At 49.2% G+C, this 140293-nt stretch overlaps 4 protein-coding genes and 2 long non-coding RNA genes across 14 annotated transcripts; 4 read left to right on the top strand and 2 right to left on the bottom strand.

Annotated features, from left to right (window-relative positions):
- The first annotated feature begins 21756 nt into the window (after positions 1 to 21756).
- On the top strand, positions 21757 to 36779 carry NCBP3 (nuclear cap binding subunit 3). 2 transcript variants are annotated; one of them, XM_083479295.1, is made up of 13 exons: positions 21757 to 22117; positions 22720 to 22785; positions 24431 to 24536; positions 25792 to 25917; positions 26170 to 26301; positions 27569 to 27642; positions 28793 to 28901; positions 29242 to 29341; positions 29472 to 29578; positions 31038 to 31332; positions 31816 to 31973; positions 32659 to 32826; positions 34299 to 36779. In XM_083479295.1, the coding sequence occupies exons 1-13, from the start codon at positions 21866 to 21868 to the stop codon at positions 34532 to 34534; spliced, it is 1929 nt and encodes a 642-aa protein (XP_083335421.1). In that variant the 5' UTR covers positions 21757 to 21865; the 3' UTR covers positions 34535 to 36779. The 2 variants fall into 2 exon arrangements, with proteins under 2 accessions (XP_083335421.1, XP_083335420.1); XM_083479294.1 differs by having other exon boundaries at positions 21806 to 22117; positions 27569 to 27660.
- Positions 36780 to 38936: 2157 nt separating this feature from the next.
- Positions 38937 to 49412, top strand: TMEM248 (transmembrane protein 248). Of its 7 annotated transcripts, none has more exons than XM_083479410.1 (8): positions 38998 to 39186; positions 42252 to 42361; positions 43118 to 43294; positions 44295 to 44580; positions 45055 to 45205; positions 45728 to 45911; positions 46120 to 46263; positions 47237 to 49412. In XM_083479410.1, exons 3-8 carry the CDS (start codon positions 43136 to 43138, stop codon positions 47255 to 47257), a joined length of 945 nt encoding a protein of 314 aa, XP_083335536.1. In that variant the 5' UTR covers positions 38998 to 39186; positions 42252 to 42361; positions 43118 to 43135; the 3' UTR covers positions 47258 to 49412. The 7 variants fall into 7 exon arrangements, with proteins under 7 accessions (XP_083335535.1, XP_083335536.1, XP_083335540.1 ...); XM_083479413.1 differs by having other exon boundaries at positions 39018 to 39186; positions 43122 to 43294; XM_083479412.1 differs by lacking the exon at positions 38998 to 39186 and adding an exon at positions 39555 to 39696.
- Positions 47887 to 51140, bottom strand: LOC310695338. Its single transcript, XR_014520015.1, has 2 exons — positions 51000 to 51140; positions 47887 to 50278 (listed from the first exon to the last, which is right to left on the bottom strand). It is a non-coding gene; the product is annotated as an uncharacterized lncRNA (long non-coding RNA).
- Positions 51141 to 52230: 1090 nt separating this feature from the next.
- Positions 52231 to 80035, top strand: LRRC75A (leucine rich repeat containing 75A). Its single transcript, XM_083479363.1, has 4 exons — positions 52231 to 53014; positions 63977 to 64105; positions 71324 to 71436; positions 77823 to 80035. Exons 1-4 carry the CDS (start codon positions 52727 to 52729, stop codon positions 78433 to 78435), a joined length of 1143 nt encoding a protein of 380 aa, XP_083335489.1. The 5' UTR covers positions 52231 to 52726; the 3' UTR covers positions 78436 to 80035.
- A 2544-nt stretch (positions 80036 to 82579) lies between these two features.
- LOC310695325 lies at positions 82580 to 85183 on the bottom strand. Of its 2 annotated transcripts, none has more exons than XR_014519998.1 (5): positions 85035 to 85183; positions 84260 to 84351; positions 83982 to 84044; positions 83240 to 83357; positions 82580 to 82688 (listed from the first exon to the last, which is right to left on the bottom strand). It is a non-coding gene; the product is annotated as an uncharacterized lncRNA (long non-coding RNA). The 2 variants fall into 2 exon arrangements; XR_014519999.1 differs by having other exon boundaries at positions 82580 to 82693; positions 83246 to 83357.
- A 12153-nt stretch (positions 85184 to 97336) lies between these two features.
- Positions 97337 to 122558, top strand: LOC310695194 (relaxin receptor 1-like). The gene is made up of 18 exons (XM_083479271.1): positions 97337 to 98308; positions 103324 to 103470; positions 104240 to 104338; positions 104575 to 104680; positions 105667 to 105738; positions 106216 to 106287; positions 107534 to 107605; positions 107800 to 107871; positions 109076 to 109150; positions 109858 to 109929; positions 113858 to 113929; positions 115061 to 115132; positions 115623 to 115694; positions 115810 to 115881; positions 116834 to 117063; positions 117218 to 117628; positions 120152 to 120367; positions 121014 to 122558. The coding sequence occupies exons 1-18, from the start codon at positions 98254 to 98256 to the stop codon at positions 121199 to 121201; spliced, it is 2175 nt and encodes a 724-aa protein (XP_083335397.1). The 5' UTR covers positions 97337 to 98253; the 3' UTR covers positions 121202 to 122558.
- The last annotated feature ends 17735 nt before the right edge of the window (positions 122559 to 140293 follow it).

The raw sequence follows: 140293 nt of genomic DNA, 5'->3' as shown, positions 1-140293 counted from the left end.
AGAGTTGGGACCCCCAAGGGTCATCTAGCCCAACCCCTTGTAATGCGGAAATCACAGTGCAAGAATTCTTAACAGATGACCATCCAACCTCTCCATTCAAACCTCCAATGAAGGAGAGTCCGCCACCTTCTGAGCAAACAGCTCTTCCCATCAGAAATTTGAATGGGAAGCATACAAAGCATATATTTGTGGTCGAATAATTGCATACTCGTCACATAAAAATAAACGAAAGAATAAAAGGGGGAAATGGTTGAAAGAATAACCTATGGGCTCAAATGGTCAGGAATCCAACCACTATGATATATAAGGAAGTACAAAAAAGGAAATTTGAATTAAATAATGTACTGTCTCAGCAAACAGAATTTATGCTCACTTGTGTATGACACAGATATTGGGGGAATGGTGAAAGACCAGGAATTTTTTTGCCAAATCGCTTAAAACAAAAGAAGGAAAAGGCATTTATCCCATGTATTAAAGGGGATAAAGGTGAAGTCTACAAAAAGCCAAGGGATATTAATAACCACTTTAAAAAAATCATTAAATTTTATCCATATTCACATGTTAAACTTACTCTGGGGGAGAAACCCGACACTGAAAATTGCAAAAAAGATGGTGATATGGAACAATTGGATGGAAGCAGGGGGGCCAACTGATAGACGGGGAAGATGAATTTTATACTTTTGCTATTTTAAGACAAAAATATCATCTATCAGACACAGCCCAATGACAATACCTTCCAATTGCAACATCTCCCAACAAGTGTGTTTGGGCTGTCAGTCCTTTCAGCTTCCGAGATACCTGAGATATTGGAGCAACTGGACAACTCATTCAAAAATAAAAAGCCAGCAATTACTTTTTATAGATCTCTATTAACAATACACATGTTCAATATGCAGATGATAAGAGATGATTGGAATAAAGAATTGGAATGTTCATTATTACCCAGAAGTGGGGAAATGTATTAGCTTCAATATGTAAGTGGTCATTAGATTTAAAATTAAGACTAATACAACAGAAAAAAATATTTACAGTTTATTGGATTCCTTTATGGTTGTATAAAAAGGGGTTAGCTAAGATAGCTCAGTGTTGGAGATGAGGCAAGGACAATATCTCTGAAATACATGTTTGTACAGTGTTCTTTACTTAAGTTTTGGGAGAATGTGCTCTGTAACTATGACTGTGCGGGAAAAGTTAAATCTTTCAGCGGAGAATAGTTTACTGAACTATATACCTGCAGTATGGAAATTATCAATGGGATGAGGGAAATGGATTTTCTATGCCCTGATGGTGGCCAAGAGGAATTGGTAAAATAAATATATGATACCCTTCAATCAATGGACTGACGATATGACATCACTGGCAATTTATGAACGGACAGCTTACAGACACAGACTCTGTGTAGATAAATGCGATAACATTTGGAATGAGTTTATACAAAACGTACTAGGCTATTGGGGACGTGGGTGGTGCTGTGGGTTAAACCACAGAGCCTAGGACTTGCTGATCAGAAGGTTGGCGGTTTGAATCCCTGCAACGGGGTGAGGTCCCGTTGCTCGGTCCCTGCTCCTGCCAACCTAGCAGTTCGAAAGGACATCAAAGTGCAAGGAGATAAATAGGTCTGATGGGAAGGTAAACGGCGTTTCCATGCGCTGCTCTGGTTCACCAGAAGTGGCTTAGTCATGCTGGCCACATGACCTGGAAGCTGTACACTGGCTCCCTCGGACAGTAAAGTGAGATGAGCGCTGCAACCCCAGAGTCGGCCACGACTGGATCTAATGGCCAGCGGTCCCATTACCTTTACCTTTACTAGGCTGTTGTTGTTGTTTAGTCGTTTAGTTGTGCCCGACTCTTCGTGACCCCATGGACCAGAGCACGCCAGCCACTCCTGTCTTCCACTGCCTCCCGCAGTTTGGTCAAACTCATGCTGGTAGCTTCGAGAACACTGTCCAACCATGTCGTCCTCTGTCGTCCCCTTCTCCTTGTGCCCTCCATCTTTCCCAGCATCAGGGTCTTTTCTAGGGAGTCTTCTCTTCTCATGAGGTGGCCAAAGTATTGGAGCCTCAGCTTCACGATCTGTCCTTCCAGTGAGCACTCAGGGCTGATTTCCTTAAGAATGGAGAGGTTTGCACTAGGACAATAACATTATACCAATTTATACAAGAATGCATGGGAGTATTGTATATTGTTGGGTTGTGGGTTTGTTTGTTTGTTTTTGCATATTTTCGCTTTTATATGTATCTTTGTTGTTTTTCCCCCTCTCACTTTTCCTTCTTTTTCCCCTGTATCACTTTATTTATTTTAACTGAAATCACCTTAATAAAATATAAATATCAAAAGAAAGTTCTTCCCTAATCCAAGTTGAGCCCACGTCCCCGGATTATCAGATGTTTGGAAGGCAATTGCAGAGAGCAGCCCCCAGGGACCAGCTCCTTGGCCAAGAGTTTTTTAAAAACAAACCCAGGAGGAGGAGGAAGCTCCATGTGGCATGGGCTGCCTGTTTTCCTTGGCATTATGGCAGGTGGGCTTCTTTGTCCAATGGTTGGGCTGGGAAACATGGAAACTGGGGGTTGCCACCAGCCGGCCTGCATTGTTCCATTGTTGCTAAAGGGAAGCCCAGCTTCCCTGGTGGAGGCAGAGGGGGAAACTCTTCAGCTGGCAGAGGAAACCGAGCCAGCAACCCCCTGCCTGGACCAGCTGGAGGCTGCCTGGCCCATGGCCTGGATGATGGGCCAGGGCTCATCCAGATATACCTTGTGCTTAACCTAGACAGCAGCCAGAAGGAGGAGGAGGCATGTTCCTGGCTCAAAGAGCTCCTATTTTTAGCCTCCTGGCTGGCAGGACAAGCAAAGACAGTCACGGAAGAAGCGCAAGCAGAAGGAACCATGTTTCCAGTGCTCCCGGCGGACCCTCCAAGTGTCCCTGTTTTCCAGGGACAGTCCCGGATTTACAGAAGCTGTAAATCCTGTAAATCCCTGTCAGGGATCCTCCCTGTGTTGCAGGGAGTTGGACTAATCTGTGGTTCTGATTGTGCCTCCTTCATTTAGGTTCTGTTGCCAGAGAGCAACGCCAAACAAGCCCAAGTGGTCAAGTGTTGCAAATTGTGCAGTTCACGGCTTCTTGTTCTTCCATGGAATTCATAATTCCCCCGCTTTCTGTCACTCCCACATCCTCCGCTTTCCTCCAGCTTTGGAAAGTGGAAGTCACTAAAGGAGAAGGAAAGGCAAGACCTGCCAGCTGGGAAGCCAAATCCCCATCCTAGGGTCCTGAACCAGGCTCCACAAAGAGGGCCCCAAATTAAAGAAAAAATTACATACACAGAAATATATACACACAGGGATGTGAGTGGCGCTGTGGTCTACCACTGAGCCTCTTGGGCTTGCCAATCATAAGGTCGGCGGTTGCACCGTCCCAGCTCCTGCCAACCAACAGTTTGAAAGCACACCAGTGCAAGTAGATAAATAGGTACCGCTGTGGCAGAAAGGCAAATGGCGTTTCTGTGCACACTCTGGCTTCCGTCACGGTGTTCTATTGCGCCAGAAGTGGTTTAGTCATGCTGGCCACATAACCTAGAAAGCTGTCTGTGGACAAACGCCAGCTCCCTTGGCCTTTGACTAGACTTAACCGTCCGGGGTCCTTTACCTTTAATATACTGTATACACACACACACACACACACACACACACACACACAAAAAAAAAAAAACAATAATAAAATAGTAATATTAGAGATTAACAATGTATGGTTTATTCTTGTTTTCATTTTGAATTCAATATATATGGGGGCACCAAAATCTTTTTAAGTGCTTGGGACCTCTGAAGGTCTTAATCTGCCCCTGTCCGTATCTGAGGTGGGAATCCGGATGATGTCAGGCTGACCTGAGCCAACAGTCCTTCTGTCTTTCCTTCTGGTGCTGTCGTGTGAGAGGAGACCCCTGGCTGCTCTTCCTTTGCCCCCCCCCCCCAAATCATGTGCTCATATCTTCCACCTCTCCCATCGGCTTTCCGGCCTTCCCATGAGTCTTTCCTTGGCAAGATTGCTTCACTGGGAGGACAGGGTCTTATCTTCCATGGGAAGGAGAGATTGGGGAAGCTGCCTCCCAGATCTAGGCTCCGCTTTGCACGCCTGTCATGGAAACAAACACTTTGCTTTCCCCGAGGGAGGGGTTTCCTCCGGAAGGTTGCCAACTGTTTTTGGTTTTTTTAAAGGCCCTGCTCCTGTGCCATTAAAAAGAGTTGAGACAGCAGCAGATCTCCTTGCCAGGAGATCAAGTAATGGGGGAAAAGCTCCAAATGGGAGGTGGGATTTGGGGGGGGGGGCGCTGGGCGGGGAATATGAAATCTTACAGTGAATGAATCAAAAATTGGGTAAAGCTTCATCCGCTGAATTTCTGCACAGGAGCAAGGACAGGCAAGGAACTGGCAATAACAGAATCACAGAATGGTTGGAGTTGGGAGGGACCCCCAAAGGTCATCTAGCCCAACCCCCTGCCCTGCAGGAATCACAGCTAGTTTATCCTCTGTGTCAGGGTTTTATTTTGAGCCTGGACTGAGTCTCCCTGTCCCCAATCCATTCTGCTGTCATGACTCATCTCTGAAACGTGTGATGCAGCTATCAAGAAAAAGAGGGCTTCTAAGCACATGCAGAATGCATGGCTGCTGCCGCCAGCCGCTATGCAGCTGGGGAAGGGGAAAGAAGACTCTGTTTTCACAGATCCGGCCTTGGGGGGTTGGGGGCTGATGGCTCAGTGCTGAGAAAACAGAGCAGGGGCCAGAGCACAGCCCAGGCGTCAGTATCACAAAGGGCTGCCCGTCTCTCCACCCGAGTCTGTTCGCTCTGTGCTCCAGTTTCCTGCAGGATGGTCTTGCTCACAGAGCCTTCCTTGCAGGGGCAGTTTGGAGAAAGGAGAATGGCAGAGGCACCGCCAGTGCCTTTGAAGACAGGCAGGAAGGGAGTATCACCTCAAGGCCTTGCTGGGGAAGGGACCCTCTTCAGGGTGGTGTTTTGGTTTTAACCATTACAGCATACCCTCCAACATTTATCCGATGAAAACAGGGACGTCCCATTCCATAATGATAATTTTACTATTTGTATCCCTCACATCTTACTGGGTTGCCCCAGACATATATAAAAACATAATAAAACTTTAAACATTAAAAAACTTCCTTGTACAGGATTGCCTTCAGATGACTGGGGGGGTCAGAGAACTCCATACCCTCCAACATTTTCCAGTGAAAATAGGGACGTCCTAAGGAAACGTGGGTGGCGCTGTGGGTTAAACAACAGAGCCTAGGGCTTGCTGATCAGAAGGTCAGTGGTTCGAATCCCCGCAACAGGATGAGCTCCCGTTGTTCGGTCCCTGCTCCTGCCAACCTAGCAGTTCGAAAGCACGTCAAAGTGCAAGTAGATAAATAGGTACCACTCCAGCGGGAAGGTAAACGGAGTTTCCGTGCGCTGCTCTGGTTCGTCAGAAGCAGCTTAGTCATGCTGGCCACATGACCTGGAAGCTGTACGCCAGCTCCCTGGGCTAATAAAGCGAGATGAGCGCTGCAACCCCAGAGTCATCTGCGACTGGACCTAATGGTCAGGGGTCCCTTTACCTTTAAGGAAAAGTGGGACATTCAAGGATCAAATCAGAAATCAGGACAGCTTCTCTAAATCAGAGACGTCCCTGGAAAATAGGGACACTTGGAGGGTCTGTTTCAGGCTATGTGAAATGGGGGCCCTCACCCCTAAGTAGCTAAAATAAATTAGACAAATTCATGGCAGAGAGAGGCTGCTGGAGGCAGCAATGCTTTTGAACACCAGTTGCTGGGAGAAGCAGGAAGGGCTTGTGGTGCGAATCCTTCTTGGGCGTTTTCCTGGGGCATCTGGTTAGCTAATGTGAAAACAGGATGCTGGATCAGATAGGCCCCTTTGACCTGATCCTGCAGCCAGGCTCTTCTGATGCTCTTGTGGAACCTCTAAGTACAGCGGCAGTCTATCTGTATTCTTACAAGTATTTGGCCACGGCGATAACAGGACTCTGGGCTGGCTGGGCCACTGGCTTTATCCATCAGGCTTTAAGGGAACTTGAGTTGAGAGAAAGATGTCACACACACACCCTGTGACTGTGGGATGGGAGAGACGTTCTCCCTGCAGGAGTGGCGTGCAGGCTGCACCTTCCTTGCACAATGAGGGGCAGAGGTTGCAATCTGGAGGAGGAAGTAAGCAGATCCAAGCCTCTCATGCCTGCAGCTGAAGACCTGGCAGGATGCACCCTCTGTTTCCCTCTTGCTCGCTGAGTAGTCCTCACTCCAGAGCTAAAAATATCCCCCAGGCCCTCAGCTCCAAAATGTCTTCAGGCTGCAGCTGTGAAGGTCCCCCAGGAAGGGGGGTTGTGAATCATCTTTTCCTTCCAGAAGCGGATCACTTGTGGGAAGAGGCTGACTGGGGGCCCTTGCTAAACCCCCTGGCCTGATCCCTGGGAGGAAGAAAGAGGAGCGCGCACGGGGGGGGGGGGGAACCTTAGGAGCCAAGACTGAGCAGCAGGAAACTGCCAATGGGTCTGGGGGCTCAAGGATTCCTCTGCCTGCCTGCCTGCCTGCTGCCCCGCCTCTCCTTCCACTGTGTGCTTTGACACAGCAAGTGCTGGTGATAATCATAAAATTGTACATTTGGAAGGGTCCCGAGGGTCATAGGCAAACGCAGCCCTCCAGATGTTTGGGGACTATAACTCCCACCATCCCTAGCTAACAGGACCAGTGGTCAGGGATGATGGGAATTGTAGTCCCAAAATATCTGGAGGGCCGTGTTTGCCTATGCCTAATCTAGTCCAGGGACACGGGTGACGCTGTGGTCTAAACCACAGAATCCCCGCGACGGGGTGAGCTCCCGTTGCTCGGTCCCTGCTCCTGCCCACCTAGCAGTTCAAAAGCACGTCAAAGTGCAAGTAGATAAATAGGTACCGCTCCGGTGGGAAGGTAAAGGGCATTTCCGTGCACTGCTCTTGTTTCACCAGAAGCCGCTTAGTCATGCTGGCCACATGACCCAGAAGCTGCCTGCGGACAAATGCCGGCTCCCTCAGTCAATAAAGCGAGATGAGTGCCGCAACCCTAGAGTCGTCCGCGACTGGACCTAACGGTCAGGGGTACCTTTACCTTTAATCTAGTCCGGCCCCCTGCATTTCGGGCCCAAGGCACACAGCAGGAGCCCCCCCAGCATGCCATTTCTCCCTCCCTGCTGTGCCCCTCCCTCCTTCTTCCTCTCCCCACAAAACTCCACCAGCCCTTGAAAGGATGCTGTGCCCGGCTGGCTGAGTGGCATCTAGCTCTCCCTCTCCTCTCACAGCAGAGGCCAGCGGTTTGCCTGCTACAGGGAACTGAAATGCCAGCCAGTGCCAGGGAACTGGGGCCAGCCCAGTCCCCGCTTGGCAGGGTGCCCCGTTGCCACCCTCTTCATAGGAATCTGATCCGTGGAGGGTGTTTGGCCTTTGGTGGTGGGGGGGGGGGGTCAGCACTGAATTGGGCCTCCGTTCAATAAGGTGACTAGGGCAGGGTGGCTGAGCCTGGCTCTCTGTCTGTTTGCCTGCCTTGCTGACCTCTCAGCCTTCCTGGGCAATTCCAGTTCTTCCATTCCAGAGTTGAACTGAAGTGGAAAAAGCTGTCATGCATGCTCCCTGACCAAGGACTTAGAATTCTCCTTGCAAACACCCAAGGCTCACCCGCTGGGTGTGGGAGAAGGGCTCCTCTGGGGGTGGGGGAGCTCAGCCCAAGACCCCACTGCAGACCACCCCTCCTCCCCTTCCTCCTCCAGCACCTCCTCCTCTTCAGCAGAGAGGGCTGGATGTTGAAGTCATTAGGGCTAATCTGGGGAGCTTACTGGAAATCAGCTGAGCGAGATATAACACACAGTCCAGGCTGGCTCGCTTCCAGGGGTCTTCAGTTGGTGAAAACAGCCGAGAGGCAACTTGTTTTTGAGTCATCTCTGCTTGGTGTTGGCTGAGACCCCAAAGGCAAGGGAAGAAGAGGCAAAAACAAGTGTGTGTGTGGCAGGGGTTATTGGGTTGTTGCTTTTATTTTGATTATGTATTTTGTGGGTTTATATTTTGATTTTATTCTGTGAACCGCCCTGAGACCTCTGGGAATAGGGCTGTATATAAATTCAAATAATAATAATAATAATAATAATAATAATAATAATAATAATAATAATAATTAGTGCAGGAGAGCAGCAGCAGAAGACACAGAGGCCCAAGAGCTAGAAAGGATGGCTGTAAAGGTAAAGGGACCCCTGACCATTAGGTCCAGTCGTGACCGACTCTGGGGTTGCGGCGCTCGTCTCGCTTTATTGGCTGAGGGAGCCAGCATACAGCTTCCGGATCATGTGGCCAGCATGACTAAGCCGCTTCTGGCACAGAAACGCTGTTTACCTTCCCACCGGAACAGTACCTATTTATCTACTTGCATTTTGATGTGATTTCGAACTGCTAGGTTGGCAGGAACTGGGACAGAGCAACGGGAGCTCACCCCATCACGGAGATTCGAACCGCCGACCTTCTGATCGGCAAGTCCTAGGCTCTGTGGTGACTGGCCTTAAAAAAGAAAGAGATATAATAATAACTTGTTCTTTCTAGAACAGCACCACCATTCAGCACTGTGCATTGCAGGGGGTTGGGCTGGATGACCCCTGAGGTCCCTTCCAACTCTACAATTCCATACCATCCAACATTTATTCGATGAAAAATAACAAGGTAAAGGTAAAGGTACCCCTGCCCGTACGAGCCAAACATGTCTGACTCTAGGGTTGTGCGCCCATCTCACTTAAGAGGCCGGGGGCCAGCGCTGTCCGGAGACACTTCCGGGTCACGTGGCCAGCGTGACGAAGCTGCTCTGGCGAGCCAGCACCAGCGCAGCACACAGAAACGCCGTTTACCTTCCCGCTATAAAGCGGTACCTATTTATCTACTTGCACTTAGGGGTGCTTTCGAACTGCTAGGTGGGCAGGAGCTGGGACCGAAAGACGGGAGCTCACCCCGCCGCGGGAATTCGAACCACCAACCATGCGATCGGCAAGCCCTAGGCACTGAGGTTTTACCCACAGCACCACCCGCGTCGATGAAAAATAGGGATGCCCTATTCCATCATCATTATCATCATAATTTTACTGTTTATGCTCTGCCCATCTGGGTTGCCCCCAGCCACTCTAAGCAGCTGCCAACATATATAAAAATAGAATAAAACATTAAACATTTTTTTAAAAAAAACTTTCCTAGACAGGGCTGCCTTCAGATGGCTCAGGGATTGGATAACTCCATACCCTCCAACATTTCTCCGATGAAAATAGGGACGTCCTAAGGAAAAGCAGGGCATTCCGGGATCAAATCAGAAACTGGGATAGCTTCTGTAAATCCGAGGCTGTTCCTGGAAAACAGGGAAACTTGGAGGGTTTGCAACTCAATAATTCTATGGTTTTGTGCACTGAGGCGTTAATAATGATTGTTGTGAGATTTAGGGGGTAAGTCTGCATGATGCCTTCTAATTTCTGAGGTCCAGCAAGTGTTAAATGGTGGATTCCCTTGTTGAACTAGTCAGGCAAGTTTCTTGGTGAGTTAATGGCCCTAAGAACCTTCCTCAGTACCACAGAGGAAGTTGCTCTGTGCCAGAGAACAAAAGGTATACCAGCCTCACCTGGCTAGCAGTATTGGAAAACAAAAGCCAGGGCCAGAATTGTGGGGTGCAGGGACTGAGAAGTAGAAGCAGGAGAAACAGAGCTGTGTTTTATTTCTGACAGAAACCAAGGCCGTGGCTATGGGAGAAGCAATACCTTTTGGGGTGTTTAGGCTTTGAGCCCCTCCATCTTAGGCTCAAGTTGTGTTGATATGTGTAAATAAACCATATATCATAAAGACACCACAGTCTCTGTCCTTCATTCCATGGAAACCGAACCCCAGGTAAGTACCTGGAACCCCTGGAATCTCTCACTGCTCAGAGATTGGGGTGGTGTGCAACATTATTATCTCATTTGCCCACCCAATCAACCCACCCTACCCCATTTTTGGATTTCCTCCCTAGGGCAATTTCACAGGTGATGTACATGGCACATGGACCCATCGCAGGGCACTTTCAGAATGTTGCTCAGTTTCCCTGGGCCTCAATAACATATCAGAAATTCAGGTTGTGCAATTATTTATTACTTAATAATTTCACAAAACGTATACACCGCTTGATTGTAAAACAAAACAACCTCAAAGTGGAGTCAGCAGTGTGATGCAGCAGCAGAAAAAGGCAATGCAATTCTAGGCTGCACCAACAGAATTCTAGATCAAGGGAAGTAATACTACGACTCTATTCTGCCTTGGTCAGACTACACTTGGAGTCCTGTGTCCAGCTCTGGGCACCACAACTTAAGAAGGGTATTGACAAGCTGGAATGTGTGCAGAGGACAGCAACCAAGATGATCAAGGATCTGGAAACCAAGCCTGATGAGGAACGGTTGAAGGAATTGGGTATGTTTTCTCCTGCTCCGGAGGGCCCAACCTGAATCAATGGCTTCAAGCTACAAGAAAGAGGATTACTAGTAAACATCAGGAATAACTTTCTGACAGTAAGGGCTGTTTGATGGCAGAACAGACTCCCATGAGAGGTGGTGGACTCTCCTTCCTTGGAGCTTTCTAAGCAGAGGTTGGATAGCATTTGTCATGTATGATCTACAGTGGTACCTCGGGTTAAGTACTTAATTTGTTCCAGAGGTCTATTCTTAACCTGAAACTGTTCTTAACCTGAAGCACCACTTTGGCTAAAGGGGCCTCCCACTGCCGCTGCACCGCTGCTGCACAATTTCTGTTCTCATCCTGAAGCAAAGTTCTTAACCCGAGGTAATATTTCTGGGTTAGCGGAGTCTGTAACCTGAAGTGTATGTAACCTGGAGCGTATGTAACCCGAGGTACCACTGTAGTTGAGATTTCTGCATTGCAGGAGGTTGCTGTACCTTCCAACTCTGCAATTCTTTATTCTATGATTCTATTCACCCTTCCTCATCGGTGGGCTGTTTCTGAACAGGCCATAGCCACCATTTCTGACCCCTCAAGGAAAGCCCTGTTTCCTTTGGAAGGGAGAGGGGAGCTGGGGGCATAAGGAAAGAGGCTTGCCTGCTACCCTAAGAGCCCTGCCGGATCAGGCCAATGGCCCGTCCAGTCCAGCATCCTGTTGCCACAGTGGCCAACCAGATGCCCATTATGGGAAACCCTCCATCAGGATTTGAGTGCAACAGCAACACTCTCCCTTCCTGCAAGTTTCCAGCAGCTGGTATTCAGAAGCATTGCTGCCTTCAGCCCTGGGGGCAGAGTGCAGCCACTGTGGCCAGCAGCCATCCATAGCCCTCCTCCATGAATTGGTCTAACCCTCTCTCAAAGCCATTCAAGATGTTCTCAGTGGGGGGAAACCCACAGTTGCCTCAGAAGACCCGGAGAGCTCCCCTTGGGCTCCAAGTCTTCTGGTGAAGGAAAGGGGTTGAGCTGACCCTTCCATTCTTCATGCCAACACTCCACCATGAATCCAGCTCTTCAGCCAACTAGGTAGCTGGCTCTGCTCTGTGCCTGGACCCTGCCGACAGCCACTGGCTCCCTTCCTTGCCTCCCGCCCCGCTGAGGATCCCAAAGGAGGCCTCTTCCCTCGGTCTGCAGAAACCGGAGCCCTGGAGAGCCGGGAGGCAGAATCCCATCGCTGCACCCATTTGCTGCTGCTATGGCTGCAAACTTTGTTTTCTCCCTGTGTGTGTTGACTCCTGGCCAGGGCTGGGCCCGGCTGGACAGCTCCCCACCTCCCTCAGGGGGAGCAGCGGCAGCCGCCCAGTGTTATCTGAGCAGCCCATCTCTTTCATTCCTGGGCTGGCTCCCATTCTTTCCAGAGCAAAGCTCTAGCTGTGTGCAGGGCAAGGCAACATGATATACCCTGGCAGAGAGAGGCAAGATGGGAAGATGGGGGGGCGGGGGGAGGCACGCAGCTGGCTCTGGGACTGGTCTTAGGTTCTGCCCCCCAAAAAACAATCCTAACTACGCCCATGCCCTAATCAAGGCTGTGATGACCACCAACCTGGATGGCTTAAAACAACCATTAGACAAATTTGCATACCCTCCAACATTTCTCTGATGAAAATAGGGACGTCCTATTCCACAACAACAACAACAACAATTTTATTATTTATACCCTGCTCATCTGACTGGGTTGCCCCAGCTCCTTGGGCAGCTTCCAGCATTTATAAACGCATAATAAAACATTAAAAAAAAAAAAAACCCTTCCCTGTACAGGCCTGCTTGCCTTCAGATGTCTTCTAAAGCTTGTACTGTATAGTTACTTATCTCCTTGGCTCAAGGGTTGCATAACTTTCCAGGCCGCATAGCCTCCAACATTTCTCTGATGAAAATAGGGACGTCCTAAAGAAAAGCGGGATATTCTCGGATTAAATCAGAAACTGAGGTGGCTGCTGTAAATCCAAGACTATCACTGGAAAAGAGGGACACTTGGAGGGTCTGTCATGGAGAGGGCTAATGATGGCTACTAGATCACATCTTGCTTCCTAAACGTATCTCTCTACCTTTCCTCACATAAGGGCTTCCTTCCACAAAATCCCAAAGTAGTAAACACCCCAGTCGCCCAGAACACACAAGTGGGGCTGCCCCATGTTCAGCAGGAGCATGGAGATGAAAAGCTGAGAGCAGCGTCTATGTCCCACTTTCCTTTCCCTTGGGACAGCTCAGTTGCCCCCAAAATAACCCAGCTGTGATGGGTGGACCCAGGAAGGGTTATTCTAAGGCAGGGAGCCCAGGAGGAAGAGCAGCAGGAGCAAAGGTCCAGATGGATGCCATGCCTGGCCTGATGTGTCATGGAGGTGGCACCAGAGACCTGCCCCTGGGCATTTGAGATAAGCACTGCCCCCGTCCCCCAGAGGCACCCGAGCCTTCCTTTTGCCCCACCAGCGACTGCAGGATACATGCATGCAAACAAACACACACACAAATGCCACCTTCCACTTTCCCTGACAGCAAATATGTGGGAGTGTGAACATGCGGGGCAGGGGAAAGGAGGGGATTCAGAGCTGTTCTTTTAAAAAAGCAAGTTACTAGTCCTGCTGGCCAAATGGGTCAAGCAGGGCAGGGGAAGGAGGACCTCAAAATTAGTGGGGGCTGAGCGGAGGGTTGGTTCTGTGCATAGGGAAGCTCCTTGCCCTGCCCCCTCTGGGCCCAGAATCAGATGGGCAAAGCTCTGGGGCTCCTTAAGTCCGCAGTGCAAGACCCCCTTTTCTCCCTCTCTGCTCCTTATACCTGCTAGACTCCCACCCCAGATGTCTCTGGGATGAGTTGCATCCCTCACTTCCTGGACATTTCCCATCCAGAACCTTGTTTTCTGCTTCCCGGTCCTTCTGCCGTCCTGAGCATCACTATGTGGGACTGAAACACTAAGCGCTTTTTTCTGTGCCCCCCAATATCTCCCCTGTGTGAAATTTTAGACTGTTCGCTCCTTGGCAGGAAGGGAGCATGAATAGTGCTGGACACCCATGAATGAACAAACACCACTTCTAAATACTCATATAAGAGCCAGGTTTGCATGTAGTGTTAAACCATAGTTAAAAATAAACAATGGTGTATGGGGCTTAATAGTGCTTGCCCCCTCTCTAATAGGCTGTAGCTCAGTGGTTAGAGCATATGCCCTGCATGTGCCAGTTCAGTCCCCACTGGCAGCATCTCAGGGCAGGGCTGGGAATGCCCCCTGCCTAAGCCCTGGACAGCCACTGCTGTCAGTCAGTGTAGGCAATACTGAGTTAGATAGAGCAAAAACCTGACTCATGTTCCTATGTCTTCCCAAAGAAACCAGAGCCTGGCTTGTGGTGGGAATGTAAGAAAGTAAAGAACTTCTGGGAAATGATATATAATGAGATGAAAAAGATGTTGAAATATACATTCTTAAAAAACCCAGAAGCACTTTTACTTGGTATTATAGGCCAAGACATTAATAGACAAGATGTCAAACTGTTCTTATATACAACAACAGCAGCAAGAGTATTGTTAGCCCAGAAATGGAAGCAAGAAGAAATTCCGACGAAAGAAGAATGGCAGATGAAATGAATGGACTGTGCAGAATTGGACAAAATGACAGGAAGGATTTGAAACCTGCAGGACCAGAGATTCACAGAAGATTGGAAGAAGTATATGAATTATTGAAGAGCAACTGTAATCAACAAATTACGATAGTAGGACTACAAGAAGTTTAGTAAGGAGAAATATACGAAGAGTTACAAAGTAGAAAAAGATAGAGGTATTGGTTATGAGTCTGAAATGTAATAGGGAAAATAAGAAATGCATACTAAGAGATTAGATTGGAAAATTTTCAGACAGGACTGATGGAAGTAAAAAAAAATTTGAATAAGATGTAAAAGTACATTTAATTACTGTTGAAAATGATATGTTAAAAAACCATATATATATATATATATATATGAATGAATGAAACCAGAGTCTGGCTTGGAGTTTTACGCATGACCCCAGGCTGGAGGTTTGTTTTCTCCAGAAAACCACGAGTGCTAAACTGCGAATAAGCCTCAATTTCCACCCTTGGTTTAATTGTGGAAGAGAGACAGACCACAAGGACTCTTTTACACACAGGGCTAAGCCAGCCCCCGGACTGTCTCCCCTCCTGGGAGGAGGAGGAGGAGGGCAGGCGTGACGGAGCTGGGGACATTTGCACACCTCCCATGTGCCAGAAACCGCCACACACTTTTAATGCGCTTTAACCAAATTAAGCAGACAACCAAATGAGCCTTTCGGAGTCACACTCTGGGTGTTTGCAGAGGTGGAGTTCAAGTGTGGTTGTTTCCCCTCCTGAGCAGCCCAGATGAGGGGGTTTCTCTTCTTTTGCTTTCCGCTTTTCCCAGAGGCTTCCCTCCCTAACAATGTAAGAAGAAGAGCCTGCCGGATCAAGCCAATGGCCCATCTGCTCTCACAGTGGCTGGCTGGGGGAAACCTGCAAGCAGGATTTGAGCGCAAGAGCAACTCTCCCCTCCTGTGTTTCCCTGCAACTTGTGCTCACAGGCATCGCTCCCTCCAACTGTGGAGGCAGGATGTTTCCACCCTGTCTAGCAGCCACTGATAGCCCTCTCCGACTCCCTGAATTTGTCTAATCTTCCTTTAAAGCAGGCATAGGCAAACTCCAGCCCGCCAGATGTTTGGGACTACAATTCCCATCATCCCTGACCACTGGTCCTGTTAGCAAGGCATGATGGGAATTGTAGTCCCAAACATCTGGAGGGCTGGAGTTTGCCTATGCCTGCTTTAAAGCCATCCAAGTTGGTGGCCATCACTGCCTCCTGTGGGAGGGAGTTCCATAGTTTAACTCATTTCTGCATGAAGAAGTCCTTCCGTTTATCCACCCCGAATCTTCCAACATTCAGCTTCATTTTATGTCCACCAGTTCTAGTGTTAGGAGAGAAGGAGAAGAACTTTTCTCTATCTACTTTCTCCATGCCATGTATTATTTCATAAACTTTTGCCTGAGATTCCTGCATTGCTGGGGGTTGGGCTGGATGACCCTTGGGTCCCTTCCAACTCTAAGAGTCTATTATTCTATCTCCTCCTCCATTCTCCTCCAGGCACAGGAATCCGGCAGCTGCAGCCGTAAGGACAGGATCAAATGTTTGCACAGCGGCCAAACTCGCTCACAGTATTGGAAGGTGGAAGGAATCTCCTGGATGCATGGAAAACCCCAGGCAGGCAGGCCACACATGGGATCCTCTGGAGCAGTGGTTCTCAACCTGTGGGTCCCCAGATGTTGTTGGACTACAACTCCCATCACCCCTAGCTAGCAAGACCAGAGCTCAGGGATGATGGGAGTTGTAGTTCAAGAACATCTGGGGACCCATGGGTTGAGAACGGCTATAGAGCATTTTACTTGCAAGACCCATGGTGGAGCCACATTGGCATGGCAGTGTCACTCCACAGAGCAAGGGGACGCAGGCGGCTGTCTGGTGGGAAAGACCCAAGAGACTGCCCCCCCTTCATTGCTACCCTATCCACTTGCACACTGTCCTCCCTGCAGTGTGGGATTGCACCAGGATGCTGAGGCAATTCCCCTACTGTTGGAAGATTCACGCAGCAGTGAGTTAACCTGTGGAACTCCCCCCCACAAGAGAAGGCAATGGCCACCAGCTTGGGTGACTTCAGAAGCCCAGACAAATTCGTGGAGAAGCCTATCGATGGCTACAATGGCTAGGCTCTGCCTCCACAGCCAGAGGTGATAATGCTTCTGAATACCAGTTGCTGAGCACCACAGGAAAGGAGAGGGCTCTTCTGCCTAAATCCTGCTTGTGTGCTCTCCTTCGTCTTCTTTGTTCGCCTCCTCCCTGGATTCTATATGGCAACCCCCTGGGCATTCCAGAGCCCCAACAGCTCAGTTGGTAGAGCATGAGACTCTTAATCTCAAGGTCATAGGTTTGAGCCCCATGTTGGACAACAATAAGTAATAATAATAATAATAATAATAATAATAATAATAGCATTGCAAGGGGGTTGGACTAGATGACCCTTAAGTGCATTCTAACTCTACAATTGTATGATTCTTATCCCCTGCAGCTCCCCTTACAGGACACCCTTGGGGGCTTTTGAGTTGCCAGGCCGACGCTGGAGAACCGGTTTCACGCTGACAGCCACACTTCTCCAGGAGTTCTGGCCAATCCTCCCCACACATTCCTGGGGGATGATAACAAATGCTTGGCTGCACCACCCTGGAGGGTCCCTTTACTCCCCCGCCCCCCTGCCTGCTAAGTTTGCTTTGCTCCTTCCCCCAAGCGCTCCTTGCCTTCACTAGCTCTACTACATGGGTAGGAAAACTAAGGCCCGGGGGCTGGATCCAGCCTGCAGATGGTCCGGGAATCAGCGTGTTTTCACATGAGCATAATGTGTCCTTTTATTTAAAATGCATTTCTGGGTTATTTGTGGGGCCCGCCTGGTGTTTATCCATTAGTAGAATGTGTGCTTTTATTCGTTCATTATTTTTTTCAAAATATACTCCGGTCCCCCACAAGGTCTGAGGGAGAGTGGACCGGCCCCTTGCTGAAAAAGTTTGCTGTCCCCTGCCTACTCCCAGAGCCCTTGGCCTGTCGATGTGTAGAATGGCAGGCTGCTGCTCTCAAGTGCCCCTGCCTCCTGCAGTCAAACAAGAGGCATCCAACCAATAGCTCAGTTGGTTAGAGCTTGGTACTGATTATGCCAAGGTTGCAGGTTCAATCCCCTTATGGGACAACAGAATATTGCAGCTGGTTGGACTAGATGATCCTCAGGGTCTCTTTCAACTCTACGATTCTATGTTGTTGGCTCACATTTTCTAAGCCCAGGAGGTTTTCAAAACACAGAGAAATGGGTTTCCGAGGAGAAATGGGTTTGTTATTATTCCTTCATATTTTACGGGGATCTGTGTTGAGTGAAAGGCATTCTGCACATGCTCAGAGGCAGACGTCTCTGACATTGATTTCCCAAGTGCTAGGGCTGAGCCTTGCTTGGGGGGCTCTATAGACAAACCCTACTTCCAGAAGGGGTTCGTAACCAGCTCCTGCAAAGGAGGTGGCCTTAGTCTCCACTGCATTTGGCTTCCCTTGCCTTGCTCTGGAGGAGAGGCCTATCATGTCCCCCTAATCCAGGCCACCAGTGGGAAGGGGCAGATGTTCCTGGCATGGCCCCTTCTCTCTTTCTCAATGTGACTTGGAACCGCCAAGGCAAGCAGGTGTGGAAAGCCAGCCAACATTGCCAGGGGGAGATCTGGGTGCGAAAGAGGCTCCTTGCTTAGGGTTGCTCCTTTGGCAAGGCTACAATTTAGGCCTGGGGGTTGGGGAGGTCAAGAAAGGCAGCCAGGAGGAGGAGGAGGAGGGAAACTCTGAAATGCTCCTTTTCCTTCTCTTCTAAAGTTGCCCAGTTTAGAAATGAATTAAGCACAGGTCAAATTCACCTGGCCTAAAACATTTGGGTCATAGAATCATAGAATCATAGAGTTGGAAGAGACCACAAGGGCCATCGAGTCCAACCCCCTGCCAAGCAGGAAACACCATCAGAGCACTCCTGACATATGGTTGTCAAGCCTCTGCTTAAAGACCTCCAAAGTAGGAGACTCCACCACACTCCTTGGCAGCAAAGTCCACTGTCGAACAGCTCTTACTGTCAGGAAGTTCTTCCTAATGTTTAGGTGGAATCTTCTTTCTTGTAGTTTGGATCCATTGCTCCATGTCCGCTTCTCTGGAGCAGCAGAAAACAACCTTTCTCCCTCCTCTATGTGACATCCTTTTATATATTTGAACATGGCTATCATATCACCCCTTAACCTCCTCTTCTCCAGGCTAAACATGCCCAGCTCCCTTAGCCGTTCCTCATAAGGCATCGTTTCCAGGCCTTTGACCATTTTGGTTGCCCTCCTCTGGACTCATTCCAGTTTGTCAGTGTCCTTCTTGAACTGTGGTGCCCAGAACTGGACACAGTACTCCAGGTGAGGTCTGACCAGAGCAGAATACAGTGGCACTATTCCTCAAGACTGAGGAAAACCACAAGCCAGGAGCCCCTGCTCTCCCTGGCTCCCACATCCTATTTATTTATTTTTTACATTTATATACCACTTTTATATTCCCAGGATCTCAAGGTGATGTGCCTGGTTCTCCTCCTCCTCATTTCTTTCCCACAACAACCCTGTGAGGGAGCTTAGGCTAAGAGTGAGTGATTGGCCCAAGGCCATCCAGTGAGCTTCAGGGCTGAGTGGGGATTCGAACCTTGCTCTCCCAGGTCCTAGTCCAGCACTCTAACCATTACACCATACTGCCTCTATCCTAACCCCTGTCCCCTCTAACCCTGCCAACTTCTCACCACCACCGCCCAGCTCCGTTGGCTGAATGTCTCCCTCAGGAGCCAAACTGGGGGCCCCCCTAAAGCCTCCCTTGCCCTCCCTCTCCTGCTCCAATCCCAACTTCCGCTATCTGGCAGTTTCCTCACAGGATTTCCAGCCCCAACCCCACCCCAGGTGGCTCTTCTCCCAAGATGTGTCCGGACTTGGCTTGTTTTATTGCCAGGATGGCTGCAGCCCTTCTGGAATCTTGGCTGTCCAGGAGAGGACGGGTTTACAGCCATAGCCCAACTGTAAATCAGTCTGTAAAATATGGGAACAGAACAGTTCCTCCTCGGCAGGCCAGGCTGCCGGAGGGGGCTTCCATCTGCACTTGTCAGCTGAGACTGCCTTGCCAGGCTGGAGGTACAGTACAGTAGTACCTCGGGTTACATACGCTTCAGGTTACAGATTCCGCTAACCCAGAAATATTACCTCAGGTTAAGAACTTTGCTTCACGATGAGAACAGAAATCATGCTTCAGCGACGCGGCAGCAGCAGCGGGAGGCCCCATTAGCTAAAGTGGTGCTTCAAGTTAAAAACAGTTTCAGGTTAAGAAAGGACCTCGGGAACGAATTAAGTACTTAACCCGAGGTAGTAGGAAGAAAACCAGCCTAGCTGGCCCTGGTTTCACTTTTAAAAATCAGAAATGAAAAGGACTTGTGTCTCTGCGGCAAGGAGGCATTTCACATTCAAGGGTGACAGGCAAGCTGCAGGATCAGGCCTTGCACCAGGTTTGCTGGTGGGATTGCATCTGCTTTCTGCAGGGCTCAGCCTGGCTGCATCAGACAGACAGGCAGATGTCCATCTGTATATAAGAGAGGCTGTCTCGGTTTCCTTGGCCAGGGAGCTTTCTGTGAACCTTAAGCTGTTGCCCCTCAATTTTGGGGGGCCTGGGGCCAACAGCTCCCACTTTGGGCTCGCATTCCAGGGCCAGGATCAAGTAGAACCGAGTGTCTGTTGACTTGGCCGCTTTTTCTGCACCAGATGGGTTTGTTTGGATTCTTCGCTGCTCTTTCTTTCCCTCCTTGAGCTCACAGGAAAGGGCAGGATAGGCTAAAGCATGATAAAAATGTGGAGATGTTTGGCCTTTTAAGAAAAAAGAATGCATTGACTAATCAAGTCTGGACCGATCAAGGCATGCCAGAACTTTTTCTTTTTAAAGTACCTGGCAACCGTTTATTGGCTGACTACGTGAAACAAGAAAAAAATGAACGATCACCCACTAAACTCCCATAAAAATTGATGGAATGATTCATCTGGATCAAGCTGGGTTTGTATTGGTGTGTAAAATCACAGACTCAGTTAGGCAATTATTAAACATAATATACCATAGTAAACAGACTACCTCACCACTAGCCTGTGGTAAATTTAAAGCATTTGACTGCATGGAACCAAAGTATTTAATCAGAGTGATGAAAAGAATGCATTTGGCCCTAAATTTTTCAGAATATTAGAAAATATGCATGATAGTACATCTCCTACAATTAGCATAATATGGATTCACAAAAAATGTCAATTTAGCTGCAGGACAAAACAAGGTTGCCCATTATCATCTTTATTATTTGCTCTAATTCAGGGGTGCCAACTTGAATAAAATATTGGGAGGCCCAGTTAAGCCCTGCCCCGTGTAATCAATCACAAGATGTGGTGCATGCACACCATCTGAATGGCAATGCCCATCAACTTTGGGGGCCCAGCGCCCTCAAATATTTTACTGGGAGACCAAAGGGACCTTGGCCCCATGAATTGGGTCCCAATTGATAGAATAATAATAAGAGATGATGCAGAAAAAGTGGATTGGGAGAAAACCTCTCCTAGCCCCAGTTCAAATGGACTGCTCCCTTGAAGCTGAAGGGAAGGCGATTCGCAAGCAAAAGAGAGAAAGGACCTTCTTTACGCAGCAGCGCAGAATTAAACTGTGGAACTCTCTGCCACAAGAAGAGGCAGTGGTGGCTGCCAACCTGGATGGGTTTAGAGACGGATTGGACCGATTTATGGAGGGAGGGGACAAGCAGACCCGAGATGACGAAGCCAGCAGCAGCTGCAGTGAGAAGAACGTGCTCCCTGCCCACCCCGAAGAGGCTGCTGGTCAGAGTCCGCCAGCTTTTGTTGCTGTTGTTCAGTCGTTTAGTTGTGTCCGACTCTTCGTGACCCCATGGACCAGAGCATGCCAGGCACCTCTGTCCTCCACTACCTCCTGCAGTTTGGTCAAACTCATGCTGGTAACCTCGAAAAGACTATCCAACCATCTCGTCCTCTGTCGCCCCCTTCTCCTTGTGCCCTCCATCTTTCCCAGCATCAGTGTCTTCTCCAGGGAGTCTTCTCTTCTCATGAGGTGGCCAAAGTACTGGAGCCTCAGCTTCAGGATCTGTCCTTCCAGTGAGCACTCAGGGCTGATTTCCTTAAGAATGGATGCGTTTGATCTTCTTGCAGTCCATGGGACTCTCAAGAGTCTCCTCCAGCACCATAATTCAAAAGCATCAATTCTTTGGCAATCAGCCTTCTTGATGGTCCAGCTCTCACTTCCATACATCACTACTGGGAAAACCATGGCTTTAACTATACGGACCTTTGTTGGCAAGGTGACGTCTCTACTTCTCAAGATGCTGTCTAGGCCTGTCATTGCCCCTCTCCCAAGAAGCAGGCGTCTTTTAATTTCGTGGCTGCTGCCACCAGCAAGTCCGCCAGCTTGGCCCTGCAAAAAAAGTCCGCTACAAGTCCGCCAGCTTGGCCCTGCCTAAACCCTACTGGTGGCTGTTGGTACGTCTTGTTCCGAGACGCGCCTGAAGGGGGCGATGACGAGACGGTGTTCGTCCTGGGCCCGCTCTGTGCCTCTTCTCTCTTCTGCACCGGCGCCCCCTGCCGTTTTCCGGCGACGCTCTCTCCGGACATCCGGGCTGCCTTTCCCTCTGTGGGCCCTTCCTGCTTCCGGTCCCTCCCTCCCTCGGCGGCGGCGGCGGCGGCTTTTTCGTGAGGCGATGGCGGCGGTGCGGGGCCTCCGCATCTCCGTGAAGGCGGCCGAGCCGGAGCCCATGGAGGTGGAGGAGGGCGAGCTGCTGGTGGTGCAGGCCAGGCCGTCCCCGCCGGGCCCAGACGCCGCGCCTCCTCCGCCCGACGCCGCCCCCGCCGGAGGAGAAGAAGAAGACGACGAAGACGAGGAGGACGACGACGACGGGGAAGAGGAGGAGCTGGAGGTGCCGGTTCGGCGCTCGCTGAGGGAGCTGCTGCCGGTAACGGAGACAGGGGGCTGGGAAGGCCTTGGGCCTGCAAAGTCGGGAGAGAGGAGAGAGTTCCCTTGGGCATGGGCAGAGTGCATTTTCACCACAGGTAGAGGGGCCTCGTGCCCCCCATCCCCGCATGGCGATGGATGGGGCTTCCGACCCCTCCGCACCCGCCTCCTCACTCAGGGCCGGGCTCTGGCAGGTCGGCGAGAGCTCGGAAGACAAAGGGTCGCCCGTGGCACTCTCAAGCCCCATGTAACACGGGGGTAGCGGGGTCAGCTTTCAAGAAGGCCCGCTTTTGTTTTTTAAGTGGGCTACTGTCGCTTGGCAGAGGGAGCCGGCTGGCTGCACTTGCCCTTTGCCCTGGCCGAGGGAAAAGCTGCAGCGGGTGGAAGCGGCCTTGTGAATTGGCCCTACGAAGAAGGTCACCTGGTTTGGAGCTCTCGACGGAATGTGGGCAGCAGTGGTGGACTCCCCTCTTTTATCAGTAAACGGTTTCTCGTCTGGTGTCCTTTGGCATTCTGAGGCCTCAAAAGCAGCACCTGTGTATGGCCCGATGTAGAATTGTAGCTTGCTTATCTGCTTTACTTATTATTTTGTTTTCATTTCAGGACACCAGCAGAAGATATGAAAACAAAGCCGGGAGCTTCATCACTGGGATTGATGTCACTTCAAAGGTATTCCGTGCGTGCTTGGAGGTTTTACACTAAACCTGAAACTATAGCACAGGCATGTCCAACTCCCAAGAGACTGCAGTCTACTCCCACCATAAAAATACTGGTAGTGATTTTCTCATTGGATTGACCAAAGGTGTCAAGCTTTTTTGGGGGAGGCTGCACCAAAGTTGTTGAGCTATTTTTTTTTTGGGGGGGGGAGCTTTCAGTATCATGCAATCATCCAGAATCAACAAGGGATGTCCCACGGTCGAATGGTAAATCATGATTGACAGGTTGGACATGCCTGCTCTAGCAAATGGCGGGTTTCAGACTCAGTTGGTCTATTTTTCTACAGCTGATATATCATTTGTTATGTTGCTAGTTTTTTACACATTCAGTTAATAATGGGCACCTTTATGTTTGTGACACAAGCTATCTTTGGCTGTTGCACACGGTATTTCTGTGCTGTAATGCTTTATTGAAGAGGCTGGGTTTGTTACGGGGGTTGAGCCAAATGGCTCTTTCTGTGTTTTTGTAGCCTATGTAGGTATTATTTTGAAGGGCTGAGAATGCCACCTCTGGACGTGTAGGAGGCTCGTAAGGTGGCAGCTGCTGGGAATCCACCACCATCATTTTATTTGTATGCCGCCTTTTCACAGTTAAAACAATGCTCAAGGCGGCTTACGATATGAAAAGATTTACATAATTACAAACATAGCAAATAGTCATAAAAATAACACATTAAAATCTACATAACCAAGCTGAACAATTTCCACATAAAAATATGCAAAAAGTTAATATCAGTAACAACAGCAAAAACTCCCAACAAAACTTTCCCCAAAATACCCCAGTCCTTGTTGGACAGCAACCGCAGCAGCAGTCCTTATGAGGCCAGCCAGGCCCTGCCCTAGGCCAGGTGGAGAGAGGCAGGCACTCAGCAAGGGAGTCCTCCCTAGGCAGCTGGAAAGCAGTTCTTGGCAGCTGTGGATGGCTGTGTCACAGCTACACGAAGTATCCGAGTGTCATGGCATTGAGGCTGCAAAGCCCCTCTACTGCCCTGTTTTATAATCGGAGTTTTACTTCAGAAAAGAAACTGTTCCCTTTTTTGTTGGGGGGGTCTGCTGGTACTAGCAGTAGAGCTAGGACTTGCTTCCAAACAGCCTTTGATGCCAGTTGACGCCTGTCTTCTGAGAGGAAGGTTCCAGCCATCAAACCCAAAGAGAGTTTGTGTCACCAAACTGTTGTAACTACCTCAAAAGCCAGCCTCCAGCATTCTCAATCAGATGTTTGCATCCCTGTTTTAAGCCACTCCTTTGGGCACTTTTTGCTGCATTGCTAACTTGACTCTAGGTTTTACTTCACCCACCATATTTACTTTGGATTTCATCACCCAATTTGGAAGAGGCAGAAATGTCCAAACTGCATGGAGGCTTGTTGTAAGGGAATAGGCCTGTCATTCCTGAAGTACCAGACCATAAGTTTTGTTGCTGTTCTGTGTCAGGTAATCAGGCAATCCTTTGTCAGACGAGGGATTTAGCTGTAGGGTTTTGTGATGAACTTTCTCTGTTCCTCCTGTGTCAGGAGCCAGGTGCTCTATGACTCCTGGTTTGCCTATGATGCCTGACTAGCCGGCTCTTTCTCCTTTTGATGCCTTTGCTTTTTGTAGGAAGCCATCGAGAAGAAGGAGCAAAGAGCAAAGCGTTTTCATTTCCGTGCAGAGGTGAATCTCGCACAAAGAAATGTGGCATTGGACCGAGACATGGTGAAGAAAGGTATTTGGAGCTGTGTGTGGCTTAGAAAGTGGCTTAAGCAACAAGAGATCTTGTTCTTCTCGGGCTTCAGGCTCCTTTCTGTATCAGGGGATTCCAGAGCTGGCCTTTGTGAAGGAGGGGCTTTTCCTTCTCGTGAGTTTTCTTGTTTTATAAAGCAATAAAATCTATTTACTTGGGAGAAGAGGCTGATGACAGAAAACTTCTAGTTTTTCACAAGCTATCATATCTGTAAGAAATGACTTGTGGTATAAATATGTGGAGCCTTCTGGCTGAGCACTTTGGATTACAATGTTTAAAGTGTTCATGTGTAACAGGGGCTGTGGGGACATCATTATATAAAATTTCTGGACATTTTGAAGCATTGGGGAAAATCAGTATTTCCTGGGGTTTTTTGTTTTTTAAAAAAAAGGAAATGGAAATATATGCATTATTTCTTACCAGCTCTAAACTTAGTTTAATACTAAGAAGCATAATTTGCTATGTTCTTCGAAATGTAATGATCACAGAAATAATACCGATATTCATGTGTTAAGTTATACATAAGCATATAAAATATACTTTTTACCGTTAATAAATTTAGAAATATAAATGCCCCAGTTTATTAAACAAGAACTGCAAATGCTGTTAGACAGGCATGCTAAATATACTGTTTCAGTTGGTAACACAGGCATAATCTAGTTATGTATGCCTATTTTGGGGGTAATTTTATTATTGAGAATTAATGTATGTACGCTGCTTAGACTTGTTATTATTAAGTGGTTTATAATTTTTTTCTATGTAAATATGCCCCCATGTTGGAGATTGAGCCCAACAGAGCTTGGCTTTTACCTGTTGAGAATATATAGGGAGAGGGCGAGAGAAATGATACTGAATACAAAAAACATCAGCATTGTAGTAAATTAAAGGATTTTTAAAAATTGGAAGGAAGAGTCAGCTTTATCAATAAACTGGAGAAAGTGCTGCTATAATGCAAATAGTTTTAAACCCTCTCTTTAAAACATAACTGACTCATTCTAAAATAAAATAGTCTAGTAGTTTATCTCAAACCCTGCCCCTAAAAAATGTCTCATGAGGTGGGTTGTTATTCTCCCCACCATCTTCCTCTCTTGCGGTTCTTTGCCTCTCTGCAAATTGTAATGACTTTTTCATCATTGCCACTTAGTGAGGCCTCTCATGCCCTTCCTTTCCTTTTCCCCATCATGTGTTTCTGCCTCCTGTTGCTGGCAGCTAAAGGAGATAATGGGTTTCTTTGCAGCCATCCCGAAAGTCCGGCTGGACACCATCTACGTTTGTGGTGTTGATGAAATGAGCACCCAGGACATCTTTGCCTATTTCAAGGAGTATCCTCCTGCTCACATCGAGTGGCTGGATGACACTTCATGTAAGTTGCTTGAGGGTGTGTAACCCCCCGGCTCTTGGCTGATGTGGGGTGAATTGGACCCAGTTCTGTCTGTCTGTCTGTCATGTCCCCCCGCTCCCCATTCTGTGTTTAGATGCTAGCAGTGCAGGATTGTTCACCTCATGCACAAGACAAACCGTAACAAAGCTTCATGCTTGCCCTGTGCATTGGGACATTGCAGCACTGTCATTTTATCTGGCTGGGCCACCGACTGGCTCTCTGCTTTGCTTGAAGGCAACGTTGTCTGGCTTGACGAGGTAACAGCCACCCGAGCGCTCATCAACATGAGCTCTATGCCTGAGGAGGAGAAGATGAAACCCCAAGAAAACAGCAAGAAGGTGGCGGTGGTGGAGGCAAGCAAGAAAGGTAGTTGCTTCTGGAAGCTGACCTTTCCATGGTCCCTGGGGAGGGAGTCCCTGAGCTCTGGCCTTTGAGGCATGGCTCGCCTGGGCACCTGCACTCAGAGCTGCTCAGTGCATTTCTGGAGTGCCACCCTTGGGACCAACCAGGGTGGCACACTGGTTGGAGTATTGCCTTCGGTTGTGTGAAGTGCTGGTTCAAGGCCTCAGTGTTTCTCAGGCTTGGAAAGGAGAAATCCCATTGTAAAGTCACTGCTTCCTGGAGCTCCTTCAAGAAAAGGCAGGCTACAAGCGGGGTGGCAAAAGCCCAGGGGTCCAAAATTCAGTGTGTTTTGTCTCTGTCACCAGGGAGAAAAGACTTTTGGATGGCAGGGCTGGGAAAGACCTCTGAGAGCTGCCATAGCTGCCAGCAGAATCTGGCAGCGTCAGGCAGCTTTGTAGGGTCATATATTAAAAATTGGTGTTTGTGGTCTTATTTTCATCCTGGCACATGGGACCCTCAAGGTGGCTACCGATGGTCATGAATAACCTGCAGCCCAGGTTGGATGTGCGTATGAAACTGCTTGCTTGGCACTGAGTTACATCACTGAGACAACGTTGAATGTTTTACAGAAAGGGCCTGAGCTCACTGGCAGAGCAACCCCTTGGTATGCAGATCCTTGGGATCACTGAAAACCCCCCAGGTGGCAACCATTGTTAGTGCTTCTCAGAGCAAAGCCATTCAAACTAATGGATGTTACTTCACTTATGCCCTTAAATTTCAGCGAGACTGACATCGGTTGCACCCCTCCGCCCGAAGCCCTGGAGAGCATTACCAGTCAGTGTAGGCAGTACTGAGCTGGAGAGACCAGAGGCCTGTCTCGGTCTCATAGGGCAGCATCCTCTGTTCCTTCAGGGCTCCATGCCTTTCCCAGCCCCACTGCTGCTGCCTGGGGCCACATGCATGCAGAGCAGGTTCCCTGCCCTTCAGCTGTGTGCCCTTTCGAATATCACCATCCCTCGCTGTTCAGTGAGAAAGCAAAGCTGTACCTTGAGAACATTCTCAGTTGGGTTCCCTCTTGTAGATGGACTTCTGCTTCTCAACCCCATGTGGCTCAGGGTGCTGGTTTGTTGTTGCACAAGCTGCCTGCTCCTCTCCCCTCCTTCCTGTGGAGGGATCCCACTTCGTGGGGTGGTTTCTATGGAGTTGTGGCAGTTGGAGGTGGTAAAGCAGCACATCATCCAATGGCACACACCACCTTTTGACATTCATTTTTGTGTGCACTTCATTTCAGAGAAACAGGAAGAGAGCTCTGATGACGAGGCGGAGGAGGGCGAGGTGGAAGACGACCATACAAATGAGACCGAGGTCAGTGCAGGAGGCTGGGTCAGGAAATTTTCACTGCTTTATAGTTCTGCGGAAAATTCACTAGTAACAGTGAATGGGTGCTAGTGTCAGATAAACATTAGGTGAACTTGGCAGTTTCTAAAGAATAAAAGTAGAATAAACGTGCTGAATTAGGCATGTTTCACTTGGGCATCTGAACATTTTCTGATGCAGACGTACTCATTTCCCCATTTGCCTAGGAATATTTTCTACTGCTATCTGGGTTTGAGGACTGAAAAAAGGATGGTTTATGGAAAGTAGAAGAGCAAGTATTTTGCATAAGTTTATATAGCTGATAGACAAAGAATCAGAAGTATTTTGCTTTCCCCCCTTCTTTTCTCTCTCTTAGTTTTTATGTTTAAAAAGTGCTTCGTACTTGATGTTGTTATTTATTGCACTTGTATACCACCCTATACCCACAGGGTATTCTGTATCATGTTTTCCTTGTTTTTCAAGCTGTAATAAAAAACTGATAATGTTAAGGCTGCCAGGAAGAGCATCTTTCAGCAATCAAATACAGTGGTGCCCCGCAAGACGAATGCCTTGCAAGACGAAAAACTCGCTAGACGAAAGGGTTTTGCGTTTTTTGAGTCGCTTCGCAAGACGAATTTCCCTATGGGCTTGCTTCGCAAGATGAAACGTCTTGCGAGTTTGTTTCCTTTTTCTTAAAGCCGCTAAGCAGTTAATAGCCGCTAAGCCGCTAATAGCCGTGCTTCGCAAGACGAAAAAACCGCAAGACGAAGAGACTCGCGGAACGGATTAATTTCGTCTTGCGAGGCACCACTGTACTTGGCTATTTATCCATATAAGAACACTTCTCTCTTTCTCCTCCCTGCTCCCATGGAATGTCACGAGAAGGCAAGCAGAGTCTTGCTGGAGCACACCAAAGTGGCCTATCTGGTTAAGCCTTCTTCCTCCCCTCAGAGGGCAGCCATATGCTTCCAAGAAGCCCTCCCCCACCCCTTACTGGGATCGGTCTCTGAACCCTGGGGTACAGGACCTCTGGGCTTCTCCGCGCCTATATTGTGTCTTCAGGCGAAGCTGAAATTGCTGCCGCTTTTTAACAATCAGGCCTTTACAGTAGTTTCCGCCCCTGCAGAGAGATTGAGCCTGACAGGTGTTCTTTCCACAGCTGGACACTCTCTCCCAGGCGGAGGAAGACTCCTTGTTGCGGAATGACCTGCGTCCAGCCAGTAAACTGGCCAAAGGCAACAAGCTCTTCATGAGGTTTGCTACCAGAGGTAAAGCGCTTCTCCTGCAGGGATGGTTTGTTCTAGTGTAAAAATAAACAGGATGGGCGGTTCCTCCTCCAGCAGGACTCTCCCACTCCCTCCTGGCTTGGTCTTAGATGCTCTATGAAAACACAACATTTTCTGAGGGTAGATGGGTGGAATGGCAATCGAGTCTTCCATTGGCCTTTTTCGTTGTTGGGGTGTGTGTGTCTTGCCTGTGCAGCTGCCTTGCTGATTAAAATTGCATCCTGTTTTTTAAAATGTTTTCGATTGGGGGCTCTTGATAGGATGGGCACTTTTAAAGCAAGTATCCGACGGTAGTCCCTGAGCTTGTGCTTTGCTCCTGCAGATGACAAAAAGGAGCTTGGGGCTGCCAGGAGGAGCCAGTATTACATGAAATATGGGAATCCCAATTATGGAGGCATGAAAGGCATATTGAGCAACTCCTGGTGAGTGAGGAAGGGAGGCAGCCTATAGCTCTGTGACCCACCCTACCGGGGAAGGGAACAGACAGGTATTTCCTTCTGTTCTTGGTGGTGGTGTATGTGACAGCTGTGTCCTCTCTGTGTGGCTTTCCAGGAAGCGGAGATACCATTCACGCAGGCTCCACCGCGACGTGATTAAGAAAAGGACTCTCATTGGGGATGATGTTGGCCTCACGCCTCCTTACAAACATCGCCACTCAGGTACCTGAGAGCTACAGGTGCAATGTGTCCCCAAGTGGTTTGTGGGCCTTGCAAAAGCAGAACAGCAAAGGCTTTCTTTAGGGTTCCTCTTCCCAAACAAAGGCAGCGGCTGGATTCTGCATGCAGGCAAAACCCTTTGGCAGAAGAAGCTATTGGCTTGCAGAGGGGCCTTGTGGAATCGGCATGTTGGGGAAGAGGGTGACCTTGCTTGCCTTCAGGGGCTTGAGAGGTTCAGGCCAATACCTCTGGTTGTTTGAAGGTGTGTGGCTGCTTGAGGTGTCATGCAATTTGCTCTGGGAACCCCAAGGATGTGTTGGGCAAAGACCTTTTTGTTTTAATTTGCTTTGCTTATTCAAAACATGGTTAGTTGGTCCCAGAGTGGCTTACAAATCAGTAAAATACATGACTTTCCCTTCCTTCAAACTCTAAGAGATAAGGCCTGAAAGGAAAAAATGGAGGCAGGAAGAAAGATGCAAACTCAGACACCAGTTGTTAAGCTGCAAAGGCAGCCAGTCTCTGAGCACAGCCAAGGGGAAAAGACCCTCTTGCTGCCCAATGTCTGGCCATTAAAAGATGTTGGGCTGGATTTTTCATTATTGCTGTTCCCTGTTTTAGGTCATGTAGAAAGCCTGCATGTGTCATGCGGCTTTGGCTCTGAAATGTGGCATTAGAATACTGTATATCAACCCAACAGCCTTTAAGGAGAGGGAAGCCTTGTTATGAAACACCCTGAAAAGCAGGCAGGGTGAGGGATGAATATTTCAAGGAAGTACAGAAGAGTCTTGTGAGAACAAAAATGGTTCCAGTAAGCTGAGTCAGACTAATTCTGGCTGAGTGCCATTTGAAGGCACAAAAATTACTCCTTATGAAAACCAGAAATTATTTTTTAAAATAAAAAAAATAAAACACCCATGCAATATTGACAAGAATACAAGGAAAACCCATTTTATTCTTATACAGTTAATTAAAAAACCAACATAAGAACTTTCCACCAATATTCTGGAAGTTGTGATCTTGTACTTTAATTAGCAGCTAGCCCATTTATAGGGCTTCTTTTAAAAACTGTTAAAATCCATTTCATATTATTTCTGCTATTGAGTACAATTAATGATGGTGATTGCAGAGCAGAAAGACTTGCGTTGGGATGCGAATGGATCCATTTATTTATTTTGCCCTTGGCCTTTGCCTACTTTATTTCCCCATGCCCCCCTTGCTGCACCTTGGTAGGGCGGGTTCTGCCCCAGTATGGACTTTCCAGCCATTACTGGGATACTTGGGAAGGTGGCGAGTTATCCATTTTTAGAAGTTTTCCAGCAGAGACCAGGAGAGGTCATCTCCCTTCAAAGGTGTTTCTGTGGTGAAGGGTTTCCTTCCCAAGACGGTTGGGCTGGATGACTTTGCTCTCTCCCAACTCTGCAGTTCTGATGCTGTCTCTTAAAATGACTTTCTTGCTCTGCAGGTCTAGTAAATGTTCCTGAGGAACCTATTGAGGAGGAAGAGGAGGAGGAAGATGATGATGATCAGGACATGGATGAAGACGACCGGGTGGTTGTGGAGTACAGGGATGAGCTGCAGGCATTCAAGCAGTCACGGGAGCGGAGTGCCTCCCGGCGGTCCAGCGCAGCCAGCGAGTCTGACTCGGATGAAATGGACTATGACCTGGAGCTGAAGATGATCTCCACTCCCTCCCCCAAGAAGAGCATGAAGATGACCATGTATGCTGACGAGGTGGAGTCTCAGTTGAAGAGCATCAGGTATGACCACTAGGCCTCTGATTCTCAGAAAGGCATCCTAGTGAAGCAGCAGTGGCCTGAGCCATCCCATTAGGGCCAGGAGGGGGAGGTGGTGGCCAGACTGCCAGTGTGTGAGCTCTGCCCTTTCTCGGATGGCCAGGGCTGGCTGGGCCTTCTGCATTCAAGGCCTTTAGTTTCCCTGGGAGGCGCATTCCCATTGGCTCAGTGGGGCAGAATGTGAGAGGGTCTTCCAGCTAAGCAGGGGGAATTGGCATCTTTATTTTGGTATAAGGCCTGATCTGCTATCCTCTCCACCACTTTTTGGGAGCACACTGGGAGAGAGAGGAGAAACAAAAGCAACATGCCTCAGCCTTTTCTTTCCAGCGTGCAATATTGACCCCACCGCCAACAGGCACACCTGCACCCCTCCCCCATGCAGAAAGGCCTTTTGGAAAGCCTTGGGCCAATTAGGAATTGTTTTTCTTTTTTTCTTAAACATCACAGGAACTCGATGAGAGCAGATAGTGTTGCAGCCAGCAACATCAAGAACCGAATTGGAAGCAAAGGGACTTCAGAGAAAGTGGCTGATGTGCGGCTCCTCTTGGAGGAAAAGCGGCAGGGAAACCCCAGCCCGCGCCAGCCACTGAACTCCGTGAGATCAGGTATGGGGGTCCTCTCTGTCAGGGGGCTGCTCCAGTCTGCTTCTGCTTTAGGGAGATCTAGTTTTTGTAAGTGTTTTTGTATTATGGATATACAATGCCCTGGAAGCAGTTTGAATACACACAGTACAGCGCATTGTACATAAATAAGAAAATTATTTGCCCAAAGAGGAAGGAGTTTCATGTCTTTTGTATGTTCAACAAAGTCACCTCCGAGATCCCCCAACCCTCCAGTTTCCTTCTCGCATTTTCCCTTGCTGGGAAGCAAACATCTGGTGAAGCTGCAGATTGCCGTCTTGCCTTCTGATTGGCCCTTTTGATCTTTAAAAGTTGCCTGCTGGGAAGATCCCCAGCTTCAGCACCTACCATGCTCCTTCATGCCACCCCGGAGCTGGAAAGCCAACGAGTCTCATTGCTACCTCTCAGAATCCATTTCAGAAGGGGACGCTTCGTAATTTCATCTTGGGCCAGCTCTCCCCCGCCTTCCCAGGATTCTCTTCCTCCTCTGCTCCACCTTTATCCTCTCCCACCCTTCTGTCACTGCTACCCTTCCGTCTGACTTCTGGATCAAAGTCTTCTTGCCATACACACAGCTTGGTATGGGTGCTTTGCAGCAGGTGGAGGAATGTGGGGATAATAGCAAGCAGAATTAAGTCCAGTGGATGACTGTTCCTTCCATTGTTTCCAGATGTTCGGCAGAGGCTTGGCAAGAGGCCACACTCCCCAGAAGCCCACACCCCACCTGGAAGCCCCTCCACGTCCCACCGTGAGCCTCTCTCCGATGTGCACAGTCGACTGGGCATCCCCAAGCAGGACGGGAAAGGCCTCTACTCTGATACCAGAGAGAAGAAGTCAGGTCAGTCCCTGGGGGAGAAGGTGCTACATAATGTCAACCGACCTTGCCTATAGAAACAATGGTGGCCCAGAGAGGACCACAGAATCACCAAGTACGCTGAGGCTCAGCCATTGGGCAGAAATGATAGTGTGGCAAAAGCAGATTGAGCAGGGATTTCAGCATGGTGGTGCTGACTGGGTGAATCAATCTCTTGGCCTAACCTTCACTCCTTGTTGCAAGGCGAGAATTCCGCTTTGTACTTCTTGGAAGATGAGTATGATGTAGATGAAACTCTTTATTATTATTAAATTTGTGTACTGCCCTTTATCTGTAGATCTCAGGGCAGTTCACAATATAAAATTACAATATAAAAACAGATAATACATAATAAGAACAAAAACAAACGAATAATTCCCCCTCCCACAACACATTTAAAAGGCCACAGAATATCAATCAGCCAAAGACTTGGTGTATAATGAAGGTGCCAGCCGAACCTTCCTGGAGAGAACACAAATGGGGAGCCACTGCTGAAAAGGCCGGTTCTTGTGTTGCCACCCTCTGGATCTCTCCTGGAGGCAGCACGTGAAGAAGGGCCTCAGATTATGACTGCAGAGTCCGGGTAGGTTCATATGGAGAGAGGCGGTCCTTGAGGTATTGCGGTCATGAGGTGTTTCAGGCTTTATAAGTCAAACCCAGCACCTTGAATTGCGCCTGGAAACTAATTGGCAGCCAGTGCAGTTGGGCCAGGATTGGTGTAATATACTCAAACAATGCAATGTATTGAATTAGTCTGGCTTCAGAAAGAGCCATTTGTATCAAGAATTATTTGTATCTGCACCAGCCCCGAGAAGAGTGGCTTGGTGGAACTACAGTCAAGGAAACACAGGTCCCGGGTAGAGCTATTGGCGAGATTCAGTCAAAAATATTTCATATGCCAACATTTGGCTCTTTGTTGTCTCTCTCTCTCCCCCCCCCCCACGCCCAAACTAGCTGTTAATGTCCACCCACCCTCCCATATTCAGGAGAGGAAAGAGCAACAATGCTGTTGGGTTTTTCTTTTTATTTGGTTCCAGTTGCAGAGTGGAATGAGCCACTGTGAGAACAGGATGCTTGAGCAGATGGGCCATTGGCCTGATTCAGCAGGCTCTTCTTATGCCTTTGTCTAAATGCTGGGGAAGCAAGGCAGCTTGCAGGCTTCTCAGAAGCAGCATGTGGTTGGCTGGTGTGAGAACAGGATGCTGGACTCAGTGGGCCTCCTTTGGCCTGATCCAGCTGGGCTGTTCTGAAGTTCTTATGAATGAGGGGGATGCTTTGGTAAAGCGGGACCACACTTTGAGCCTCACCTTCATCCTCGGTGTGCAGAGAATGTCAGGGCTCATTAAAACCCCAGTTTGGGCAATGTGTCACTCAGGAGTTGGTGCTTATCTGGGAGTGCCCCTTTTCCTTGCTGCTACCAATTCTTCCAATCTCTCTCTCTTTCTGTATATTATTAGCAAACTTATGGACCCGTTTAGGATCCGCAGCAAAGGTGCAGGAGAAAGTCCCCGAGAAAGCAGAGAAGTCGTCGGCCTCTCCCGAAGAAGAGGACTCTGAGCTCCAGCGGGCTTGGGGGGCCCTCATCAAAGAGAAGGAGCAGTCTCGCCAGAAGAAGAGCCGCCTTGACAACTTGCCCTCGCTGCAGATCGAAATCAGCCGGGAGAGCAGCTCAGGCTCAGACACAGAATCGTGACGGCCTTTGGGGCGCTGCTGCTGCCGCTCCCAGGTGACTGTTGCCCTCGGCCCCAAAGTGGGAGCCGGGCCCGGCGTGACCCAGGAGCCTCTTGCCCTGCTGAATGTCCGATCCCTGCGGTGCAAGGTGGCCCTGCGGGGCAGAGAGAGGTGACCTTGGCTAAGAGTGCGTGAGTGAATGTCTGTGTGTTTGTTCCCCTAGAAAGCAGTTGGGGGTTTTGTAGGAGACTTGTATGTTCTTTAGGCTTTCCACGTACTGGTTTCTTTTAAGAGGGGGAAATGGTTCCAGCAGTTCCCTCAAAGGATTTGGGACTTTCCTTGATGACCTCCTTGGTCCTTCTGCGGGTTGCTAGCTGGGGCAGGCTCTGAGGGCTAGCTCCAGCGGCCGCTGCTGCCTGCTCTTCCTCCTCTGGAATGATATTGGCTGCAAATCCCAAGTGAAGGCAGCAACAGTCCACGCCAGCAATGCTGGATAGAACCCACCAGAACTGGCTTTCTGTTTCCAGGATCCTTTCCTACTTAAAATGAAGATTGAACAGTTGGAAGCCTCTGAAAAGGGTACACGAAATCCTGAAAGGTGCTTTTTCTTTGTCTTTGAAAGTAACTTTAAAATTATTTCCATCTGTAACGTTCAAAGGAATCCAGCATTGGAAATACTAACTTTTATATATATATATATTTGTGATTTTTATTTTTTGTTGTTGGCTACAGTGTGAAAGCTACCATGGTGGTTTCATATGTGCAGTTCAAATTATATATACATGAAGAACATGGTTGTGTGTGTGCATAGGATTGAATGGAAGCTCCGCCCCATCGTGTACCTGATGAGAGCCTCTCCTGTGCAGGCCCTTTTGAAATTATCATTGTTCTTAGTAATAGTAGTAGTAGCCTTAGAAGTATTTATTGCACTTATTGCCCTGCCCTTCCTCTCACAAGAGCCCAGGGCAGCTTGCAACAATCCACAAAACCAACATCTAAGAACAAAGCAAAATCACAATTGGCAATAAAGTACAGTTGACAGTTACATCAATTACGTTACCTAATAGAGGCCTGCAGGAACAAATAAGTTTTAAATTGCTGCTTGAATGCATGCAAAATAAGGGATAGCCAGGTCGCCACAGGTGGAGAGAGGGGCAGAGCTTCCGTTTGTAGGCTGCACCTGCACAGCCTCTCCTGATTCTGATGGAACAGAGAGGAGCAAGTAAGGTGTCATCTGCATATTGATGATGCTGCACCACAAAACCGTACTACACACCCCAGCAGGAGATGTTAAACAGCATGTGGGACAAAATCTAGAACCTTGCAGGCTACACAACGAGGCTGCCAGGTGGCTGAGCATTTGTCTGCCAGTGCTGGTCTCTGGTAGTGGAGTGGAACCACAGCAATAAATGCCAACTCCCAGAGCTGCTCAAAGAGGATACTACGATCAGTGGTATTGAAAGCCTCAGAGGGTTTAAGCAGAGGATAGCACTCTGCCCCCTGCATCTCTCTGCTAAAAGAAATCATCAGGGTGACCAAGGCTGGCTGGGTGTGGTACTCAGGCCTGAAGCCAGAGTGGAACTGGTGGGAACAGCTGCAAGGGCCAGTTTCTGGTGGATCACTGCCCCCAGCATAGGACGTGTGCCTACATTCTGTCACAATTTCTGTTCTCATGACATGAATGTCTTTGGTTGAATCATTCTCCCTTGCCACAAATGTCCCCCAATGCCAAAGGTAGTTATTTCTTTCTTCTTCCTTGGGAAGCTCTTCTCTGTGTGGCTCTCCTTCCAACACCCTTCCCCTTTGTTCTGCAGGAAGTTGTGAAGCACCCAGAATATTTTTTGCCTGTAGCAGAAAAAGTTATTGCCTTGCCCTGTTGAAGTTTTCCATGAGTCTTCCATCTTTGGGTTTTCTGCCTCTTCCCCTTGACAAAGTGGGAGGCCCCCCCTTCCCACTTTTATGCATAGACAAACGTTTTGGGCTTTGGGAAATTGAGGGATCATGAGCTGTGAGCTTTTATTTCAGAGAAGAGCAGCCTGGAGCCTAGGAAGCAGGGAGGATAAACTAACAGCATTTGGTCTCTAAAGCTTCCTTTTAAAAAAAATTAACTGAACCTTATGTGTTTAAATATGGCTTTTCAAGATCATACCTGACAAAAGTAAGTAAATGCAGTGTTTTATCATTGTAAAAGACTGTTCAAGTGTGTGTGCCCCCCCTCTAAAGCCTGATATGTAGCTACCTATCAATACAATTAATACTTTATCAAAGATTTATGTTGCAAGTAAAGTTCCTACCCTGGACTTGGCAGATCTCAGCATTTTCACTGTCTGTGGAGCCTGGAGCCTTAGTTCTGACTGCCATGTATTCTGCAGAAGAACTCTGTGACAGCTCAAGCAGAGTGAGCAAGTGGATGGCTTCATAGGCGCAAGAGTGACTGGGCAGCAGGAAGTTGTGGCAGGCCTTGGAACAAATAGCTCAGCCTTTTCAAGGGAGCAGAAATACTAGAATGCTGCTTCTTTGCACAGGTTGGATGTTGGTGGCAGGAGTGAAGCTTGTAGCTCAGATTTGCTGTTTCACTTGCATGTTTCAGGTGCACATTTCATTGGGTGCTCTTTCCCAGCCTTCAAGATGGAGCAAGCTGTGAGGCCAGATGAACAGACCGCAGGCAGTAGTTGCTTGGTGGTTTTCAGATAGAAGTGGGCTTTATTCCTTTGGAGGGAAGCATCTAATGTATACATTCCTTGTATTGCTACTTTGGAATGTTGCTGGCAGACCTGCTGCGTGGCACCTGGAGTTCTTGCTTGCTGGTGGTCTTCAACCTGGCAGGGCTGCAGTTGTTGGTGTCTTCACTCACCCTTCCAGCCAGCAGGGCTTCTTTCATACAAAGACAGGAATATCAAAAGAGCCTGCCGGATCAGGCCAGCGGTCCATCTAGTCTAGCCTCCTGTTCTCACAGTGGCCAACCAGATGCCCTTAATGGGAAACACACTAGTGCATGGGTAGGCAAACTAAGGCCCCAATCACCTTCTAAATCCAGCCCGCGCACAGTCCGGGAATCAGCGTGTTTTTACATGAGAAGAATGTGTCCTTTTATTTAAAATGCATCTCTGGGTTATTTGTGGGGCCTGCCTGGTGTTTTTACATGAGTAGAATGTGTGCTTTTATTTAAAATGAATCTCTAGGTTATTTGTGGGGCATAGGAATTCGTTCATTCCCCCCCCCCCCCAAAAAAAATATATAGTCCGGCCCCCCACAAGTTCTGAGGGACAGTGGACCTGCCCCCTGCTGGAAAAGGTTGCTGACTTGTGGGACCTGAGCACAAGAGGCCTCCCTCTTGTGGTTTCCAGCAATTGCTATTCAAGAAGAGCGGAGGCTGAGCATAGTCATCATGGCTAGTGGACATGCTCCATGAATTTATTCAATCCTCTTTTAAAGCCATTTAGATTGGAGGCCACCACTATCTCCTGTTGGAGCAAGTTCCATAGTTTTACTGTGTGCTGTGTGAAAAAGTCCTTTTATCTGTCCGGAGGCTTCCAACTTTCACCTGCTTTGGATGTCCATTAGCTCTGGTTTTATGGAGGGGAAAGAAACCTGCTGTGGATTGGGGCTGAGGAGGGAGGAGCCAGTGGGAGATATTTATGCAATGATTACATTTCTAGGCTGCCTTTCCTTCATATGGAGCCCATCAACTCATCCCCTGGGCCCTACTATGGCAGAGTTCCAGCATCAGGGACCTCTGGAGGCCACCTTGACTTTGGGGAGCTGTGCAAAAAAAAAAAAGGAGGGGTTCCAAAGGTTTGATTTAGCAGCAGGCTGTTGGGGGCTGCCTTGTTGTTCCATTGTGCCGTTGTCCGAGTTGCACATGAGTAGCCCAGTGGTGAGGAAGATGCGGCTTCTGGGGGAAGGATGGGTGTAGTGTGTGCAGGAGGGCTTGAGCCAGCACCTCTCAGTTATAAGGAGCGCATAGATATATTCCAGGCGTGAGGAACCTGCAGACCCTCGAGAGCAAGCCCCATCGTGGGTCATGGATGCTCACTAGTGATGGGAGTTGCAGTGAGATGACAGGGGAGGGGGGTCGCACTTGCCCCATCCCTCCCGGAGCCCCGTTAGAATAAGGAGCTGGGGGGCGGGGAGAGGCAGAGAAAGAAACCGAGGGAGCTCATCCGTCACCACCCTCCCCTCCCCCGCTTGAGTTCCAGGGCGCATCTTGTCCTTTAAGTGTAACGCACTTCTAAGCCAGTGACGGGTTACCTGACCTGAGGCTGACCAGGTGGAGCCACGAGGCAAGACCCGCCCTTGGTGTGGAAGGGGCCTTTTATGCGACTACCCCCCCCCCCGGCTCAACCTTTGCAGGGCGCAGCCGGGAACCCCCTCGCCCAGAGCCCCAGCCGGCTCCGCTTCCCTCCCGCCCTCCCCGCATTCTTAGCAGGCGCTTCGGAACTCCGTTTGCACTCGGGAGGGGCGGGGCTTGGCCGACGCTGCGCTGACGTCACCCGGATCTTCCCGTTCGCGGGCGGCCGAGGAAGTCTGTCCCCGCTGCGCCGCCGTCGCGCTGCTTCTCCTCCCGGGCGGGGCAGCCGAGGAGGGTTCTTCGCGCGGCGGCCGCGGCCGGGAAGCAGCCGGAGGGAGGAGGAAGAGAAAGATGCTGCAGCCCCGGCGCTGAGCCTGCCGCCGGTAAGCTCTGGGCGGGCCCCTGCGCATGTGCAGAGTGCCCCCCCACCGCGGCTAGTACGTCTCATTGGGCGGGGAGGGTGAAAAGCCCCCCCCCAGGTCCCGAGGCCTGTTTGGGGCACACCGAGGAAGGGGGAGGCTGCCGCTGCCCTCAGGCAGGCGAGGAACCGGGGGGGGGGATGAAAAGGAGGGAATGAGGGAGGGTTCCTCCCACCCCCAGCCAGCACACCTACGGGGGGGCGCCCATGATGTCCCCTCCATGCCCCTTCCCCCTCCTCGGATATGGGCCTCCCCCTCCCTCCCTGCTTGACGGTAGCGTCTGGTCAGGAGGAGGGAAACTTCCGGCAACAGGAGGGGAGGAGCAGTCCTTTGGGTCCGGCTGCCGCCGCCGCCCTGGAGCCTCTTTGCCTTTGCTAATTGTGGCTTCACGCGGATGGGGAGGGGCTAGGGCAGGGCAGGCTTTGGCTTCTACTCCTTCACTAAAGGCTACAAGCAGGAGCATCTCCATCCCAGGTGAGGGGAGCACCTGTGGTCGGCGGGCGGCGCCCCTCCGGATGCTGCTGGCCTCAAGCCCCCATCCTTCTTATCTTGGGGCTGGAAGGCAACCGCACCTGGGGGACCAGCAGTAGCAGAGAGGCTCCGTCCGTAGGTGGCTATTTCCTGTCCCAGGTGGACGGAACTTGGGGGGGGGGTTCTGTCGTCATGCTTGCTTTTTGCCCAAGGAAAGCAGGGTGGGTGAAGCAGTTGCAGGTATAGTGAGAGGATGCCCGCCGCCCCACAACCCTTTTTGCACTGCTTTCCTTGCTCCCCACAGTTGCTGTTGGGATTTGGGTCAGCAGCAGGAGCAGAGACTGCGCCTGTGCAATGCCTGTTGCCAATCTCAAAAGCAGGGAGTGGGAAGGAATTGGCAACTTGCAGCTGAGTCCAGTGCCCTGCAGGGACTCCATGCACTGTGCCTGTGACTGACAGAATGTCTGGGAGCTCTGGAACAGCGGCAGAACCTCTCTGGCATTCACAGCGGATTCCCTTGAGGAAGGCTGGTGGGCAAGGCAGGCGCCTTCCAGTCCTCAGGTGGACTTGTTGAAGTGCTTCTGACATAAGACACAGGTGGCAAGCAATTGGAGAGAGAGAGCAGGAAGCAAGGTAAGTGCTCCCCTTGCACAGTCTCTCTGCAACCCGCTTGCCCTGACCTCAGCCTTCCTGCTTGGTTCACAAGCAAGTGCTCGGTCAGCTGAGTCTGTTGCCAGAGTCAGGCCCAGGAGGACAGAGTTCTGAGGAGACTGACAGAGAACTCTCCCAAGTATTGAGATAATCAACACTGGCCTGCTTCTGTTTTGCCAGGAAAAGGGCCTGTGAGTAATCTCTGTGAGTAATATAGGTTCAAAGGGAGAAAACAGATTTATATATGTATGAAAATTATTATTTCATGAGTAATATATTGAGGTAATAGGTTTATTAGAGTGGAAAAATTGGGAAAGGACGGGAAGTCAAACTTATGTGCTAAATATAGACTTACATTTTTTCGTTGGATTTTCGTTTTGACAAAACTGACGTATGTAAAATAGGGAAGATATGTATTTGATGTACAGGTGCAAGTATGAACAATAAAGCATATTTTTTTAAAAAAGGAAAAGGGCCTGTGGCAGCCATGGTTGAGCTCTGGTGCTCCCACCTGCCCAGGGAGGTCCACCTTCCCCCGTCATAGTTTTCGGCCACTGTGCAAATACATCCCTTTCCCAGAAAGCCACCTGGCCTTTAGTAGCTCTTCAGCTGCTGCTCTTAATGTCTTTGTCAGCTGCTACTTTTAGGGATTTTAATTGCATTTATGTACAGTCATACCTTGGTTGTCGAACGCCCTGGAACTCGGACGTTTTGGCTCCCAAACACCGCAAACCCAGAACTGATTGTTCCGGTTTGCAAGCATTCTTTTGGAACCTGAACGTCCGACAGGGCTTCTGCAGCCAATGAGAAGCCACAATTTGGTTTTCGAACGTTTTGGAAGTTGAACGGACTTCCAGGACGGATTCCATTGGACTTCCAAGGTACGACTATTCCTCCTTTGTGAGCCACCTTCAACTTTTGCAGGAAAGTTGGATAATTTTTTTCTAAAACAAGTGTAAGTTAAGAATCCCCCACTGATGGAGGAAACGTCTGTCTGGGAATCACCTTAAACGCCTGGATGTATTCCAAGTGGCAGCTGACCCCGCCAAGTTTGCTTCCGTGCTTCAGAGACAGCCAGGCTCTTGAACTGATCTTTCCTGTTCTACAAGGCTTGGATCTTCATCCTGTGCTGTTTACCTTTGGGTAATGTTTGACAGTGTGGGGTGGTGGTGTTTTTCTCTCATTTTTCAACCAAAGGACACAAAGTGTTCCCTGCAAGTTAAATTGGTACACCCTGGCAAGTGGCTCTGCTTTTTAACCAGGGACTAATCAGTGTGTATGTGAAGAGGAAAAGCAGCAGAGGAAGAGAAGTGGACTTCTCACCACAAACTCACAAATGCATGTTGCTCATTTACATGCATATATCATTGGTGAGGTTACGTGTTGCTCTGACAGCACAAAGATTTTTCAAAGTGGTGTTTGCCTCCTGCCTTTGAATGGTCTACTGAACATAAAACACCATTTCTCTCTCTGGTTGGGTTGCTGGTTCACTTGGGGGGGCTTTCCCCGCTTTTTAATTTAAGCTTGAGCTGCAAGTAGCTTGCTGGGCTAGGGGGCTGTTACCTTGGACCATATTGCTATTCATTAGCTATGGAAAACTTCCCTGAAATTACCTTTCATTTTGATGGAGTATAGGTAACTACAGCTCCTGCACCAGTCCCAGCCCCGACGGCATGGAGGGACAACTTCTTTCTGCTGTCTGCTTTTTTTTTTTTAAACAAACTTCCTGAATGTCAGTCTTGATACAGGGGAAGGATTTGTTTATGAGGAAACAGAATTCAAATCCAAGTTTTAGGAGACCTGGCATTTGTGAAGCAAATAATGACAGTTAATAAGATGGCTTTCTTCTGGTTCTGCTTGTTTTGATTCCCACTTGCAAACAAGGGGCTCCTTGACGTCTCTCCTAGGCCTTCTCATCTGTCACCATGAGCTGCTGACCTGGTAACAAGACCCTGGGAGGCTGCTGAGTGTCTCTCTCTGGCCACACCCAAGCGCAAGAGAAGGGCATGAGGCAGAGGTGAGGGGGCTGAGCTCTCAGGGCCACCTGGAGAACAAAAGCACCTGACTCAGGCAATGCGGGAGCAGGGAGGCCCAATGCCTCACATGCTTAGGAAGTGCATGAGCCAGCCAGTGCTTGGATCCAGGGGGTGGTGGGTTCGAGGTGAAGACATGGTGGTATCTGGATGCCACAAAATAATACAATCCAGTGTTTCTCAGCTGAGGTGGAAAGAAAACAAAACAGGTTGCCCATCCTGTGTTCTTGAAATGGGACTTTTGCTCTTGAAACTAGAGCCCCTGAACTTGAATCTCGTGATGGCCTGGGGAACTAGCAAGCCATCCAGCGCCTTTCTTGAGGCTGTGTGTGTGTGTGTGTGTGTGTGTGTGTGTGTAGGGGATGTGATCAAAAAGAGCAGGCAGAAGCATTCTTCTCCCTAAGGACCTTCCAGAATAATTGCAGCCTCTTTCAGTTTTCTTCATGGTGGGGAAGAATAACCTATCCCTCTATCTGCATAAATGAAATGGGGTGAATGTGAGGGGGACACGGGGTGCTACTTTTCCTTCTGTTTGCGTCCCTTGCAGACAAGGTACTGACAGAAAGCCTTTGCTCTCACTGCTTCTCCGTTTATCCTGAAGCCTTTGCAATTGTGTGCTTTGATATCATTAGATTGATCCCTGGGACAAGTTCTGGGCCATTCAGAGTAATTAGGCCTTTGGGGTTCCTGGCAGTGAAAGTGATGCCCTCTTTCCAGTTTGCGGTTTCCTTGTTTTTCAGGTAGGCCTGACCAGAATAATGTTCAACATAAACCCTCTGGAGAACCTCAAGGTCTACATCAGCAGCCGCCCACCACTGGTGGTGTTCATGATCAGTGTCAGTGCCATGGCCATCGCCTTCCTGACTCTGGGCTATTTCTTCAAAATCAAGGAGATCAAGTCGCCTGAAATGACAGAGGTAGATCACAAAGCAGTGCTTGAAATTTCACACCTTAAGGGTGGATGTGCTCTGGAAGCTTGGCCTTTGGGGCCGGAGAGAAATACCACCACGTGGACAGGAATGAATTTACTGCCTTATGGGACAGGAGCTTGGTTTCTGGGGGGATGGAGCCAAAAGATGGCTTGTCTCTGCCCAAAGACTCTGGGCTGCCTGGGTCAGAGGAGTGAGTGGTCCAAAGGCTTAAGGCAGATTTCATTTTGATAAGACAATTCAGGTGCTTCCGTTCTGCAGCCACCCTCCTGGGACCACAAACGGGCATTGACCATTCAGGTTTGAAATGATAAGAATGGGGAAGACCCACAGACTTGACAATTGTTGTTTCATTGCATGTCTGCCTGCTGTAGAATTGTGGGAGGGAGGTTAAATCTCTTCTGTTTTCTTCTGGGACATTCTGCCTCATAAAAGATGATAGGATACTTGTAAAATTTGTGCTGTGGTCTAAACCACAGAGCCTAGGGCTTGCCGATCAGAAGGTCGACGGTTCGAATCCCCGCGACGGGGTGAGCTCCTGTTGCTCGGTCCCTGCTCCTGCCAACGTAGCAGTTCAGAAGCCTGTCAAAGTGCAAGTAAATAAATAGGTACCGCTCCGGCGGGAAGGTAAATGGCGTTTCTGTGTGCTGCTCTGGTTCGCCAGAAGCAGCTTAGTCATGCTGGCCACATGACCCTGAAGCTGTACATCGGCTCCCTTGGCCATTAAAGTGAGATGAGCGCTGCAACCCCGGAGTCGTCCACGACTGGACCTAATGGTCAGGGGTCCCTTTACCTTTAACCTTTGATTCCCTGACCAGCTGAATCAGAAATGCAGGATTTCTCTGTGATTTAACTGACTTGATCACATTCAGAGGTTAGTTTTGGGTTGGGTTTGGCTCCCTGGAGCTGGTCTTGACACAGAGTGTTTGGCACTGACGTGGTGAGGGCTGAGAGCCGGAGGGGCACTCAAGACCCATTTGTCTTTAAGGACTGGAATACTTTCCTTCTGCGGTTCAACGACCTCGACTTCTGCATTTCGGAGAATGAAACGCTAAAGCACCTCATAAATGACACCACGACCCCGGAAAGTGCCATGACCAGCAGTCAGGCCCGTCCTTCCACACCGTCGCCACAGACGCTTGAGGATTCTGGTCCAATCAACACCTCGGTTGCCATCACCCTGACGCTGGACCCCCTCAAGCCCTTTGGGGGCTTCTCGCGGAATGTCACGCACTTGAGCTCCACCATTTTCGGACATCAAATTGGACTCTCAGGTACAACAGGACTCGCAGCTGAATTTGTGCTGAGCCCTGTGGGAGATTGCCAAAGTAGCAGAAGCATAGTCCACGCGCCTCTCTGCTAATACAGCACCTTGTGTGTCTGTGGCGCTTTACAAGGGAGTGCCCAAGGTGGGGGGTGGGGCATGCATTCCAAAAACAGACACAGGGAAATGTCGGAGAATTAAGCTGGGAGGGAAGGGGGAAGTATTTGCAGTTATTTCAGTTATGTGTACTTCAGCTTAGACATGACTAATTTGGGCCCACTAATTTCACTGGGTCTACTCTTGAGTATTGCACTCTGCTTCAAATGAACCCTGAGCTGGCCGGAGCAAAGCTTCTTTGCAGTTCTTTGCAGCTGCAGCTTTCCCCTTGCTTATTGCTTATTGAGCATAACCTGCTTCTACTTTGAACATAATTCAATGTTTTTCTTTTCTCATCCCCCCTCCCCCCTGCCAATCCCCCCAAAAGGCAGAGAAGCACACGAGGAGATCAACATCACCTTCACGCTGCCGGCTGCCTGGAATTCGGATGACTGCGTCTTGCACGGCCACTGTGACCAGGCTGTCTTCACAACCTGCATGACCGTCACGGCTGCCGCTGGGGTCTTCCCTGTCACAGTGTAAGCATCTCCTGCTGAGGCGGCTTAACGCCTTCAGGTTTGCCTCTGAGACCCTGAGACAGTTCAAGAGGTGGCTTTCCTTGAGGGTTATTCATATGCTTCATATTTTTAAAAACTTTTAATTGGCTTTTTGATACATATATTTCGAGAAGCAGCAAGCAGAGGTTGTAGTTTATCCACATACAGATTGGGCCCCCTTCCCAAAAATGAATGAGTGGGACTTGAGCTGAGGGGAGCAATCTTGCTAAACCACCCATGCTGCCCCACACCCTTGCATGGTAAATTGGTTGCTGGTGCCGGAGGTGGGGTGTGAGGGGTGGGGTGGAGGCAGAGCCAATTTACAAAATGGGGCAGGAGCTCAAAGAGAGTGGCTTGAGAACGGGCAGCACGGGGAATCAATCCATCAAGGTGTTAGAGGGGTGTGGAATGCTTAGCTACCTTAGTGTGGCAGAGTTGCGTCTCAGGCTGGCTTTGTGCTGTGCTTTGACCAACCCAGCTCACCCTTGTCTCTTCGCTCCTCAGCCAGCCGCCGCACTGTGTGCCAGAGACATACATCAACGCGACCTTCTGGTACAAGATCTTCACCACTGCGAGGGATTCAAACACCAAATATGCCCAAGACTACAACCCTTTCTGGTGTTACAAAGGAGCTGTTGGAAAGGTCTACCATGCGTTGAATCCCAAACTGACGGTTATTGTCCCAGATGTAAGTCATGCAGTTACATTGCTCAAATTCAATGTGCTCAAATTCTGCAACTGTACATGGGGTGGGGTGGGTGGGGGGATCCACTCTGTACGAAACACAGCCTCGGGGATGCTTCCCTCCCTGCCCCCATCCTTGGTGGAAACTGCATGTAGAGTTCCTGCAGCCTCAGAAAAATCTCAGCCCTCCCCCTCTTCTTCCCTTTGTGCAGGACGACCGCTCCCTCATCAACCTGCATTTAATGCACACTAGCTACTTCCTCTTCGTGATGGTCATCACTATGTTCTGCTATGCAGTCATCAAAGGCAGGCCCAGCAAACTGCGGCAAAGCAACTCAGAGTTCTGTCCTGAAAAGGTAGGTGGGCAAGGAGCCCTTGAGTGCCCACGTAATGGGATCTCGTTGCCTCAATTGACTGGGCGCCCTGTGCGCAGCCACCCCAGAGTCAGGCAGGCATGTGGGGGTGTGGCTGCTCTTCTGGTCAGTGGCTCAGACAGGGGGAGGGAGTCTCCGAGACGGTCTCCTTTGTGACATGGGCTGCGAGACAGAGCCTTGCCTGAAACCCTGGAGAGCCCATCTGCTTAAGAAGCAGCACTGAGCTGGGTAGACTCCTGGCCTGCTAGGCTGCTCCCTGTGCCCCAGCCACTCGACGTTACTCATGCCAGCCTGGTAAATTAGCCCCAAGAATATTAGTGTACATAATGTTTTACCAGCCGCCTCCACCTCCTCCTTCATAGAAGGTTCTGGTGGAGGAGAGTGCTCCATCTCGCCTTTGCCTTCAGAGTACAAAGCAGGCTGTGGGCTGGCAGAGTGGAAGCCAAGAGTGCTCCCCTCTTTCTGCCCACTTGGTACTGATGTGTAGCCTTCAGGAAGAGGATTTTTAACTCCTGCAAATCCTGTGTGAAAGCCCAGCAGAGGAGGAGAGTGACTTGTCTCTCGACTATCCGCTTGCCGTCTTTGCTGGCCTTTGCACCCTGCACGTCCAACACCAAAATGCAGTGGGCTGGATTGCTATGACTTCGCCCAGCCCCCACACTCAGGGAATGAAGGAAAGAAAGGGGCTTCTTTTCCTCCGCAGCCAGTACAGAAACCAAGCAGGTTTGTAGAGGCAGGAGCAAAGTGTGACCAACCCCTGCTACACCATCCTGCTCACTTTCCTGGGTGGTGCTCAGTGAAGAGCTCAATGCAAGTTGGACTTTTGTGCAGTTTCTAATTCCCACCCAGGCCCCACTTCCTAGTTCTGCCCTGACAGTGACAGGCGGGGCACTGTACCAGCTTCCTTGATGGGTAGCTCAACCCCCCCTTTCTTTCTTGACTTCTCCTCTTCCAGGTTGCTTTCTCAGAAGCGTGACCCCCTGCCTCCTTTCTCCAAAAGCGACAGTGTCTGCTGCAACCATCGCCTGCCGAACCCAGAACTAGACCCTGGTTCGTTATGAATTAATTATCTTGTGACGTTGGGTTATTCCAACCAAAGACGTTTTAAGTGCCTGTAACGGTTATTTATAGGAGGCGGAGTCTACTTGGAATAAGTTAAGCCGATACAGCCCTGGGCTGTGGGGAGCCTCTTTGCCTGTTCGTGGCAGGCTGTTTTGTGAAGGAGCCAGAGACATTTCTGTGTGTGTCTGTCTTGCTGCAGTGGGACAGTCCGGATGCCTTTTGCAAGTGTCTCAGAAAAAGCACCTTATTTCCCCCCATGGTCTGTCCAGTGTGTTTGAGGCAGGGCACACCTCTCTGCTACTGTACTGCAGCTCTAAAGCCACTGAGTCAATGTGTTTGTTCCTCTTTCTTCCCAATTCCTCCCTGCTTGCAGAAAGATACCAACATTTCTAGATTTCTTTAAAAACAAGACAAAAAACCCCACCTGGCATATTCATATTTTAATACCGGCTGTAGTTAGGAAAGATGGCGTACTTGTAATTTTAGTTTAAGGAAAGCAAGAGAAGCTTCTTCCACTTTGCACTCTGGGTTTCTTTGTTTAAGTGTTGCTAATTTTTTAAGCCAACACAGGCAGAATCTCCATTGGTGCCATCCTGGACCTCAAATCAGGCTTCTGCTGCTTCTGCAGTGCACCCCCTTTAATGCAGATAAGTGACATGCTACAGAAATCCTGGGATTGCACCATTCCAGACAGTATGGTCAGGGTGTATGAGAGAAAGATTAGTTTGCTGCACCTGTGTCACCACCTTCCAGTCTGTAGGAAACTAGAATTTTGAGGACAAGATTCAAGGCTGGCTGCCTCTCTGACATGCTTGCTTTTTTAGGTGCAGGTATTTTTTTATCTTCTTAATGTGGGAAGGTATTTGAGCGCCTTGTCTGGAATGATGCAGTTTTATTATCTTCATGTGTAGGTCAGCTCTTGAGACTGGGAACTTCTGCTGGGCTTTGGTGGTGGTGGTGGGGGAGTCCCTGATGGTGAAAGGAAGTGGCAGCCAGCATTGGGGCAAGCTGCCCCCTGGGACCAGGCCTGGTGTTTGCCGTGCCTTTTGCCTGCAGAGAGAGATGCTGAGGGCCAGTTTGTGCTGTGAAGGGATGCTGGCCAGACGGGTACAACTCCGGACTTGCTCGTTGGAGTGGCTTCCTAGTTTGCACTTCCAGTTTCACTCTTTAAGAATGTAGAGAGTTCTAGGACATCGTCCCCCCCGAAGGCTGGTTGCCTTAACGGCCCCCCCCCTTCAGCTTTCCTCTCTGGTGGCAGCCGCGGCATCTTTCCATATCAAAGCAACCCTGTTTATTCCCCCACGATAGTTTTGAGAATGGCTTTTTAGCGTTTGCACAGAAGGACGCGATGTGTGGCTTTGCTTTCGTTGGGAAGAGTTCCTTCATCTGTTCATTTGCTTGCTTGGTGTCTTGTCACGTCTCCAAGATACGGGGATGATCTCCAGAGACCTTCGGGGTCTAGGATTGGGCAAGGAGTCTGGTAGCGGATTAAAATAAAAATAAAAATGCATCCTCTTCAAATTAAAATCCCAACCAAACATAAGTTTTAAATGGAAAATAGATGGTGGGCTTCAGAAGAAGAATGTTGTTTCTCTTAACTTTTGCTTTTATGGTCCGTTCTAGACCATTGTAGTTAGTGGTTCAGAGCTGATCTGCAAGGAGGAGGAGGAAGGGCTGGTGGTGGGCACGTAGAAGTCAGACACTTCCAGGCAGGAGGGTACAAGTGGAATGTGACAGTGGCTGTTCGGATCATATTGATCTTGCCTCTTTTCTTTTTCATTTCCACTATTACTTGAATCAGTTTTGATTCTGTTTGTTTCCTCGTTAGAAACCTGCCATTCCAATTTGCTTCTCTGGCATGATATGAAGGTTTGTAATTACCCTATTCTCCCCCCCACCCACCTACAGCTTCCTCTGCAGGAGATGTTGTAGAGTTAAGGTGGCATTTGACTTACCTTTGGGCTTGGTGGTCAGTAACTGATTTGTTAATGACATTTCTCTCCTAGGTTAATTTTTTGTGTTTGTAAGATGTGGATATTGCTTTGCAAAATAAAGGTTTATTACTATCATTCAGTTCCCTTGAGAGTGTTTTGTTTCTGGAAGCACCTTACACCCAGTGTGAGACTTCGTCCTATTTTAAAGCCACCACAAACTATCTACAGTTAGGGTTGAGCAGTGAAGGTGGCCAACAATACCAAATTGTTCAGGGTCGTTAAACAAAAAGGGCCTCTCTAAACCCAGGGAATGGGCAGTAAAATGGCAAATGCAATTCAATATAAACAAGTCAAAGTGATGCATGTTGGGGCACAAAATCTCATTTCACATATATTCTCATGGGGTCTGACCTGGCCAAGGAGGAGACTTTGGGTTTGTAGCAGCTAGCTCAATGAAGATGTCAACCCCATATGGAGCAACTGTTTTTTGTTTTTTTAAAAAGAGGCAGATTCCTTACTAGGCATCATTAGGAATGGAAAGGGAAGTAAAAGTGTCAATAACTCAATGCCATTAAAGTCGTACCTTGGAAGCCGAACGCCTTGGCTCCTGAACAAATGGGACTCCTGAACAATCGAAACCTGGAAATGAGTATCCCGGTTTTCGGACGATTTTTGGAAGCTGAATGTCCGATGTGGCTTCTGGTTGGCTGCAGGACACTACTGCAGCCAATCGGAAGCTACGCTTTGGTTTTTGAATGGTTCCGAGAGTCAAACGGACTCTCAGAACACATTCTGTTCGTAAACCAAGATACCACTGTATTCAAAACTATGGTGTCATAGCGTTTGGAGTGCTGAATACAGTTGTGGTCACCTTACCTCAAAAAGGATATTGTAGAGAGTTGGAAAAGGGCAGCTAGAATGATCACAGGGCAACTCTCCTATGTGGAACTTCTTCTGCCTTTTATGGGGCCAGGATCTGGAGCTGTGTACCAGCATCTGAGCTTCAAATGGACAATAAGAAAAAATCATCAATGAGATCCAAACCATATGGGCTTTTCAGTTCCCAGCAGCCAAGAGGCAGCAGTCCAGTGGGTGGTACCCAGAGAACCAGGCCGGTGATTCTGGAAGGGAGTTCCTGGTTGAGTCACAAAGCCACCTTGAGGGCTTCCACTGCCTAGCATTTTGGTCCTGAGGTAGCACCATCTCACCCTGTTTTTACCACCCCAAGTTGCCAATCCAGATGCTGGGGCAATGTGGACAGAGCCCAAACTGGCTTCTGTGAAACTGACCTTGGACCTCACAATTTATGTGTCAGGAAGCCGTCACTAGATGGCGACAGGATCCCCTTTGAGGTAACTGGAATGGGTGAGTTTGGTCCAAGAGCAAGCAGGAATATTCATGCCTATGTTTCCTGTGACAACACTTTGGCTTGTCAGTTGATGCAGTTGCAGTTCTTGCTGGGTACTCTACATAACAGGCGCCTGAAAATAAATGCCCCCCCCCCAAAAGACTTAATACCCAAGGGACAGAAAGCGGAGAGGGCTTCCTACAACCCATCTGGTATTTTTAAAGTTGATATTCAGAGGCCAAAATCTATAATAAATAGCTGCCCATCAGAACCTCAGGGAGTTGCCTGCTTTTATGCTCACTAAAAAAAGCACTAAGGCGGCTTTGCAAAACATCTTTCCTGGCAAATAAAAAATAAAAATAGAGGGAACCTACTTAAAATGCTCTTGAGCCAGACTTTCTGAAGCCCAAATGTATTCAAGGATGAAACTTTACTATTGTGGAGAGTTTCTGAAGAAGGGCTGCATCTTCCACACCCCACAGGCTGCTGCTGCTCCAGGCTCAACCCCTTGCTTCTTAATGTCACACTTGCCTCTTTCTTTCACAGTTACGTTGGAGGAGATGCAGAGCTGAGTTACAGCTGGGTATATTCTTGGCAGAAGAGCAGCGTTTGGGGCCGTACCTTAAACGCCAGCCTGTGGAGAACCCCTGCTGCCAGTCAGTGTAGACCCAATGGCCTGAGGCAGTAAAAGGCAGCATCCTATGTTCCTCAGATGTATGAATCCGTCCACTGCACCAACTTAGCAAATGAATTGCCACCGAATGAATTTCCACACAGAACGGTCCAGCTGGCTTGTGGTGTCTGGGTTGGGGGGGGGCGTGGCAAGCTGTTCAGAAGTGGATCCACTACCCGCTGGCAAAAGCCGCCGTTTAATTCTGCTTTCCAGGCTTGGATGGGTTGAGCATTTCGAAGGCGGCTCTGCAGTGCAGCTTTGCTGACGTCTCCAGATCCCATGAGCGCGGGCCAGCACAGCGGGATGGGAACTGTAGTTTTAACAGCGCCCCGAGGTCGCAGTCCGGGGCTGAGCCGCCCGCCCGGAGCTCCGCTCCTCAGTCCCAAACGCTTCGCGGGAAGCAAACCACCCCGGCGCGGGAAACCACAGAGGCGGGATGTGGGGAGAAGGCTCCTCCTCGTCTCTGAGGTGCTCCGGGCAGGAGAGGAGAGGCGCTCGGGACCCCGGGCCTCACAGCAGCCCCCTTCCCCGGGCCAGGCGTCGCGAAGGCGGGCTCCTTGGCCAGCTCCGGTCCCGCGGCTTTTCGGGGGCCAGTGTCAAGGGGGAGCCCCGGGAGGCGCCGCCTCCCCTGAGTTGGGGCGTGCCTGGGTCTTGCATGGGGAGGCGTCTTTCACGCCCGTGTGTGTGTGTGTGTGTGTGCGTGTGTTGCCACTGAAGCACCCGGCTCCAGTCGTGGCGAGGCCTCGCTTGAGCTCCATGCGGCGGCAGCTGCTCGTGAAGAGGACGGGCGGGGGAGCCCGAGGAGCTGCTTCTCCGTGGCGCGCGCGCTCTGCACGTCCTCAGATGCGCGCTCGTCACGTGCAGCCCGGTCGAGCAGGGCGAGGCGGCGGCTGTGCCTCTTCCCCCCCGCCGTCGGCAGGAGGAGCCAGGAGGAGGCCGGGCGGTCCCTCTCTCTCAGGCAGACACAAGGCCGCCGCCGGTCGGGGAGAGGCGGGCTCCGCCCCGCCTGAGCAGCTCCAGACGGAGGGAGGCGGCGGCGGCAACAGCAGCAGCAGCAGCAGCCAGAGCCTCGCTCGCTCGCCGGGGACACTCGGCGGGCACGTCTCGGTCTCCTCCTCCGTCGCTGGCGGCTCCTCCTTCCCTCCCTCCCTCTTCGGTCTGCCGTGCAACAGTTTTCCCGAAGTTGCCAGAGGGCGGGGAAGGGAGGCAGTTGCGGGAGCCGGAGGGGGCACTTGCTGGGCGCGCGGGAGATGCCCGGAGAAGGCGCTGCCGTCGTAGCTGCTGCTTCCCTCTCCTCCTCTTCGCCTCCGCGGTGTTTCCTGGGCCGGCGGCTGCCCCGCGCTTCGACAGCAGCGCCTGCTCCTCGTGGGCCGGAGCCTGCCATGTCCCGCTGAAGGCCGGCCGGCCGGCGGCTGGACACCATCCAGCATGGGCGCCAAGCAGACCAAGGGCTGCCCGCTGCCCGGCAGCCCCCAGGCCGCCGCTTCGGCCGCCCGCCGGAGGATGCTGCCGTCGCCCCGGGAGCGCGGCGACTTCCTGGCCTCCCTCGTCGTGCGATCCGGAGAAAAGTTTGGCAAGGGGGGCGGTGGCGGAGGGGGCGGCGGCGGCGGCCTCCCCCCGTATCACCGCCGGATCGGCCTGATCCAGGACATGCTGGGGATGGTCAAGCAAGGCAAGCAGGAGGAGGCCACCGACCTGCTCAAGCACCTGCGCCAGGTAAGAGGGATGGGGGTCGGGCGACCGAAGCGCCCTCCTCCGGGAAGCTTCGGCTTCGCAGCCCCCACGTGCCCGGGGAGGCGGAACTGGGGGGCACCTAGAAGCTCGGCTTCTCCCTCTCCCTGCCCCTTAATGGAATGAAAGCCAACCTCCCCCACCCCCACCCCACTTGTCTGTCCAGGAGGGTCGCGATCAGAGCCGAGGGCAAGCGGGCGAGTTTCGCCTGGTTCGTGGAAGGTTCGCTGGTCTGGGAAGGGAAATTGTTGGTCTGATGGGTTTGGTGATTGCTCTGGAGCCTCCTCAGGGCAGAGCCTTCCTGGGGGATTGCCCGACCACAAATGAGGAAGAAGGGGGTTACCCCAGGAGGAACGTCTTGGCTCTCCCTTGGGGGGGCCTTTCCAAGACCCACGGATGCTTTTAAGCATAGTATATCCTAACGCTTAGCATGCGATCTGATCTGGACAAAAGGGGCGATGCTGCTCCTGGCAGGTGTCATGCAACAGAGGGTTGGGGTTGGCTTGTGTCTTGGCCCCAATTACCAACATTTCTTGGGCTTGTGGACTCTTGTACCTTAACCTGCACTTCTGGTTAAGGGCTTTGGTGCCCCCTTGAATTATGCCTTGGAAGCCTCCATCTCCCTCAAATGAGCTCTGGGATGGGAGGCTCCTCCTATAGGCTGTGCTCCAGCAAGGGGGCAATTTATGGCTGCCAGGCTACTTCAGCCAACTCATTTCTCACATGCCCCACATCTGACATCTTGTAGGACACGCAGGTAAAAACGTGGCTCAGCTGAAAGGGTGTTTGGAAGTAGCTTCCAGTCAGAAACCCTTTGCAAAGCACTCTGCAAGACCCCTGCGGACAAAAAGGTCACCTGACATCATTGTGCTGTCACAAGAGCAACTCCACCCACCTGTCAAATTTGGTCCCTGAATATAATGATTTGGCCTGCATCCTTCTCCCCTCCCCACCCCCAACACAAAGCATGTTGTAAACAAGGAGAATTTGTGCACCAGGGCCGCCCACCTGTGCCTGACACCTGACTTGGAGGGTGGCCTTGAGCTTGTTTAATGACTTCCTGTTTAGTGATTTCCACTTCTGCAAATTGTGGACAGAGATGGCTGTCCCACTCTCTCCTGAATTGGACTTGTTTACGTTTCCTTCCTGGTTTGAGGAAACAAAACTGCCAAGTGGTATGAAAACCGGTGTGAGACTGAAAGTGGGCGAAGTGCCATGGCAAGCGAGTCCGCACCAGGCCCTTGTTGACAGGCTCTGCCAAGGAAAGCTGCTGTTGCTGCAGCCTCAGATTCACAGCCAGGCTCCAGTTTCTGCTGCGTGAGATTTCATCTTCTTCTCCACGGAGAGATCTGAGTGGGATTCTCCTCTTCTCTCTTCCTCTCTGAGGAGCCATTTCACAGAAGCTGAAGCCCGAGCAGAACCATGCTGAATCCTGAAGGGGAGAGTCTTTCGCCAGTCACCGTCTCCTTCCTCTTGCTGGGAATGGGGGCTCCAAGGGGGGATTATCTGAATGAAGTTGGGAGCTTCCCTTCTGGCTCTTCCATTGAGATAGGGGCAGGATGTAGAGTTTTGATAGGCAGCAGAGGAGGCTTCTTGAATCCAAGAATATAAGTGTGGCCTGACTGACACAACTGGAGCCTGAGCCAGTTCTGCTACTCAAACTTCCTTCCTTCAGTTGACTTCTCCAGTCTTAAATGACCAAGGATGAAGCCTTGCAAGATCATAGAGTCATAGAGAATCATAGAGTTGGAAGGGACCCTGAGGATCATCTAGTCCAGGCCCCTCCAGTGCAGGAATATGCAGCTATCCCTTACATGGATTGAACCTGCAACCTTGGCAGACCATCCTTGGTGGCCAAAGCAGGGAGGGAGCCTCATGTTCCTTGCCATGAGGGCCGTGAAGAGTTTGGGCCTCTGTGGGCTTGGGTGACGCTATTATGGAGGAGATGAGCTCTTTGAACTTGTGACTGTGGTGCTTGAAATGGGCTTGTGGAACACATGAGCATCTTTCTGGCCCTGTTGGAGCTGAGTGGTTTAGAAAGAGCAACAGACTTCCACCAAAGAGGCAGGTAGGCAGCACAGCTGTGCCAGTGGCTTATGATGAACAGGTGTCTTCCTGTGGCTGCTTGTGGGCTGGATGGTAGTGAGCATCTATCACACACACCCCCGGCCCACATCTGACCCACTCTTTTAAAGAAACAGAGACGTGTGTGGCTGTGGCAGTGGAACTGGCCACTCGTGGGAGATGTGGTCCCTTCTGGCTAGGGGCACAGAGCCCTCTCCCTCCCAATGGCCACTGCACCTTCACAGTCTGTGATCCATGCATGCAAGATGCGGATTCCAGAGAGGCTGGATGGACAGTGTGTGTTTGGGCTGCAGGGTTGGGGAAGGGAACTCCAGCCCTATTGGCTGAGTTTGCTGAGGTCGGAGGCAAGCTGCCTGCATGTTTGGTTGCAAAGGCTGGCCAGCCAGCGCATTTCAGCGGTGGTGCGCAAAGGCTTTCTAGTAATTGAGTTACATTTGTTGAAAATTAATTAAAGGCAGGGAGGGAGGGAGACTGGGCCGGCCTCGGGAGCCTTGCGGAGGACTTGGCGTGCTTCGTTGCCAGAGGAAGAAAGGCACGTGCGCCCAGGAGGGGGAAGGGGAACAGCCTCCAGCTTTGTGCGCGGCTATCGTGCAAGTTGCCTTATGGGAACGCAGCGTGTTTATGCTAATTTTATGCTAGTTAACTTGCATGGCTCCTTGTCCCTGAAAGAATCCTGGGAACGGCAGAGTCTGATCCCCCCCCCCCGTTTTCTCCAGGAGGGGGAATAGCTCTTAAGCGGCTTTGCTTCCTGGGTGTCATCACGCACCCAGAGGAAGACTGCTCAGCTCTGAAGGAAACTCAGCCAGAAAGTGAATGGAGACAGTTGGAGTGTGTGTGTGGGGGGGGTGCCCCATTCTGGTGAGAAAGTGACAGCGGGTGGATGAGGGGAGGCAAGGGGGTCATCTACATTTCCTGGTCACCAAAGTCTTCCTTTTCCAGAAGTGAGCTCAGCTCAGAAATGGCTGGCATGGGCTGCCGCCTCCTGGTCGCTCCTTCAGAGGATCAGACTCTGCCTTGTTTCTCTCTGTTGGTTTCTTCTTGTGGGTTTCTATCCTGACCTTCATTAAACCTTTCCGCATAAACACATGCAGAGCTATAATAAAACCCCAACCAATAAAACAGTATTAAAGTCCACAGAAAATCCCTTTGGCAGGAGACACCCCGGTGGCTTCCTTGCCAAGCAGAGTCTTCTACCACCAGCCTCCCAGAAGGGTGGTGCTGGGCCTGGTGGCTGCTATCTGCTTCCTTTCGTATTCAGGGCACGATTTCCCCCACCTGCAAACAGTCCACATATTGATCCTTCTGTGTGACGGCCTAAGCTCCCTTAGGCTTAGCTGGTGGATCCAATGGAAATCTTTTCCCAAGGACAGCCTCAGGAATGGGTAGCCCAGTCCTTGGGGTGCTTTAAGGCAGCAGGAGCTGCCGCCTGGATTGTGTAGAAAATAGATTTTCTGGGGAGTGGGAAGCTGTCTCTTAAAGTTCCTTTCTGTTTTCCAAGCTCCCAGTAGCAGGCAAGTCCCTCCCCCCCCCCCCCGCCTTGCACAATTGCCTTCCCCATGGCCAACATGCCAGCCTTTTGCCAGGGCGGAGGACAGAGCGCACCCCTTCCTGGGTCTGTCCATGGAGCTGTCTTGTGGCTGCTTGAGAGGTGAGTTTGGTGCGAGAGTCTGTCATTAACTCTGAGCTGTTCCATACCTGCTGCGCTTGTATTCTATCATTGCTGATTTCTGGGCGTTGTGTGTGACAACCCCCACTTCTAAGTCAATTGACTGAAAAGCCTTGCCTCGCCATTCGCTTTGGGCTTGGAAGCTTTCTCTCTGTGTGGGGGAGTGTACGTGTGTCCATGTGCATCTAGCCAGGGAGAAGGGATAGTGCCCTGGAGTTGTAAGCTGGTCTGGGAGCATATTCCAAATTCCTGGCTCTGGCAGGAATCTCCAGTTCTGGCTGAGTTCAGCAGCTCTGCTGGCACCTGGGGAGAGAGGCTTAACTAAGAGCAGGTGGAAAAGCTGCCTTTCCAGGGCATTTCGTGGGGTCCTGATGCACGTTTCCTGCTCTCAGCTTGGCACTGTGTGTGTGCACGCTTGTTTGTGCATACATGATATGTGTGTAGTACACACCCTGCATGCCAGTATGTAAACCGGCTTATCCCTCTTTGGCAAGGAATGAAAACAAGCTCACTAAGAATCTGGGCTTATTGAACCTAGAGGAAGAGGAGGAGATCTTTCATTTGGCATTCTCCATAGTGTGAGGTGCAGGGGGGACGGGCTCAGGCTCCTCATTTCCTGTGCTCTTGCAAATAATACCTTGCAAATATATTTGTCCCTTTTGGAGAAGCAAGCTTTTGGGGAGGGCGAGGAGTGTAGGAGAGGCCCCGCCTGCCTCTTTGCCTGCACTTGGGCAGACTGCCTCCCCCACCCCGCCCGTAATCCATCTTGGCTTAAATGATGCGAAATTGCATTTGGAGCAGGGGGCTGCGTGGGAGAGAAGAGGCGATGAGGGAAGAGCGAAAGCCAAGGGCAGCCGTGTGTGAGCAGCGAGGATAATGGAAAGCTCAGGGACAGGGAGGTCTGGTGCACATCCAGTGGTGGAGACGGGGGGTCAAATCCTGCAAGGGGAAGCAGAAGGAAAGGCTTGTGCCCAGAGAGTCAGCTGGAGCTCCCCAGACAGGGCAAGCTTGCTGCTGATGGGCCAGGGAGCAGCTAACCCTTTGGCTCTGTGTGTGGCAGCTTATCAGCTGCTCAAGGAGGGGGAGTTGTGTCACAAGGGCATGGTGGGGGGGGGGCCTTGGGCTTTCTGCCAGCCAGCCATGGCTGAGCTCCAGAACTGCTTTTCCCCATGCTGGGGTTCATCCAGCGAGGGAAGCCCAGCGAGCTAGCCTGGGCAGGTGTGAGGGTTCTGGTCTTCCTCCCTTGTGTGTGGGGGTTCTCATTTCTATAATTTCACACAAGCACACCCCACATGCTTGGGCTTCCTTTTGGATGGGAAAGCGCAGCATGGCCAGTAGCAACCTGCAGGACAATACAGTAATCACAAGAGGAGAAAAGGAGAGAGAGAGAGAGTGGGAAAGGGGCTTTGCTTTGCATTTGGTGCACAGGATTCCAAGAGGCCTTGAGGCATGTACAGAGCACCTTCCCACATTTGAACATGGCAGGGTAGGTGTGGCGGCTTCCTAGCAGGGGGCATTGGGCACAAGCAGACCTGTCCTCACCCCCGCCACCCAACGCAACTCAAAACGCTCTTGGCTTGGATAGGAGACCAGGCTACGGATCCCAGCAACCAGCCACACACCTCCCCTGGCTGTGTCCAGCTTGTACAGTGGTACCTCGGGTTACAGACGCTTCAGGTTACAGACTCCGCTAACCCAGAAATATTACCTCTGGCTATGAACTTTGCTTCAGGATGAGAACAGAAATTGCGCGGCAGCAGCGGGAGGCCCTATTAGCTAAAGTGGTACCTCAGGTTAAGAATAGTTTCAGGTTCAGAACGAATTAAGTTCTTAACCCGAGGTACCACTGTATTTCTAGGGGCATGGACCTGCCTTTGCCCTTCCCGCAGGTGAGAAGAGAACTCCCCAGCCAATGCAGAGTGGCTTTTTCTGGATGGTGCGTTGGAGGGGGGAAGGTTGGTGGCAGCAGTAGCAGCCTCAGAGGAAAGGAGAACTTTGCTGTTGCCTCTGCCACAGCACAGAGTCCCATCTTGCTCCCTCTACACACACACACACACACACACACACACACACACACACACACACACACCCCTGGCCGGAAGCTGCACAGCTGCCTCTGTTGCCCTCCCACCCGCTGTGCTGCCGGATGGAGGGATCCTCTTGGCAGTCTTCTGCTTCCTGCTCCGGCTTCCCAGCCAGTTTCTCTCCGCTGATGCTGGGGGAGGGGCAGCGCTGATTCTCCCCCTGCTTTGTTTTCTCTCTGATGAGTCTGTGTGACCCATTGGGCGGGAGCCCCCCTGCATCTGCTTCCCTGTGCCTCTTCCTTGGCTCTCCTTGGCTGTGGGAGGAACAGAATAATGACCCCGGGAGCTGTTTCTGCAGAGAGAGGAGGAAGATTTCAGGGGGTGTGGTGTGAGAAATAAAAGGATCTGAATAATAAGAGCATTGAAAGCAGCGAACCTTGTCCTCCCTGCTCCTAAGAGAAAGAGTGAGAGAGCTCTTCTCCCTGACTCTCCCTCACTGACTTCCACTTTCCATGTACAGTGGTACCTCAGGTTACAGACGATTCAGGTTACAGACTCCGCGAACCCAGAAATAGTACCTCGGTTTAAGAACTTTGCTTCAGGATGAGAACAGAAATCGTGCGGTGGCAGCAGGAGGCCCCATTAACTAAAGTGGTGTTTCGGGTTAAGAACAGTTTCAGGTTAAGAATGGACCTCCAGAATGAATTAAGTTCTTAACCCAAGGTACCACTGTAGATCTCTTTCTGACCTCCCCACCTGGACCCAGGAGGGGGCTGTACCATGTGCCGGTTGCGAGTGTGCCTGTAGCTCACTCCCAAATCTGCTCTTGTGGCAGCTTTTTTCTGCTTTAGCCTCCAGCTTCTCCCAAAGGGAGGGATTTCTAAACTGGGAGCGAGTGACTGCGATGTGTGGGTCATTTGGAGGCTGAATTTGGGGGGGGGGGAGAGACGGGCCCACCTACCGCACCCTGTGATCCAGGAGTCCCAGTTGGGGACGGGTACAAGGAGCAGGCATGCAGCCCCTGGAGAGACCTCCTGTCGCAGCATTTAATAGAACTATCTGCTGCTGCTGCAGCAGCAGCAGCTTTTGCTGGGGGCAATTTTCAGCATGGGGCAGGTGGGATTTGGGTGCCTTAAGCAAAAGAGGGGTCGGGCAGTGAGTGTTTCCAGCTGCCTCGGAGCCCTGGACTGGAAGGCTGCTGCTGCCTCACATAAGGAGCCCCAAAGGAGTTCAAGATTCTCTGGTTCATCGTCCAAGGAAAGGGCTGCCCTAGGAGCCAGAGGGCAAGGACCCAGGGCCTGGGAACCAGCAGGCAGCTACTAGCTCCCCCTTCCTGAGTCCTGAGTTGTGCTGGATGGGCCCAGAGAACAGCCATGAGTTTGGAAAAGGGATACAGTATAGGAGTGAGGAGTCCGTTAAAGTGGGTAAATGTTGGGGAGGCAAGGGATTCACGGTGGGAGTATGGCACATCTAGTGGGAACAGCAGCTGCCCATTTGGAGAAAGAGACTTTGCTACACTATGAGGAAGAGGAAGTAAAGTAGTTAAAAGAGACAGTGGTGGCTGGAGTTGGGGAGACAGAAGGAAGTTTGATAGCTGTTCTATTTCATAGGGTTGCCACATAATTGAAGTTTTTGAGCTATTTTTAAGGAAATTCGCCAAAAAACCAACACTTCTGACATGGGTTGCTATATGTCCAGGTTTTCCTGGACATTTTCTACCAATTTTCAGAAATTCCGCCCGGATGCTATTTTCAGTGGACGAATCCCATATACAGTTGGGAAATCCCATTTGTATGGCAGCCCTATATTTGCATGCTGAGTGTGTTAATGGGAAAAAGTGGGAGGCCAATTGTAAAAGTTCATGGGGATGATATGGAGTGAAATAACAGCCTTCCTGTAATCAGGTTGTGGTAGCCCCACGAGTGGTCATTTGGGTGTGGGGAAAGGTGGAAGAAGTGGAGAACTGGGAGGGCTGGGCTGTTAAAAGGATGTGGGAGTGTAAATTCCTCATCTCTAGCTCCCCAAAATAGTGGGTGCTGCTCCCAGGATGTCTTCACAAGCTAAAGAGTCTCTAGAACAGGAATCCTTAAAATCCTGCCCGTCATCAGTCAAGGTCATCTGACCCCACGACTGCCACCAACTTTAATCATGGTTCCACCATGATCGCCTCCCTTCGAGATCAGGTGCTCAGACCCTTAAAATGTGAATCCCTTGAGAGGCAGGCAAGGTTTATTTTAATGTCTGAGATAATGGGGAAAGTGTCCAGGTCAGTTTCTTAGTGAGCCCAATGTTTCTTAAGGTAGGACTTCCTTGTCCAATGGGACTTCTGAGCAGGAGAGCTCCTAGGATCCATATCTTTGAGTCCTGCTGCTCTTGCTCCCTCTCTGTTCAGGCTCAGAGGCACCAAGGACTCATGGCCACTTGAATCACATGCCCAGACAGTCGGCATTCATCTCTGGGGTGTGTGGCGACCCTTGATGTGACAGCTCAGAAGAAGCTGACACTATTTTGGAAAGGCTTGCAGTTTGACCTCGAGAGAATTACCGTATTTTTTGCACCATAACACTCACTTTTTTCCTCCTAAAAAGTAAGTGGAAATGTCTGTACGTGTTATGGAGGGAATGCCTACGGGTGGCATGCCTACGGATTTTCTTCCTCTAAAAACTACATGTGTGTTATGGTTGGGTGCGTGTTATAGAGCGAAAAATACGGTACCTGCAGCTCTGTTTTCACTGGGGTAAAATGCTCCTCTCCCAAATTCTGCCCAGACTGGCATCAGTCATCAGTGCTGTCTTCTGGGTGTTGGCTTCGGTAAGGGTTGATGCTCACTTGGTGTCATCTATCCTTCTTGATGGGCATTTTTATTTTGGATGGGGATGGGGAAGGCCTTGCACTCTGTCCCCCCCCCCCCCGAGGTCCATTGACTTGTAGAGAAACCCAGATTTCTGGAGCCCTTATCCAAGTTGTCAGGTCACTTAAAGATTTGCTTCCTGTTCGTGGAACAAAGGCAGTGTGTCAGCTCTGTTGCTACATTATTTGCTGTTGCCAAATTTGACAGAAACGGTCAGTCGCCGTTGCTCAACTGATGTCTGTGTCTGGCAGTTCCTTCTCTTTCTTTGCATATTCTGCCCAAAAGATGCTCTGTGTGTTGCACATTTCATCTCTGCTTTGGAACAAGAGTGTCCTCGTTTCTCTCTCTTCTTGTTGTGACTTTCTGTTGTGGTTGCAAATGACTTGCTTGAAGCTGCCCATGTGGCCTTGGTCCCTCGTGCAGCTGAAGGTGGTTCAGGTGAAGTGGTCCCAGCTTCCCAGCCACTGAAGCCCATTACTTCATGCGCAGAGAAGCTGTACAGGTGCATGGTGCTCTTGCCATGGGGGTATTTGCACAAAATTCCTTGCAGGAAATGCAATAAAAGGGGGCTGCTGAGAGTCCTTGCACAGAAGGGGGTTTCACTCCTCAGTGTACAGAACAGATACAGGAGCCCATTGGCACAGGCCCTAAACCACCTTCCTTCCTCCCCTACTTCCCCCTGTTTACTGGGGAGGTTTGTTAACAGCCGTCTTGTTTGATAGATAGCCCAGTGTGCTCAGCTGGGAGGCAATTTGCCCAGTCAAGTCAGACTCTCAGTGACAGACTGTGCCAGGGATGAGCTCATCTGGCTTGGATGCTGCTCTCACTTGGGGAGGTTTCAACTATAGGGTGGGGAGGGGAAGCATCACTGTGCTGCAGCAATTTGGGGCTTGTGCGTGTGTGCGCTGAATGCTCATTTCAAGATGGGAGAGGGGCAGAATTTTATGGGCTCTGTGTTTCAGAATATCCCCTACAGGATCCAGAAGTGCTTGCAGAGACGTGATGCAATTGCTCCCCCAGCAACCTCCACTTGACCCTGGCTGGTTTTCAAGTGTCAATGGGTGGCTCTGCCAGACTTGATGGCTCACCTTCCTTCTCCAGCTGACAGGGCTGGCAGGAGTTCAGTTTCTGTCACCCTGTTCCATCCAACCACTGCTCAGGTCACACTTTGGAATGAATGGAAATTGGGGAAGCAGCAGGATCCCCAGAGCAGCATAAGGGATCCCAGGCAGAAATAAACCTTTTTGATTGCGCTGACGAGGTTTCATATTGCTGTCTCCCACCCACCCACCCACCCACCCACCAATACCCCTTCTGTGGGAAGGAACACCCGCCCCCCTTCCTCCCCCTGTTTTCAAAAGTTAGAGTGGAGATCCAGTTGAGCAATTGGCCTGAATCTGTGTGGGGCCGCTGCCCATTGCTGCCTGTGCCTAGGGTTCTGCCCACCTAGGGACCTTTCCCTTTCAGAGGGGCCTGTTCAAATCTCCTCTTGCAAGTGGAGCTGCCAAGGAGTGAGGGAGCAGAAGTTGGTCCAGGGCCATGGGGGTATCAATGTGACCCACCTGGCTGGTTGAGCAATGTGGATGAGTGGGAGGAAAACTCACCCTTCCCTCCTTGACCCACACAGCCCTACAAGTCCACTCGACCCATCAGGTGCCTCAGCAAACAGTTGGCGTGTGAGGAAGAGAGTCAAATGACCTCTGCTCCTTCTCCCACTTCAGGGGTGCTCTTACACCAGGGGTAGGCAACCTAAGGCTTGGGGGCCGGATGCAGCCCAATCGCTTTCTCAATCCGGCCTGCGGATGGTCTGGGAATCAGCATGTTTTTACATGAGTAGAATGTGTGCTTTTATTTAAAATGCATCTCTGGGTTATTTGTGGGGCATAGGAATTCATTCATTCCCCCCCCCCAAAAAAAATATAGTCCGGGCCACCACATGGTCTGAAGGACGGTGGACCAGCCCATGGCTGAAAAAGATTGCTGACTCCTGTCTTACACTCATGCCCAGAATGCAGCCTTCTCATTGGGGGCATCTGGGTGGCCTTTGGCCTGATCCAGCTGGCACCTCTTACCTACTTAGTGGTGCCCGTCCAGACTTATGCAGCTTCTCAGGTCAAGACAACCCCAACCCTAAAATCCTCAAATATTGGGGCATGGTGGGGTAGTGGCCTTGTAGTGCAGCCTTCCTGAACGTTTGGGGGTCGGCTCTGGGTGTGATTGCAGGGCTGTGGCTGCTGGCATCGCCCAGTTGCTGAGGTTTGCCTGGTTTACCTGGGCACTCCAAGGTGCCCGCCCACCTGACTGGCTTTGCTCCTTTGCAGGACCTGGGCATGGAGTCAACTTCGCTGGATGACGTCCTGTATCGCTACGCCAGCTTCAGGAACCTGGTTGATCCAATTACCCATGACCTGATCATCAGCCTGGCCAGGTACATCCACTGCCCCAAACCGGTGAGTGCTTGGTGGGGTTTGCTTTGGGCTGTTGAAAGGAAGAGTGAGAAGCTGGGGGCGGGGGGGGGGGAGAGCTATAGCTGCTGCTTCCTTCTTCTCAAGAGGAGGCATGTTGTAGGTGTGTTCATAAGCTCTGGACTTTGATATTCCAAAGTCTGGCCATGTTGGCTGGGGTGGGAGGGAGGGTTACATGCCCAGCCCAGAGTCAGGCATTGCTGGCCCCTCTCCTTCTCTTGCAGTCATTCCTACATTTTGTTACCGTTTAAAAGAGCAAAACATGCAGAAGAGGCAGCCTGTTTGGGGCTGGGAAACTGACACCCAACTACACCCCTCCCCATCCCTCAAAGTCCAAGTCTCCTCTGCAGCAGAGTGCAGCATGTTAACATGATTGGCAGAAGTCGACAATTTTCTGCCATGATAAACTTCATTAGTGGTATTGCACTAAGCTTTGCTCAGACTAGCCCTACTGAAACAAAGGAGCATGACTAAGTGAGGTCCGTTCATTTCCGTGAACTCGGCCCAATGTCCCCCATGCACTCCTCAAGGTGACGACGCACCTGCCTCCCGGCTGCCCCCTCCTCCTTGTCTCGCCTTCCTCTCCCTCCAGGCAGCCTTTGCTTATCGCTCCCTATAATGGGATTAGATTTCTCCTGGGAGATTTTCACAGACAAGTCTTCAGCTGACGATGGCAGTCTCTTGAGATTTCTGGGTTACTCTCTGCAGCTGCATCTGATGGGAGGGGAGATGCTTTTTTGCTCTTCTGATGTGGGGGAGGGAAGTTCAGAAGAGTCTACGACTTTCTTCTCCTTGGCTTTACTCTTCCTGCTTGCTCAGGGCTGGGCTCATTCTTGGTCTGGCTCCTCTCCTGGGGGAGACATGCCTCCATTTCTTGCCTGTCCATAAGCCACAGCCTTCCACACCTCCCTTTGTTACTGTAGCCACTCAGCACTGACTGACTGACATACATCCAACACCCATGCTAATACCATTTCCAGGTTCCCCCCCCCAAAGGTCTTGGCCCTGACCATTGGTCAGCCTTCCCCAGCCTTGGCCTCCAGCTTCCACCATCTCTGACCATTGGCCATGCTGGCTGGGGAAGATGGGAGGTCCAGGTTAGGGAAAGCTGCTGCAGATGGACTGGAATTTCCAAGGGTTGATCCCTCTGACTCCAGCCTCTGAAGGTTGTGGGTGAATCTTTGGTCAACCAGCCGCTGCCCTTGGGAGCCAACCTTGCAGGGTTGGTTGTGTGTTCCAGGGTGAGCTCCTTGCCAGTAAGACATCTCTCTACACAGGCACCCACAGCCTTCCAGATAAGCTGATGATCCTTAAAAAAAACCCCAACAATAATGTTTTCAGGGTTTAAACCAAGCCAATGCTTCCTATCCGAGCAGGGATCCTGGACTAGCAATCCCATCCCTGGAAAGTGGTGCTTCTCCAGAAAGAGGCGATAGGCCAGCTCTGAGCGATTGGTGCTGCAATGTTTTATTGATGCTTTGCGAGAGTAATTGCCGTTTGAGTTCAGTTCATTTAATAATGTAATTGAGGGATGTGAGTTACTAAACAGGTAGAAAGTGTATTGATTCTTTCCCCCCTCAGGCAAATCTTGTTTTTCTACAGGTGAGGAACTGCGATGAGAATCTTCCCTTTAATTGAGAGTGGGGGGCTGGGATATGCAGAGTGAGAGCTCAGGATATTTTTCTTCTCCCCCACCCAAAAAACCCCCTGCGTGCAGCAAGTGGGTCGAACAGACTTAATGTGGGTGAGATGAACGACTTAATCAAGGAGATGGGCGGCAGCAGAGGAAGAAAGACTTGCAGGGGGAACAGGCATACATGCAGAGGGCGTGTTGTTTGGAAAGCAGGGGCACATTGGTGGCTGCAGCCAAATGATGCAGCTTTGTCCGCTAATAAACCCTCATTTCCTTGAAACAGGCTCCTCCTTCGCTGTCGTCATTAAAACATGCTTGTTGACAACTGAATAAACAACAAATAGAATTCCTTAAAGTTAACAGTATTTTTGCTTTTTATAAAGTGGCGTATGATGCGTTGTTTACTCCAGCTGCATTTGGATAGTCGCTAGGAGCGAAAAGGAACACTCTGTTTTTCATTTCAGCATTTGGGCTCCTGTGTGAATGCAGTTGCCCTGAGCAAGGCTCCTTAACCTGCAGGCTGAGTTAGTGAGGTTTCAGAGGTCTCTGGGGCAAGGTTTACAGGAGAGAGGCTTGCTGGAGTTGGGCATTTTATTTTATTTTATTGGAATCGATTCATGGAGCTGGGCGTGGGTGTAGCTATGTGTGCAAGGAGGCGGCCATCTTAGGTGGCACCTACTTTTCCCCCCACCTGGGTTTTGGGGATGGACCTGGTCAGTAGTGGTGGCCAAGGGGGGGGGCAGGTGGAGCAACCACGTTTCTGAATGTTATTCATTTGGCATTTTTTCCCTTTCTAAACAAAGCGCCTCTCTGTTAGGATGGTTAAAGCAAGCCTGGAAATGTGTGAGCAAGAAAAAGGAAGTCTCAGTCCCTGGGTTCCCATTGCCATTGTAAATTCTTCCAGTTGCTCTTTCTCTTTTGTTGCACAGAATGACACTCAGGTTTTTACTGGGGCTGTGGCCAATGCGGCTCCAGCACTTCTTAGAACACAATCCCATCTGCTGGTACTTCTCCTGCGACCCTCTGTTTGGTCTCCAGGACAGCAAATCCAGAAACCTGCTTGCTATGTACCCTCTCCGTCTGCTCCTAACATACACACACACACACACACACACACCCTGCACCATCTCTCAGCTCTGCATTGCCAGTTAGCACTTCTCTGGCTTAGCGTCTCTCCTTCGGCCTCCTTGGCTGTGAGATGTTCTTGCCGGTGCTCTTGCTGTGGGACGTGATGGCAGCCCGGCGTCTGCTGGTGACAAACTGGGCCAGCACATCCTCTGTGTCCCCAAAAGGATGTTGCAGAGAAGGGAACACGGAGTCTCTCCCCGCAGGTTCTCCGAGTCGGATTGCAGCCGGTTGCCAAGCCCAGAATTAGTCTGGAGCAGATTGCTACTTCCCCCGACGGGAGTCTTTGGCATTCTGGTCTTCTATGGGAAGGTGCTGCATGTTTGGCCTCTGGGAAGGGCTGGGAGCGTCACCGCTGTGAAGTCACAAGGGCTCAGAGTGACACAACTGAGCAAAGGTGCTTTCGCCTTATGCTGGAGGACTCTGAATAAAAGGTTTGTTCTCCTGGTAGAACAAAAACCCGCTTTCAGTTAGCAGTCCGCTGTCTTTGCTTTTGCTGCACAAATATATTTCTCTCTCTCTCTCTTTGCCTGTCTACAAAGACCCACAGTCTTCCCAAATGTCACCATCCAGCCTGTGTCCACCCACGGAGCAGGGCTGCTGCACATGGCCTTGTTTTTGCACATGGTGACATGGCCTCTGGGCGGTCGCCTAACTGATAGGACCAGTTAGATTCCCACTTCAAGGAATGCCCTGCCCGCCCCATGCCAAGGCCTCCCAAAGCTCTCCTTCCTCCCTCCAACCCCTCCGAAGCAGGAGGAATGATCCACAGTGCGCTGCTACCTGCCCTCCGTGGTCCATATCTTGCTTTGTAAAATAGGTCGCCATGAATATTTCACGCGGCTTGATAAAGAATTCATGCAGTAATTCAGCAGGGGGCTGGCTTGGATGGAGCAATTAGTTGCTTTCCTGTTGTGGGGAGGGGTGGGGGGCACAGGGCACCTGGCTGAGTCACCAGTCCCTGCTAGGAGCTCCACCCCCACCCAACCCTGCCTGCTGACCTGAGAATCCTTCCCTGAGATTCCAAGTTTTGCTTCTGTGCAGAGTCCCACAAACGCAACACACAACCCTACCAGCAAAGGGAGATCTCGGCCCTCTGCAGCCTGTGAGAATAGGGAGCCCTTATGGCCTAGCCTAGAGCGAATCCCAGAGACCAGCAGAACGGGGGTGGCAGTTTGCCTTTCCTGCCCCCAAGAATGGCAGCCAGCCAGACCAGACCAGCTGTCTTTAGTTCTGGCACCCACAGAGGAAGGTGCTCTGTTGTGAAGTGGAGGGGGGGCGGCAGTGGAGACCTGGATCATACTCATGCATGACTGACATTATGTCTTAATTCTCTCAGAGCAAGAGGGAATATATAGTGGTACCTCATGTTACAGACACTTCAGGTTACAGACGCTTCAGGTTACAGACTCTGCTAACCCATAAATAGTACCTCGGGTTAAGAACTTTGCTTCAGGATGAGAACAGAAATCGTGCGGTGGCGGCGTGGCGGCGGCGGCAGGAGGCTCCATTAGCTAAAGTGGTGCTTCGGGTTAAGAACAGTTTCAGGTTAAGAACGGACCTCCAGAACGAATTAAGTACTTAACCTGAGGTACCACTGTATTTTATTAAAGCAGCCATAGACTTCTGAATGCTGGATGCAGGTTCAAATTGTGCAAACCATCCTTTACATGCTTAATAAAAGCATGCCATATTGCAGAGAATTCATTAGTTTTATTTTGCCCTCTTGCTACTTCTAATTTGCAAGTAAGTTTTTCCAACAGCGCCATCTCGCCCACTTTGTCGTACTATGCTAAGAGGGCAGCCCCATTTAAGTCTTTCCAGTGCCTGGCAAGAATAGCCCTGGTGGCCAATAATAAATGCAACACCATCTCTCTGCAGTGTGTGGGGACATTTCCAGTTTCAAATAGATTGAGGAGTGCTATCTGCAGGGAGGCAATGATCTCATGGTCAACAATTTTACCTATTTCTTGAAAAATTGAGTTCCAGAAGAGCTGTACTTTGGCACAGGACCACCACACATGTATATACGTGTAGTAGTTTCTTGGCAACCACTCCAGCATCTCGGCAAGGAAGAAGGAGCTGCATAAGCCAGTCTGCGAGTGGTTAAAGACCACCTATGGATTATTTCCAGTGTCAGCTCTCTATTTCTTGCTGAGATGTGTGTTGTTTATGGGAGAGGAGGGATTGTTGCTGTTGGTTTCTCGCATCTTTATTTTAGATTTTGTAGCGATTTACAGTAGTACCTTGAGTTACAAATGCCTCAGGTTACAAACACTTTAGGTTACAAACTCCGCTAACCTGGAAGAGTTACCTCGATTTGAGAACTTTGCCCCAGAATGAGAACAGAGATTGTGTCCCGGTGGTGCAGCAGCAGCAAGAGGCCCCATTAGTGAAAGCACGCCTGTAGTTAAGAACAGTTTCAGGTTAATAACGGACCTCCGGAACGAATTAAGTTCATAACTAGAGGTACCACTGTATGTGGCAATTGTTCGGTTTGGTTTTGTATTTTTAAAAAATGTTTCCTTTATTGTTTATGACCACTTTTGTCATAGGTTTCTATTGTTTTCATGTCGTAAGCTACGTTTTAATCTCCAAGTATGTGCGTTGGTGCTGAGAGCCCATTGGCCTCCTCTCTGCCCTCCTTTCAATGACTGTAGAAGGAGACAAGCGTGCTCCGCTCCCCCATTTGCCCTTGGGAAGCAGTTGAGTTTGGCCCCACATGGCTGACAAGGGGACAAGAACAAGAGCAGGTGCTCAAGGAGCTGTAAATTTGATGGGTGAGAGCAGGCTGCTGGCTTTGGGCTGGTCAGCGAGCTGCCTTTGCCAGCACAAAAGGCCAAGCCATATAGCTCTGCTCTACTCATTTAGCAGGCTGTTCCCAACTCCATCCCATGTGTTTCCTTTGACCTGTTGGGAGCGCTGCTCTCAGGGATGCTGACCAGGGTGTCTTCCTGGACTTTGCCTCCTCCCTCTGGCTGCCTTTGTGCTAGGAACATGAGTGTTTGCAGTGCAGCAGGAGGGTCGCCTCCTGCAGCCAGAGGCAGGTGGATCTGCTGAGCTCCCTGTCCGCATCATCTTCTGAACTGAGGCTCATCCATCTTGGTTTGGCTTGGTGAAGGCTGAGCAGGGAACTCTCAGTTGACTCAGACAAACATACTTTTACGGCCCTGGGAGTCAGATGGGGCTCCACCTGCCATCTCTTCCTCCCTTGCCATGGTTCTGATTTGGGGCTTTCTCTGCGTGTTAAGCCACAGAGCCTAGGACTTGCCGATCAGAAGGTCGGTGGTTCGAATCCCCGCGACGGTGTGAGCTCCCGTTGCTCGGTCCCTGCTCCTGTCAATCTAGCAGTTCGAAAGCACGTCAAAGTGCAAGCAGATAAATAGGTACCGCTCCGACGGGAAGGTAAACGGCGTTTCCGTGCGCTGCTCTGGTTTGCCAGAAGCGGCTTAGTCATGCTGGCCACATGACCCGGAAGCTGTACGCTGGCTCCCTCGGCCAATAAAGTGAGATGAGCACCGCAACCCCAGAGTCGGTCACGACTGGACCTAGTGGTCAGGGGTCCCTTTGCCTTTACTGCCATTGTCATATGAAGATGCCAAACTGACCATGTGAAGCTGGCAGCATCAACCGCCCTGCCTGCTTAAGCCAGCAAATGCTTGGGGGGACGGGGTGGAGGGTGGTCTTCCAATAAAGTTTGGAGTGGTGGGACTGAGCTGGAAAAGCATGCATGGGCCCTTTTTAATTAGATGCACTATTTGAAGTTGCCTTAGGATAGCTCATGCTCTAGGTGGGATGACAAAGAGCTTATTGAGTAATGGAACCATAGGCTTTGAAGGGACCCCAAGGGCAACCAACCCAGACCCCACCAATATGGAAATCTCAGCTGAAGAATCCTTGAGAGGCAGCCATCCGACCAGGCTTAGCTTAGCTGAACCTCCCAGTGATGTTGCATCGTAAGGAGAAATGTCCTGCTGATATTTTGTTTTCTAGCTGGCCTGGGTAAGGTGAATGGGGTGGGAGTTTCAAAGCCTCCCCCCACCCCAGGCGCTGGCGGAGGCACAGAGGCTGCTCTGCCTGCTCTTATGTACTAAGCTTGGATCCTAGAACAATAGGCAGGTAGGATCCTAGAATGCAACAACTGATTGGCTTGCAGGAGAACACCAATCAGGCTCCAGGAGGAAGTTAATCAGCCTATTAGGCTGGTAGGATCCTAGAATGCAACAACTGATTGGCCTGCAGGAGAAGACCAATCAGGCTTCAGGAGAGAAGCAGAATCAGCCAATCAGACAGGACTCACTTTGTAAATAATGTATATAAAGGCCTGAGGTTTGGGGGGAAATTCAATCACTGTTTTACCAGCTGCAATAAAGAGTATGAAATCACTGCGAGTATATGTTGACTGGTGCCTGTTCAACTGACCCCCTTCCCAATTCCTCTTGCAGGAAGGCGACTCTCTGGGAACCATGGAGAAGCTCTGCAGGCAGCTGACTTACCACCTGAGCCCCCACTCTCAGTGGCGACGCCAGGGCATTGTGAAGAGGAAGCCGCAGGCCTGGTGAGTGAGGCCGGGGGGTGGGGAGGCTGGCAGAGGGACGTTCTTGGGGGAGCTGAGGGTGGGACGGGCGGGCTTGGGGCAGAGGTGGAGCCACCAGCAGTGCAAAGGAGCCTCCATCCCAAGTCACTGCAAAATGACTTGTGTCTCCTCCTGACCATAGAGTTGGAAGGACCCTAAGGGTCACATCTAGTCCAACCCGCCTGCAATGCAGGAATCTTTTGCCCATTGTGGGGCTCGAACCCTGAGATGAAGTCTCCTGCTCTACCAGCAGAGCTGTCCCAGTCATTTAACATCTGTCTGTTCAGCCAAGGAAGAAAAAAAGACAGGAAATCTCGCCTTCAGTGGGTGGCAGCATTTGGTGAAAAGACTCTGGGCTCTGTGAGCTAATGAACTCTGTCTTCTGGCCTTTTCTGTGATGTTGGAGCACATGGGGTGAGCCAGGCCCTCCTTGGAGGCACTGTCTGTCCCCTGCGTGGCTTGAATGGTAAAATGGCAAAATGTCAGGAGGGCTGTTGGATCGGGGCCTGGTCCTTGGAAAGCAGATGAGGCTGGTGGAGTGCCCAGTTCAGCTGCCCAACTAGCTTTCATCTTTCTGTGGGCTGCCACCCTCACACTGTGGTCCTTTTCTCTCTTCTCCATTCTCACCGAAGCCTCTCTTCCTGCTGTCTCCTACCCTGCCCTCTCCAGGCTAGGAGTTTTCTGCTGGGGGCTGCAACCAGCTGGTTGGGGCACCTTCAGACCCTTTATGTCCCCCACCAAAACAGAAAAGAGGCTTGGAGTGGCTTTGAAGCATGGCCTGAATAAGCAAATACTTCTTTTGTATGCCCAGCAAAGCCTGGTCTGTCTTGGAGATGATGGGGGAGGGTGGGAGGGGACATGGCCTGCAGCCCACCCCCTGCGCTGATGTCCACTTAAGTCGGATATAATCCTGGTTACTCTTGACGTGGCCGTGAGGACCCTTTGGGAAGACAAGAGACCCGAGGAACTCTCTGAAGCATAAATTAAAGGATTTGGTTGGGTGTTTCTAATTACCAGCCCCATTTTTAATTAGCAGTTTGCTCAGTGTGTGTGTTCCTGACTTCTAACAGACTTGATTGCATTATTTCCTGTCAAGAGATGCAAGTCGGTAGCTGGAGTGCAAAAGGCCTATTCTGGGGCAGAGAAAACCTCTCAGGCAGTGCTGTCTCTCAGGGACCAGTTTGTGTGTGCAAAGGCCATTGTGGGTGGGAGGGGGGGTTGCAGGGGCGGGGGGGGGAATGTGGAAGCCAGCAGGCCCCAGGGAGAGCTCTACCTTTGCAACCCACTTGGAGCTTTGGAGAGGGATGGCAGAAGCCTACCACATAAATTCCTAGCAGCGGCATTTTTGCGTCTTGAGCCTGTGGCTTGGTGGGGCTGGCCCTGAAGCCAGAGGAGCCTTCTCAGGCCAGCACGGGGTTTGATTTGGGCAGAAGCCATATAAGCCAAGTTCGTGCCCCCAAGCGATCTGCTTCAGGTTACAGACTCCGCTAACCCAGAAATATTACCTCGGGTTAAGAACTTTGCTTCGGGATGAGAACAGAAATTGCGCTCCAGCGGCACAGCGGCAGCAAGAGGCCTGCTGGTTAAGAACAGACCACCGGAACGAATTAAGTTATTAACCCGCGGTACCACTGTATTATTAAAAGATGAATAGTGGTTGAGCCCCTGTCTTTCCTTGCTGGGAGGAGAAGGGAGCCTTTTGCTGCCACCAGGAATCCTTCTGCGTTCCCAGCAAGAACTGAGCAGATTTGGCTGACCTAAGTGAGTGACCTCCATTGCTCTCTCTTTTCTGCAAGCACAACACACACACACACAGCTCAAAGAGTTTGCAAAGCAAATGAGCTCAGCTCTGGTTAGGGATGCTCCCATTTCTGTAGGGTCTGGCCTGGCTCCATGGGAGCTTCCTCCTATCTCTTCCAGCCCCCACTTACTCCGCTGCGCCAATCCCTCCCTGCCTTTGCAGAGGCCTCGCTGGGCATGCAGATAAGCTGGAGCATGTAAAGAAGGAGACGGCCTGGCGCAGTAGGGCTGTTATTGTCTCTCTTGTGTGGAGGGATTCCCCCCACCCCCTCCAGGGTTGGCTTCATAAGCACCTGGAGACCCGTAAATCTCCCCTCTTGCAGAAAGAACAGTGCAGAGTCAGAGCAGCCTCTCCGTGCAAAATGTGGCAGGGCTTGGCTGTTTGTTGCTTCTCTGTGCTGACGTTGCTGATTTATAAAAAAATATTTATATGCCACCCACTCACACAGGATATCAAGGTGCCTTAAAATATGTACAAATACAATAAAGCAAGTTTCCTATCCACACCCTGCCCCCCGAGAAGTGCTTGACAATTTCAGAGGGCCTTAGGGGGTGCACGTAATGGTTTTTCTGCCTGCTGTAGTGCTTGCAATACACGGTGCTATATTACATCTAAGCGTATTGTTATTGCCTATTTTATTTTGTACCTACTGTGCCCTGCTCATAAAGGCGGGGCTTCCCCTCCCTCTGACAGGGGAAATGCGGACTGAAGCCTCTTGTGAGCTCAGGAGCCAGAGGAGAGAGTGAGCTTGCAGGTTGTAGGATGTGCCTTAGGTGGAGATGCTCTGTTGCTGGGTAAAGTAAGACAGGGGTTGGTAGGGGTTCTTTCCTGGCTTCCTTACTCCACCCCTCACCCCCGCTAAAAGAAAAAAACCATCTCACCCTGAGTGATCCTGGCTGGGCACCAGCCTTCCTTCTAATCTTTGTTCAGATTAATTGGAGATTAATTTCTGTTTGGCTTCATCTGCCAACCTGCTGTCAGAGAAATTGGAAACACTTTGAAGTTTCCCTCCAGGGGGAAATCCCTGCTGATCTTGGAGGGGCAAGAAGATGCCTCCTGCCTTCCTGTGTTCTTGTCTTCAGGCAGAATGTTAATGTATTTAGGAGTTATTTCTTTAACAGAGAGCCTCTTTTTCATCGTGACACACAGTGACCTGGATCCCCTCCACTTCTCCTTTGTGATTTTCATCCTACGAATTGAAGTGGGTTTTTGTAGCAGCAGATGATGTGATTAAGCCATGAAACCTTTTGGAAAGAACTATTTTGTGGGGTTATTATTGAAGGCAGCAAAAGAGAGAGAATAAAAATCTATGCTTTTTGTTGCGTTGTTAAATTTTAACACTCTGCCCTTGTCTTTTAGATACTTAACTTCTGGCTAAAATTTCAGAAGAAAATACTTGCATCTCTACATAGATTACTCTTAGCTGTTAATGGTTGGTTAACGTCTAGTTATATGGTCACATGCGGCCCTTGACCCCTTTGCATGTGGCCCCTGATGCCCCTTGCAGCTACCCTATTCTCCCATTCCATTAGAGTCCTTCCTTCCTTCCTTCTCCTTTCCCCTGGCTTTTAAGTTCCCTCACCCTACTTTCTATATAGTTTCAGAACAATTGGAAGAAGAAATATTTTATTTGATAAAAAGTAAAACATTTTCCAACAAAATAAACACACTTTTTTTACTGGCTTCGTGACTCTGGCAGGAGGAGACATTTCCCCCTCAGCTGCCTCTAACAAACTGGTAGGCGCTCTGTCTGTGTAGCATGCTAAAGTCAGAAAGGAAATACTCGCATTCACTTTTCCAGAGCAGTGCCTGCATTTTAATGCCCCAGGCAGAGGCTGCAGGTAGTGAACCACAAGGGCTGCCCAAGAGGAAAAGGGTCTGTTCCCAACAGCTGCCGCCTTGATATCTACCCTCTGCTCACAAGGCCCTTGAAAAGTCTTGGACACCTGCACCTGCAAGTCTCCCCCCCCCCCCCACCCAAAATGAGAGAGGGTTCTTGTCCCATCTGCCACTGCTTTCTGGCAGTTTATTTTTACGTGCGGACATAACTACAGCCAGCCTGTGGAGCCAGCAAGGCAGCGGATTCCATTTTGCAAGGAAGGAATGTGCAATGGGATTGTTTACGGAGCAGTTTTCTCTCTCTCTCCCTCTCTCTCTAAATGCAGTAATTTGCAGTTTTGATGCAACGCAGGCTGGCCGGGCCTGCGATGGGAGGCAGGCGAGCTCCCAGGTGGGTGGAATCGCTCCTCTGGAAAAAGCAGAGACAGCACTTGTCTCTCGCAGGAGTTGCCTCCATCCTCTGTTGCCCAGTGGTGGGGAACAACTTTAGGATGTAAATTTGACAAGCCCATCCTCCCCACATGGGCGAACGTTTTACAGGGTGATTCTTCCAAGGGAGCCCCCTCCTCTTCCCTGCTTTTTGCCAAACTTGAACCGTTCTGGGTAGCAGCTGGACTGGAATGGTTCCTGGGGTCTTGAGCGGGGCTCCAGATCCTGCGGACATCTTGAGCCTCATCCTTAAGTTGTGTTCTCAGCCACCGAGCACCAGGGGTGGCCTTCCCCCCACTGCACCCCAGCCTCCGTGGCAAACTCCTTCACCTCCTGCTGCTTCTTCGGCTGTGTCCCTCCAGGCTGCAGCTCCCAGCCAGCTGCTGCCTTCGCTTTAGCGGCACAAACGGCACTTGTCACTTCAGATTCTCTGCTGCCCTTTCTGGCAAGGCTGACTCCTGGCCAGCCAGCGGGAAGGTCAGAGCAGGCAGGCAAGCATCTGAATTGGCTTCCCTTCCTTGCTGTTTAGCATCACAGGGGACAAATTATTTACGTCTTAAAGCGGATGCTTCTCTCATGTTCACCAGAAGGGCTCCGCACCCGGCAGGAGAACCCTCTCCTGGCTGCAGCTGCCCCTCCGTTGGGGTGGAGTGGGGGACATGGACTGGCTGGGGTTGCAGCAGGAGTAGGCAGGAATACCCCTCCCTTGTAGGGCTTGGCTCTGGCACAGACCCTCTCTGGTTTTCTGTGTGGCCAACTCTTCATTTGATGGTCTTCCATTAAGAGAGAGAAGAGCCACCACGATGCCCGATAATCTGTTTTATTCCTTCCCCCACGAATCTTAGACGGACAGTAGCTCAGTCGAGAGCAGAAGGGCTGAGCTGGATGGGACAAACACAGGATTAAAAAACAACAAACCAGCGACACATGTGCCTCTGAGCAAGAGCAGAGGGCCCCGTGCTGCAAGGTGACGGTGTACAGGGTGTACAGCTGCCTGCCGCCTTGCTTTTCAGCAGTGCTGCGTCGTACAATTGGATTTGGAGCAGGAGAAGTCAGCCCAGCAGCGACTGGTGGAGTCTGGCTGTGCCTGTGCTTCTGCCCCCCTCACTTGATTCAGGGAGCGACGTGACTTGTTCTGCTTTTGAGTGGTCAAAGTGTGGCTGGATGCTCTCCAGGCGCCACTGTGGCTGTGACTCCGCATCATTGCTGAGACCACTGACTTCAGCGCCCCCCCCCCCCCTGCATCTGAGGCCCCAGAAGGAAGCTTCTTGAGGCGCCTGTGTGGGCTGCCGACAACAGTGCATCTGGGCTGCCTTCTGCTCCAGCCATGAGCCGTGTGATGAATGCCTTGCTTTTGGCCGGCTTCCGCCTGCGGGTCTGTGCCTGCCTGCTCTTGTGTTCAGAAGGGTCCTCGTGTGAGTCAGCGAGCCCTTTCCCCCAAGCAGGGAAGGCGGGTGCTCAGTGGCCGCCCACAGGTGGCTCTGCAGGGTGAGGAAGAGCAGCTGGCCCTGGCAGCCGACTCTGAGCTTGGCAGAGACTCTCCACTGCAACGTCAGGCTCTGCAGCATGGTGGGGTAAGGCGGTGCAAAGCCAGAGGAAGGGATTTCGTAGGCAGCAGATTTGCACCTCGAAAGCATCTGGCAGCCACAACCTCTGCAGCCCTTTTGCTGGACGGCAGATTACGTTTGAGGGGGAGATGCTGCCGCTGCCTGAGCCGCTTAGCATGCTCTTGAGGAGCATTATAGAGTTGAGGGGCTCCCAGGTTCTTTGTCCTGTGGGGTGGATTCCCTCCCCCCCCAAACTTAAAAAATAAAATGTGTTTCTGTAGGATTTAATCCTAGTTGACAGGGACCCTAAGGGTTATCTAGTCAAGGATTAACTATTTTATTTGGTCAAGGGTTAACTAATTTCCCCCCTAGAAAAATAGCACTGTCTGTGCCTTTTATCCAAACATACATGGAAGTTGAGATGAACCCGTTTTCTCTCCCTCTCTGTCACTTGCTGACCTTACAGGACAGCTTGCTCACCTAAAAATGTAGGTGGACTGCTTTAGCCAATTGGGGAACCCTGGGCTGAATTCTGAGCACACATGGGAATTTCTTAGCCACGATCAAAACCGATGGCTGCTTGAGCCTCTCTTACACCTGGCCCTGAAATGTCTGCCTAGTTTCTTTCCATTTCCTCCTCTTTGTGTCCTTAACGGGAGGTTTTCCATGGTGCCTCCACCTTCCAGCAGTGTGGGTTAGGGACTGGCCAGAGACAATTCACGAAGCCCCTTCCTCTTCCTCTTCTCTTGCAGCTTGAAAATGATCCTGGTGGGGAATCCCCGGGACAACACTGTCGACCTGTCGGGCATCCCCCTGACCCTGAAGGAGCTGGACCGGGTCATCCCCTACCTCCAGCAGACCTCAGAGTACATCGAGAACGTGGAGCTCTGCTTCACAGACCTGACGGACGAGGTGTTCCTGCAGCTGCTGCCCGTCCTGAGCGCCCTGCCCCACCTCTCCACCCTCTCCCTCAACGGCAACAGGCTGACCAAGTCCATCCTGCGGGACCTGACAGAGGCGCTGAAGGACCCCAGGAACTTCCCCAGCATGACGTGGATCGATCTGGGCAACAACGTCGACATCTTTTCCCTGCCGCAGCCTTTCCTGGTCAGCCTCAAGAAACGCTGCCCCACCCAGGGGAACCTCCCCACCATCCTGGAGTTTGGGGAGGGCCAGGTGAGTGACTTGGAGAGTCAGGAGGGCCTGCCTTCCGTGGATGAGGATGCAAGTGGCGGTGACAGCGGCAGCAGCATGGGCACTGCCAGTCCCGGAGAGCTGCAGACAGGCGAGGCGATTGAGGTCAGGCTGCTGGAGAGTCAGGTGGCAGACGAGGAGGCGGATCCCCCGGGGCTGCTTCAAACATGAGGTGCAGGCACCTCTCACTTGGCCAGAATGCTCTCAGCAGACACCCACCCATTTCCCACCCCGATGACAGCAGCATCAGCAGCAAGGATCTTGGCCCCAGACTCCAGATACTGAGGAGGGTCCTCTTGTGAGGATAATAAATGAGAGGACAGAAAGAAGTGGTGTCGGGGAGGCAGGCTGCACCCTTCAGCACATTAGTGATGCTCTCGGCCCTTCAACTCCCAAGATCTTGTGACAAACACAGAGGGGAGATCTCTAGTGCTGCAGCCTCTTTAGTTCCAGAGAACGAAAGACAAACTGAGAAGGCAACACCCCAACTGAGCCAGTCTTTGTCCGGTGTAGGTTCCTAGTTACGCAGAACTCTTCACCAGGACTTTCACGTTTGCTCATTTTCTGTTCCTTATAGTGGTTACAGATTGATTGCTTTAAAAAAAAAAAAGTTCCCAAGTATTTTCGTGGTAGAAGTTTCAGGAAAGGATTTTTATCCTTGCATCAAAGGCAGGGGGCCAGTTATCCCACAGAACTGGGGGAAATGCTGATTTTTCAAATGTTAGGAGTGCATATCATCAGCCTGATCCAGAAGGACTGGGAAATTGCCTTTCTCTCCCCCTTTCCACATGCAGCAGAGGAACAGACACTGTTCACTAGCACCAACAATGCAAGAAATAAGTGGATTTTGCCTCTCCCCTCCCCTGCCGCTGAGTTTCACAATTTAACACGCTGAGTTTCAGTGCAGTGAAGGCAGGTGCAAAAGTTGCTGCCCTAAGCCTCAGATTCTAGGTTGGTTGATCCAGCAAAGCAGGAAAAGCCAAACTCCCCTTGCTTCACTCTCCCCTCCAAAGCTGCTGGGGCTTAAGTGTGGCCTGCTTTGCTTCAGGGGTCACCAACATGTGGCTTCTGGTGACAATACCAGAGGGAATCAAGCCAATGCTTCCAGATGTTCATGTCGCAATTGTGGTGTGAAATAGCTGTCGTGTGTCAACAGTCTCTCGGTGTGGTGTCTTCGGTTCTTTTGGATTTCCCATCACTGTGACAGGAGGAGGAGACCGTAGAGGGGAGTTACTAGTTTACAAAACGCAGCCCTGGGGCCTCCACTAGTGGACCGTTTGCCAGCTAAGGCCTTGCTGAACTTCAGCTCCATGCGAGCATATTAGCTCTTGTCGTTTTCCAGTCTGCCTGTGGACATGGTAAGCCACCACTCACTTCCCACTCCAACCCACCCAGGATTAAGTCAGTAACCCCATATGCATTAAGTGCTTTAATTTGGGTAAACACCCAATTTGAAACAGGCCCTGCACAACTGCCAGGATCTTCATAGAGGAAAGCCGATTTCAGCTTCCAACACCTCTCTTCTCCACGGGGGAGGGACGGGGGACACTGGACCAGGCTTATTTCAGCTGTTTCCCCCATGGCACAAATGCAACTCCACATTTTCAGTTGACCGGAGTGCCCACTTTTACACTCCAGAGGGACCAACCTAACCCTGCCCCCCACCCCCATCGGTGGCTCCAAATGTTGTCATAGTTTGCATGTAGCTGAAACTGTTTTTATATGCTTTGTCAAGCAGGTGTAACAATAAAAGTATTTTATTTAAATAGAAGGGTTTCTCAGCTGTCAGCTTAAGTGACAGTCTTCGTCTTGTGTGCTGGGAGTTAATCCTGCAATGGTGCTCTTAAGAGGCAAAGGCTGCAGCTGAAGCAGGGAGACACTGAACCAAAGAATGTGCTCTTTCCTCTGCCTACTAGCCAGGGTGGCTAGCACAGGGGGAGGGGGAGTGACAGGAGGTGCCTTGGCAGAGTGGGGGTGTAACTGCATTACCAATGGCCTGTGTTACGAGCCCAGGAGGCAGCAGCAGGGCCACAAGGCTCTTCTCCCACTACCTGAAGCTGGTTGGAAGAGCGAATGCAGGATTTTGAGAGCCCAAGAGCGAGACTTTGTGTTGATCACCTTCATGTGTTCAAACAGCAGTCCAAGCTCCGCTCCAGTTTGAGATTTTGCCCTTGTGCATCTGGGCTTATCTGTGACACCTTCAGAATGAGTGTTGCCGTGACAAAAAGGCTGAATGCTCTGCATGCTGGATTGTGAGCCAGATACTCCCAGGCACGTGAACAGAATGAGAAAATCCACTGGCTGTTGCTCACCACAAGCTCCAGCTGTTTCAAAAGAGCGCCCAACAGTACTGCTTACATGCCAGCAGCTAAGATTTAGCCATCTATTGAGCTTCTCCCCTTGGATGGAATCAGTTGGGGGAGGAAGTAAGGGAAAGCTGCATGGCACAAGCATGCCCGAGAGATGTGACATTACCCCTTCCATTTTCGCTTCCTGTGTAGCTTCAGCCTTCAATTTGTAATCATCCATGCACCTGTCTGCTTGGGAAATGCAGGCAGGCGCATTAATGAAGGCGACATCCTGCTGCCTGCGAGATAAAGTGTTTACTGCCTCACAGCCTGCAGTGCTTAAGACTATTATTACTAAGCATGCCAGTCTCAGGGAGGGCCAAGTCTGTGATAAGACTCACCAAGCGTCTCAGAACAGTCAGCTACCCACCATTCACCATACAGGGAATGAGCACACTGCCCCTATTGAGTGGACAAGGGGTATATGAAATGAAAACCTAATAAAAAGCATATTTTTAAAAAAAAACAAAGGAGGGGCAGAGTGCCAAAACTATGGATACCTTGTGCATGAGGCTTCTACAGCAAATAGAATGAGCCTCTCTCACACTATTAACTCAAATTGCTGGTGCCAAATTTCTGGTTAACTGAACTTCCATCAGGGAATCTTAAGTGTTTTTAAAGTATCTGCCAAGGCATCAATTCACACAAAAGCACATTTTGCAAGTTTCTCTCCCGTGAGCCGCTACACTTACAGGTGTCTGAGCAAATAAGCAAGCTCAATAGAGGTGGCTTTGGTGCAACACAAAGGACTGCAATGTTTAAATAAGTTCCCCCCTCCCACTTAACACTCACAGGAAAGGATAATAAATCCCCGTAGCCTCACTCTTTGTTGATGGGCAAAATGTCACCATGTGGCAACACTCCCTGAAAAAAACAAACCCCAAGACAATGGCTACACCACAGGGCCTGGTGCCTTACAGATGGTATTTCACTCCCACTAGCCCTGTGAGGGTGTTATAGCTGACAGCTACCATGTTGCCTGGTGCTATACAGCAGAGGAAAGGCAAAAGCCATTTAAAGATCTGAAAGAGCCAGAGAAGCAGTGGGCAGGTTGTCACTCCTGCTTGCTCATAGGATATGATGGGCCTGGTTGGTCTATCACCAACAGGATAGCGAGAACCACCAAGTCTAAACCTCTTCTGTGTGCACACATAAGTATTTGATTTGAGGGCCACCTCTCTGGCCCAGAAGCATCTCAAACTCAAGCAATGTTTCCTGGCTTGCTTTATACTTAAAAGGGCTAGCTTGTAGCCTTCCACACTACAACTCCTGGAATTTTACACTACTGGCTGTGCTAGCAGAGGGTGATAACTGAAACCCACCAACATCTGCAGACAATGAGCATTTGACCTAGTTTGAACACAGCCTATGGCACAGAGTAGCCTGTTTGCACGCTTTCCCTCAGGCACACATAAAAAACCAGTGCAATGCAGTTGTACATTCAAAAATAAGTTTTATTCGCTCACAGCTTATAAATATTTGTGGCCACATACAGACAGAGGAGACATTTCAAAACAGGTTTTTGTCTTCTGCCCTGTTCCCAAAACTTTGCAAAGATGAAGTTGGATTGGAATGAGCCTCTATTTGTTTTCTAGGGAGTCACAGCCACACTGCCAGGTATGCATAGGCGCCGACTCCATGGGGCCTGAGGGCGCCCGAGCCCCCTCAAAAATTCGTTTGGGGGGCTCTGCCCCCCCAATAATCTCGGGCACCCCTCCAGCAGAGCGCCACCGCCGCCCCTCCCCCAGCCCAAAATGCACAGGGTCGGGCTGCATGCCTCCTGCCCTCCCTCCCGAGCAAAAGCTCCACCCAATTTCCTTCGGAGCTGATTAATAGGCGCAGCACGCTCTCCCCTATTCGCTCACGAGGAGGCGACACCACTTTATCTGCATATTCATGAGCTTATTTATTATTCATGAGCTTTCGCGGGCTCCCCCAATATTTTTTATAAGTCGGCGCCCCTGCAGGTATGCCATATGCAAAGAGATAGAGGTGGTGGGGTGCACCTGGGAAGATCTTGAAGGAAATGCTGGGGAGGCCGCTTTTGAGCTGTGTGTGGTAACAAGTCATCAGCCACTAACCTGAAAGACATCATGAAAATTTACATGTAAATACAGTAACTGGCACTCCTTCCAACAAACTCATTTCAGTAGAAATACCATGACCAGCACTGCTAAAGTTAACTGCACCATCTACCACAGACTAGGGCTGGGCAATATATCAATATATTGCCTCAAACCAGTCCATATCATATTAGTTTCTCGTATGTCTGCGCTATGCAAAAATCACAATGTGGGAAAAACCTGAAGCCAGTCGCTGCTTCTACATAGTTCCAACCTTATTTCAGACCTTGTGATATATTCAAATGTTCAAAACCAGGTATTGCCCAGTCCTACCATAGGCCCTAATGATTTAATCTTCACCCCTCTCCACTCTGTGAAGAAGCAGGCACAAGGAATCTACAGCAGAGACTGCCTAAGGCCAAGTGGTACCACACTTAATTACACCCAGTCACAGCAATTCAGGAGACTCTACGAAACCAGAGTGCAGTGCTTTGAAGGGAGTCATTACGTATTTGCCCTGCTAATGTGCCAGGCCTCAGTGAGCAAGTGTAGGCAAGGGAACACACATACCTCTTGGTTGGGAAGCATTTGGCTTTTCCAGGCTCTTGGAAATCCATTGCCCTCTGTTCTTGACCCTGCTGCCACCCAGAGGAGAAAACAAACAGTTGCTTCTTTTCACCTTCTATGAACAAGAAAGTACAAATGGTTTTCAGCAGAGGATTGCAGTTCCAATTTATTTCCCCTTCAACATTTGCTACTTAACAGACTGCTCAACATATAACACTAAGACAAGGGTGAGAGAACTCCCCCGGCAACCTATTGTGGCTCTCGGACGGAAAAAATGTTCCCCAAGCAAGTTTAGTTTCCAGACTGAAGGCTGCAGCTGCTCCAACCCAAGACCTGGTGCTAAATCTGTTTGGATTCCTGTAACAGTGCTCCAAACAAACAAGCCCTGATCCAGGTGGATTATAGAGGCATTATTAAACATCAATGATATATAAAATTGTAGTTGAAAGGGATCACAAGGGCCATCTAGAAATTCAACATGGGGCTCGATTCCATGACCCTGAGATGAGGAGTCTCATGCTCTACTGTGCTATCTTAATCCAAACTGGCTTGGCCCACGTGGTTTGACAGTAGCTGCAATCTTCTGGCTGTAACATTTTCATTCACAGGGAGCATTAACATGGCTTTAGATGTGAACTGGGCTATCCTCAAGCATTAAAACTAACTATCTTGCTCTCACCAGCCAGGACACAGAAGGACCTCCACTCCCATTTCTGAAATAAAAAAAGCCTCATCATACCTTTGAAGCCAGGGCTACAGGAATCAGGAATGCTCCTCTTCGGAAGAGGACAGCTTCAGCTCCCTGCAGAGAAAAAGGACAACCCTGTTAACCAGAGCTATTTTTTGTGGAGGGAGCAGAAGCAGCTGCACTTCCTCCCCACGGGTGTGGATTGCTCAGAAAGAACCTTCTCAACAGCAAAAGTCTGACGGTAATTCCAGCTTAGTTGAGGTTTTGTTTCATCACTGTGAGGCTTTCCCTAGGAAATACTACTCTGTATCAGAGACTTGTAGGCTTACCTTTAGGGCAGCTAGCTTCTAAGCAGGCGGGTCAGGATCCATCCTCCCTCCTGCCACTTCAGGTCTGGCCCCACGTGGCAAATGAAACAAACCTACAACAAGAGGGCGAATGTCAGGAAGGCAGTTAAGTGAAGGGCTCCCTCCGCCTCAAAAGTAAGTGGCTCAAGGAAGAGGCTGGAAGAATCCAGTTCTGCAGGAGCCCAGCTGTGATGTCCATTTACTGGGCAACCCAGTCAAATGGGCTGGGTAACAAAAAAACCCCATTATTATTCTATGAGCCTATGGTGTAAGCTGGAAAGCAACAACCCTGCACTTCAGAAACCCATTGCCCCCCCCCCCGTGGACGTTATTTCGAATGAGGTATACAAAATAACTTCTGATATGGTCCCCCCTGCTAACCGCGTGGGCAGATCCTCCGTTTGGATCTGCAGATCCAGCCTCTCCACGAGCGCCCAACCCTAGGGAAGGCCAGATCTCGCCACCACGTGCTTTCAAGGGGGGACTCAAACGCACCCACGGCCTCCTCCATCCCCACGCGGGGGTTATGGGGGGGGCTTCTTCTTCACGGGCCCCTATTGGGACGGGGGTTAAAGGCGGCCCGCGTGGCTCTGCTCCGAGGTCAGCCGGTGGGAATCTCTCGTCAGTTCTCGCATCTGACGGCACTTCCTATCACGGCATCATCATCCCGCGGAGAGGGAAGCCCCCCTCCCAAGAGAAAGGCCCCGGGCTGAAGGAACCCCGAGGCTCGGCCTCGTTCCCCGCCCCGCGGACAAACCTCGGCGCCTGCAAGGCCTCATCGTCTCCTTCCTCCCCTTCGAAAACCCAAGCGCGAGAGGGGCAGCGGCGCGAGCGAAAGAACGAACGAACCGCGTGCGGCTCCCTTTAAGCGCTCGGGACGTACCATGTAGACGGGCGGGAGGTGGCGGCAAAAAGGAACTGGCGGCTGATTGGCTCGAACGTACCATCTCGGAATCTTGGGGGAGGTGGAGGGCGGCGGCTTCTGGGAGGAGCCGAGGACTCCATTTCGTGCGCGGCGGGAAGCCCGTCCCCGGCTTCCCTTGCAAGGCGGGAAAGCGAGGGAGGAGTACGGCTCCCAGCAAGCACCGCGGCAGCCCGCGAAAAGCGCTCGGCTCGTCATTCGGCAGGGGGAAGAGGGAGGAAGAGACCATTGTGCAGCGGCGGCGGGGGGGGGGTTGCGTTTCTGAGCTGGATCTAGTCCGTATTTCAGAGAGGGCGTATCCAGATGTTGGGGGCCGGTTGCAACTCCGCCCTCCTTAAGCGCCGCTGCCTGTATGGGAGTGCAGCCCCACCAACATCTGGAGGGCATCTCGTTAGGTGCCTCTGCTTGACTTATTCATTGATTCATTCCTCTTTTGGCATTTCAGCCACTGAAACCTAATGCGGCACTTTTCACGATTTTCCACCTCATTTTGGAATAAATGGACTCTGATTTGAGTCAATTTCTGTATCTGCATCGCTGATTTGGGCAAATCTCTTAGTTTTGGTTTCTCTCAAGTTTCATCTTTCCAAGTTTCAATTCAGATCTCCACATTTCCAAAAAATATACAGTATAATGAAAATTAATCAGTATTCTACTGCAAATGTCTTCTGATAAACACATTTTTGCATGCAATTTTGCCCAGTAATGCACAATAAACTCTGGGGGGGGGGGTATTTGTTTATGACTGTATGTATTGTTGAGTGTTTATATTGTAAGCTGCCCTGTGATCCTCTGATGAAGGGCGGTAGAGAAATGTAATAAATAATAAATTAAAAAATAACTACTATATTAATAAAAGGATGGATGCTGTTTTTCAATTCTGGGAATTGCAAATCAGGGAGGCTGGCCTGCAACTGAATGGAATCAAATTTCTCAACCATCCAATAAGTCGTCGTCTACCAGTTTACAGATCATATAATTCCAACTGGAAATGATCATATGCCAGTTTACAAACCCTGATTTGGAAATAACTGGGTGTAGGTGTATATATGATGCAATGAAATTGAATTTGCGCCTTGAAAATTCTTCAGCTCCAACAATACAATACAGTTTTGCCTTTCTAATATTATTAGAAGTCACAATCTTGTTCTTATTACATTATGTGGTGCTGCCAGGAATGTGACGATGGCTGTTCATCAAGCAGCCATTGGGGAGATGTGGGCCCATTTCCCCACTTATGGCAGAATACAGTGGTACCTTAGTTCTCGAATTTAATCCTTTCCGGGAGTCCATTCGACCTCCGAAATGGTTCGAAAACCAAGGTGCAGCTTTTGATTGACTGCAGGAGCATCCTGCACTCAATCAGAAGTCACAGAAGGTGTGTCAGATGTTCAGCTTCCGAAAAACATTTGCAAACTGGATCACTTCTGGGTTTGTGGCGTTTGGGAGCCAATATGTTTGGGAGCCAAGCCATTCGACTAACAAGGCACCACTGTACCTGTCTCAGGAGTTGAAGTGTACAATAAGGCAAAATGCAAAGTACAAAATGCAAATTCACAGCCTCAGTAAAGTGATAAGAAAGGCAATATAATGCCATTATACAAATTTATGGTGCAATTGCATACAGTGGTACCTCGGGTTACATACGCTTCAGGTTACAGAGTCCACTAACCTAGAAATAGTACCTTGGGTTAAGAACTTTGCTTCAGGATGAGAACAGAAATCGTGTGGCGGTGGCGCGGCAGCAGCGGCCGAGGGAGGCCCCATTAGCTAAAGTGGTGCTTCACATTAAGAACAGTTTCAGGTTAAGAACGGACCTCTGGAACGAATTAAGTACGTAACCAGAAGTACCACTGTATAGCATATTCTGTATAGTTCTGTTCACCTGACCTCAGAGAGAATAGCAGAGCATTGATTGCTGCAACACCCCTATTTGCAGCACCTGGGACTTTAGTTTAGCAAATAGTTGAGTCAGAGGAGACATGATAAAGGCCTATAAAGCGATGCATGGCATGGAGAAAGCAGACAGAGAAAAGTTTTTCTCCCTCTCTCATAACTTATAGACATCCAACGGAGCTGAATGTTGGAAGATAGATAAAACAAAGGACTCATTTGTGCAGCAAGGAGTTGAACTCATGCCTGCAGGAGACCGTGATGGTTGGCAACTTATAGGGAAGTTGTTTAATGTTTTATTATGTTCTTATATATGTTGGAAGCTGCACAGAATGGCTGGGGAAACCCAGTTAAATGATGGTGATGATGAAACAGGACTTCCCTATTTTCATTGGAGAAATGTTAGAGGGTATGCCCCTGGAGTCTCCCACCTCTTGGAGACTGAATCCTAGAACTGTAGAATTGGAAGGGAACCCAAGAGTCATCTAGCCGTTGCAGGAATCACAGCTAAATAATCCCTGACAGATGACCACCCAGCAATACATTATTCCATGGGTGGCCTCATCCATTTGCAACAGGGGATTACCAGACTGGCAGAGTTTTATTTTCTACCCCTTTCCTGGAGACGGACAGAGAGAACTTTGTACCAGATGGCTGCTGGGATGGTGTAATAAGGCTGATTCAGGGGGTTTCTCCCTTAAGTGATACCACCTGCCCACTACCATAGGCTCTCGATCATAAAGCAACTGATAAGATCTCTGTTTCTACAGTTATCTAAAGAGGAGAGCGATGGGCAAATATTTACCATGAACGCTACTTCCCTTGTACCAAACAGACCCATAAAAGGTGTACCTAATGGCTGAAGGGAGTCTAGTATCAACACCTAGCTGTGATTTCTGCATTGCAGGGGGTTGGACTAGATGACCCTTGGGGTCCTCTGCCTCATTTAAGCCCCACAACAAACCTGTGAGGTAGCTCAGGCTGAGAGGCAGTGGCTGGCCCCACAGGTCACCCAGTGAACTTCATGGCCTAGTTGGGGGGGATATATAAATCCTGGACTCTCTATTGGGAATAGTACCAGGAAGTCGACAATACATTATATTTATACGCAACAGTAGCCGCAAAGCAATTGATTGCAAAAAATTGGAAAAGTGGTATTATACCTAGAACGTTTTTTATGTACGCGACAACAGCAGCAAGAATACTTATCGCAAAGTATTGGAAGACACAAGATTTGCCCACTCTGGAAAAATGGCAGATGCAAGTGATAGACTATATGGAGTTGGCAGAAATGACTGGCAGAATCCGAGACCTGGGAGAAGAATCAGTGGAAGAGGACTGGAAGAAGTTTAAGGACTATCTGCAGAAACACTGCAAAGTTTATGAATGTTAAAACAATGTTGGTTTTGGAAACAATGTGGCATTAGCGATTTAGCTTAAGAAAAAGTATGCAAAATGTAACAGAAAAAGAGGAAAGATATAAGTTATATTATGTCGAAAGTAAATAACATTATAAAGGTGTTTAAGTACAAAGAGGAAAGATTGGAGACATAATAGAATGCACCTAATAATTAGAAATGAGATTTGAAAGAGGGCAAGGACTTGCTGTATTTGAATTGGAAATGAGGAACACAAAAAAGGGAGGCGTGAGGAAGTCAAGAGAGGAAGTAGATTTGGTATGAGTTAAAAAGTTAGAGTTTTTATGTTTCTATCTGGTTGGGGGAGGTTATTTGGATTTGTTTTAAATGTATTTTTGAATATGTTTTGTTTTTTCTTCTTGATTCCTTTTTTTGTATCTGTGGTGGTTGTGTGTTTTTTCTTTCTTATTTTGTTTTTCTCTTTTGTGGAAACTTAATAAATATATTTAAAAAAAAGGAAAAGTGGTATTATACCAACAAAAACAGAGTGGCTTGCCAAATTACTGGAGTATTACAATACAGTGGTGCCTCGCAAGATGAAATTAATTCGTTCCGCAAGTTTTTTCTTCTTGCGGGTTTTTCGTCTTGCGAAGCACGGTTTCCCATAGGAATGCATTGAAAATCAATTAATGCGTTCCTAGGGAAACCGCTTGCCAGGCTGGCGGTGCGGAGAAGGGCTTTTCTCCGCACCGCAAGCCTTCAGGACAGGTACGGGAACAGAGGGGAAGGGGCGCAGCGCTTTCCCTCTGTTCCCGGGGCTTGCGTGGGAGGAGGGTTTTTCCTCCCCACCGCCAACATTCAGAACAGCATTCTGAATGTTGGCGGTGGGAAGGAAAACCCTCCTCCCACCCCAAGTCTTCAGGAAAGCCATCCGATGCCGGGTGGCGGGAGAAGGCTTTCCCCCTCCCCCTCCCGGCATCGGAGCTTCGTCCCGATGCCGCGCGGCGGCGGGAGACGTTCCCCCTCCGCCGCCCGGCATCGGGGCTTCGTCCCGATGCCGCGCGGCGGTGGGAGGCTTTCCCCCTCCGCCGCCCGGCATCGGGGCTTCGTCCCGATGCCGCGCGGCGGCGGGAGGCTTTCCCCCTCCGCCGCCCGGCATCGGAGCTTCGTTCCGAAGCCGGCGGCGGGAGGAGGTCCGAGGACAGTGGGGAAGACGCGCTGCGCTTCCCCGCTGTCCCTGAGATTTCCCTATGGGCTGTCGTCTTGCGAAGCAAGCCCATAGGGAAATTCGTTTTGCGAAGTGCCTCCAAAACGGAAAACCCTTTCGTCTAGCGGGTTTTCCGTCTTGCGAGGCGTTCGTCTTGCGGGGTACCACTGTATATCGAAAACAATGGGAGAAATTGGAAGGATCTCAAAAGAGAAGATAGACAAGGACTGGAAGGTGTTTAAAGGATACTTGCAAAATTATATTGAAAAATCAGAACTCCTATTAGAATAAACAAGTTCCGTTATAAATATTGAAATACTAAATAAGATGGATAACAATGTGTAACAGAAAAAGAAGCAGAAAATTGGTTTAAAAGTATGTGAAAGAAAGTAATAGAAGTGGAAAGAAATTGCAATTGTGTAGATTGGAAGTTTATCACAAGGGTGGGGTGAGGGGTGAGGTGGTGGGAAAATGAAGTATTTGTGGGATTGAGTGTGGGTATGTATGAATATTTTAAAGGATTATTTGAAATGTAGGTATGTTTGTATATTCGTAACATGTATGTATTAATGTTGAATTATTTTAATAATAAAAATTTAATATTTTAATAAAATAAAATAAACCTTGGACTCTCGAAGGTCCCTAGTCTGACACTCTAACCACTACAACACACTAGCTGGGGGAAAATAGACTTGCAGGGTTGGAGAGTTGGAAGGGACCCCAGGGGTGTTCCTGGGCACACCCAGCAGCAGATTCTATATAGTAAGACACTAGGTACTTTAAAAATAAAATAAAAATGAAAGGGTTTCCTTCACCTCTTTGCAACAAAGCGCTAGTATCTGGATTATTTGGGCCGACTCCCTCAGACCCATTTATTGCTACCTGCCAGCTGCAATAAAGAGCATCCAGCTATTTGCTGCAGGTGACCTTGGCAAATTTATCAGAACGTCTTGCATTAACGTCTCGAGCACAGCAGTAAAAATTGCGGGAGGGAGGAAGTGGAGCTTGGAAACCTGACATGGACTAAAGACTAGAAATTAACAGGAATGTTTACGTTTCGGTTTGATTTATGGCTTGCAACACTCTTCCATTGGTAAGAAGCCAGGATCAGCTGGGATTCCTGTATTGCAGAGGGTTGGACTAGATGACGCTTCGGGTCCCTTCCAACTCTACTATTCTATGATTTTATCTCAAATTTGATTCTGGACGAAACCAAGGGTTCAAGCGCAGCTACCGGACTGCAATTCACCTGGAAGAATTTTCAGTTTTCTGTGGAACGCTTCTCTCCAGTTTAGGAGCGGAATAGCTTAGTTTCTTCTGAGAAATAAGAAGAAAAACACTTTGTGCTGTGGAAAAATACCCTCAGCAGATAATCAGCATTTCCCCCCCTCCCATGTGTGTGTGTGCGCGCGCGCAATGCATTTGTCTCAACAAAGAATCCTCCTTATAATTTGAATTAGGAACCATTAGCGGACATGGGATCTCATCCCTTGAGTAATGTAAGTTATTGGCTTTTCTCCCTGCAAAGGAGCAAGTTGGGATGGGGGGAAGGATGGGCTTGAGATGGAGGAAGATGCCCAGTCTACAATTATAGGATTCTATGAAAAATGAACATTAGAATCAGTTGCAGGGGCAGAGAAACAGATAAAAGAAGGTCAGTGGTTTGAATCCCCATGACGGGTTGAGCTCCCATTGCTCTGTCCCAGCTCCTGCCAACCTAGCAGTTTGAAAGCATACCAGTGCGGGGAGATAACTAGGTACCACTGTGGCGGGAAGGTAAACGGCGCCATACCCCATCGTCGCCTTTACCTTTTTACCTTACTGTGTGACCTTGAGGGTCCCTTTCAGCACTACAGTTCAATGGTTCCAGAGGTTGGAGGGAAGGCTGCACATCTGCTTGCTTCCTGCTTTATTTGCCCCAGGCTCACAAGGAACAACACTTTCATTAAGGCCAGTAGGAAAGAAATTAACTTTGGCAAGAGTACAGATGCTCTTCCAGACATGGATTCTAGAAAATAGTTTTACAACAGACACCGATTGTGTAAAGGGCAATAAAGCTTTCAGTTTGCTTTATTATTACTGAATCAAGAAGTACTTTGCGCTGTTTATCAAATGCCTAACAAATTCCCTCTGAGTTGTTAAAATGTTTGGGGCGCCTTGTCCTATTGCAGAGAAGACCCTCCACCTCCTCTTTAAATGGCTCAGATTTGTTCTTCAAGTCCCAGAAGTGCAGCTAAGCACTTAAACAGTGTTTGACTAAGTCAGACGCTTGCAGGCAGAAAACATCCTGCAGGAAGAGATCTATGGTCTTCAAAGACTCCATGGAATGAGTTGTGATTCCTGCATTGCAGGGGGTTGGACTAGATGACCCTTGGGGTCCCTTCCAACTCTACAGTACTATGATTCTGTGATTCAAATGGGCCCCTGGTATCCCTCTCCCTGTTTTTCGGGTTGAGGGGGGCCAGGGCTGTTTGTATCCTCTGCTTGCAACCCCAGAGTGCCCACCATTCTGAAGTAGCACCTGTCTCAATAAGAAAATGCACCTCCAACAGCCAGGTGCTGAAAACATCAGAGCACTTATTTCAAAGGGACCAGCTCTGTTTGTGGCTGCAGAGACTGGAGCTGCTCTCCTGTTGCAGTTCTTATGCACAGTGCTGTCAGAAAAGGAGGCTGCACTAGATGGACCTCTTTTGGCCTGATCCAGCGGGGTCCAATTTCAGATATATAGGAGCTTTAATGTGAATTCAATTCTTATAACTATTTGTTCCAAGCAGTTACCAATCTATCCACCCTTAATGGTGAGTGATAGCTGCATTTCCGGCTGCAAGCTAAAACTGATATATATATATATATATATATATATATATATATATATATATATGCAGGTTTTGGTGTCTTCGGGTGTCTTCCCGTGTAAGAGTTGGGGTGTCTAGGCGACGTTTCGACGAGGTCTCACTCGTCATCTTCAGGCTGGTGCTTTCGGCTTCTTGTTACTGGAACAGAGCAGGATCTAAGTGTTTGAGTTCCTATAAATACTGTTGAGGGGGTGTGGTGTATAGCCTCCAACGTTCTGGGCAGAGAGGAAGTTCCCAGGTTAATGTGCCTTTTCTTCTTTTGTTCCTTAATTACTTGAGGGATATCTTGAGTGATTTCTTGAGTGATATTCTGAGTACCACTTAGGTGGGTCATTAGGTGTGGATTAGTTGCTAAAGCTTTCGTGTCTTGACCTCTTGAGCTTGTGAAGAGTTTTTCTGAGAAGATGGCTGTACTGCACTTAGTTGTGCTCTGGCTTGGCTTCGTGTATAGGGGCGAGCTGTGGTTTTGTGCCCTGTGCCAGCCAGATCTGTGTAGGGATTGCAGGGGGGTGCAGCATCCGGAGGTGCCACTATGGTTTGGCTACTGGATGGTGTCTGTAATTTATCTGTGGAGAAGGTCTGGGTTTGGGTCTGGTGTGGTTGATTGGTGATGGCGTTCTGTGTGCCTCTGGTTCTGGTGTCGGTTTTTGTGGGGAGGGCTAATTTCCAGATGTCTGGCAGGCGGGACGTGTCGTCACGCTTGTTCATGTTGTGAGGGTGTTTCTCTATCTCGATGGCTTCCATGATTATTCTCTTGTGGTGATGTTCCATGTTAAAGAGCAATTTGGAATCTGCAAAATTAATTTCGTGTCCTGTTTCTTTCATGTGTTGGAAAAGAGAGGAAGTTTTTTCTTCTTTTTTGACGGCATTCTTGTGTTCTGCGATACGTGCATTTATTCGTCTGTTTGTTTGTCCAATGTACGTGGCTGGGCAGACTTTGCAGGGTATTTCATAGACCCCTTGGTTTTCCAACTGGATTTTATCTTTGGGGTTTCTGAGGATATTGGCTATTTTTTGGTTGGTGCAAAAGGCTGTTTTGATATTGTGTTTATGGAGGATTTTGCTAATTTTATCTGTAGTGCCCTTGATATAAGGAAGGAGGGCCATGCCATTGTTTTCTTCTGTGTCTTGGTTTTTGGGGGGTGTTTCTTTTTGGATTAGCTTCGTAACCCTGTTTTGCTGGTATCCATTGGCGATTAACACATTAGAGAGATTCTGTAACTCAGTTGTCAAGTGGTCTTTGTCAGCCAGGCGTTTGGTTCTGGAGATGAGAGTCTTGGCTACGGAGTTTATTTGTGCAGGGTGGTGGTGTGATTGTGCATGTAAGTAGCGGTTGGTGTGTGTTTTTTTCCGGTAGATAGTGTGTCCTAGTGAGCCATCAGGTTTTTTGTAGATTAGGACGTCAAGGAAGGGAAGTTGGTGGTTGGCTTCTATTTCCATAGTGAATTGTATTTTGGGGTGTAGGCTGTTGAGATGTGTGAGGAAGCTATCTAGTTTTTCTTTCCCGTGTGGCCAAATTACAAAGGTGTCGTCAACATATCTGAGCCAAAGTTTGGGTTTGTGTTCTGACTTGTCTAAAGCATTGGTTTCAAAGTGTTCCATGTACAAATTTGTGATGACCGGTGAGAGGGGTGATCCCATAGGTGCTCCTTCTATCTGTTTGTATCTTTGTCCATTGTGGATGAAGTACGTGTTGGTTAGGCAGTGGTTGGTTAGGTCCAGGATGTATTCGGGGGGATTGTATTTGTTTTGAATGGCTGTCAAGGCTTCATTAATGGGCACTTGTGTGAAGAGAGATACAACATCGAAGCTCACAAGTAGGTCATCGGGATGTAGGTTTTGCTTCTTTATTGTTTCTATGAACTGGAAGGAGTTTGTAACGTGTGAAGCGATGGATTCTGCATAGGGCTGAAGTTGCTTAGCGAGAAATTTAGCGAGATTTTGTAGAGGTGAGCCTATGGAGCTGACTATTGGTCTGAGTGGTGTTCCTTCTTTGTGTATCTTGGGGAGACCGTAGAGTTTGGGGCATCTGGATGATTTTTCTCTGGGGATGATTCTTAGCTGGATTTCTTCACTGATAGGAGAGGCTTTTATTTTGGATTTGGTGGTTTTTTCCAGATAGGTGGTGGGATCTGTTTTTATAGGTTGGTAGGTAGGGTCTTGGAGTAGATTTGATAGTTTTGCTTGGTAGTCCGATGTGTTCATCACAACAGTGGCATTACCTTTGTCTGCTGGGAGAATGATTATGTTGTTGTCTTTCCTCAGGTTGGTGAGTGCTTTCTGTTCTTCTTTGTGTAAATTGCTTCTGGGTGGTTTGCTGGAGCAGAGGATGTTGGTGACTTCAAGTCTGATTTACACCCCAAAATACAATTCACTATGGAAATAGAAGCCAACCACCAACTTCCCTTCCTTGACGTCCTAATCTACAAAAAACCTGATGGCTCACTAGGACACACTATCTACCGGAAAAAAACACACACCAACCGCTACTTACATGCACAATCACACCACCACCCTGCACAAATAAACTCCGTAGCCAAGACTCTCATCTCCAGAACCAAACGCCTGGCTGACAAAGACCACTTGACAACTGAGTTACAGAATCTCTCTAATGTGTTAATCGCCAATGGATACCAGCAAAACAGGGTTACGAAGCTAATCCAAAAAGAAACACCCCCCAAAAACCAAGACACAGAAGAAAACAATGGCATGGCCCTCCTTCCTTATATCAAGGGCACTACAGATAAAATTAGCAAAATCCTCCATAAACACAATATCAAAACAGCCTTTTGCACCAACCAAAAAATAGCCAATATCCTCAGAAACCCCAAAGATAAAATCCAGTTGGAAAACCAAGGGGTCTATGAAATACCCTGCAAAGTCTGCCCAGCCACGTACATTGGACAAACAAACAGACGAATAAATGCACGTATCGCAGAACACAAGAATGCCGTCAAAAAAGAAGAAAAAACTTCCTCTCTTTTCCAACACATGAAAGAAACAGGACACGAAATTAATTTTGCAGATTCCAAATTGCTCTTTAACATGGAACATCACCACAAGAGAATAATCATGGAAGCCATCGAGATAGAGAAACACCCTCACAACATGAACAAGCGTGACGACACGTCCCGCCTGCCAGACATCTGGAAATTAGCCCTCCCCACAAAAACCGACACCAGAACCAGAGGCACACAGAACGCCATCACCAATCAACCACACCAGACCCAAACCCAGACCTTCTCCACAGATAAATTACAGACACCATCCAGTAGCCAAACCATAGTGGCACCTCCGGATGCTGCACCCCCCTGCAATCCCTACACAGATCTGGCTGGCACAGGGCACAAAACCACAGCTCGCCCCTATACACAAAGCCAAGCCAGAGCACAACTAAGTGCAGTACAGCCATCTTCTCAGAAAAACTCTTCACAAGCTCAAGAGGTCAAGACACGAAAGCTTTAGCAACTAATCCACACCTAATGACCCACCTAAGTGGTACTCAGAATATCACTCAAGAAATCACTCAAGATATCCCTCAAGTAATTAAGGAACAAAAGAAGAAAAGGCACATTAACCTGGGAACTTCCTCTCTGCCCAGAACGTTGGAGGCTATACACCACACCCCCTCAACAGTATTTATAGGAACTCAAACACTTAGATCCTGCTCTGTTCCAGTAACAAGAAGCCGAAAGCACCAGCCTGAAGATGACGAGTGAGACCTCGTCGAAACGTCGCCTAGACACCCCAACTTTTACACGGGAAGACACCCGAGGACACCAAAACCTGCATTCCTGTACCCGTGAAAATCTACGAAAACATATATATATATATATATATTATTGGCTGGCATTAGAGTAAGGCCTGTGAGATTTTTCTGTCCACTTGAGATAAGCTCTCTGGGGAAAGCAAGCTTTGCCGGATGCAATTTCAGTCACTCCATGTGAACATCCTTTGCAGAAGATTTTATGGTAATTCCTCTCTGAGTCAGGGTAGCTTTTATTGCACCCCTAATAGCCAGCTGCCTGAGAATTGCTAAGGACCAGAAGGAACATGATCAGCTCTGAATACAGAGGATGAATTTCCTCCCTGGAGTTTTGGTTGATAATGATACGTGTCACTTTTGCTGGCTGCTGAAGTCCTGTTAAGAACCCTCGCTTTATGTGAGCTGCTCATGTTGTTTCAGAAGCTGATGATGCTTCTGAATACCAGTTTCTGGAGACCACAGGGGAGGGGAGAGTGCTTCTGCACTTGAATCCTGATTGTGGGTTTCCCTTTGGAGCATCTGGTCAGCCACTGTGAGAACCCAGAAGGTAGACTCTCTTTTCTTGGAGGTTTTCAAAGAGAGGTTGGGTGGCCATCCATCAGGGATTCCTTAGCTATGATTCCTACATTGCAGGGGGTTGGAATTAGATGACCCTCAGGGTCTCTTCCAGTTCTCCAATTCTAGGATGCTGGAGTAGATGGGCCACTTGCCTGATCCAGAAGGCTCTTATGTTCTTAGTGCCATTCCAAGAATTTACTTCTGATGTCCCCATGATCAACTTATGAGCCAGGCTTTCAAATCTCTCCCCACTGCCAATCATGCATCTCTGTTAGTCTGCTTCCTTCTCTCATCTTCAAGGGCCGCCATTTGCAAACAGCCTGGCTTCTCCTTTGAAAATTAAACCACTACAGCCGATCTGGATGTTCTGTAGTCTTTCCCTTCAAGCTGTTTTTGAACTTTAAATAAGCATCATGTCTCAGAAATACAAGCTGTTTAAAATCTTCCAGGAGCTGGTTTCATTAGACTTTTGGGAACGTTATGCTGAAAAGACTGGTCCAGTAAAAAACACACAAACCAGGGTGAAAAAAGGACACTTTGCCTTGGAGAGCGTATTTAACTTGGAAATAAAGACAGAGTAAGATCTGCTTTGCCTCGTTAGGAAAACAACAGCAGCCCAAAGTTGTTCCAAAGTGGGCATCTCACTCCCTCTGAAGATGGTGGACTCTCCTTCCTTGGAGGTTTTCAGGCAGAGGTTGACTGGTCACCTGTCAGGTATTCTTGAGCTGTGATTCCCACATTGCAGGGGATTGGACTAGATGCCCCTTGGGGTCTCTTCTGATTGCACAAGTCTATGTTTCTATGTAGCAAGTTTTCATTCAGTGGCTAGCCCAGCAGAGGGCCCTTCTGTCAAGTATTACAGAGAGAGCCACCAGGGTTGGTGGTGGGGAAGAACTGTGGACTCTCCTCCTCCGCCTCCTCTCCTCTATATCTCATAGTCCCCATCTGGACAGTCTGAAGAGAAACCTTCCAGCAGGCTCCCTATTCAACAGAGAAAAAGTTAGACACACAAACATAGGAAAGGCATTTATTTATTCCGTTTCAAAATGACCTGCAGCAGGAGAAGCAGAAAGAAGTAACCATCAAGCTGCCTGTATTTTATTCCTTTACCACTTTTTATTACATCGCAAGGGGAGCCAGGCGCTTGTGGATGTCAGCCTTTGAAACAGCCTTGAAAGGGGATCTGGGGCTCCCCAGCAGAAGCTGTTGACGGCACCAGAGTGGTTGGCGGTTGGGGATATTCTTTGACTCAAGGATGCAGTTCCTGATCAACAGACCTCATTGGGATTCTTCCGGAAGCGACAAAACATTTGCACAGAAGGCAGCTGTCACCTTGTGCGGGATCCTAGCAGAGTAGAGGCAGAAGCATCTTTACTGGGGAGGGGGCGCCTCTAAAGATTCCTCCTTTCCTGGACTGATGATTTCCAAGTTCACCATGAAGCTGTTTCTGGTGATCCTCCAGTTGGTTACAAGTAAGTGGCTCTTTCTTTCTTTCTTTCTTTTTTAAAACCCACCCTTTTCTCCTCTTGCACAGAACCCAACATATCAGTCATGGGACGGAAAGTTAAGTGCTGGGTTGCCCAGATGGGTTGGCGCTGATGGGTTGGCAAAAGGCAGAATATTTATTTATTTATTTATTTTCTAGCCCATCTTTTCCTCCAAGGGGCTCAAGGCGGCTTGGTTCTCCTCCCCCTCCTCATTTAATCCCCACAATGACCCTGTGAGGTTGGTTAGGCTGAGAAGCAGTGACTGCTGGCCCAGGGTCACCCAGTGAGCTTCATGGCTGTGTGGGGATTTGAACCCTCCTCTCTCCCAGGTCCTGGTCTGACACTCTAACTACTACGCCACACTGGTTCTCAACCCTCATTGGACCACAACTCTAGATCAGTTTACATCATCAAATGGCTCCCCTGGCTGGAAACGATGGGAGTTTGGAGGGCGTCAGGTAGGGGAATGGCAGCACCTGGTCAGTTTCATGCAAACTGGTCATTGACTCTCAATTTCAATTTCTCTCAGGACATCTCCCCCACCCCCCATCAGAGCTGGCAGTCTCTCACCCTTTTTCGAACATCCTCCCTTGGGGAGTGTTCCCTCAGCCTCCTCTCCTCTCGCCTCTCCTTGGGAGAGCAGTCTTCTGAGCAGCCGCTGCTGCCACCCCTGGTCTCTGAGCTGTACCCCCTGCCCCAAAGAGAGGTGCCTCCTCACACTGACCCACAGGGGCCTGGAAAGAGGATGCCCCCAGCCTTAGTACCCCAACAGAGACTGGCCAAAGGTGAACGTGAGACCAGCACCTTACCTTGGGAGGCAGCAACATGCTGTGCCTACATGTTGGAAAGACTCCCCTTCAGCTCCCAGGTAGACCTTGCACACAACAAGGACAAGATAGGCCAGCACACTGCCTGTCTGCCCAGTCTCCCACTTGTCCATCCCTTCCCAACAGCAAGGGCTGGCAGACTGGCTGGCTGGGCTCTCTCGCCCGCTTGCTTGCTTACTCCAAAGCTTCCTCAGCTCCTGGCAATCAGCCCCAGAGGCACCATTTGCCTGCGGAACTTGTAGTCAGGGCTGCTGCAACGAACAGCTGTAGAAGCCTTTGGAAGGGAAAGACACAAAAGGGCATCAGAGGAGGGAGGAAAGAGGAAAGAAGGACAGAGGCCAGTGTTGCTCATGGCACCCCTGGCCAGCATTCAAGGCACCCCAGGGTGCCACAGCCCCCTGGTTGAAAACCACTGGTTTAGGCCAATGTCTCATCTAGTTCAGCATCCTCTTCTCCCAGTGTCCAAGCAGATGACCCCAAAGGGGAATCTGCAAGCAGGACCAGAGCAGGGACGGAGCCCTGTGAGAGGCCAAAATTCAGCATCCCTCTTGCCTTCTGTTCTGCTCAATTCACTATGTCATAGTTGTGGTGCCCTGTGGCTCCCTCTGGGCTTGCGCTGCCTTAAATCTCCCCTCCTCCCATGATCTCCTCAACCAGAAGCATTGTGTGAACCCATTCCTCCGAGTATCTTCACCCCCAAAAGAATGTAACCCTGAGCATTTCTTTATCCGTTTGGTATTTGTGGCAGCTGACCCCCCCCCTTTCCTTCAGCTCTGCGGATGTCGTGTCCTTCCTTTGCATGAGTGAGTCTGTTTGTGATGCTCGGAAATGCTTGAGTGAACCAGCCATTCAGCACGGATCCTGCGAAGTCTGCTTGCGTCAACATTTACGGCGAACGTTGGTCCACTGCTAATGGATTAAATGATCTTCTGCTCCTACAGTTGTTAGGAGTCTGGAAACAGCAATGACGATTCCACGCTGTGATCGTCTTCTACAATATTCCACTATTGCATCCACACATTTTGTTCAATGAGTGTACGACACTTGCTTGCCTGTGCGTGCAAACTGTTGAGATGTACACTCATACAATCATGGAGAGGCAACTTTCCTGTTGAGCCACCCTCTGGCTTCTGAGACTTCAGAATGTGGGCAGCCAGTGTGGTATTGTGGTCAGAATGTTGGCCTAGGACTTAGGAGTGTCTAGGGTTCAAATCCCCACCCAGTTACGAAGCTCATTGGTCAACCTTGGGCCAGTCAGTCTCTCTTAGCCTAACCTACCTCACAGGGTTGTTGTGGGGAGAAAATGAAATGGGAGGAGGAATCTCATGTGACGTCACCTTGCGCTCCCTGGAGGAAAGGTGGGATGGAAATCTAATAAACAAATGGCACTGGCCCGTTAAATCGGCCCGGCCCTAGCATTGGGCAAAGTGGGCTGCCTGCATCAGGTAGCAGATGCTGGGGGAAGTGGGAGGGCAGTGGTGGCAGATCCCTGACTGTTTTCTTCTGCACTGAAGTGTAGGTGGGTTTCCATGGGGCAAGGCACAGTGATAATAGCAAGAACCTTTATTGAACTACATAACTGGGAAACAGAAGCAAAGCAACTGCTTATACAGTGGTACCTCGGGTTACAGACGCTTCAGGTTACAGACTTGGCTAACCTAGAAATAGTACCTCAGGTTAAGAACTTTGCTTCAGCATGAGAACAGAAATTGTGTCACTGTAGTGCGGTGGCAGTAGAAGGCCCCATTAGCTAAAGTGGTACCTCAGGTTAAGAACAGTTTCTGGTTAAGAACAGACCTCTGGGACGAATTAAGTTCTTAACCCGAGGTACCACTGTACAGTCATACCTCGGGATGAATACGCTTCAGCTTAAATATTTTTGGGTTGTGCTCCACAGCGACCCGGAAGTAATGGAGCGCGTTACGTCTGGGTTTCGCCGCTCGCGCATGCGCAGATGCTCAAAATGTCGCCACGCGCATGTGTGGAAGCGGCGAAACACGACCTGTGCACGCGCAGTCGCGTCTTACGTTCGCTTCAGGATGCGAACGGGGCTCTGGAACGGATCCCGTTCGCATCCAGAGGTACCACTGTACAGTATACATTTCTGAAAGCCTGGGCCACTCCCACTCCCACTCCCAAAATGATTGGCTGTCTAAACTTCCAAACTGCGAATCATGACTCAGAGTTCAAGGGTCAATGGCAGAGGCCCAAATCCTGAAATGTTCTGTGTTTAGACAACATGTATCGTATCAGAACACAGGAGCTCAGATTCCTTAGTCCAGACTCAAGCTCAGGCAAACACAGACCAATGAATACATAACATGCATCCCGTGGCCAGCTAAATTAGGAGGCTGCCCTCAGATGCCATGAAGAGTGTGGACCACTCACTGGGCTTGCCATAGAATTCAGCTGCCAGTCTGGTCAAGTTCTGTAGGTGGAAAAGATCCCCCATTTTGCCCTGCCCTGCAGGAAGCAAAATGCAGTTACATTTTAAAATCATAGAATTGCACAGTTGAAAGGGATCCCTAAGGGTCCTTTAGTCCAACCCGCTGCATCGCAGGAATTGCATGCTAAACAATCCCAGGCAGATGGCCGCCCAACCTCTCTTTGAAAAGCTCCAATGATGGAGCGTGCACCACCTTCCGACAGAGTCCAAACGTTGCTGACGATCACCAAAAACGGTCACACTTGGGCCATCTATTGGAACCCCCCCCCACCCCGCTTTAGAAGGTGCTCAGATGTTGACAGCTGGACTCATACTTCTGGTATTCTTTATGGTCCAGACTCCCAACAACTCCTGGACCAGTTCTCATGTTTGGAGAGCGATTAATCAAAGCTGCAGGGAAACTTTTGCTCCAGGCCCAGGACTTTTAAGTAGTTTGCAGAAGGTTGATTTAACTCCTGCAGTTGGGATTTAGGATCCTCCCCCTGTCCCCAAATCCTCCCCAAGAGCAAACATTTCCGATACAAACAATAGTAAATTTGGGTAAGCTGCTGCTGGGCCTCAAAGGGACAGGTTTTTTTTTTTGCAGAGCTTCAGGCCTTCCCAAATATTTGCCGTCTATTTCTAACTTTGGCGAAGAGTAGTCAACAAGGCAGTTGAAATGTGGGCCATAATTCAGAGCTGATGTGGAAAAAATGCCTTGCCTGTAAGCGAACAATAGCTCATGGGATGTCAACTTTGGGAATTTTTTCAGGTCCTCTCCCCCCTCCCTGTCCCAATGTGATGATCTTTCTTGCACGTAGACCTGGTCTCGAATCCTCAGGATGACTCTGGCCCAGTAGAGCAAACCTCTAGCTTCTTGCTGCCTGCTTGGGGGCATCTAATGGATTGCAGTCAGTCATCGTTTGAGCAAGCTAGATTAGAATCACAGGATCATAGAACTGTAGAGCTGGAAGGGAGCCCAAGGGTCATCTAGTCCAGCCCCCCCCCCCCCGCAATGCAGAAATCACTGCTCAAGAATCCAGTGAATCATAGACTCAAAGAATTGTCGAGTCCAACGCCCTGCAATGAGGGAATCATAGCACAGTCCAACTGGGGACGGTGAGTCCCACCTGCAAATCCCAGGTCCTAATCTGACACTCTAACCACAACACAACACAGCCCTTGTGACAGAATAGACTTTGGTTTTAATTGCCTGTGACGACACCTCCTAGATCAAAACTGACATTTCTGAAGGGCAGAACACAAGCCCCTTGAGAGTGGTGTAGTGGTTAAGGTATAGGACCAGGATGTGGAAGACCCGGGTTCAAATCCTCCACTCGGCTATGAAGCTCACTGAATGTGACGTTGGGAGTCAGTCACTGCTGCTCAGCCTAATCTGCCTTGCAGGGTTGTTGTGAATACAATATGAGAGGGGGAGAGCCGTGTATGCCACCTGGAGCTCCTTGGAGGAAAGGTGGGCTATCAAGGCATAAATAAACATAAACAAACAAGCAAAATGACTGTGAAGCCCCCATGGCTAGTGGACATCAACATTTTGAATAGGGCCAGCCTGCTCCCCCAGGAGTTAGTCTTCCTGACTCCTGGTACTCCCTCCTAGGGACATTCCCTATACTTGCAAGACTAGCACTCTTTATATGCTCGGGGAAAGCATGACAATATTACTGTCTAAGGATGAAGAAGCGGGATATAATATTTCTGGTGTTTTGTCTCAAATTCCCCTTTGACAGAGGCTTTTCTGGCTGACTCTCATCCAGATCATGGCGGCTGTTCTTCCGGAATGTTCCCATGCGAAAACATGACCGTTTGCTTACCTCAGCTTCTCCATTGCAATGGGGTGATCAACTGTGAAGACGGAGCCGACGAAGAGAACTGTGGTAATTTCTTCTTAGACTCTGTGAGGCTTTCCCCTCTCAAGAGGTGGCCAAGGAAAGCATTCTGACCTTTGATGGCTCAGGGAGCCTTCAGAGATTCCTAGAATCACAGGATCATAGAGTTGGAAGGGATCCTCAAGTCAGGAAGTGCAGTCCAAGTGCAGGAATCACAGGCCGAGAATCTCTGACGGACAGTCATCCAACCTCTGCTTATAAACCTCCAATCAAAGAATTGTAGCATTATGAAGATAAAGCTCAGCTATGAGATTCAGGTTTTTGGTGGCCCCAGAGTTCAGGTCTCCGATGGTGACAACGGTTAAGGAGAAACTTTAGGGTAACTTCTCAAGTTGGGAATGCAGGTGTATGTATGGGAAGAAGAGAGCTTGGTGGTCTTGGTACATGGGCCAAGGCTCACTGACAAAGAGCGCCAGTGTGGTGTAGTGGTTAGAGCACCAGACTAAGACCTGGGAGAGACGAGGGTTCAAATCCCCACTTGGCCATGCAGCTCATTGGATGACCCTGGAGGCCAGTCACTGCCTCTCAGCTTAACCTACCACACAGGGATGTTGTTGTAAGGCTAAAAATGGGGAGGGGAAGTACATAGGCTATCATGAGCTCCCTGGAGGAAAAGTGGGCTCTATAACTAACTAACTAACTAACTAACTAACTAACTAACTAACTAACTAACTAACTATGCTAAGTACTGAGGGAGAGGATGAAGCTCAGATGCCCGAACTTCCATCCATAACAGAATCTAAATCCTTCCTTACAGTGAATGATGTTGGGTGGCCCAAGATTTTCAATGAACTTCTCAGCAACAACGGCAGCAGCAGCAGCAGGACAAGTGATGGATCGAGAGTGGCCAACTGCAGTGAGTATATTTTTGCGTGTGGCCACATTCACACCATCCACAGCACAGGGATGGGCTAGATGACCTTTGGGGGAGTCCCTGCAATTATATGATTCTGCAGTTGTTTCCATCCATAGCCGTCTTCACCCTGCCATCCCTTTTCCTGCCTAATCTGCCCCCCCCATCTTGTTCCTTGTGCAAAATCATCATTATTCCATTTCTGGACTCTTAGCCGGCCTTCCGCTCTGTTCCCTCAGCCCTAAATCAGTACCCAGCCGGATGCGGGTGTTTGGGGACCGCCGTGAACTGTCAGGATCGGGGCCTGCGTACCGTACCCCAGGTCTCACCCAGCGTGACGGAGCTGTGAGTAATGGCGGGTGAGATGTCCCTGCCATCCTAGTCTTTGGGCAGCCGGCACAGGGGTGGAGGAGGAATGCCATGGGGGTGGGGCAGTGGCTTCATTCAACAACAAGGAGCTAAGGCTATGCAGACCAAAGCCACTCTCCGCGCCCCAAGGCAGGTGGAAATATGTAGGGCAGAGGAAATGGCACTCCTGCATTGCAAACGGTTGCACTAGACCAGCCTTGGAGTCCCTTCCAAGATTCTATGATTCTGTACACAGGTGTGATGCTGGCACCTGCCAGATCCTCCTGACAGGTAGGCTCACAAGTGGGGTGGTGATTTTAAATTCAGGCATAGAGCAATGGGGTTAAACTGCAGGGAGAAAGGTTGATACCGTGAGGTAGGAGAATTACAGAGTTGTAGAACTGGAAGGGGCCACAAGAGTCATCTACTCCAACCCCTTGCAATAATGCAGGAATCGCAGCTAACTTCCTATCTTTTTAAAAAGAGCAGTTAAGAATCTGACCAGCAGCTATTTAACCATTGAAATCAGTGGGGATGGAAAGTGCTCAACTTTGACTGGATTTTGCCCAGAGGTTTCTGTCTGTCGTTTTCCTAATCTCAACAGTATCTTTAACTGGGAGTGTTAGGAAAAGGTAATTTAAAAATATATAAATTTGATTTTTTTTGCAGTCACATCTGATTTTTGTCCAAAGATTAATTATCTCCCCCCCCCCCATTCTGGGTCGTTCAGTTGTTAGGGACGACTCTGGGCATTCAGCAAAATTTTCTGATTATGCTGTCTCTAGATCTACACCTAAAGTGTGAATCCATCCAACAGGTGTTTATAGATACCTGTTTCATACAGGTGCCCTCATAAGAGGGCTAGGATTGACCGTGCCTTTGTGGTGCACATACATTCATTTGCAAACTTGGGTTTGTTAGTGTGTAATGTGTGAAACCACCTTCGCAGCTGCTGGAGTCACTTTTTGTTCTATTTTTCCTAGAGATCTGAAGAATAATGAGATCGTTTCCCTGCTGGACTATCAGTTCATTGCCTATAAGCAACTGGAGTTACTGTAAGTATGATACCCAATCCCTACATTTCTGCAACTTGCAGGGGGGTTGGACTAGATGACCCTTTGGACCCTTCCAACTCTGCAGTCCAATGATTGTATGAACTGCATGGCCTATGCAGGGGATTTGATACCAGCCTTTAAAAATCTGCATTTTAGAACCCTCTGTTTTCATAGTGTTCTTTTTTAAAACAACAACAACGACAACAATGAAATGTCTCCAGCCTGGAATTAAATGTTCCTGAGCCAATGTGGAACCCTCAGGTGTAAAATCCAACTAATCCAACAATGAACGCTGGCCTTTGCGATCATTGCATTGCAGGGGGTTGGACTGCAAGACTCTTGGGGTGGCTTCCGATGCCACAATTCTACGATTCCATGATTGATTTCCCAGGTTCTGGTGGGAGGGGGCAGGAATACCATGGATTCAATATTAATCCTGAGGATATCTCTCTTTTGTATAATTTTCTTTCCAAACAGCTTCTTACAAGATAACAGGATCCAGTCAATATCCGCCTCTGCATTTGCTGGACTTGTCAAGCTCAAGAGGCTGTGAGTGATGAGCTTTGGTTTTGCTGCATGGGATCAGGCAGGTCATGCAAAAAGGAAAGAAAGACTTCTGCGGGGGCGGGGGGGGGCAGGGAATCAATTTTCCAACCCCAGCTTTACACATTCCAGTAGGTTAACAGGGTGTCAGGGACTGGCTGGACACAGGAGTGGTGTCTGGAAGAAGTGGCATTGGGGACTGATGTGGAAGATGGAATCAGTGATCTGGGGGATCCAGTAACAGCCAGGAGACAAGAGGCAGAGGCAGGAGAAGCTGCAGGCTTGGAGAGGGAAGAACAGGTGCAGGAGGACAGAGAGAGATATATAATAATAATAATAATAATAATAATAATAATAATAATAATAATAATAATAATTTATTATTTATACCCTGCCCATCTGGCTGAGTTTCCCCAGCCACTCTGGGCGGCTCCCAAGGTAAAGGTAAAGGGACCCCTGACCATTAGATCCAGTCGTGGCCGACTCTGGGGTTGCGGCGCTCATCTCGCTTTACTGGCCAAGGGAGCCGGCATACAGCTTCCGGGTCATGTGGCCAGCATTACTAAGCCGCATCTGGTGAACCAGAGCAGCGCACGGAAACGCCGTTTACCTTCCCGCCGGAGCGGTACCTATTTATTTACTTGCACTTTGAGGTGCTTTTGAACTGCTAGGTTGGCAGGAGCTGGGACCGAGCAATGGGAGCTCACCTTGTCGTGGGGATTCAAACTGCCAGCCTTCTGATCGGCAAGCCCTAGGCTCTGTGGTTTAACCCACAGTGCCACCCACGTCCCAGGGCAGCTCCCAGTCGAGTGTTAAAAACAATACAGCATTAAATATTAAAAACTTCCCTAAACAGGGCTGCCTATGACTTCGTATTGTCAATGGATGGCTTGGAGGTAGGAGGCTCTACACATGCTTTGTCTGGGGCAAAGAGAGCTTTGCCCTCGTGTGGCCCCTTCCTTGCTGGATGCAGAGCTCTGCTTCTTTACCCCTCACCCCATTGAGAGCCCAGCCCCACACCTCAGCGGATCCTTCCCCTTTCCCCATCTGCTTCTCCCACCAGGCTCCTTCCAGGTACCAGGTGTGGTTGTTTTCCAGTAGAAATAATGATCTCCCCCCCAGATCAGGCACAGACCTGTAAAACCAGAATGCCAGAAAGAGACCTCTATTGTCTATTCCCCATAGGAATAGGGAAGCCTGAACCTTGACTGTATTATCCAGAACAAACCCAACCCTTCCCTTGTCATTCCAGGTATCTCAATTCCAACAACATCACTCATCTGAAGCCTCGCATCTTCCACAACTTGTTTCGTCTCAAATGGCTGTAAGTACATAGAATCATAGAACTGTGGAGTTGGAAGGGACCACGAGAGTCAACTAGTCCAACCCCCTGCAATGCAGGAATCTTTTGCCCCATGTGGGGCTCAAACCCTTGACCCTGAGATTAAATGTCTCATACTGGATGGAGCTATATCAGTAAGCTCACCATACTATGATCTCCATTTCGCCCCACCCTAGAATCCTGGAGAACAACAACATAACTGAAATCCTTGCAACTGCTTTTGAGGGGCTGAAATCGCTTCTATTTCTGTAAGTATGGAGTTTATGGGGGGCGGGGAGGGAAGGGGGTACTGGAGTCTTGCTTGCACATCCTCTGCTCCAGATTTTGTCCTGGGAATGATGTCATGCTTAAATGAAATCTGCATGTGTTTTCAGTCGGGGGCACTCACAGTCTTTAATTCACAGCAAGCAAATACAGGCAGAATATTAAGTTACACTCAGACTATAGAGCCATAGAATTGTGGTGCTGAAAGCTTGGCTTTGGCTGGGCTTCCTTCTCCAACCCCCTTACAATGAATCCCTGACAGGTGGCCATCTGGACCTACACTGGCTCCCAGTATATTTCTGAGCATAATTCAAAGTGTTGGTGCTGACCTTTAAAGCCCTAAACGGCCTCGGCCCAGTATACCTGAAGGAGCATCTCCACCCCCATTGTTCTGCCTGGACACTGAGGTCCAGCGCCGAGGGCCTTCTGGCAATTCCCTCACTGCGAGAAGCCAAGTTACAGGGAACCAGGCAGAGGGCCTTCTCGGTAGTGGCATCAGCCCTGTGCAACGCCCTCCCATCAGATGTCAAAGAGAAAAACAACTACCAGACTTTTAGAAGACATCTGAAGGCAGCCCTGTTTAGGGAAGCTTTTAATGTTTAATAGATTATTGTATTTTAATATTCTGTTGGAAGCCGCCCAGAATGGCTGGGGAAACCCAGCCAGATGGGCGGGGTATAAATAACAAATTATTGATGATGATGATGATGATGATGATGATGATGATGATGATGATGATGCCTTGGTTTAAAAGCCTCCATAGGAGAGCTCACCACCCCCTGAAAGAGTCTGTTTTGCTGCTGAACACCCCATCACCAACCCTAAACCTAACTGCATTACGGCATTGCCAATTCTGTTTTCATTTCCTTTCCTTATACAGTGGTACCTCAGGTTAAGTACTTAATTTGTTCTGGAGGTCCGTTCTTAACCTGAAACTGTTCTTAAACTGAGGTACCACTTTAGCTAATGGGGCCTCCCACTGCTGCCACACAATTTCTGTTCTCATCCTGCAGTAAAGTTCTTAACCCAAGGTACTATTTCTGGGTTAGCGAAGTCTGTAACCTGAAGCGTATGTAACCTGAAGCATATGTAACCTGAGGTATCACTGTAATCCCTGGCATGGACTGTTTCTATTTTCATGGGTGCACATTGTCCATCACCATTGATCCCTTTGTCCTTCCATTCCAGGGACCTGCACAACAACCTCCTGAGAGGCCTCCCCAACACGTCAATTTGTTCAGAAATGCCAAAGCTGAACTGGTTGTGAGTTCCCCCTCTTTGGATTTTGGGAACAGAAGACCGGGAGGGGCCCATTTGACTTGGGCAAGGTTCAGCCATCCTCTGCGTTCAGCTCTGCTCTGGAGAGCTGCTTTGGCTAGAGGGTGGGAGGGATTGGAGAAGGGGTCAGCAGGCCCTGTTTAAGGAGAGACTGCAGGCAGAGGGACGTGCTGCTGTTGTCTGCCCGCACCCACGTAGAGGAGGGTCACCCGTCTCAGCCTCCTTTTTGAAGACTGTGGAGGGTTTGGCTGGTTGTGGATGGAGGGGTCAGGCCTTGGCACCCTGGCTGGGCGCAGAGAAGGGCTGTGATAGGCAACATCAAATAGAAAGCCTCGGGATTGTTCAAATCCTTTTACAAAGGCAAGGATGGTTTTCTGGTGGTGGCCCCATCTACATTATATATTTAAAGCACTCTGTGGTCATGGATTCCCTCAAAGAATCCTGGGAAGTGTAGTTTGATAATGTTGCTGAGAGTCACTAAGAGGTCCCTCTTCCCCTCGTGGAGCTACAATTCCCAGAAGGCGAGAGGGATCGATGTGTTTCCTGCAGTTCAGGGGGTTGGACTACATCAGTTCTATGATTCTATGATGGATAAACCACCTGCAGCTCTCTGAGAGGTCTCCTAGTGCCCTTAACAAACTACAGTTCCCAGGATTTAAAAAAATTCACTGCTTGCTTTCTCCACCATCCAGGGATCTTGAGGGGAACCAGCTTCACACTCTGCAAAGTTCCAGCTTCCAAGGATGCAGTGAAGTCACTGTTCTGTGAGTGTAACTGTCTTCCTTCCTTCCCCTCGTAATTCTCTTTGTTTTTCATGCACACAGCCTTAGCTGCACAAATCGCAATCTGTTGGGATCCCAAACGATTAGAATAATAGAATCAAGGAATGGTAGAGCTGGAAGGGGTCACATAACTCAGTCATACCCTCCAGTATTTCTTTGTTGAGAATAGAGGCATCCTAAAGAAAAGCAGGACATTCCGGGATGAAATATACTCGGAGTCGAGTGTGGATTTCATGCTCTTTATTCAGCTCATAGTAGTGAGGAATGGAAGTTCCCCCGAAATGTCTGCTTTATATATATTATTTACACAATGGGCCCCACGTGATTGGCTCATTATGGGATTCTCCTGTGCCAATCAGGTTGCAGATTCACTTCCAGAGTTAGATTGGGTGGCTCTTGCGGACCAATCAGACTGCTGCATTCTGGATCCTATTGTTCTAGGACCAATCAGACTGCTGCAATTTGGATCCTATTCAACTCAGTACATAACATGGGATCAAATCAGAAACCGGGACGGCTTCTGTAAATCTGGGACTGTCCCTGGAAAATATGGACACTTGGAGGGTCTGCTACCTGAACCTCCCGTGACAGAGTTGGATACAGAAGCACCCCCAAACTGTGAGCCTGCTCCTTCAGGGGGCGTGCCACTGCATTCAGGGCAGGCAACTTAGCAATCTCTCAGACACGGGAACAGCTCATCCACAGGGTCTCCATCCTGCCAGGATTCAAGCTCAGCTCCTTTTTTCTCATCCATGACGAAGCCAAGAGTTTCTTCTGCAGAACGTGCAGGGCTGACCCACATTCCACTTTTCTGAAGTGTGACAGTTTTGTTGCCTCCCTTGGAGAGGATTCAATCCACTTGCCTTGCATTGTGTATATCATCCCGGTACACATGACAAATTCCCCTAAGACGGGGGAACGAAAGGCAGCCTTGGAATGTCCAGTTCCTCATGTCCAGCTCTCAAGAGTCAAAAGAAACACAGCTCTCGACTTGCTTCTATGGATATTCAAAGAGGGTGAGCCAGCCTTTAGCAAGTCGCTGGCCACACTTGAACCAGTCTCTTTTTGTTCCGTGCAGAGAACGTGAAATCCATATAGGCAGGGACAGGATTAGGCCTTCTGGCTCTGAATCTGAGCTCTGTCCACTTCCGTGTGGGATATCAGCAAGATGAGGAGGGCGATTGAGGGGATCAAGGGTCTGGGAACCAAGTCTTATGAGGAATGGTTGATGGAATTGCACATGTTTAGCTTGGAGAAGAGTTGATGGAGAGGTGATATGAGAGCCACCTTCAAATACCCCATGGAAGATGGAGCAAGCGTGTTTTCTGCAGCTGCAGAGTGTAGGACCCAAACTGACAGATTAATACAGTGGTTCTCAAACTTTTTGTTTCACGGGCCACACTTTCAGAATAAAAAATTGCTCATGCCCCACCAATTATTTTTTTTATTGACAAGAAATACATTGGAAAACAAAAATAGAACACATATAATATGATCGTGGGACATCCAGGAAGTATAAAACAATGCAGCTACATAAGAACATGAGTCATTCCCAAAATATAATATTGATTGCCCTTGAATCTTCCTGCCACACTTACCATCCTCTCCTGCCACACCAGTATGGTGCACCACATCCTTTGAGAACCACTGGATTAACAGAATCATAGAACTGTAGAGTTTGAAGGCACCCCCAGGGTCATCTAGTCCAGTGTTTCCCAACCGGTGTTCCGCGGCACACTAGTGTGCCGTGAGATGTTGCCTGGTGTGCCACGAGATGTTGCCTGGAGGGAGGCGGGCGAGGGCGTTTGCTTCCCGGAGGACTTGTGGGAAGCCGCCCCTTCCCTGGGCGACGCGCCGCCTCGCGACTCTGGAGTCAGTCCCGAGGGCTCTCGGAGGGACTCGCGAGCGACGGCGCGGCGGCTCCGGGGCGCGCTCAGCCGGGCCCCCGCGCGCCCCCGCGCAGCCCCTGCTGCAGCTGCCCGGCGTGGAGCACGACGCGGAGCCGGCCGGGCTTGGAGGCGCCCAGGTAAGGCCGAGCCGGGCGGGGGCGGGGAGGTCTCGGTCTGCTGCGGGCGCAGGAGGGCGAGCGGGAGAGGGGGAGCCGTCGGGTCTCCTGGAAGGAAGCGAGGCGGCGGCTGAGGGGGATGCAGCCCCGTCCCCAGCAACAGGCGCTCCTCGAAGTGAGGCCACAAGTCGGGGCTCGGACAGGGCCTGGAAGCAGCGGCTCCGGCTCTTGGGAGCGGAGAAGGGGACTTCGAAAGTGGCCTGGAGGAGAAAAGCCCCGATGCAGCGAGAGCGGGGAGCGTGCTGCCTTGTCCAGGCCTCCTCGCTTTGTGCCGTCCGCTGCCGGGAGCAGGACACGGGGGCTCCTCGTTCGCATGCTTTCCCGGGTGATCGGTGAGGGTTAGGGTTAGGGTTAGGGTCCCTCAGTCCCTCGCTTTGCTGCCTCCTCCCCCCCCCCACCCCCAAAGCTTGGAGGTTCCCCGGCAAGGGGGAAGGAAAAAAATTGAAAGTTACACTTTCGTGCGTCCCTCCCGGCGTGACGCTGCGCGCTGACGTCATGGGGCTGTAATGGTGGTGTGCCTCGAGATTTTTTTCATCAAACAAGTGTGCCTTTGCCCAAAAAAGGTTGGGAAACACTGATCTAGTCCAACCCCTTGCAATGCGGGAATCGTGGCTGAAGAATCTCTGATGGGTGGCCATTCAACCCCTGTTTAAAACCCTCCAAGGAAGGAGAGTCTACCACCTTCAGAGGGAATCTGTCCCACTGTCAAACAGCTCTTACTGTCAGAGAGTCCTTCCTAAGGCTTAGTCGGGCTCTCCTTTCTTGTCATTTGAATCCATTGGCTCGGCGCCTCCTCTCTGGAGCAGCAGAAAACAAGCTTGCTCCACAAAGCACCGTTCCCCCCCCCCCCGCCTCAGGTGAGCTCCTCAAGGTATAATTGGGCTCATGGAACCCAGAGTCTCTGTGCCATCAGACTTCCCATCAGCGTGACGTCTCCATCATCTGTGGCTTTGCCCAGGAATGTGATCCCCAAGACCTTCTCATGTCAACATCACAGAAAGATAAACACAGGGAAGATGGGAGGCGTAAACACCCCCTGCCATTGACCCTGCCCCAGTGACAGTTTTATAGGGGAGATGAAGCAGACGAAGACCTTCTGTGTGAACCAGGGAATGATGTAGCTCTTGCCCCCTCCATCTCCTCATTGTCTTCACTTCTGAAGGCTAAATCCCAAAGGAGCCAGGATGCAAGAGAGAGAGGCTTTCCTCCCTGTGAGAGGCTCCTCTGAGCCACACATAAGATGAGCTCTACTGGGTCAGGCAAGTGGCCCAACTTACCCAACATCCTGTTCTCAAGGTAGCCAACATTCTAGGAATACAGATAGACTGCTTCTGGGTCTGGAGGTTCCATGCAAGCCACAGAAGAGCCCTGGCGGATCAGGTCAATGGTCCATTTAGCCCAGCATCCTTTTCTCTCACAGAGGCCAGCCAAATGACCCCATGGGGATACCCCACAAGCAGGACCTGAGCACAAGATCACTCTTTGCCTCACGTGGCTGTTGTGGGGATTAAATGAGGAGGCCAAGAACCATGTGTGCCAGTTGTCCTTGTGAGGGTGGCGAGACTGAGGGTGGCAGTGTGGTGTAGTGGTTAGAGTGTTGGGCTAGGACAACTCCACTTGGCCACTGCATCTCAGCCTAGCCTACCTCACAGGGTTGTTGTGGGGGTTAACTGAGGAGAAGGGGAGAACAACACTTTGAGCGACTTGAAGGAAAGGTGGTATATAAATGGGAATGAATGGATAATATAACCTTTTTCAAAAAAAAGAAAGAAAGTGGGGGGCGGGGGGGGGGGAGAATAACACATGATGAACCTATGCTCATCTTTGCTTGCCTTTGTCTTCCAGGGTGCTGAACAGGAATAAGATTGAGCGGATCCAGGCAGGGACTTTTTCCAACCTCAACAGCCTGGTGGAACTGTAAGTGTATCCGGCAGGCCTTCACAATAACTGGCCAGGCCTGCCTAGCCAGAATGGTTTGTTGCTGGAGGGAGAAAATCCGAGTGGTGCCTCCCACTGACACCTGCTCCATGTTACCTAACCTGAAAAGGTTGATTTGGATTCATTTATTTTGACATTTCTACATTGCCCTCTCTCTGCTGCCCACTTACATCTTCTGGCTGAGAGTTGTTAGGAGATTCCCTAGTCCCATCGCAGAATTACAGTTCCCAGAGTTCCCTGGGAAGAGAGGCAGGGCAGTGTAGTGCTTAGAGTGTCAGACTAGGACCTGGGAGAACATGGTTCAAATGTCTGCTTAGCCATAAAGCTCATGGGGTGTAATCTTGTGGGCTGGTTTCTGCTGATATTCGCCTGACCTACGCAAGGTTGTTGTGGAGATTAAATGAGGGGCAGGACAACCAAGGCCACCACCCTGAGCTCCTTGGAGAGAAAAAACTGGGATAGAAATGCAATCCATCCATGGGATTGCTAAACCTCTCTAGAAGGGGAATGGGGTGGGACTCTTTACAACTCCCAGCACCCTTAACAAACTACTGCTCCCAGAATTCTTTGGGGGAAGCCATAACTGTTTAAAGTGGTATCACAGCGCTTTAAATGGATGGTGTAAACATGGTCTTTGTCTCCAGCCCTGCTGCTCTCAATGACCCTTTATGTCTGAGTGGGGAATCTGCCCTTCCTGCAGCGGTCAGCCTCTGCTGAGCTGCTTTTTCCAAAACCAAAATGATGGCAACCAAAGTCTCCATCCTTTCAAATCTGGAACCTCCAGGCCGTTCCACTTCTCGGGAAATAAAGTACTGAATGCAACAGACCTTACCTGCAAGATGCATGCTGCTTACCATGGAGATAAAATATTGGTTTCCCTGGAGCCACCACCAAGAAGCCCCAGTATGACTGGCCCCAGGTCACCCAGTGAGCTTCATGTCTGAGTGGGGATTTGAACTTGGGTCTCTCTAGTCATAGCCCAGCTCTCTAACTACTACACCGTACTGACCTATATATTAGTATCAGGTGCAGCAGTAAAAAAATGTGGTATGCTGACTGGCTTTCCATGAATCAGCTCTCCTCAAACTTTCCTTTCTTCTCTTCCAACAGTGACTTGTCCTCCAACAGGCTGAAGGATCTCCTGCCGTCATCTTTCAAGGGTCTGCATGAATTGCAGCAGCTGTATGTATCTTGAAGATTTTTAAGTGGAGGTTGGGGAGCTGCTCCCAGGGATCCTTTAGCTGTGATTCCTGCATTGCAATGGGTTGGACTAGATGACCCATGGGGTCCCTTCCAGCCCTGCAGCGCGATGCTTCTATATGAAAACAATGTAAAAAAACAAAGGTTTGATGATGGACAGGGCAGCAGCATCATAGAACAGTAGAGCTGGAAGGTTCATCTAGCTGAACTCCTTGGAATGTTGGAATCATTGACTGCAATAAAACCTCAAAGCAGTTTGCAAAACCATCTGTCTGTAAGGCATCAGATGCTTAATGTTACTGCCTTCAAATTCATTAGCAAGAATAACTTAAAGGTGCACAGAAACGAAACGTCAAACTTTTCAAAATATCAAATGCAACTTCTGAAATTTGTGTTTTTATAAATTATGTTTATTAAGCAGATTCCTTTCAAAGGCATCACCCACCAATCTATGCCTTTCCCCTCCTTGCAGGAATATTTCAAATAACCCTCTGCACCAGATCTATCCAGATGAATTTGACGATGTCCCTCTCCTGCGCTCTCTGTAAGTGTCCCAAGCAGCAAAACCCTGATTGGTTGGTTTTCCTGCTGATGCAAACCTCCTTAAATCCTTCCTTGCAAGAGGCAGCCCACCTTTGTTGTTGCTGTTCATTTTGTAGGAGCTTGGAAGGACTGGAGATCCCCAACATTCACAGCCGCATGTTTGAGAAGCTCAGCGATCTGCATCACATGTAAGCCACCCTTTCAGAGCTTCAAAACGCAGTGTGGGGCAGCCCCCTGACACAGGGCTGGCGCTCCCTACAAAACAAGCTAGTAGTAGTTGCAATTTTCTGAGTGGGGCATGGGCAGGGCAGACTGCAGGACTGCAGGGCTTACCCAATTTCACTTTACTTCAGAGTAGGGGAGCCCTCCACATCACCCCCATTTTGCTCGTTATTTACTGCTGGCACGGTCCCTAACAGGGGTGAAAATGTAAACTTTGGGGCCCAATGACCTGGACGTACAAGTAGACTAAAAAATAAAACATACAGTGACTCCATGGCAATTCCCTGTGAAGTTCCATGACAATCTTCCTATATGCATAGAAACACAAGGTGTCATCAAAAGCTTCAGTTCACGGTGGCCATGCCACCTGCAGCATAGGGAACAGCAAGCATTCCTAGTGGGTGGAGCTTAGGCAAGAGGGGTTTTTTTGCCACTTATTTTTCATGCAAACTTAACCCTAGGGTTTAGGGAGAGGGTATGTGTGTGTGTGTGTGTGTGTGTGTGTGTGTGTGTGTGTGTGTGTCTTCTTCCATTGTGCATCAAGAGATAGAAGAAACTTGAATCATGCAATACTTTGCTCCACCCCTCATATCATTAGGAGAAGGAAAGAAATGTGTATAGGTAGGAATGAGGCAGGGGTTAGTTACCCCAAACTTCATCAGAAACCAAGAAGTTTTCTCAAAGAATTGTGGTTGGAAGGTACCCCCAGGGAATCGCAGCTTCTCATCATTAAGTGCTGATCAGCAAGGGAATTCTCACAAAAGTGTTTCTTGCATGGTTGAGGCCAGGTGAATTCAATCTTCTAGCTGCAATTAATAAATGCAATTAGTAACACCACCACCACCAATAATAATATTTGCATTGGGTGAGAAGACTACCTCCCACCCTCTCAACTCTAAATCTCCTCCTCCGCGGCAGCTACTTCAAGAAGTTCCAGTATTGCAGTTTTGCACCCCACGTCCGTAGCTGCAAGCCCAACACCGACGGCATCTCCTCCTTTGAGAACCTCCTGGCCAGCGGCGTCCTCCGAGTCTTTGTCTGGGTCGTCGCCTTCATCACCTGCTTGGGGAACCTCTTCGTCATCCTCACCAGGTCCTTCATCACCACAGAAAACAGCAACCACGCCTTGGCCATCAAATCTCTCTGCTGTAAGCTTGGAAGGGCTGGAGAGGGGAAGTCAAGTGTTGAAGTGTCATCTAGTCCAGCTGGCTGCAACTCTGTAAGCTAAGATCAGGCTGAAGAAGAGCAGGGCAGGGGTAGTTTGACAGGCACCCGACCGTCTCCTCCTTGCCTCTCCCACAGGTGCCGACTGCCTGATGGGCATCTACCTCTTCTTCCTCGGAGCTTTTGACCTCAGGTTCTCGGGAGAGTACAACCAGCACGCCCAAGCCTGGATGGCGAGTACAGCGTGCCAGCTGGTGGGCAGCCTGGCCATGCTCTCCTCCGAAGTCTCGGTGTTCCAGCTGACCTACATGACCCTGGAGAAATCCTTCTCCGTCGTCTTCCCCTTCAGCCACCACAGGGCCAGCAAGAAGCGGACTCTCTCCACCCTGGCGGTCATCTGGCTCCTGGGCTTCTCCCTGACTCTGGTGCCCTTTCTGTGCAAGGAGTCCTTCGGGACGTATTACGGGAGGAACGGCGTGTGCTTTCCGCTCCAATCCGACGGGACAGAGCGCCACTGGGCTCGGGTTTATTCCACGGGGATATTCCTGGGTAAGCCCCTCTCACTCAGCTGGAGAGCTTTACAGATTTGGAGGGAGGGGTGGGGGGTGCCTATGCTGCTGTGTTGGATGCCAGTTTTGTTAAGGATAATGGTTGAATTTCCTGAAATGGGGATGTTTACTTACGTTAAATTTCCTTTGGCAGTAGCTCTCATGTGATTGCCTGGCTGTGAGTCATGTGAGAGAGCTATTCCATTCTGTTGTGACTGTTATTCAAGTAACTCTCGTTTTTAACTGTCTTCTCTCTCTACCGGTGTGAGGGAGAATGGTTGCTGAGAGAAGTTTCTCTGGATACTGCTGAGGACAATGTGTGTTTCAGTGTGATCTGTCTGACGTGAAACAGACAGAGGAAGATCCCTAAACGTTAACAGGGAAAAACCTGTGCAGGAGCTCTCTATAAGGAACAAAGTGAATAAGAATGAGAATATTGTAAATATGGGGACTTCCGGGTTGGCGCGATCTGGAAATGGCGGATTCCCTCCGAGCTCCGGAGGGAATCGGCTCAGCGGTGGATGGGTCTTTGCCGTGCCGGCGACACGGGGACCCTTAAAAACCGCAGGCGCGGAAGCCTGCGGACTGAAGACTCGGCGGGTGCCTTAAGCGCCCCCCCTGATTCGCGAAGAGCCTTTTTAAAGGCTACGGAGGGGATACGGGGGACGGCGCGGCACTGAGAGTCGATCGCTACCGCCGCTGAGCGAAGCCGCGAGCCATAACTGGAGAGCGCTGACTTCCTTCCTTGAAATTTGGACTGGAAAAAAAAAAGAACCCGTGAGTAATCTGGAACTGAACTTTAAAAATTTTTTACCTTCTGAATTTGAGACGACCGGGGGGTGTGCCAAAAGGAAGTCCCCACCCCCCCCCTTGCAGACGATCCAGAGCAACGATATAAGAGCTAAGCTGGAGTGCCTACCCTGTAAAGGGTGAGTTTTAAAAAGACAGTAACTTCCAAGATTTGGAAAGGCAAATTTGAGTAGGAGAGTGGAGTGTTGGAAGAGTCTTTGTTTTCTGGCAAACAACCCTCCCTCCCGGGCCCGGGAGCGACCTGCTTTGGAGCCTGTATAGAGGAGCAGAATTTGACAGCTGTCAAAGCTGTCAAATGGACTGTTAACAGTGGAAAAATTGCTATTTAAGACCTCTCCGGATTAAAAGGAGTTACAATTGAATTAAAATTGTGGGAAACAAAGAAACAAGAACAGGACAGAGGATTGTTGGAGAAAAGTCCATTAAGTAATCAGATTCCCTCTAGGGGGAATTCTGTGGAATTATAATGGCTGTGGGTGGAAAGATACTGAGAGAAATCGAAAGGATGTTTTCACTGGTGGGAACCTTACAGGAGCAGACTATAGTTATGAGTAAACAATTGATGACCTTGAATTTGGAAACAAGTAGTTCTGCTGAATGTAATGAAGACCTGAGTGAGAAAGAACCCACAGCTGAATTCGAAATAATAAACAAAGAAGAGGAGAAGACAAAACATGAAAGAGAACAAGTTATGTGGGAAAATACTAACCAGAAGCCGGCACTTGGAGAACACAAGCAAGGAGACTACTGGATTAAATCCATTTTAAGCCTACGAAAGATACAGAAGACGAAAGAGGAGGCCCTGGAAGTTTATGGAATTCAGGAGCTTGAAATAAAGAAGTACAATTGGGGCCTCCACATAGACTTTGATTTTGACTATCACCAAGACTTAGGCCTTGCGGAAATTCCTCAGCAGTTGTTTCTAAATATGGGAAGAGACTATGGACTGACTGGATTGATTGTTAAGGAAATCTTTCGAGACTCGATGACCGACAAAAAGGACTACCAACAAAACCGGCGGAGAGGGACTGAAAGAGATTTGAGAGCTTCGGACGTGCGGAACCCAGGCTAAAAACTGTTATTTTGGACATGTCTTGGGAAAGGACGCAAAGCGGGAATGGGAGGGAGGGAAGCATTTAAATTTAAACAACACTCAAGACCAGGGGGTTTAGTTAATAAGAAAATTATTCAAGAAAAAATGAGAAATCGAGGGAAGAGAATTGGGGTCCAACTTAGGGAAAATTTATTTTTGCTTTTATAAAAGGATTAATATTAAGACGGAAAAGGAAATGCCAACTTGCTGACATAAATTTGGGAATAGGGATGCAAGGGAGGGGGGTGGGGGGAAGTCAAGGACTAGGGTTAGAAAATAAGATCTTCGGGAACTATACATGTTTGTTGTCTTTTATGTTTGTTTTGATGGTATGTGTTTTGTTTTTGTCTATATAAAATGTGAAAACCCAATAAAAATATTTTTTTAAAAAAGAGAATATTGTAAATATGTTCTTCACAGTTACATGTTTATGAAAGCAAAGGCTTTTTTTTACAAGTCAGATGTCAGTCAACATACTCCCAGATTTAAAACATGTTTCAGCTTTAGCAGTCCTGAGTGGCGTCTGCAGAATTCAGAGCTCTTTGAGCAACCTGTCTCCCAAAAGCAGTGGTTCCACACTGTGCTCCTATTAAGGCTTCTCTTATCCCTTCCGCCCAACAGGTCTGAACCTGGTTGCCTTTGCCATCATTGTGCTGGCCTACGCGAGCATGTTCTACTCCATCCACACCACAGCAGCCAGGACAGGCGAGCGCAGCACTGTCTCTGTGGAGGTGGCCCTAGCCAAGAGATTCTTCTTCATTGTTTTCACCAATGCTCTTTGCTGGATCCCCATCTTCCTCCTCAAGCTGCTTTCGTTGCTGGACCTGGACATTCCAGGTAGATGCCTTGACCTTACTCATCTTAGAAACATAGAGTTGTAAGTGGGAAAGGACCCCATAGGTCATCTAGTCCAGCCCCCTGCAATGCAAGAACTGCAGCTATAGAATCCCTGAAAGATGGCCACCCAGCCTCTGCTTAAAAACTTCCAATGAAAGAGCCCATCAACTTCCAAGGGGGTCTGTTCCACATCTCTGTCAGGAAGTTCTTCCTAATGTTTAGTCGGAGGACAGTTAAGTGTTCAAAGCCCTAAACAACTCAAGCCCCAAATACCTGAAAGGCCACATCCTTCCCTACAGATCCTCTCGGGTGCTGAGATCAGCAGAGGAGGCTCTCTTGCTAGCTTCTCCACCCTTAAAGGCTCAGGAGGTGGCAGTCCAGGAGAGAGTCTTCTTTGTGGCAGCCCCTAAGCTGTGCAATTCCCTCCTCCCAGAGGTGTACCTGGCACCTTCATCGTACAGCTTTTGGAGGATGCTGAAAACACACCTCTTTACCCTGGACTTTGACATTTGAGGCGCACATTTTAAGACCCACCTTCCGTTTGTAAGCTGTTTTTAATGTTGTGTTGTAATGTTGTGAGACTCCCTGGGACCACAGGGTGCAAGGCGGGTGATTTATATTAATATAAACTCCTCTTTCTGGACAGGCACTGTGACCTCTTGGGTGGTCATCTTCATCCTCCCCATCAACAGCGCTCTGAACCCGATCCTCTACACCATCACCACCACCTCCTTCCAGGAGAAGCTCAAGCAGTGTCTTCAGAAGAACAAGCCATCTCTGCAGGATACGCAAGGGAAGAGCTTTGTCTTGTTAACCGTCCACAGCAGCACCTGACATTTAGGCCTTGGGGGGGGGGGGTTCTTAAAAGATGTACAAGGACACTTGAGCAGGCTCCCCGTTTGTCCAAAGTGGCAGGGACTGCAAGCAAAAGGGTCCATGTTCATGCTCTCTAGCACCCCCTTCTTTTTTGCCCTAGAACAATTCGGAGGCCTTCCTTGATTTCGCCAGGGGATTTGCAGTCAATATTGCCAGCGGTGATATGCAGAAGAAAGTGCTCCAGGAGTCAGATGAATGGGACAGCATCTGCCCAGTTTCTTGAAGAGATCAGATTCTGTGGGGATTCCTTTGCCCTCCAGAGTGGAAAGCACATTCGTCATATGACAAAATGGTGGTGGGTGGACTCTCCTCCGTTGGAGGTTTTTAAAGAGGCTGGATAATAATCTGTCAGGGATTCTTTAGCAGTGATCCCTGCTTTGCAGGGAGTTGGACTAGATGACCCTTGAGTACCTTCCAACTTTACGATTCTGTGAAAGGGGAGGTATTTGCCCTTAAGGAAAAAGAAAAATTAAGAATCCGCTTTAGGCCAGTATCTTCCTGTTCACCATTCAGTGTCAGGACAGGGCGAATAGATGGAGCACCTCTGGATTTAATTCCACATATGGAGGGGGGGGGGGAAATTCAAATTACTTTGGACTTTGTGTGTGTAGGTTTCAGGACTCTTTGATTGTGAGAGACCTTTGGCTGGTACTATAGCCTTCCTCTTATTTCCTGCAAGCACCACTTCTAAGCAGGCTTAGAAAGCACCATCACTGCAAAAAAGGCAATTGTCCATCATTTGTCAGCTCACAGAAATTCCATCTTCCATGTGACAACCCTTTGGCTATTTGAATATAGCTATCATCTCTCTTCTCAGTCTCCTCTTTGCCAGGGCAGACATACCCAATTCTCTCAACCATACCTCATAAGGTTTGGTTTCCAGACCCCTGATCATCTTGGTCTCCCTCCTCTGCACACATTCCATCTTGTCAACATCCTTCTAAAATGGTGGTGTTAATAAGGTAATTCTCATTGTCTGTATTATTATTTTTTGCATTTCATTTCCACTTGACCTCACTTGACAATTCCATCCCACCGTGACTCATAACTGCGCTTCACACACCCAACAAAGTGATTCCTGCACTGCAGGGGGTTGGACTAGATGCCTTTTTGGACTTATTCCAACTCTATAATTCTATGAAGTGGACCATAATCCGCAAACACTTATTGCAAAATATGTTTCTTAAGACTTTAAGGCAACATAATACTCTTATTTGGTTTTGCTGATTATTATTTATTACATTTATATTTACGTAGATACACATCTTTACATAAATATGTAAAGATTTTATATACCACCGTTATCTTCCCAGGACCTCAAAGTTCTTCTTCACGCAGTGGTTAAAACCATGGCACTCACTCCAAGAGGCAATGATGGCCTAGGTCAGTGTTTCCCAACCGGTGTTCCGCGGCACACTACTGTGCCGTGAGACATTGGCTGGTGTGCCGTGGGAGGGAGGCGGGCGAGTCGGGCGGTGAGAGGCGGCGGCGGCGAGGATCCGCATCGAGCCGGGGGCGGCTCCGCGGTGGTGGTGCCGAGCGGCGGGGCAGCGCGTGCAAAAGGGAGGAGCGCGAGACAGCGGAGGAGGAGGAGGCCGGCATGTCCGGGCAGCAGCAGCAACAACAGCAGCAGCAACTCCCGGCGACGGCTCCTCCTCCGCCCGCTATCGCCGCCACCACCACAACAGCCGCCGCCGCCTCAGTTGCCGCCGTCCCTCAGTCCCTCGCTCTGCTGCCTCCTCCCACCCCCAAAGCTTGGAGGTTCCCCGGCAAGGGGGAGGGAAAAAACTTTCACTTTCGTGCGTCCCTCCCGGCGTGACGCTGCGCGCTGACGTCACGGGGCGGGGCTTTAATGGTGGTGTGCCGCGAGATTTTTTTCAGTAAACAGGTGTGCCGTTGCCCAAAAAAGTTTGGGAAACACTGGCCTAGGTGGCTTTAAAAGGGGATTAGACGAATTCATGGAGGAGAGGGCTATTGATGGCTATTAGCCACTATTTTGGAGGCAGCGATGCTTCTTTATACCAGTTCTGGGAAGCCTCGGGAGGAGAGTTTCGCTCTTGTGCTCAGGTCCTGCTTGTGTGCTTCCCATTGGGGAATCTGGCCACTATGAGAACAGGATACAGGACTGCATGGGCTCCATATACTAGCGCTATTTTTATGTTCTTAAAACACGGAGGGGCAGGGAAGAGAGCAAGACAGGAACTGGATACAAGTGCATTTATTCCAAAAGCTGCAAAAGCAGTTCTGTGAAGTGTCACGATCTGAGCAGCCTGGGAAAGTGGGGGTGGGGGTGCGTGAAGACAAGGCATGGCTGGACTCTTCCTTCCTTTCTGAGCTCCTTGTGAGCTCCCGCTGTGTGTGGCGCCTTCTGCACATGCTCTACGGTACCCGAGGAGCTAGAGTTTGCCTCGTCCGCAGCTGCCACTTGGGTAGAGGCTCGGCAGAGCGAAAGGCAGATAGGGGAGATGTAAGGGCGGAAGCAGCGCCATCTTGAGAGAGGCTGTGCGGGCGAAGAGGAGGCCGGACTAGGAGGAAGGGCGGAAGCAGCGCCATCTGGATGAGGTGCCAGTCGCGAGGGGCTTCTTTGGAGAGGCAATGTGAGCGAGTGGGAGCGGCGCCATATTGACGCTGAAGGCGTAGACGCCATCTTCGGAGAGGCTCTGGGACCGGAAGCGGGGAGCAGAAAGGGCGGAAGCAGCGCTATTTTGATGCTGAAGTCGGCGCCGACATCCTAAATGAGGGTTGGCCGACTGCCCGCGCCCGCCATCTTGTTTGGGGCCTTCTTCTTTGACAATCTCCCACGCTTCAGGACGGGGGTGGGTAGGAGGGAAATAGCCTAAACCTGACCAGCAAAGTGGTCTAAAACCTGCCCCCCCGGGGCTGAGGCCCTTGCACTGGAGGCAGGCCGATGTCCCCATATTCAGAAAGGGGAAAAAGGAGGATCTACCATTCAGCTTGATGTTGATGCCAGAAAAGGTCCTAAAACAGATCATTAAACAGTGATCTTATGAGCACTTAGAAAAGGATGCTGTGATTACAGTGGTACCTCGGGTTACAGAAGCTTCAGGTTACAGACGCTTCAGGTTACAGACTCCGCTAACCCAGAAATAGTACCTCGAGTTAAGAAAATTGCTTCAGGATGAGAACAGAAATAGTGCAGCAGCAACGCGGCGGCAGCGGGAAACCCCATTAGCTAAAGTGGTGCTTCAGGTTAAGAACAGTTTCAGGTTAAGAACGGACCTCCAGAACGAATAAAGTGCTTAACCCAAGGTACCACTGTACTAAGAGCCAGCATGGGTTTCCGAAAAACAAGTCATACTAGACCAATTTTTTCTTTTCTTTTTTTTAAAAAAGTTACAAGGTTGGTGGATCTGGGGAGTGCTGTGGGCGTACTGTTTCTTGATTTCAGTAAGGATGTCGAAAAAGCCCCCCCATTATATTCTTGCAGAGAAGCTGGTAAAATGTGGGCTACACAATGTTATTATTAGGTGGATTTGTACCGTATATAGTTGACTGACCAAACTCGAAGAGTTCTTCATCATCCTGGAAAAAAAAAGGGCAAGTGGGGTGCCACAGGGTTCTGTCCTGGGTCCATGGTTGTTCAATGTCTTTATAAATGACTTGGATGAAGGTATTGATGGCATGCTCATCAAATTTGCTGATGACACCAAACGAGGAGGCTTACCACAGCACCATTAAGACTCCATTTAAAAAATGTATGCGTTGAACACTGTTGCATTGCATAGATATTCCACTAGATGGCAGCTAAGCTTTTCTAAAGAATATCCCCAGGAAAAGTAAAAAGGTTCCAAGTTTTGAGGGTGGAGGAAAAACCTTCATTTTCTACTGGCTAGACAATTTATGCCTGTGGATATTAAGGCATTGACTATGTCCTATATCTTGTAAGATTTCAAGGCCTGTTTTCCCTCCTTTAGAAATTATAGCTCCCTGAGGGTTGGTCGTACCAATGACTGTTCCGGCACAAAAGCCCAAGTTGCAGATATGTTACCCTTCAGGCAGATTGCACCAATGGAAATTTGTAAGGTTATCAGGCTGTTGGTGGCCTAAGTATTGCAGAGTCTCATCACACAAGGTCAAAGTCAACAGGAGAGACGTTTGGCTTGCAGGCAGAGCAATTGACCCCCAGTAAGCCAGATTGCCCCCTTCTGTAAAATATTATGCCAATGGGGGAGAAAGAAAACCATTGCGCATATGCAATGTCCACATGTGTGCTTATGACACAGAATTTATTGCCACACCTGTGTTCTCCCCTCTCCAGCTTGCTTCTCTTTCTCCCCCTCACCATTTCTCTTCTTTTGTTCTTCTGGGTCTCATTTGCACCTTCTCTTTTCTTTCCCGACACATCAATCATGGGCAGATTACAATGTGGAAAAGCAGATGGGAACCTGGGTGACATTTCAGCACATTGCCCCTGCACTCACAGGCAGGTGGGAGTTGTTTGCTTCCAAGCCAGCCGTTCCAGAGGCCACTTAAATGGCCAACAGATTGTCTCCAATGTGAGTTGACGAGGAGATGCATCCAACTGTTCAAATGTAGCTAGCGAAGGGTCACCGGAATCTTAAAACACAACTGAAGCAGCAACATCTTGCACTCCTAGCCAGCCCTATCATTTGTGGGCCACAGGCAGCAGATTAGTTGCATGTTAGCTGGGTTTGGCCTAATTACATTCTGTCCTTTTTTCAACAGGCTGTTGGGCAATGAATGGAGACGGAGGACAAATTTGCTTTGCATTTTAATGAAAATAAACTCTTCTGAATTTGCATTTCTCAAGCCAATATACTAACACCAAAAGAGAAACATCTTTAAAAGTTGCACTCGTACAAGTTTTAAGATGCAGTTCTCCAAGCAAACAATATATACAAAAATGCATCTGTTAGGAGGAAATGTGTATAAAAATGTGTGTATTAGTAGAAATAGCATACAAAAATTAGGGGAAATTGTTTGCAAAAATGTATATCAATCAAAATTAATATAATATAATAAAATTAAATATAATAGAAAAATGTATTTATGAGGAGAAATCAATTCATGAATTTTAATGATTTTTTTAAAAAATGCAGATACCTTCAGAAATGTGGAAAACTGAATTTAAGATTGGAAAAATGAGAAAATTTGAGCACCAAAATTGACAGATCTGCCTAGCTCCCTCATAGACAGCAAATGACTCCTCTAACACACCCCATCCCTGGTTACCCACCCTTGCTCTGTGCCAGCAATGGGTGCCTGCAGCCTTCCAGTTGTTGTTGATCTGCAACTCCCATCATCCCTGCCTGTTGCCTCCACAGTGGAACCGCAGCTTATACCTGCTGCACTCCAGCTCCATTATTGAAGGCAGCCCTGTATAGGAAAGTTTTTAATGTTTGATGTTTAATTATGTTATTGTATATGCTGGAAGCTGCCCAGAGTGGCTGGGCCAACCCAGTCAGATGGACAGGGTACAAATAATAAAATTATTATTATCACCATCACAGGCACTGGCTTAAATACCCTGCTCTCTCCAGAAGGCTGAGATTTGTGCACTTCCAATGAGGGCCCAATGAAAGTTATCCAAAATTCTGCAATGCACTTTGGTGGAGCGCAGAGAATTTCATTAGAATGGTAAAATGAGAAAACTGAGGTCAGTGGCGGCAGTGTCACCAGGTGCAGCACAATTGGATGAGGTCCGTGGAAAATGGCCTCCTGGGCCAAATTAGGACCTGTTCCAGATCTAACTAGTCAGTAGACCACAGTTCTAAAGGAAGGCAGGGGACCATCTTGGAATGGGGCTTAACTTAGAGCAAAACCATTCCATTAGCTTCTATTCTACCTAACCCAGAGAACTCTTTGTGCTGTATTTCTTCTGTTTTGTGCTACCACATCAGAAGACACATGTCATTTCTTAACGCTGTGTTACAAGCCGCAGCCACTATAAATCTCTCCCTTCCCCACCCTCCAGAGGTACCATTCTCCACCTGAAAATATTATTAACTGCAAACATCGGGCTTCCTTTCTGTGAATGTCATTTTCCAGCCATGTTATTTCTCTCTCTCTCTCTCTCTCTCTCTCTCTCTCCTGCATTGGGAAAGGGGGAATTCGCTTGACTTTATTAAAACAAATAAGTCCCCTTCCTCATACAACTTCCGACTCAAATACCCCTTTCTTCCTGAAACAGTGCAAGCATGCTTCACATTCTCTCCACCTCGCAGGTCTGTTTCCCAAGAAAAAGAGAAGGGGGGGGCGGGGAGCCAGCTTCCTCCTTTCATTAAAAGGTATAAAAATGTCAGTGCCACTGAAAATACAATATCTTTATTCCAATCGTCTAGGAGACAGGATGTGGAGAGGGTGTTAAGTGTCAGCGATGTCAAGTTTTACTTCCTGCCCCCTAATCAATCCCGCATGAGGCCTGTCCTTCCAGGTAGGCCTTGCTCAGGCCCCGAACCTGACCTGTTCTGGGCCCCTTCGACTTCAGTCGCCTGGAGGCTCAGGGGAAAGGGACCTGGGCAGGTATTAGTCCCAGGCTGTCTCACCCCAATTCCAGGGTTAGAAATATGGAGGAAATTTGTCACGATCTGTTCAAATGGCTCAGGGATTATTTTCTGGATGATTTCATAGTCTGGCTATTAGCAGCTCTGAAACATAACGCCAGCGCTTGGGTTTGGCTCTCAGGAAAAGGGAACGTAGGACGGGGCTCAAGGTGAAGGAGCAGAGGTGCGGAAAGAACGGCGGCAAACTGAGGGCCTGTTTAGGAGCATAAGAGGCTGACCCAGTCACACCCTTTGTCCCTCTCGTTCCATATTGCCTACACTGACTGGCAGCAGCTCTCCAGAGTTTCAAGCAAGCGATAATTCCCAGTCCTACTGGAGATTGAAACTGGAACTTTTTGTGCGCAAAGCAGATGCTCCACCTTTGGCTCAGCTCTGGTTATGGTCTGGGCCTTCAGAAAGGGTTATATCACAGTTTTATCAGTTACAACATGTTGCATTCTCTCTGCCTCTCCTTGCCCCAATAGGAGTGAAGATACCATGAGTTGTTGGGGTTCAAACAAACTAATCCACTCTTTCTCCCCACCCTGCGTTTTCTGATTCTTTATTTTGCAGCAGACGCTCAGCTTCTGGAAAGAACTGAACAGGCTGAGTTATTACTGGACTGTGCTTATGTATTTTTTTGGGGGGGGGCTGGACCTCCCCCCGTTTTGCTTCTGCATATCTCAAGATTGCACACCTCGCTTTCGTTTTCTCGATTGTCCCAGTCCTGAATCCACAATTAGGGGGAATGAGATGGTTCAGAGATGCACCATTGTTGCTAATGAAATGTTACATCTGCAGTTGCACTTGTTGCCATGCTATAGTTTGTATGCACAATGCAAAGCTAAAAACAACAACCTGCCTGCCATCACTTGCCACCTGCCTGCCACCCACTGCCAACCCCCTGCCCTGGGATTTTCACACAACAAATCAAACTGCTTACTCTGAAGATTTCAGCAATGTACACTGTTGACAAACTGTATCTGTTGTAATGCAGTGGTACCTTGGTTCTCAAACTCAATCTGTTCTGGAAGTCCGTTCGACATCCAAAACGTTCACAAACCAAGGCGCTGCTTCTGATTGGCCCCACAAACAATGCCGACAGCCGAAACAGACACCCGGCTTCCAAAAAATGTTTGTAAACTAGAACACTTCCGGGTTTGTGGCATTCGGTAGCCGATTTGTTTGGGAACCAAGGTATATGTGAAAGGTTGGTATCTCCCCCCCTTTTTTTTTTACTTATAGCTTGTCAAAGTTCCTTAACAAATCAAACAAGAAACAACTGTTTATTTCTGTACAGCCACATTCATATCTCCAAAATGAATACGACTGGCTGCAGGCACATTATAAGGTGCAATATTTATTGTGCTGTTTTCTGTGTCATAAATATCTCCCTCATTAGTGCTGAGGTTTGGAGCAGGGAAAGACGGTGCAGCAGGGGCAGAGTATGCTATAGCAGGCAGGAGGGCGCATGTCGAAGCCCAGAGGGTCAAAGCAGGTCACAAGCCAGGTCCTTGTTAAATGTTTCCGCGTGTTTGCACAAGAGGCGAACTGGCCACATTGGGCTGCAAAATGAGAATCGGGTTTCACGGTGGCAGAGGAGAAATGTTCAAGAAGGAAACTTATAGTTCCACAGCCATGAGAAAAGCGTGATGTAATGCGAGCGGCATGTTGATGCATCGCTGTCCTTTGGGAGTTTGAGAAAACAAGGTCTGCAGCCGCCCGACCTCATATTCTTCTGCATCCGTGGCCTGTCAGCAGCTAAGGTCCTTCAAGATCAATGCCTCAGCTCTGCGACGAAGAACTTGCATTTCTCTGTATGTAGGGCTTAATTTGAACCAGGCCCAGAACTTCTTTTTTTAAAGGTGGGACTCTGTGGTGGAATATATAAGCAAAATGAAGAAGAGTGGGACAGGAGGGCTAGCTCACCTATTCATGATATGTGTCGCTTAGGGACGTGAGAAGCTAACTTAAAGCAGGCAAGACTCTTTGTCCACCTCTGGCCTGTTAACATCTACTCTCAACGGCACCAGATTTCTGGGGTGGGATCCTCCAGGGCAATGGGAGCTGGTCTCCTAGGGTGCTATAGGAGCCAACTCCTAGGGGCCAAGGTCCCTTCGGCTCCCCAATAAAATATTAGAGGGGGCTGGGCCCCCAAAGTTGACAGGCATTACCATTCAAATGGTGTGTGCGTGCGCGCCATGTATTGTGATGGATTATGCGGGGTGGGGCTTACCTCCCCCTCCTTATTTTATTTACATTGGCACCCATGTTGGGTGCATTGAGCAGTGCTTCACAAATACAGCTTTAAGGTGCTGTGATCCTTGGGGCACATGTTGAAGGATTCAGCTACGTCTATGGTGACCTATTTTATGTCTGTGGGAAATGAGAAAAGGTCACTAGAAAGATAGGAACCCCCCCACTCCCAAGTGGATGTGTGAAATGCCCCTTATCTTGTTAAGTTGCATTGCGAGTTGAACCCCTAAGTCGAGCCAACACAAATAAGTAGCAAGATATGCTGTTAAGACCCTGGAATTTTCTCTGGAGATTATGCAGGCAGCCATATATTCAGTGGAAGTGTAAGACTATCTGCTGGGGGAAAGCCCAGATCCTGCTTTGCGTTCAGACCACATTCCACTTGTGAGGTCTGATATTCCTGCACTCAGAAGCCATATGAATCGGTGGATATTGTTACCTAACTTTCTCGGTTCCTGTGGCACACCTATCTGATAAAAATATTATATGTGCACCTAAGGGCCAAAGTTAATACCTCACGGCGGCGTCCTTTGCTGTACAAAGAAGGTGAAAATGATTGACTAGGCTCACTTGGCCTAAGAAACCAAAACAGGATACAGTCAAGGAAGCCTGCTAAGAAGAACAAGAATTTTTACAACTTTGCAGGGCCTGGAACGAGGGGGAGGAATTAGCAAAGACTAAGCAGTGCTTTTGAAAATGTGCCCCAGGATACCGTGCAGTTCCGCCCACAATTATTAAGCATTCCTCAATGAGAAGATCAGGAATTAAGGGAAGACCGCCCCATTCCTACAGTTCCTCCCCTGCGGTATACATCTGTGGTCAAGTGATTTGCACTTTCTAGGGTGTACTTGCCTTTCATGCCACCTGAGGGTGGATCTCAACATACGTAAGAACACAAGCAGAGCCTGCTGGATAAGGCAAGTGGCCCGTCTAGTCCAGCATCCTGTTCTCACAGGGGCCAAACAGATGCCCCCAATGCGAAACCCACGAGCAGGACCTGAGTGCAACAGCGCTTTCCCTTCTTGCAGTTTTCCAACAACTGGCGTTCAGCAGCATTGCTGCCTCCGACTAGAGGCAGAGCATAGCCATCTTGGCTAGTAGCCATCAGTAGCCCTCTCCTCCTCCTCGAATTTGCCCAATCCTCCTTTAAAGCCATCCAAGTTGGTCTCCACCTCTGCCCCCTGTGGGAGAGAGTTCCAAAGTTTAACTACGCGCTGTGTGAAGGAATTATTTTGTCTGTCCTGAATCTTCCAACATTCAGCTTTATTGGATGTCCATGAGTTCTAATGTTATGTGAAAGGGAGAAAAACAAAAAAACCCCTCTGCCTTCTTTCTCCATGCTCAGCATCCTTTAATGCACTTCTATCACATCCCCCTTTTCTGTAAGCTAAAAAGCCCAGAAAGGGACGTGGGTGGTGCTGTGGGTTAAAGCACAGAGCCTAGGGCTTGCCGATCAGAAGTTCGGCAGTTCGAATCCCCGCAACGGGGTGAGCCCCCATTGCTCGGTTCCTGCTCCTGACAACCTAGCAGTTTGAAAGCATGTCAAAGTGCAAGTAGATAAATAGGTACCACTCTGGCAGGAAGGTAAACGGCATTTCCGTGCACTGCTCTGGTTCGCCAGAAGCTGCTTAGTCATGCTGGCCACATGACCCGGAAGCTGTACGCCGGCTCCCTCGGCCAATAAAGCGAGATGAGCGCTGCAACCCCAGAGTCGGCCACGACTGGACCTAATGGTCAGGGGTCCCTTTACCTCTACCTTTAAAAAGCCCAGATCTTGTAAATGCAAGCCGCAAAGGCGGATGCATCCTGCTCCTTTGGGCTAAATGCTAGCCAAGCCCCTTCTCCATAGCCCTGTGCCAGATTGCTGCAGCGTGGAGCACATTCTCACGAGGAAGTGGCGCTTTCAGAGTTGTGACCCAAAGGCTGCCTAGATGCAAAGGAAACGTGAAGAGCGCCCGACATTTGTTCACTAAATCAAGGCCAATCAAAAAGCTACAATTTCATAGCTCATTATTCACAGGCTTGTGTGGGCTGGAGCACTAGCATTTGGATTTTTTTTTTTAAAAAAGCCAATCATATGGAAGCAATTAGTCAAAACTTTGTTAAGAAAGAAAAGCGGGGGAAAGCATTAAGGTGCTTGTAGCATTAAAGCTCAAGTGATCCATAAGCTGGGACCATAATTCACCAACACTTAATGGCAGTTACCCTGCAGATGTGCTTTTTATACAGAAATATCAGCTTACCGCTTTGAAAAATTAGCCCACTGAAGGCTATCGGGCTTGAAGCTGGCTCTGGGGGATATTAGATGTTGGCTGAGCAGCCGTCTCACTCCAAAGCGACAGCAAGCAGAGGTGGAAATTTGGCTTCGGGTGGTTGTTAGGAAGGAGTTTTGCTCCTCACAGGTCTGTGACTTCCTTGCATTTCAAAACGGTAACTGGAATACCAAAATATATATCCCACCAGTTGCTTTGCGTGCTGGATCCTTGAATTCCCCAGCTCAGCCTTTCTCGTTCATCATTCGCCCCTGGGAGATTTGCCCCAGCTCCCGCAGCAGAAGTAAATGCTAAATGCTGTAGCTAAGATTACAGTGGTACCTCTGGTTATGTACTTAATTCATTCCGGAGGTCCGTACTTAACCTGAGACTCTTCTTAACCTGAAGCACCACTTTAGCTAATGGGGCCTCCCGCTGCTGCTGCGCCGTCATCATGCGATTTCTGTTCTCATCCTGAAGCAAAGTTCTTAACCTGAGGGAATATCTCTGGGTTAGGGGAATCTGTAACCTGAAGCATATGTAACCTGAAGCATATGTAACCCGAGGTACCACTGTACAAAAGTGTTTCTCCACCAACATGATAAGAAGGGAAATTCACATACCCCTCCACCCTTCCTCATCCAACTAAAATACACCAGTTGTAGTTGAAAAACCTTAATTTGGCTTGGACTCTCCCATTTGTTTGGGTGCTTACATGTTCAGCAATGCTCGGTGCGGTTCTGGCCCTCCATCCTTCTGTTCCACCATCGCTGAAGAGGAGGGAGGGTAAATAAGTCCAGAGATTCAGTTCAGTTTGCTTCTATAGTGGAATTTATCCAATTCACACTTTCTGAAACAGTATGAGAATGGAACACACACAGGAAGAGGACATGGTTCTGTTGGGCTTTGGATGGGTTGATTGACACAGAAGGTTATGAGTATCTCACCCCTCATTATAAATCTTTGTGCACACACCCTCTCCATGGCTTCTTACAGAGTTAAAAGGGGTGTGTGAATGAGCAAAAGAATCCCCCACAAGCCATTTCTGTGGGAGAGAGATGCTGGAGACAGGGGCGGGACCTGTTGGTTGTGATTATTGTGATTGGCTGAGCTGAGAAGATGAGCAGAAGCATCCAAGAAGCCTCTCAATCAGTGTATTAATTCGGATTGTGGGTGATGGGGGACAAACTGGACTGTGGCTTTGGAGGTGGGCTTTTTTTTGAGGGGGGGGGTTCAGAATCTTGGGAGAGCTCTGCCCTACTTTGGCCTTAGGCATACGGGTGGGAAAACAAAGGATTGCCGATAGTCTGCAATTTGGAAGAAGTGGCCACTAAAACCAGGTCCATGGAAATAATGGAAAATATAATTGGAATCAGAATTGCTGGAGAGGATGTACCTTTCAGTTTGAGACTGATTTATTTCATGTATGAATAGCTTCCCAGAGGCATCCAGAAGTGAATTAACAATAAAAAACATATATAAAAACAAGGGCTATCCTTGTTGTGTCCAGGGCTTTTCATATTCACTTAAGCTCCAAAATGCTAGGAAATTGCAGCTGCTGAGAGCCAATCCCTTAACAGATGGATAAGGTATAGTGTCCTGTTAGTTACAGCTTCACCACCACCTGGGAGACGAATGGCCATCCATGGCAAAGTGGGGTAGGCGAGCCTAAGCCCCAGAGTTGTCTGTTGACACATGGAGTCTATGCAACTGATGCAATTGTGCAACTGAAGCTACCATTCCACATTGCAAGTGCCCAACTTGGCTGCTGATGCTATCCACTTAGGACAATAATAGTTGGAAGGGTCCAGGAAGTGACAGGGTAGAAATGGACTAAAGGGGAGTTTTTCCTGAGAGGGAGGAATTAGTATTTCCGATCCAAAATGACCTCGCACACAACAGTTGGCATGTCAAGTTGTTCATGGATGTGTGTGTGGAGTTCAAAAGCTATGCGTTGAATACGACAAGGTCATTGCACCAGTGGAATATGCTTTCTGCTCAGATCTGAGGACCTGCAGGATGAGTAGATGGAGGAGAAGTTCAGTTACACAAACGAAAGTAATCCCACTTGCGCAGTGAGATTGTTGGATACATTCTTGTATCTGTACCAGGTGCTCACCGACTGGCAGATTTCACGGGCTGGTGAGCTCCTATCTGGACTACTGCAATGTGCTGTCAGTAAGCCTACCCTTGAAGACAGTCTGGGGGCTGGAGTTAGTGCAGAAGGCAGCTGCTTGAGTGGTAAGGGGGCAGTCCAGTGGGGCCATGGGTCATTGATCCTAAAAGCACTGCATGGGCTGCCAGTGAGCTATCGGGACAATTCAGAGTCTTAGTACCAGTGTATAAAGTCCTAAACAGCTTGGAACCCAGGGATATAAAAGAACACATCCCCCAGTATCAACCATCTCAGACCCCACTACCGGCAGGTAAGGTTATGCCATCCCCGGAGGCTGCCAGGTTGATGTTGACCCATAAACAGGGCCTTTTCAGTGGTGGTTCTCTGCTTGTGGAATGCCCTTCCTTGGTGAGGGGTGTCTGTCTCCATCATTATTGACTTTCGGGAAGAATGTGAAAACATTCCTATTTACTCATACATTTGGTGGCTAAACCGCAGTACTGTTCCCAGCAACCCTGAGATCACCGGACGAGAGAATGTTTCCAATTGTTTTTATATTTATTTATTTATGTGCTTGCTTGTTTATTTTAAACACATTTTAATAGTGATGTGTTTGCCACCCTGGGCTTCTCGGGGGGGGGGGGGATGGCAGGAGAGCAATGGAATAAATAGGGCATTTTTTTAAAGCTGGAACTTGCTGGAACTCAGTTCCTGCACCTCTCAGGTGAGCACCATTGCCATCCTAAGAGAATGAGGGAGGCGTTCATGGTGAGTCCTGGCACCTCCTTTTCTAGAAACATATCACTGAAAATTAACAATATTGTATTGAAAACCCAAAGCACCTCCATCCTCTTGGAGGTGAGTGTTTTCTAAACTCAGACATACTTTCCCCTTACAGGGAAATGCAACAAAATGGAACCCCAGGAGTTGCCATAAACTTTTGGCCTCACTGGAATCCAAAGATGTTGTAGATCAAATAGGGACCAGGCTGCCTGCGGATCTCTGGTCCAATGTGGTGGTGGTGTGTGAGAGTGGACGAAGCCGAAGAAAGACCCAAAGTTTATCTCCTCATGCCTTTCAGTTATGGGGCACAGTTATGGGCCTTCCAGTCCCAGGCACTGTGTGGAGGCCCTTGGTTATTTATTTGTTCCTGTAATTTGTAGCTTTTCCTCAGCAAGAGCTGAGATCACGCTCTTGTCTTGCAAATCCCTTTGAAGAACAATAAAGCCCAATATATATCTATAATGCACACACATACATAGTTTTGAAGGGGGACAGATGTAATCTTATCTGGTGCTGGCCTCACAATAACAGGAAAAGGCAGGGAGGCCTGGAATCTGAGGGTGGAGAAGGGTTAAGAGCGAAGGCTTGTAATGGTCCCTGAGAGACATCTTTAATCAGAGGCCGGCTGCTGAGTTGGCACATAGCATTCTGGTTTGGAAGTTCTCTTTGAAGATGGAGGAGGAAAGGAAGCCCATGGCGGATGGTCAGGTTAGGAGCAACAAGGGGAGGAACCAAAAGCTGAAGGTTGCTTGGCCTTTGCTAAACGAAGGAGGTAGGCCTAACTTGCAACTCTTACGAAGTCATCTTCTTCTTGGTATTTGCTCCCACAGGGCAACTTAGATGGCAATAAAACAGGTTTGGGCAAATTCAGGGACGATAACACTGTCATTGACTACTTCTTTTAGCCAAATGTTTTTTATTAATTTTCCAAGTTTTAGCAAAAACATTGTCATTGACTGCTATTCATCATGGTTATGCCCTGCCTCTGCTGTTGAATGTAGTATGCCTCTAAAACCCTGTCTTTTCAGCTTTAGGAGTCAGTGTGGTATAGTGGTTAGAGTGTTGGACTAGGACCTGGGAGACCAGTGTTCATATCTCCCCACACTTGGCCACAAAGCTCACATTTGTTGCTTTAGATTTTGATTAAAAAGCAATCTTCAGTGACTCATCTGCGATCGCATAAAGGTTGCTTTTTAATCAAAATCTAAAGCAACCAAGAGATTTTGGTTAAAAAGCAATCTTCATTACGATCACTAAGTCACTAAGTTACAGTGACTTTGCAATCAGAGTTTGCAAGTAGCAAGGCAGCAGCAGACTTTTAGGAATTAACAGCGCAGCAAAGGACTAGGGCAGGGGTCTGCAACCCACGGCTCCGGAGCCGCATGTGGCTCTTTTACACCTTTGCCGCGGCTCCGGGGCGGATACTAGCGAGGGGAGGAGGCGCATTGTGCGCCCCGACACTCCCCACTGTGGTGGGCGCTGTACTGGCTGTGACGTCGCATGGGGGCGGTGCGTGCGTTAGTCACGCACCGTCCCGATATCACTTTCCCGCCCGCCCGCTACATTGTAAGGGGCATGTACGCTGGTCACTGCATTGAAAGGGGGCATGTATGCTGGTCACTGTTTTGAAGGGGAGTGAAGAACACACACACCAAAAAAGGTAACTTGTTAATTTAACGTTTATTTCTATGAGGAGTAATTCTAAGGGGTCAAACAAAGAAATAATAAAAAAGTGACAAAAAGTTATTTTTATAATGACGAGTTTTGCGGCTCCCAGTTTTTTTTTCCTTCGGAAACGGGTCCAAGTGGCTCTTTTTGTTTTAAAGGTTGCAGACCCCTGGACTAGAGGTATAGGTGTGTGCATTGCTACACATTCACTGCCCTGTTTAGACTGGATTGCTGAGTGCAGTTGTCAAGGACGTGTAGCCACCCATGATCAGCTGGAGCAAAGTTTTTGCCACAATGATAGAGCTTGGCAAACAAGAATTTCTTCACCTAGGGTGCAAGATACCACCATTTAGGGGTCGGGTGAGCCTCTGGAGGTAAGTGGGGCACCATCACCTTAAAGATCCCCTGGTAGCCACCCAACACACTTCATTGGTGAGGCAACTCAGAGAAGGACTTCCGAAAAAGACCTCAAGTCCAGGCAGGTATATATGAGAGAATGTGATTCTTCATTTAGTTTTGGTTCGAATCATTTATGGTTTATCCATGGCATGGTAGGGAAGCAGCACTTACCTGACCTCCCAGAAGCTGAGTTACTGCTTCTTACCAGGAGGGAGGGAGGTGCAAGGCGGTGGGGAGGTTGGCATGGCACAAACACACTAGCAGAAGCCCCCCTGTTGCCTCACTCTGACTCTCTTCCTTCAGGTATGTAGCAGTGACTTACCTGTTGGGAGGTCAGGTTGGCGTAGTTGTCTTACCATGCCATCCGCTGCTGGGTTTACTGGTCTTCTCTTTGAGGACTCCCTGTATTTGTGCTGACTCGTTCTGAGAAATAATTGATCACCACCAAGACCAGAGCTGGGAAGAATCTGAGTGGTTGCAAGGACGGAGGCTGAGTGTTAGTAGAGGAGAGAGAATGTGAGGCAGCAGGCTGTGTGTGTGTGTGTGTGTGTGTGTGTGTGTGTGTGTTTGTCTGTCTTCGCAGCTCATGTTAGGACTTAGGAGGCCGAATGCTTACAAGGCGATGATCCCACCGCAATTCAGAGCAGCCATGTCTGAGGTTCTGAGTTCCACTTCCTGATATAAGCAAGGGAGAAAGTGTCAAAGCGAATGAAGCCTGGCTGAGGCAGCCTGGCTCTGAGATGCTTTGCAGGTGCTCCTTTTCGCAGAGGAGGACAGATAATGAATAAAATGTGGTTGCTGCTTTTCATGGCAAGAAATGTGACAAGCTCAAAACCTTATGACTTGGAGAAGCAAGTGAAATATGACTTTTTGCTCATCCGAAAAGTGCCTAACTAATCCAAGATGTTGCTCCGTGTATTCCTGCTGACGCGGGCTATTGGTTGGAACAGTTTTACAAGTAACTGGGATGGGGGGGGGAGAGAGAGAGAGAGAGAAAGCTTGAGAAGTGGGGGGGTGTGCGCAATGATTTTTTCTTTTAAAAGGACAACAGGATGTGGACTTTGAGCAAGGATGTTATAATATCAGGCATTAAAGGTGGAGTCTCTCCCTCCCTCCCCTTTTCTTTTTACATGGTCATAACCCCATTGCCTGAGAGCCCAGAGGGAAAGCATAAGATAAAGACACAATCTATATAAAATTGTTTTACGTATGGAAATCACAAAGCAGAGGGCTTCCAAAAATAGACATAACAGGGACCCACAAAGTCTCTGTATTCTCAGAAGTTGCTCTATTCTCCAAGCAGGGGCCAGGAGTGTGTTCAGCTGCCAACCTGAGTGCTTTGCACATGAGCACAAGATGCCTCTAGATGGCCTGTTGATGGAACATTCACCCTGACTTGCTCCTGCATAAAGCTTCCAGAAGTTAGACGATGCTTTGACTTTCTTGAGCGTTGGTTCTGATTTGTTTGCAGGGAAGCTGATGTGACAACAAGCTTTTGCCCTGATTCCCTTGTGCTGTGATTCAGCATCTTCCCATTAACCATCCCTTCACCCAACACTCCTCCGTGCATTTCCCTTTCCTAATCTCAAAAAAGTGGATTTATTGTGCCAGGGTGAAATAATGCTATAATCTACTTCAGTTGCCCAAACCTACATTTCTAGCATGTGTGTGAATCCCCTTTGCAAAATGAACAGAACTAGACAGGCAGTTCAACTGGGTCTGCTTATGTTTCCATGTATTTGTTCCTGGCATTGCTCACACATAAAGAAAGACGTAGCACTTTAAAATGTGCAATATATCCCTGCGCTATACATTTATTTATTTATTGCATTAATATCCCACTTTTTCCTCCAAGTTGCTCAAAGGTGGCATACAAGGTTCTCCCAATCCTCATGCAATCCCTACAACAATGCTGTGAGGTAGGTTGCGCTTCCTGGCCAAGTGGGGATTTAAACCCTGGTCTCCCAGACCCTAGTATGATACCCTACACCACACTGGTTCACTAGCATCATACCACTTCAAACAATAATGGATTCCCCCCAAAGAATCCTGGGAACTGTATGCTACAACAGCAGCAAGAATACTCATCACAAAGTATTGGAAGACACAAGATCTACCCACCTTGGAAGAATGGCAGATGAAGGTGATAGACTATATGGGACTAGCAGAAATGACTGGCAGAATCCGAGACCAGGGAAAAGAGACGGCGGAAGAAGATTGGAAGAAATTTAAGAACTATCTTAAGAAACATTGTAAAATTAATGAGTGTTAGAATGATGTGGTTTTAGAAATTAAATGGAGTACAGCTGTAAAGATTAAGTTAAAAGAAAAGAAAGGTTGACAATTAGATAAAATTAAGGGTGAGGATTCGCTGAACTAAATATTTGAAATGGGAACGCAGAAAGGGGAGGTATGAGGAGGTCGGTGAAGTAAGTTTTAAGAAAATAAGGTTTTGAAATTATACTTTTTTATTTTGTTTGTGTTTGTGTGTATTGTTATGTCTGATATAATTTGTAAAATCCCAATAAATATATATATATTTTTAAAAAAGAATCCTGGGAACTGTAGTTTGTGAAGGCTGCTGAGGGTTCTTAGGAAACCCCTCCATTCCCCTCCCAGAGATACAGTTGCCAGAGTGGTTCAAGAATCAATCCCTCTTTCCAGGAAACTCTTGTTCCTGGTCCACCCTCCTTTTTCAAGAGCAGCCTGTGCTTTAAGAAGATCCTATACATCACTATAGTTTTTCACAGCAGTGGCTTCCATTTCTCCTTTTTAAACGTATTCCCCCTTTGTCAGCGTAGTAATAACATCTCTCCTGTTTTCCTCAGGGACTGTCTGCTCCAGTTCTCCTGGACACTGTTTATCATCTGGCGCGTTATTAATAGCAATTCTGCCTGTTGGGTCAACTGAGTTCTCCTCACAGAATGCTTTGGGTTATTCTAAATTGCTCTGGCTGTGTTGCTTTAAGAGCAGGGCTCATTCATAACCGCATTCCCTGGTGGACTGAAGCCCTGACCTTTTGAGTATTTTTCAGTTTGATTCTTACACAAAC

Source organism: Podarcis liolepis (assembly GCF_965112155.1).
Source record: "Podarcis liolepis genome assembly, chromosome: 16".
NCBI classification, from domain to species: domain Eukaryota; kingdom Metazoa; phylum Chordata; class Lepidosauria; order Squamata; family Lacertidae; genus Podarcis; species Podarcis liolepis.
This window is presented reverse-complemented; position numbering and strand designations above follow the sequence as displayed.

Excerpts from the sequence above, each read along its gene's own strand:
- NCBP3 (XM_083479294.1), top strand. The coding sequence starts at position 21,866 with ATGGCGGCGGTGCGGGGCCTCCGCATCTCCGTGAAGGCGGCCGAGCCG. Across the intron at positions 29,579-31,037 it reads TTACAAACATCGCCACTCAG|GTCTAGTAAATGTTCCTGAG; the intron begins GTACCTGAGAGC and ends CTTGCTCTGCAG. Across the intron at positions 32,827-34,298 it reads TACCAGAGAGAAGAAGTCAG|CAAACTTATGGACCCGTTTA; the intron begins GTCAGTCCCTGG and ends GTATATTATTAG.
- TMEM248 (XM_083479409.1), top strand. The coding sequence starts at position 43,136 with ATGTTCAACATAAACCCTCTGGAGAACCTCAAGGTCTACATCAGCAGC. Across the intron at positions 45,206-45,727 it reads GGGGTCTTCCCTGTCACAGT|CCAGCCGCCGCACTGTGTGC; the intron begins GTAAGCATCTCC and ends TTCGCTCCTCAG. Across the intron at positions 45,912-46,119 it reads TGACGGTTATTGTCCCAGAT|GACGACCGCTCCCTCATCAA; the intron begins GTAAGTCATGCA and ends CCCTTTGTGCAG.
- LRRC75A (XM_083479363.1), top strand. The coding sequence starts at position 52,727 with ATGGGCGCCAAGCAGACCAAGGGCTGCCCGCTGCCCGGCAGCCCCCAG. Across the intron at positions 53,015-63,976 it reads TGCTCAAGCACCTGCGCCAG|GACCTGGGCATGGAGTCAAC; the intron begins GTAAGAGGGATG and ends GCTCCTTTGCAG. Across the intron at positions 64,106-71,323 it reads ACATCCACTGCCCCAAACCG|GAAGGCGACTCTCTGGGAAC; the intron begins GTGAGTGCTTGG and ends TTCCTCTTGCAG.
- LOC310695194 (XM_083479271.1), top strand. The coding sequence starts at position 98,254 with ATGATTTCCAAGTTCACCATGAAGCTGTTTCTGGTGATCCTCCAGTTG. Across the intron at positions 107,606-107,799 it reads TTGTTTCGTCTCAAATGGCT|AATCCTGGAGAACAACAACA; the intron begins GTAAGTACATAG and ends GCCCCACCCTAG. Across the intron at positions 109,151-109,857 it reads ATGCCAAAGCTGAACTGGTT|GGATCTTGAGGGGAACCAGC; the intron begins GTGAGTTCCCCC and ends TCCACCATCCAG.